Source organism: Emydura macquarii, unplaced genomic scaffold (assembly GCF_026122565.2).
Source record: "Emydura macquarii macquarii isolate MOO-44397 ecotype Brisbane River unplaced genomic scaffold, CSIRO-AGI_Emac_v2 contig_1451, whole genome shotgun sequence".
Taxonomy (NCBI): Eukaryota; Metazoa; Chordata; order Testudines; family Chelidae; genus Emydura; species Emydura macquarii.
This window is the reverse complement of record NW_027131588.1, coordinates 17,711,208-17,855,386: the sequence shown is the minus strand read 5'-3', so window position 1 is coordinate 17,855,386 and position 144,179 is coordinate 17,711,208. Positions and strand designations below refer to the sequence as shown.

The 144,179-nt window shown below is 39.6% G+C and overlaps 2 long non-coding RNA genes across 3 annotated transcripts in view; both read left to right on the top strand.

Moving 5' to 3' along the window:
• LOC137156563 (uncharacterized) overlaps positions 1 to 2,063 on the top strand; it is a 10,347-nt gene extending 8,284 nt beyond the window's left edge. The window contains exon 4 of the long non-coding RNA XR_010920820.1: positions 1,792 to 2,063. This is a non-coding gene — a long non-coding RNA (uncharacterized lncRNA). The remainder of the gene's footprint in view (positions 1 to 1,791) is intronic.
• A 29,393-nt stretch (positions 2,064 to 31,456) lies between these two features.
• LOC137156562 (uncharacterized) lies at positions 31,457 to 141,098 on the top strand. 2 transcript variants are annotated; one of them, XR_010920818.1, is made up of 3 exons: positions 31,457 to 31,534; positions 115,818 to 115,912; positions 140,976 to 141,098. It is a non-coding gene; the product is annotated as an uncharacterized lncRNA (long non-coding RNA). The 2 variants fall into 2 exon arrangements; XR_010920819.1 differs by lacking the exon at positions 31,457 to 31,534 and adding an exon at positions 112,072 to 112,171.
• The last annotated feature ends 3,081 nt before the right edge of the window (positions 141,099 to 144,179 follow it).

The window sequence follows — 144,179 nt, the reverse complement described above, 5'->3', positions numbered from 1 at the left end:
CACTGAGAACGTAAGCAAACTCACTGATGTGAGTAAATGTCATCTTAGTCAGACACATAACTAAAAGTGAATGCAGTTCACCTTAATTAGATGTGCAATAGCCACAAGAACATAGAAACTTTGGAAATGTTTGTATTTCCTCAATAGCCAGGTGGGCATCTCGCTGACTATTTTCAAATACCTATTTCCATGCACAGCATCTCAAACATCAAGCACAAAGGTGGTGCACAACTGCACATGCTTTTTTCCCCCCGTTTATCTGAGTGTTTGAAAATTGGGTCCTTCACATTCAGGAGCAGGCTGCTCAGGATTTCCTGATCAACTTGGCTTGGATTTTCCACTCCTCAATCTCTCTACAGCTATTCCTGGTGTGATTCTTTGCCTCTTGAACCTTCCCAAATGCTCCAACAGCCTGTCAGGCTAAGTGGCTCTATGTTCCACTGTCTCCAGTAGGCAACAGCAATAGTGAAATACCAGGAATATTGAAGTTACCAGTATTTAAATAATCGGTCTCGGTCTTTTGGGAAAGACGTGGCTCTCTGCCAGAAACCCGGACTCAGAGATTCTGATCTCTCCAGCAGAATGGCCAGAAGCAACATAATAGCTCAGTTTCACCCACCTGTAGGAAAACACTTATCATTGAAAGTAGTGTTGCCTAAAACACGTGTGTCCTATAAGAGGGAAATTGCAGGAGTTTCCGAGGGCATGTCTGGCCTTTTTTTTTTTTTTTTTTTTTTTTTTGGGGGGGGGAGGGGCCTTTATTTAATTGGGCATCAGAATTTCAGCCCCTTCTCTAAATGTAGTTTAATGTGCTTTTTATGTCTAGCACAGTGTACCTATTTAAAACTCATCAGCTTTAGTTTATGCAAAAATGTCCACTTTTTTATTCACATACCCAGAGTCTGATCTGAATTGTGTTCAAAAGGACTCCAAAATGTAGACTGGTAGTTGACTGAAACCATAACTATTGCATGACCGGTATGAAAAATATTAGTGTCTCTTGGCTGGTATGTACAACTATCAATCATCCCCTGATGGAGCTGAGCATCAGTCCACGGTCATTTGTACCTTTCTGGTTAGAACTAAAAAGTAGGCTTAGATTATCACTGTTTGTATTAGAGTAATGCCTTGAAGACCTTACGAAAAATGGGGCCTGACGGCGTTAGGCTTTGTGTGAACACATAGTGGGAAACACCCTGTTGCAAAGAGCATTTAGAAAGAATAAAGGACTTGCACTATAAAACCCAAAGAGCAGAATAGGAAAAAAAAAAAATGAAGGGACTTGTCCATTGTCATACAGCAGATTAGTGGCAGATCTGAGCGTGCAACCAAGGCCTTCTGACTCCCAGGCCTCCAGCTGAATGCATCTAAGGGAACTTCTGTTCTAGTCTTTGGCAGTTGGTTTTAGATTCACAGATGAACTTTGTGTCAGGTAGGCACATAAGTCCCTCTGTGAATCCTGCCCTTGTTTCTATACTCTATTGGCTAATCCGGGGTCCAAATAATCCTGACCTTTGGAGGAATTCAGTAATGGATGAGGTTCTGCTTGTGAACCAATAGGTTGGACCCATTTCTGCATACGAGCATAACCTCATTCAGACTAAATCCTGCTCTCAACTAGGCAAACAGTACCACTATATCTTTGAAACTAAGGCTGCAGAAAGCAAGCAGCTCTTAGCTCTCAGTGACTGCATACTGAAGTACATAGAAGATACTTTTTTTTTTTTTTTCTAATGCAAATGTCATCTGGTGGGACTGAAATTGAAGCTATCTTTTTCTATCACGCTTTAGATCGAGACTTTCCAAGCTGCCTGGAGGATCTGGATGCCCAACTCCAATTAATTTTAATAAGACTTGGGAATCCAAGTTTCTTAAACCCCTTTGGAAAATATCTTTTTATAATCAGCTGGTTTAGATTTTAATACCGACTATCCTCGTTTCAAATGACATGATATGAGTTGATGATATGAGCCAGATATTGGCTATCCAATTCAAACAATCTAGTATTAAAGTGTATATCTAAGCTTGTCATTAGTTTCCTCTTTCCTATGAAACTGCATATTGGGGCTATAATAAAATGAATCTTTTACTATTTCTTCTGTCCTCTTGTTCTATATTTGTATTGAGTGTTAAAAATATCTTTTATACAAAAGAGATCTACAGTTAATTACTTCCTTTGACGGTTTAATTACTACCTTTTTTGACACCAGTTTTCCTGACATTATTTTGGCAAGAGATCTTAGATCTTTCTTTGACATCTTTGTTCAGTACAAATTCTGCATCATGCTTTCAACCATCACAGCTCACCCCCAAAGCAGGTTCATGATCTTACTTGGAATATATAAACCAAATCTCAGACTTGACGAACTATTGCAAGCACATTTCTGAGTTTACTTATATCTGAGAGAGGAAATACATGGTAACACTCACAACTCTCTAAATCTCTGTCAGACAGTAGAGAGATGCAGGCTGCTCAGGATGGAGGGTTATTCTGGTTTATAAGATGATTAAATGGCAAGAAATGATAGTAGCTGTAATTTTTCAGGTCTCCTTGACTACATGAACACAATGTGGTATGATAATACTTTCTCAGAAAATAAAATAAAGGTTCTGAGGCCTTCTCTGCCACTTGGACATGGTAAATAAGCCTCAAAGCACGTGTAAATCAGTTACACTGCCAGAGTGGTGGAGAAGGGAGAGTTGGCTGAAAAACAGAATATCCTTACTGCAAAAACTCCTAATTTGGCAGGGGTTGGGAGAGGAGAGCAGGGGGAATGTCCTGAATCAGGATTAAGAAGTTATTAATTCAAAATTTTATGCAGGAGGGAAATTCTCAATTTAGTTTGAGAGAACTGAAATGGAATTTGTCAGCTTGCTGAATGGTTCTCACATGGGCTGGCCATCCTGCCTGCCTGGCTTCTGCTGGAAGTTTCTACAGAATGGACACATTCCATGGAACATGTTGATTCAAACTGAAAACTGTTCCATCAGAAAATCTTGCCCTAGTTGCCCTTGAGAAGCCATGGTCTAAATGAGAATCAAGCCCAAAGCCTCTTTTTCATCCTAGTATTCCCTTTTACAAGCTGCAGTATCAGCACTATTGATTTATATTCTATAGTATTTCATGGCCTGATACCATCCAGGACTATTTGTTAATAATTAATGTCTTACAGCAACATTGAAGGTGTCTGAAGTTGTGTTTATTTTGAGCTATTGGAGAAGTGTCACTTGCCGCTTTGAGACTCAATTCAAATTAACTTCAACTGCCTACACACACATTTGAACAAACAAAACTCAAGTCAAGCTGTATGCTCATGAGACTTTCACATTTGTTCAGTCTTTGTTCTGCCTTTGAGGCTTGTTTCTTGAAATCCTATGCCAACAAGGAAAGGATGTCTAGTTTCCTATCAGACTCATACAAGTAAGGGGGGGGGGGAAGGAATCTTGTCAGATATATCACCATTCAAATCCCCTGATAGCACCTTGTTTTCCTTGTTCACTTAATAAGCTTTTCTCAGCATCACTGCAATAACACTGATCATACATAAACACAAATCCTTAATTCATGAATGGCTTTCACCTAGGGTGGGTTGGGAATTTTCCAATCAAACAACGTTATTATCACAAAATGCCAATTCGTGAAAACAAATTTTGTGGGAACATACCAGTTAAAACTTTTGTCAAAAGCTATTTCCCAGGTCCAAGATGGAACGACTGGTCAGAGACCCACAGAGCAAACAATAGTCTGGTGGTTGGGAAACTGACCGTGGATGTGAGAGAATGGCGGAGCTAGGATTTGAACCTGGGTCTCTTATCTCTGCCATTTTTCCACATCCTAGGTGATTGCCCCAGCCACCAGATGATTGGATACTCTAGAGTGGCTTTCTCAGTCTCTCCTGCTCAGTGTTATTTCACTTTGTAGCAATTAAGAGGCATTGGAGCAGGAACTTGAACCTGGATCTTCTATATCTCAGGTTAGTGCCCTAAACACTGGTCTAGAGAGGCAGTCTCTTGCTTGCTGGATAGGATAGGGAGGGGGATCTCTCTTGAAACTAACTCTGGGAGTCTAGTTCTCTCACCCTCTCTCTGCATGCCTCCTCCTTCCTGTTTAGTTTTGTTTCCTCAGGCTCAGTATTTGATATCTCAACATTTCTCAGGACAGGAAAACCATTTTCTGCTCAGCTCTACTTTCACCTGCAGATCCCAGCACGCTTCACAAAGATGGTAAAAGGTAACTATCCTAACTGTAAAGAGGTCCAAGAGGATACAGACTTCAATAGGGCTATGCTTTCTTGCACTGTTTCATGAGCTGGCCTAAGTTTATTTGCCCATAGCCACATGGCAAGCTGATTAGCAATATTAAAATAGAATTGAATCTTTCTGCTACAGGAATGACACTGATTACTGACACCCTCCTGGCCTCTGTAACAGGCCATGCCCTCCACTCATGTTTTGCATACACACACACACATCTCTTGGAGACTCTCTCTTCCCCCCATCACCTTGACAGCATTGTCCAGCAGCTTATTTATGACAGTATATCATCCTCATTTCCCTAGGCCTAGGATAGGGAGGGGATTTCTCTTGGAACTGAGTCTCTAGCTCTCACCCTCTCTCTGCATGCCTCCTCCATCCAGTTTTTTTCTGCTTTCTAGGCTCCTGGGTGACTAGCCTTGTAACTCTCTCCAACCCGTCTCCAATCTATCAATTAAGCGCAGCTATGATCTTCAGGATTACTCCTAGTACCAATTAGTTGCCTCTATCACTGCTACTGAACGCCTCCCTCAAGCTGCAGAGTTTTGATTCTCAAAAGGGAAAAAATTTCAGAGACTCCCCAAAATCCACTAGGGACTGCACCATTGATCTTTTTGCATGGAAGCCACTCAGATACTTTGGTGATGGGCAGCAGCATAAAACACGTAGATAAATTTCCAGTCATGTGTTGTAACCATTAGGCAAGGCTGTCTCCCTGATAAAGTATGTCACGGGTGCAATAATCTACGTAGCAGGTCTGTGTCCAGATAAAGATTTCTAAAATAGGGCTAGAGTGTGGCAAAAATGGCTGCACCACCCCAAAAACTTCTCAGGGAAAGGACTTGGAGGCACAACACCCTCTCCCTTTATTCCCCCTCACGCTGATAGATTGCTGTTGGCCTACGCCAGCAGTAAATTAAGATGTGCTGGTCCATATAGCTGAGCAAAATCTTTTAGGGAAACTTTTTAGCTCCCCCCTTCCCCCCCCCCCCCCACAAAAAAAAAAAAAAAAAAAAAAGCAGGTTTGGTAACAAACACTTTGTGAATTTGTCAGTTTCCCTGAACTGTTACTTTGGAGAAGGTAGGGACCAAATGGTTAACACTTTTCAAATGAAATGTTTTGTGTTTTGGGGATTTTGTTTGCAATGAAAGTCATTTTAAAACTTCCTTCAATTTATTAAAATTCAAAAACATTAACACATTTAAGCAGAAACAAACCACTTTGATTTTGTTAGAATAAAACACAAAAGTATATTTTTTAACTTTTCAAAACTGCCAGCAAAGCACAAAAATCAGTTTATTTGCTAATTATACGGGTCAGTGCCTTGGAGGCTGGTGGAGACAAGGCTGTGTCCTGTCCTTGCCCACCTGCTCCAGGTAGCCAAGGTCTAGCTAGGCCCTGCAGGGGGGCCAAGTGAGGCGGGGAGGGGTTCTTACTGTCCTGGGAGTATCTTGCCTATGGAAACTGCAAAAATGAACAATGTAACAAATTAATTACTGCAGTGTGTAGCATGGTGATGTCCTATCAATGGCTGAGGCTCCTGCATGCTATGGTAATATGTTCATTATTTGTAACACTAAACATATATGGGAGCAAAGCACACCCATCCCTACCCTAAACTATAAACTCTAGCAAAAATGTTGCACTAAACACCTTTCCTTTTTATCTTCAATTTATAAAGCCATGGAGTGTTTTTAAAATGAAGTTTCAAACCATAGCCTTTTTTTTCTGAAGCTCTTTACATTCTTGTGTTGTACTTTTAGAACAAAGAATAGTGGTTTTCTGATAATGTAGCAAGGCAAAGTGATGCATGACAAAGACACGCAACCTCTTCATCCTAGAACTTGTATTAAGAGAGACAAATCCTACTTCTTTAGGAATACTGTTCAGGCAGATGGAGGATGATGGTGTTGGGGGGTGAGGGGGAAATACTACACAATGATCTAATTGAAAGATAACACTATCCACTGTCTGAGTAAGAATTTCAGCATAACACATTAAGCTGGGGAATATTCTTTGACATACTGAGTACAAAATGAAAGACGAGAGAGCTTGCTGAGCTGATGGAGGAAAACAACATTGACAAATGCTTCTGCGGATGAAAGCATGCAGCACAATGGAAATTAGGGCTCTGTAATATCTGTTGGTGTCTGACTTTAAAAGTGAAGATTATCCTGTTAATTCTAAAAGATACTTCTAACTAATCTGAATTAAGGTGTAAGTCCAAAGATGCAGTTCTTACCTATAGTATATAGGCACTCAGAATATCAGGGCAGCTACAGATGAGCCTCTGCACGGTTGGAAGGGCTGTATTTAAATCTAGAACTGGGCAGGGAACTGGCTTCCCATCCCATAAACATTTTCATAACCAAAACTTTCTTTGTCCTGGTTCAATCTAGACTATTTTTACAAACAGGGAGAAAGAAGGGGGAAAGAGGAAGTCAGTTCAGGTCAAAGGAACTTTTTTTTTTTTTTTTTGACCACATTTTAACCTTAAAGTTCAAAATGTGATGTTTCAAAACAAGCAAATTGAATTTTTCAGTTAGGAAGGGTCAACATTTTTTTTTTTTTTGGACTGTCTTGACATTTTATTTGGAAAAAACTTTCAGGACAAATTTGTTGAAACCCACCCATTTCCGGAAAATATTTTTCAATGAATCAGTGTTTTCTGATTCCCCCAAATTTTTTCATCAACGTTCCTGACCAGCTTGAGTGATGATGAATTTTAAATGGATTTAGTTAAACCAATATAATCTCTGGAAATGTACATAAAATAGATTTAAATCTAACATGAGTGCCTGCACAAGGGTCTACTCTAGTTTAACTAAAGTGACTAAAACTAGATGCTTAAACCGGTTCAATTTGTAATCTACACTAAACCTTCAAGCTTTCTACCCATTATATATATTGCATTAGTCCCTACAGACTCCACCAGAGACTGGAGTCACGTTGCACAAGGCACTGTACAAATACTCAATAAAAGATGGTCCTTGCCCAGAGAAGTTAGTCGTTATCCAAGGACACAGAAGTGGTCAAACGGCAGAGCCAGGAATGGGACCACAGCTCTCCAGCGTCTAGTCCAGTGTTCTGTCTGCTGGCCCGTGTTTGCAGCATGCTATGAATTGGGGCAGCAGAACTGAAGATCTAGTGCCCCTGCAATGGGAATATTTGGGCTGGTTAATGTATACTTCTTTAATGCCACCATGATATCTTGCGGAGTGAGAGTGGGACCCGGCTGTTTCTGCCCCTGTGTACATGAGAAAGTGATCCAGAGAAGGGCAGAATGGCCACTGTGGTGCACAAGATCGGGCCAGCAATTGGGGAGCAGGTAGGAATAGCTTTCCTTTCCCCATCCTCCAGCCACTCCAGATCCCAGCAGAGACACCCTGCCCAGAAGAGGGACAGGAGCCCAGGTGCCGCTGTCGGGGTGAGGGGTGGAGAAAGGGCATCAGCATCTGGGTGGGGAGCCGGGGAGCATCAGCACTCGGGAGCCAAGCTGCTGATGGGGCAGGGAGGGAAACACAGGAACTGCCATAGGAATGGCAGTTGGAATGGCTAGGACACCCCTTCCCAGCCTGGAACAGTAATACTCCCACCCCATTTGAGTCTCTGTAGCTCCCCCAGCTTTCCAGCCTATACCTCTGCCCCCCACAGTGAGTTTAGCCCCAGTTTAACACAATATTCTATAACTTGGTTCTCTCTTGCTGTTGAATCTGATCCTTGTGTGTTCAAAGTAATCTGATAGAAACTATTTGCTCTAATAATTGAAATGATTATTCCTCATATTCCATAGCTGATGCCTTGTTTTTTTGAAGAAAGGTCTGTTGTCTGCAAAGCTCATGAAAGCATGAATATCTTTTACAGGAGATGAGGCTCATGTTAAACAAACAAAAAATGGCAAGTGATTAAAAACAAACGAACAAAGACACCAGGGGTGCAGCCCAGACTAAACTCTAGGAATTGATACCCCCATATATTGGGAAAGTTCCTCTTGCAACTTAGGAAACATCATTACAGATGATAGAAGATCAGCTACTGAAGTCGGCAACAGACAGACATTTTGGAAGAATAAACATCTAAGGAGAGAGGAAATAAATTGGAAGACTAAATTCTGATTCTTTAATACAGACCACATGGTAATATTTAAATTACAGGTGTGAAACATGCTCATTCAAACAACTGACGATAAAGAAACTACAGTCCTCTGAATTATGGTGTTATAAAAGAATTCTGAAAATATCACGAGTAACCAACAAAAAAGTCCTGGATGTGATTGGAACTCAGTAAATGCTCGTCCAATATGAAAAGAGATGTAATTTGCAAGGCACATTTTAAGCTGTTCAGTGGGAGATGCATGTTTATGAGCACTGGGATGGAAAGCTTATGGTAGAAGAATGTGAGGCAGAAAAAAGATTTTTGGATGGACAATGTGATATCCTGGGTGGATCAAAGGAACTAGCAGAGGATCGTACAGAATGGGCTGCCATGGTTGCAAGCCTCCAGTAATGGAGATGCCACATAAGAAGGAAAAAACCCCACAAAATGACTGTGGAAAATGGAAAGATTTTATCTGATGTTATGTAGGAGGGTTGTGGTCCAGCAGGATACTGCAGAAGGGGAAGGGTTCCACATCGTGTTCTCGCAGAAAATAATCCTGATGCAAGGTGAAACTCCATGGTTTAGATGTGTCTGTTAGCTGTGTGTGTGTGATTGAATAAGATTCATAACATGTTTTTAACTTCTCAATAAAAGAAACCAGCATACATCATCATTGATCTGTCCCAGGGCCAGATTCTGAGCTCCTTACGCTTAAGCACTCAGACAAGTAGGGCTGCTGATTTTCATAGTGAATAAAGGATTCACAGTCTGACCCTACAGTGGCTGTAGGATAACCCTCAGGGTATTGGAGTGCCATTCCTCTGCAGCATCTGGAAAAACAAGTTGTTATAATTAGTCAGATAAAAGGTCTTTAGAGGAATGAAAGCTATTTGTTCTGTTCTATAACTGTGCTGAGAATAAGACCAGGTGCGCTGAATTCCCTCTGCAGCTCTTATAGTAACCATTTGGATTATGAAGCCCTCTGGTTAGATATGATTCGGGTTTCATTTCTGCGGCTCTGAAAGAATAAATACATGTTGGTCTCAGAGCAATTTGCTCTTATTAGTTTTTGCCTTGTAAGGAAATTCCTTACAAATGTCGATCCAAATGTCGATAGACTGAACATGCATGACATCAGGAGGCCCAGCAACTGTCGGAAGCAGGTAAGACACTCCCTCTCCCAAAGTAAGAAGAGTGTAAGAGATGGCAGCAAAAAGGGTGCCAAGCATAGACAATCTGTGCCTGAGTAGGGGGAAGTGGGGAGAAGTACCACCAGCTTGGGATGGGAGTAGGCAACTAATGGCATTTCTCCATATTTCTTGGAATTACACTGGATGGAGGCGATGTATAACCATGGCCAACTCTCCAAGCCTCCTCCACATGTGTATGCCACTGCTTGGAGGGGAGAGAAACCTTTCCTGGAGCTGAAGGTTCCAGAGCCCGTTATCTATTTGCTCTGCTCAAAGCACATGGACTTGGAATTCTAATTTTCCCTCTTGATTTAGAGGATATGTATGTATTGGGTGGGGGTTGGGGGGTGTTAAATGCCATATAAAAAGATGGGAGCGTCAGTATTGTCAAAAATAGGTATTTTGAGGTGCCCAACTTGTGACAAACTGGGGCATCTGATTTTTTTTTCCAGAGGATTGATGCTTGGAAATGCCTGAAATAAGGCCTTCTCCAAGTTGGGCATCCTTGAACTGAGGCACCCGAAATCACTACACTTTCATGGAGATTTTGGCAGTATTGCTTTACCCAACAATTTTAGGATGTTTGGGTTATGCAGAATACACCCTTAGCAAATCTTCAGTTGCATCATATGTCCTAATGATTGAACAATTACTGCTCCAAAGTAAGAAGTCAAACATGCTCTTTGACCTAAGTAAACACTGGAAATACACTGAGGCCTGCTGAATCCAACTAATCACTGCTATTTTTTCTTAAATGCAAAAAAGAGTTATTACTATTAGTCCTAGATATGATAGTCTTATTAGAGGTCACGAGGTCATAGTTAATCTGTTGCCCACCTGTTTATCACAAATCCCTATTTTTCATAGGCTAGGTGTGTATGATTTAGAAACTAAGATTTACTCTGCTCCTGAAATATGATATTGAGTTTCTTTACCATGGAAGGAAAAATAAATAAGATTTTTTTTTTTTTTAGAGAATGAGTTAGTTCTGGGGGTTGGAGACGGGGGGGGGGGGGGGGGGGGGGGGGGGGGGGATGACAAACAAACAGCTGTTTTGGGTCAAAATCTGGCATGTCCTCCCATGTGAGAACACTTTGGGCCAAATTCTTCTCTCATATAGGCCCAAACCTAGCAAAACACATAAGCATATGCATAACTTGAAACAGGTTAGTCAGTGAAGCTACTCTGCTGTGTAAGTTTAAGCATGTGCATTTCAATGCCTGACTGACGTAGTTACAAGTGCTTAAATACTGTGCTTTGGAGCAGGGTCTTAAACCACTTTAATTCTACTAACTTCAGGGATGTTACTCCAGACTTAAACAGATATAAGTGAAAAGGAAAAAAAGACAATTGATCTGTCAGCGTAGTGGCTTACCTGATGTACACTGAGACAGCTTGTGGATTTGTGTTTATGTATATTTTTTGCATCTGAACTTAACTTTGGGGGTGGTTTAAATCATACAACTTTAAAATATGAATAAAATGGTATGTAAACCTAGTTGTCTCAGATTTTGGATATATGCGGTTAAATTTACAAGTAATTAATTTTTGAGGGAGGCCGTGTATGTGTGTGTGTGTGTATGTGAGACACACACTACACATTGCTGTAGAATCCAATATTTTTATTAAATTCTTATTTAATATTTAAATATAAAAATAAATAAAAAAACCCTTTTTTATTAAATTCTATGCGATGACTTTAAAAAAAAATCTGGAAAGAAAATCATTCTCTATTAAATTCTACAGTTGTTGAGCAGTTGCTATAGAACCCTATTGACTTTTTTCATATTATAGTACATAGGAAACTATAAACAGACACCCACATTCCTATCTGCAAAGACTTGCACAGTAAGAATCAACACCAGTACATAGAGCCACCATTGTGATGCCAGTGAGATTCTGGCCATTTCCCATTCCCACCCCACAGGTATCTGACAGATATACTGTTAGATCATAAAAGCATATAGGAGATACGTAACTTATGTCGGGTGTAGGGGCATTTGCTGTAAGTTTCACTATTTTAACTGTGTGCCTTTCAGATTACCACAGACCCATCACACCACATTTCTGACAACTTCCAGGGCTTTGATTTTTCCTCGCCCCATGATCTTCTGGTATATTACTTACCTCCCCTCCTCCTCCACTAAAGTCAATGGGTGTGACTTGCATCTTATAGAGACAGAACAGAAGGGAAATCCTTGGGGCAAATTTATCTCTTCCATTACCCCCTTTGCCTGCTTCTAGTGGTGTTTTCTCTGACAGCCACCTCCTCTCCCATACACCCTTCTTCCTGTTTAGTGAATTTCACTGGCACAGATAAATTTGCATCATGCTAGAATGAAACTTAAAGGACGCATGTCTAATTATTTGTATTATGCTAGCATCTAGGAACCACAGTCATAAACCAGGACCCTTTTGATTCTAGGTGCTCTACAAACACAGAACAAAAAGGCAGTTCCTAACCCAGAGAGATTATACTTTGAAAACGGCATTAACAATTTTCTTGATTTTTCTGCTCTAAAATGTGCATATTCTTATTCTACAACAGTCATATGACATCAATGAGAAGACACTACTTTTAAAAAATAGCTTACAACAGTGTTGAAAGCTAGAATGTTTTGGACCATTTCTGTAGAATATCGTAATAAATAAAAGTTGGGTAGTACTAGCCATCTTAACATGACTTTCGAAGTTGCTGTTGTGTTGCAAAATATAACACACAAAATATTGCCTGTAGGGAGGTGCTTTAAACAATGCCCTTCTACAGGCAAAGATTTTTTAAAAAAAATAACCCTTCTACTAAAAGCAATAGTAAAAGACATGGAAGGAAGTGGAAACTGCCATAGGTCCCAGAAAGGGGTAAGAATGACAATAATAGATGCTTTGTAGACTTTTTGGCTGAACAGAAAGGGTCGACAAAACAAGAGTATGTCTGCTGAAAGACAAGACCATGAGAAGACAAATAGTTCAGGTCATAAAATGCAGGAGCTGAAGCAGTCTGTGTGAAATAGGAGCCTATAAAATAACTTGCCCAGTGGAGAATCCTGAAGGTATAAACTAAATTCTGTGTGTTTTGCCTGAAGAGAAATATATTTAAAGTGGTGAGGGGGTTAGGTTTACTGACATACAACGGTAGAACTGGGAGTCACACTGCAAGGTTATGGGAATATAGTAAGTGACTCCAAGATGGTGAGGGATAGAGTGCATTGGATTTATGTTGAGCACTTGTGGGCCTAGAATATTTTTAGTGTAGAGACATAACTTACCAAAAACGGTGTACTTTTCCATGACGGAAACAGTCTCTAAATCTTAACAAATGTTATGTATACTTTTAAATTTGTCTAATTTATTATGAGTAGGTGGCATGGACTAAACAGAACAAATGTGTGTTCAAAGAATGTGGCTCACACAACTGGCCTGTGGTGTTTTCACTATTACCTGGGAAAAGTAAACGGCTCCCGTATGACTGAGAGATCTAAGTCACAATGTTTAGATCCAGACATAAACTATCGGTAAGCCCAAATTTGAGGAGTAGCATTTCAGATTTTTTCATTGCCTCCCTCCTCCACCAACACCAATTCAAGGCAATTTGGATTCTGGATATTGATTCATGCCAATCTATACACTTAGTATAGTAGGATCAGTAGGAAAATGCAGTCTTAGATCAGTAGGAAAATGCAGCTCAAGCATGAAACACCTAGCCAGTTAATATGTCTCATAAAGCTAAAACATGAAGACTTTGGAATCTGAATGCCCTTAGTGCTATGTAAAGGAAGGAACTTTAATGTTGAGTAAAGGGAGGAATCCATAACTGAATTTGTGTATGTTATAGGATGTATATTAACTATGTGGTGCTCCTGTCCTAATCGATGATTAAAAAATTAGAGGTTGATGTCAATGTAGCCCTAGGCCATCTTAGGAGTTTATACTGCCACTCATCACCATAGTATCTGAGTGGGATGACTTGAGGCAGCTAGAACTATGTAGAAAATAAGAACATGACCTCAATTTCTAACAGCAGATGTACAGCCTAATGAACTAAAATAGGTGACTTGCAATTGCTGCAGTGTGAAGAGTGAGGATATTCTTGGCAAGTCTGCCCCACCCACTCGTGTAACAGTATATATGTTTGCTTGCCTCTTCTGCTTCAGGGTCGTGTGTGACTGCGTGTAAGGGCTATGTTGACAGTCAGCTTGGAAGTGGGAAGAACTGAAAGAGAAGTTTGTCTGTATGCCTGGTGTGTAATGGAGCCTGAGTCCTGCTTTGTCACCAATTTCTGTTGCTAATGTGTCCCGGCTCTTTGCCCATGCATAGTGTGGAAGCAGCACCACCTGGCTTGCTTCCTGATCTTACAAAGGTGGGCTCATTCAGAAATGTGGTCAGTAAATCCAACTTGCAATGTGATCTAACCGGCTTCATAACCTCAATAGTTTGTTTTCTTGTAAATGTATTTGGAGATCTTTGGCTTTTTTGCTCACACAAATGCCCTTCCTGGATTGATCCAAAAGACCACTAAACTCTTTACCTACAAATTGCTTCTGAAAACCCACTTGTGGCATGACATCACAAACACTAAAAAGTAGCTGCTGCTGATGCCCAGGTTTACAGTTACTTGTGAATCCATATCAAATAAAACTGTGGGCCATATTCTTAGCTAATGTAAATCAATGCTTCTCCCTTGACTTCAGGTGCACTATGCTAACTTACCCCAGATGGGAATATGGCCTTTATTACTATAGGAAATGGTCCTTTCTAATTTAGCTACACTGTATCTTTTAACCCACTAAGCTCTTCTGGGCCAGGACCATACCTTCCTTTCTGTTTGGCTAAACACATTGCCCATTTTGTTGCCAGTAATATACACTATAATGATTTACTATGTGAATAAAGTGGCATTGTGAAAGTAAGCAGTCAAGCTATAAGTGCTCACTCTATATGTCTATATTGGCTTTGAGTGTTTGGCTTTCCCAATCTTCTAGTCACTTTGCCTCTCAATACCAATATCCCTCCAATATCTTTAAAACAGTAATCACTTGGCAGAAGTGAGGAAGGATGGCAAGTGGGGACAGGAGGGTTGATGCTCAAATGGCAGCAAGATCTCTACCTTGGAGACTCTTTGCACCTATTACAGACCCAGAGGCTTGAAGAAGCTATACATTGAGATGGGAAAACTCAGTACTAGAGGGCAACTGACATATGGGACCAGGTCTACAAATGCAGAGGGCCACACATGTGATCCTATGGCCCCAGGAGCACATACTGGTGTAAAGTTGAAGGGCAGTTGACAAGAAGAAGGAAGTCCTGTTACTGTTGACCAGAAGAAATAGAAGGTCAGCAATCTACAGTGTCTGCTAGGCAAGAAGGGAGTGCCCAGCCACACCAGATACATGGGATGCATGTGACCGGAGAACGGATTGACTTTCTAGCTACTTGACATTTTAATCTAGCTTTCCCTCTCCTCATGCAGAAAGGAATCATCTGACATTCAAAGCTGGGATTCATTGTCATAGCCAGATAGCATTCTTTATTGAAAAAGATAGGACAATTAATGACTTTAAATCATTTAAAATGTCCTAGGCTGTTTAAACTCAGTCTCTCCTTGAGAGTTTCAATGCTTGTTGAAAAACTTGGCATAGACTGAAGTCAATGCTAATTATGGGGCTCTGCGTCAGTGTAGATTAGATTATAGAATAAAGGTCTACTTTTCAGGACCTATTGAGTTTGGACAGTTCCAATAAAGTTAGGATTTCATACTACTTTGAACCAAACGTCTGGACATCTTTTGATCTTTATATTAAGCACATTGTGATGAACGCTTACAGGGAAGTAACAAATGCCAACAAAACCTAATTATGACAGCTCAATGTATCAAATATCTTCAGGACCTTCAAGGCAGGATTGTTGTTGACACTTTTTCCATGATTGTGCTTTCACTGTATTCAAGGTTTAGATCATCTGCCAGATGATGCATAATTGAATGGCAAAACAATATCTTGCTATTGCAGAATTGTCTATGGACGTTCTTTTTTAATGTCAAATACAATAAGGTGATGTATATCCATTGAAGTGGCCTTAGAATTTACTTAATTGGGGTTTTTTTCAGGTCATCTGGTAGATATATGGCTGTGATGGGGTATACAAATGCCATGCTGGGCAACTAGGGGTTAAAGAACTACTTTGGCCTCAGCCAGCCACACCCTGCCACACCTGTAGGAAATGCTTCAACTGGAGGAGGAGTTAAAAGGAGAGGGAGCAGCTCATTTGGGGGCAGATCAGGAAAGAAAGGAGACCTGTAGGGAGGGCTAGGTAGAATATCTCCCCTTGACAACTGTCCAAAGGTCCCTCCCTGAGGGAAGGGAGGAGGACTTGCTACTGAGACAGCCTGAGACAGATGCATTTCCCTCTACTGTTCATATGGACTCTGAGTTTTGTTAATTCCCCTTTACTTTGTTTCGACTACCCCAGCAGGGGAGAGCCCTAAAACTAATCTGGCCCAGGAGGGTGGGCCATACCGCAAAAGGAGGCAGTTGCTGCCAGACAGAGGAAGAGAGATGCTACACACTGCTGGTGGAAGATGCCTTGTGGTGACTTCATGCCTCCTAGACCAAGCTGGTGACTTTGGGACAATCTCAGGGAGGTGATAGGAAGTGGCCCAGGGAGGGCAGCTTTAAGCAGCCCTTGGCTGTCCGATCACAGATAGCCCTGAAAAGACTGTGGGTCAGACCCTGGTGGAGTGGGAAGGCCCAGTCTCCCCTACCAACAACCGCAAGTCACGGGCTTAAGCTCTGACCACTAGGTGATACTACTCTATCAACTAACCCCCAAGTGAGGACCGTCACAATGGCAAATAAAATATTTAATCAAACCCAATAAAATATTCTGTGGGAACATTGTGGATTTTTGTTTTAAAAGCATAGCAAAATTTTTAAATGTAATACAGTGCACCTAATTTAACAAGAGTATAAAATATAACTGCACACTTAACACTTTGAAGATATTTATTATTCTCATGAAGCTTTGAAGAAATATAACACACTCTGCTAAAGCTTCAGTTTAGAGCCTTTTACACAGTAACTACAGGAAAACTTGTCAACCTATTCTTCCACATGAAGGAAAAGGTGGACAGTTTAATAGCAGAGTAATTTCAACAAAAAAATAGTTAGCTAGTGTCTTATTATGGTTTGAGGTGAAGGGGAAGAGAAATCTTTCAATAAACCCAGACAAATCATGTTCAGAATCACCAAAAATAAATTTCATATGAAATACTTTTGCTATGGATGTCCTAAAGTTTTCATATTGATAACCTGCATCTATTGGTATCCTATTGCACTGGGACATCTGCCATTCAGTGTTCTGGTTTAAATTGCTGTGGCAGGGACAGGGGGTAGTACATCGGTGAGAGAGCCATCTACAAACAAACTAGTAGGAGAGCTGGTCAGATTTTCTATCAATTTTTTTTCAAAAGAAAATTGGATTTTCAAGAGAAGTGAGTGGTAGTTTATTTTAACACACACATGCACTTTTCCCCCTCTCCATATAGAAAGCAAACTCACTTCTAACTAATACAACATTTTGATTTGGAAATAGTGCCTTATTTCCCCATTTTTCTCTATGGGCTGAACTCCATGACTGGACTATATCTCCCATAATGACTCCAGAAATTCCCATGATGCACCATGGTTTCCCCTTTTAGAGTGTAGGATGTGGCTCATAATGGAAGATGAAGTCTAACCAGACAGCCCTGTCTATACAGGAGAATGGGAGCATGAGGCACCTAAACTAGAACTCCCATGAGGCAAAATAGCAGCATTTCCAACTCAAAATAGGTGTGTGTGGAGGTTTTATTCTCCCCATACCAAAATTGAAATTTTTAGGTTGGGGGTGGGGACACACCCATTTTCCACCAGCTCTAACCAGCTGTCTCTTTATAGGTAGGAGTTCTTCTTTCTGTCTTGCTGATATTTTTGATGCACTATCACCACACATTGGGTTTCCAACACCACATAACCAAGAGACAGCAGGCTCCCCTGGACCGGTCTTGGGGCTTAAAACTCCCATGCTGTAATGCTAGCTCAGCTGCTGACTTGCTTCCTGGCCTGGGGTGAGTCAATTCAACTTTTTTACCATAATTTTCCTGTCTGTAAAATGGGCTAATCCTTATTGACCTCACATAAATAACAGGGGCACTATGAAGATTAATTTTATGTATGTGTGCGTGCGCATACTGAGTTGAAAATGTGAAGTGGCTAAGTAGTAGTACATATCATGTAATTCTGAGCCTTACTTAAAACTTACCTCTTTGGTCTGAAAAAACCTGTGCTGAAAATCTCATCATAAATGGCTCTCACAAGATTTCTTATACTTCCTAGTTCTGGAAAAGTTGGAAACTCCACAAAAGCTGCTCAGAAACTCTTTCCTAAGATATCTATTTTAATGCTAGTGATGACCAAGAATTAGAACTGCAAAAACAGACCAACATAAATACGCAGACGATACTCAGGTAAAGGACAGACCCCAAACTTGTTGAAGTCCAATGAGAATCTTAATAGAGCTTTATTTGTCAATTAAATTCAACATTTACATTCAACTTAAATCGTGTACATTCTTTCTGGTTGTTAAGGTGTCTGCTGCTGGAAACGAATAAGCATGGCCATTTTGTGCGTGAATTCAGTATGTGTTCCCTAGAACCACGAGGAACTCTGAAACTTCAGCTAGTAGGCTTTCGTGCCAAACTTTATTTTTTCAATTTTGGCTTTTAGGGTTTCATGCCCCTTGAATTTCACTGTTTCAAATACAAATGCCTAGAGCAAAGTGCTACACTAATTGAAACCAAAGGAACAAAACTCTTGCTGACTTCAGTGGGACCAGAATGTGCCCCTTAAGACTTGAACTAAAGTCAATGGTTTATATTAACGTGACCGCAGTGGCAGCAAGATTAAGCCGTCATTATAGATCAGATTGGGGAGGGAACCACACTAAAATGTTTGCTTATTTCCTATCAAAAAGGCTATTTTAACCAAGGTGTACCTGAAACTCCACCCAGTTTCAAGAATAGCTCTGCGACCCTCAAGCACATTTTAGTGAATCTGTACTGAGTTTTGGGTTGGTAACAAACCTAAAAACACTTTGGGTTTGTGGAGGCCTTAGCACTAATGTGTTTTGGGCCAGGTATTTCTTGTCTTCATAAGCCTGACTGGCAGAAGTTCTTAAGCACCTTTGGGCAATCAAGTGGCTATATTATTATAGTCTCCATCTCTCCCATGCTTCTGCAGTGTTCTCAGGTGGTGGGGCCTGATCACTGTGACCCAGATTTCCAAAGGTATTTAGGCACCTAAAGATGCAGATTGGCACCAGCTGTGATTTTCAAAAGCATTTTAGCAAGTTAGGTGCCTAACCCCAATGAAATATCTAATTACAGAGTCAGCCGTCACCTTTTACTTTCCCATTTTTACACATTGGTACAACATTCTTGCTTTTGACACTAGCTGGCACTGATTATTTTATGTGGCTTCTGCTGTAGGTCTGCTATAGGCTTGTGTTGCACAGTTGTGGTGGCCAGCTGTGTGTGTATGTGTATTTGAACTTGTCTCACTGAGCTTTCCATGGCCGCTATAAGTGGGGCCATTTCACATCTTCTCTTCTCTATTTGCCTGTGGCAATATATGGCCAAGGTGCATGCTGTTTTGTATATGCGCAGTTTTCTAAGGGAAAATCACTGTGCGCAGTTTTTTTTTATGCCTATTTTGGTGAGATTTCAGCCCCCTCCCCGATTTCCTTTATGCACTTACAAGTCTCTGCCTTTTTTTTGCTTTTTCCCGTCTACAATCCATACATTTTTCCCTTTTCCCCCACCATAAGTAATAAGCTGCCTTGTCTACTCCATTATCTTCTTGGTTTTCTATATCCAGTCTCGCTTCGCTTTCCTCCTCTTTCCACCCTAAGTTTTTAGCCTTCACCTTTCTCCAAGTATCTTCATTCTCTTTCTTTCCCTCATCCATGCAAAACTCCTTTTAGTAACAGCTCTTTTTTGCTTTCTTTTAGGCTCACCACATTCTCTTTTGCTGGCTGTAGCTCAGTTCCAGAATTCCTTTCTTTCTTTCTTACTTTCTTTCTTTCTTTCTTTCTTTCTTTCTTTTTTTTTTTTTTTCCTGCGCACCTCCACACCACTTCTGTTCTTTTGGCTACATTTGGATCACTGCAACTGTCACTCGATTGCACTAACACCAATGCTACTGATGGTTACCATTGCATGGCCTTCATTCTCATCTTCAACTATAGTCAATTCATTGGCCAGGGATCAGCTATTACTTGTGCTGTCTGTCAGCCAAGCCAGAAAGAATAGTTTTTAAGAGAATTCAAACATCATGAAAGCTATCAGTCCCACAGGAAAATGTCATGGTCTGAGTCAGCTCAAAGTTTCTCAGTGGTTTCTCTGCTAACTGGATAAAGGATGCTCTTTCTCGCTCTGCAAAACTACTCAGAAATCCAATCAAATGTTGAATACTGGCTGTATAGGAAGAAATTGTGTTTCTGTATACTTCTGTTTCCTAGACCCATCAGAAATGCATGCTATACTGGGAATGACCTCATCAACAGAACAGAGAGCACTCTTTTTGTGTTAGGAAAGTTCATTCTGGGTGCAACAGAGCATGAAAAACTGGTACAAAAGAATATGAACAAAATGAAATGAAGTATTAGAGGATACAGGAAAAAAAACTCTGAGGGCAGGATCCTGTGAGGTGCTGAGTCCTTGCAGATTCCCCTGAAGTCAAATGGGAGCTGCTGCAGGTAGCGGAAGCTGTTTCACGTGTCTCAGCACTCCTCAGGATTTGGCCATGTGCGTGCTTGTAAGTGATGCTGGAGAAACAAATGTATAATATAAATGATCTAATGTGATGGTTTCCCTCTTGAGTGACATACCAGGGAGTGAATAGGGGAGCTCTAGAGCTAAAACTGGGAGCTGCTATAGTGTGAACTAAAGTTCTTAAGAAGGAGGCTCAATCAAATTCATGTGCTTTACCCATCGGTCAGAGAGGGGGACCTGTAATGCACACGCACCAGTAATAAAAAAATTAGCAACCTGTGATGGTTTGTTTTCGTTTTTTAAATCAGACCTGTGGCAGGCTGGGAATGGTAAAGTCCCCCAACAGTGACTGTCTGGGATAGGGACCCCAGAATTGCTTTCTAGATCCATGGTAGTCAAAGTTGGAGCTTCTTTCAACCGATCTGCTTTTCTCTATAACCATTTTTGGAGGGGAGGAGGGGGGTATCTTTGACCCAAATAGCATTACCACATTCCCTGGTGATCTATTGTCAGTCAGGGAAAGACTTGAGGCCCCTTTAGAAATTTCCTCAGCCAGAAGGGGAGGAATCTGTGCTTTCTAAGACATTGGGGGGACTTGCTGACTATGCTACATGCTTCTCTACATATTCTTGCCACGGTCCTGAAAGCCACATATAGCCATTGGGATGCTGCCTTTAGGAATGATTCAATGTTAAATAGGCATAACTTCCTGTAATATAGAAGGGGAAATAGCTCCTAAACAGGATGTGTCTTCATGGTTCTGGCATCTGGGAGATTTGTAGGGGTTAGGGAGGTTTGTAGGGGTTAAGGGCTCTTAAATCACCTCTAGGCAGAGACAAGTCAGAACATTTAGAGATGAAGAAGCCCTGCCACCTCTTCCATCTACATACAACTTTGCTTGAAACTCTTTGCAAATAATGATGAAGATGGATTTTAGGTGTGAGAAGAGGGGCTTTCACCTCTGGGAGCAAAAACAGAAGCTGTAGGCCAGATTTTTTCCTTTTTGTGTGTACTTGAGAATAAGGAGAAAACAATGTTTCAGGAAAATCTACTCCATGTAATGAGAGGATGTAGATTGTACCCTCTCCAGCTGACCGTTTCTGATATGAGCAGCAACAAGTGGGTGAGTTTTCAGGGACCTGAGACATTCCATTAAAGGAGGTGACTGTTTGTTTGTTTAGGTAAATACAGCAAAAACATTTATTTGTTTTAGTGCTTTGAGATTCAACAAATAACAAGGACCCCACTGGGCTACGTTGGCAGTCTGTGATGCATGCCAGCATCTTCCTTGGGAATTGCTTGATCCTTCCTTTCTCTTGTTAGTACAGGCCTGCCTCCTTTTTCCTAACATGCCTTTCTGGGGCTGGATCTTTATGGCTTCAGTTGTAAGTTTCTGCAAAATTAAAAAATGCCATTCTGTACCTGGCAGCTGCATCTCTCTCACTTCCATCTAGAGAGTGAGATTCTCCCCAGCCACCCCCTACCACATCTTTACCCCTCTTTTATGCCTGAGGTGATGGCATAGTTTCACACCTATAAGCTCTGGTGTGAAAAATTGCTAATTACTCTAGATTTATCCCTGCTTAAATATAAAGATAGTTGAGAGCTTTGTGGGTTACTCTCTAATAGAAGACGTGTCCTGTTCAAAGACTGACTTATTGGTTATCGTGGAAAAATAATGAATGGAAAAAGAAATATGTTGATTATATAGGGAAAGGGGCCTAGAGTTACACAGACCTTTTTCAAACATTGCTTTCAATATCCTGCACTCCTTTGCTGGTGCACACCTGTCAACTCTTGAATAGTTTGCTTTCTTCTTTCATCTGCATGAGAACTTGAACGGCATAGAATAATTTGTGGGGTGTGGGAGAGCCCAATTAGTCTCAGGAACTTTAAGTCTCTGACACAGGATGGCTTAAAAGGAAGTACAATAGGAGTAGAGGTAAGTAAGCATAACAGGTTGGCAGTAGGACATGGTACCACTAGTTACCATGGTTACCATGCAATCTTATATCAGCATGCTTTTTTAGCTCATCTGTGTGTAACTCTAGCTTTTCAGTTACAGTAGATGAATAAATTTAAATCTTTATGGGGTGCATAGGAACAACTGTGTGTTTCTGCTTGTCATCCAAGTTTACCCAGGACAGAATATTCACATCTCAATGGGTTCTTCACTGAACAAATATTTGAATGAAAAATTAAATGAAGTGGCTGACTTGCAAATAAGTTGTGCTAGTGAACTGCCTGGGTATGCATCTGTATTTGCATGACAGACTCAGCTGTCTAGCTGAAATAATTTAAAATGTTATGCCATAATGTGTACATTTATTTGATGTGATCTAGTAAATACCATGCTACTGGGGACATCCTGATGGAGACAGGCAGCCAAACTTCTCAACAGCTGGCATTGTTGCTGCATGCCTGGGGTTTCAGTGTAGGTCTGTTCCTAATAAAAGTGCTACTGTGTAGTACAGTAAAGGCTAGTTTTACAAAGGAAACTAAGTGTTGTGATGCTCAGCACCAGAAATGTCTAACCTTTAGGCACTCAAAAAAATCACTGGGATTCATAAAGCCTGAGTTAGGCGCTCAGTCTTCCTATACAATGAATGGAGGAAGACAGGCACCTAAGAAAGGGATTCACAAATGCCAGCATGCAAGGCAGCTCCCAGCCTCAACTAGCCAATAGGGGAAGCTGAGGAGATGGGATGTACCCAGCCCCCCCGATTCCCACTTTCGGGGAGTTCAATGGCTAAGTCCAGGCTGGAGAGAAATGCCTCTCTGCTATGGATTCTCAGCTGTGAACGCTCTCCTGATGTTAGGCTTCTCAGATATTTCTTGCAAGAAGCCTGGAAGGGGCAGGAGGCTCTCCCTCATGACTTTTGGTCTGCTGGTTAGAGTACTCACCTGGGATGTGGAAGACCCCCAGTTCAATTCCCCTCCCCCCCAGCCTAAGGGGAAAAAGATATTTGAATAGGGATCTGCCACCTCTTAGGTTATGGGACTGAGCTATGGGGCATTGCAATCTGGGTCTCCCTCAATCTCTCCTGTTGAAGCTGTTCCACTTTGGTTATATAGTTGCTGGAATTGGGGCACTGGGTCTCCCACATCCTGGGTAAATGCTCCAACCACCAGCCTCTAGTCATTCTTATGTGCACACGTGCTCTCCATCTCTCTCTCTCTCTTTGGCCCAATGAAGCTTTAATCATTTATCCATATTGGAACAGCCTCAATAGGAGAGGCTGAAGGAGATCTACATCAGAATATCCCAGAGCCCAGAGGTTAGCGCATTCACCTGAGAGGTGGGAGACTCCTATTCAAATCTTTTCTATCCCTGAGGTGGTGGTGGGAGATTGAACCAGGTGCCCCCCACGTCCCAGGTGAGAACCCTAACCAATGGGTTACAATAACAAACAAGTCCTTCCTTTATCCTCCCCCCAGTTGTTTTGTGTTTGAACTCTGCAGTCAAGTTAGACAGAGGAATGCCTCTCTTCCCCCAGTTTGTGCATCACTCTGGGGCTTAGGCATCCAGATACCTGGAGTGAAGCTGCAGTTTGCATGCTGTGAGCAGAAACATAGGCACCTAAGAAACTTTTACTGAAAAATCTTAGGTGCCTACAAGGTTAAGAAGCAGCTGACTGGGAGTTTTGTGAATTCTGGTGGGGCCCGAGTCTGGGATTTAGGGGCCTAATTACCACTTTTGGTGCCTTTGTGAATCTAACTCTAATTTTCCAATGAACTATAGCTTCAACTAGTGTTTCCAGCACCAGTTTGAATCACTGGTCTAGAACCCTACAATTTTTTGCTCTGTTTCAGAAGGGCAAATTGTTAACTCCAAAAAGATGAAGGAAAATCTCCAGCCACCACAGCCATACTTTTCCCAGGCACAGTCTTTTGGAAAAAAAAATTCATTCATTGCCTGTCCTTTTCTGTAGATCTGTTCCCGCTGCTTCTTTTGCTTTATACACCTTCCTTAACCACACCAGGGAGCTGATGCTGGCTTATTTAATACTGATTTTCCTACAAATGATATGGGCATCTAGTCCTGCATGTTTTTCTAGTAACATAGATAACTGAGCATACATGGTGATGTGTATTATTTGTAACCAGTAAACTAAATCTAATGATGATGATTTACCAGTTTCCTTAAGCCCAGTGTGGCCATTTTGCACATTGCCAGTAGCAAACTCTTTCTCTTCCCTAATTTAGGTAATGGTTTTCATAAATAATTACCTTCCCCTGAAATAAGGCCAGAAGGAGATGGCCAGATAGCAGTAGCTTTCATTGACTTTAATAGATAAGAGGTTGATAAAGATGTCAGAGCCAGAAGAACACCTCTGCACAGTTCAGTGAAATGTGTGTGGTTTCCATAACCCCACTTTCTTGGTGAATGAAATCAGTCAACTCAAGTGCTTTCCAGAAGTTACTACTTACTCCTCTTATCACGCTACCTGATCCTTATATTGAAGTCTAATATATAATTTAAATTCATTTTAAAATGTTCTGGATAGTGGAGGGCACAGATTGATGTCTGTAGAGACTCCCATCTCTGCTGCCAATTCAGATCTAGCCCTGACTGGTAGCAGCAAGTTGTAAATATCCTATGATTATCTATGGCTTTTCTGAAATAATTTGGTGTGTTCCCTTTGGCTCCTCTTGGGCAAATATCACACGCAACAATTAGCTGGCATCTGTTTTTGTAATCCCAGAGTCCAAGAATTGAATGGAGAACAAACTACACTCTAACTACACAAATTTATATTAATCTTATAGTTCACAGATGTCCAATTAGAACCAAGAAGTTCATACCCAGCTTTGATGAAAGGTCAGGGACACACACCACTGATTGATAACTACATGCCGCACCATGTGGATTAGAGACCTGAGTTGAAATTTCCACATACCCTTTTTCTGGAGGGACGTCAACAAAAATTGAAGGGGTAGTCCTGTCTCTGTATCCAGGCCAGTTCTTGGCCTCTCTGCTGCTTGGATTGCTAAGAAGGTTGGTGAAAAAGACTATGTAAATTGTGTCCTACAACTGTGACAAGTTATGCATACATCATGCAAAACATGACAGTTTAAGGAATTCTAACTCAAGGATCCAGTTCACCATTGCTCTGTCCCTTGTGTGGTCTTTTATGAGAGTCAGAATGTACGGTTAAAGAAAAAAAAATCTAACACTCTGATTTGGTAGCATTTTGATACCCAGTGTGTTATCTTCCTGCACTAATATACATGAATTATAAAAAAGTGCAGAACAATCATCCACCAGGTCCTCCATGTCCATCTTGCTGAGCTCTGTTTTCAAGTTTAAAATACCGAATCTTTCCTCCTCCCCTCCCTCCCCCCCTCAAAGCTGGGGAGTGAATAATAGGTTCTGAGTCTTTTGGAGTCAAGATGGGAACGGGGTAGCTGGACAAACAATATGCATATTTAATTAAAATACATCACTTGTTTGATGGGGAACTTAAGAATACCATGCTGTGTTTTCACCACCTCCTCTAACCACTAGGAGCTGACTTGTTCCTTTCAGCAGGAGTAGTTCACTCCTTTATTTCTTAATTTCATCATACTATTGATGATAAAACTCCACTTCTGACAAAAAGGCACTAAGGTCTTAAAAGTGTAATAGGGCTGGGATAGATTTTGTGCCTGCTAAATCTCTCTCCCAAGGATAAATGTCACTGACACTTTTAGTTCCCATTTCGGTCTTGTTAAAGAGGAAGAAACATCATCATTTTAATGTCTTGCCTGTTCTGTGAATTTTAGTAGCATCAGGCCGACCTTTTTCCCTATATTGTGTCTGAATGGTAGTTTGAAATTCCTTTCCTTTGTTTTGGTGGTTTCTATTAATTGGTGAGTAAAAGATGGGGATCCTTGTTGGCCGACCAAAATATATAAGGTTAGAAAAGTAGAATATTTATTTTGTAAAGATCATTGAATTGAAATAACCAGGGCCAAAAATCTGTCCTTAGTTACTATCCTGCAACTTTATTGCCACTAACAAAGTTGCACAGAAGTACCTGAGTGAAAGAATTTTCACAGAACACTAATCTCAGGCTAACATATGTACGATTCATTTCCAATTGCTCAACTGAAAACAAACTATTGCTTCATCAGACAGTAGTAGTGGATCTTCTGTGGAAGCTGTATCCAGAATGTAGTGGTCTGGCTTTTAAACTAACCAACAAAAATGCCTAGAAGTGTTCAGACACAAGTTCAATATCATAAATAAAAAATAACATGATTGTGCCCCCTGTGATGCTTGCACAGAAGATGTCATTCACATGAATTTCCATGTGCATGGGGTGAGGGATAGGTTGCTTCTCTGTACTGTCTCACTTTCCTCAGACCCACTGAAGGGATAGCTATACTGTGTAAAGACTCCCATGGGGTAGAGAGTCACAGAGGTATCACTTTAGCAATGCAGTGCAGATGATTAGCTCCAGATGGGTTGGTGCTTGAAGGGTCCACAAACCACAATGCCATAAAGAACCCAGGAGTCCTGAGTCTCTACATTCTTCTGCTGTCAGCAAATATCTGTGAAACTGGCAAAGTATGTGTCTATTTCCCCCCACACAGAGGATACTAGTTACTTCATTAGTTCAAGTGGCAGCGGTCTGGGTTGCAGATCTGAAGGTCTGCATAAACAGTTTGTCAAAAACTGTGGTTTTGGTTGACTCAAAAATATTCAAGAATTTGACACAAATTGGCACCATTCAGAAAATGGCCAAAGGAAGAGGCGGTGGCAGTGATGATCACCTGATAACTTTTAGCTTATTGGTTAGAGCACTCATGGAATGTGGGAGACCAGGGCCCAGCTGGCACTGGCAGGGCACTGGTTGTAGGGAGCTCCCCAGCCTGGGGTCCTATGACTGGCACTGGCAGAGGGTGCTGTTTTGTGGGGAGTTGTGACCAGGGTATGGTTGTCTGGCTTTAAACTAGCCAGAAAAAATACAGAGCACTCAGTCATGGGCTCTTTACATCAAATAGTCTGTATATGGTATGGCTTGTTTAGTTTGACCAAATGAAGGCTGAGGGAAGATACGATTTCAGAGGGAACTCTGTGAGTTGATCCTTGTAGGTTTCCTCCTCCAGGCTATCTCCCCACAGACACTTCCATAAGAAGGCATGCTCTATACTGGTATTATATTAACTTCCTGGAATGAAAGAGAGTCCTAACTAAAATCAAGAGGGCTGAAAGGCAGATCAGCTAATTATGGGAATCACCAATGTAAAACACGAAACTGTACTGAACCTAGAAATATCAGATTTAGCATATAGAGGAGATTTACTGGTTTTAATTGGACTTTTATGCAAATTTGACTTTTTCTAAAGAGAGTTATCTAACTATTCTACATAACAAGACATTCCTCATTAAAAGGTCACTGGAGTCTTTCTGGAAACATCATTATCTCTATTCATCTAAGGTGTAACAGATAACCTAAACTGGGAATTATGCAAGATCTCATGGCTATAGTTAGCCTGATATGTAGGAGGTACATGTGGTGTTGGCTTGAAAATGATAGGTGAATGTTCAATCAAGCTTTAAGCAAGCAAAATGCTCTGTGTAACATGTTTAACCCTCAATGCGTGACCTGCGTTAGAGGTGTTTTATGGGAGTTAAACTAAGGGGTTTGTTTCAGGGATCCTGTGATTGTGGTTGATTTTTGGCAAGTAACATATAGCTGCTGAGGGATATCTATTAGAATAGATCACATGATATTTTATAGTGTGAATTTTAACTTAGGCTGAAATGGTGCTAAGGCATTGGATAGGCATTACTATTGTAAATTGAAAGTCAGGTTTCATATAGCCATATCTATTATATAGTAGATTGCCTCTACCAGAAGGGTTTAAAAGTTATAGCCAAATGTTCATCTGGGGTAAAACTAGTGGCTGGACTCCTATGCCAGCTCCCATGATCAGGCCCTTAAAATGCTGAAATAAGTGCAGAAATAAGATCCACCCTTGGAAAATCTTAGCAGAGACAAGAAAGGAGAAACATACATGGGATTTGGTGCACACATAGCTGACTATAAAAGCTCCGTTTACTGTCACTACTTACTGTTTGACAGGCAACACAGATGTGTTAATTATTTTATGGGAGTGTATGCTCCATGTCTAGCCATCTAGTTGCATCTAGCAATTTTTGGTGGTGTTTTATCTTATGCTGTTTGATTCCCTTCCCCTCTTATGTGGGTGGGAGGGCTACATCCCTGTTGGATCTGCAGTTGCGCTAAGCGCTATATCATAGATATGATGTATGATCACATGTATGGGATTACATAGGAATCACACCCCTAGCCACAGTATAAACATAGCCTCAAGATATAGGTTTCCAAAGTAAGCTGTCTGACCTATAGCCTTGTTCCAGCATAGGAAGGTCCCTATAAAAACCTTGTTATCTAGAAGAATAAGAACATTTGTCTCTCCTCAGAGTAGGAAAGAAGCAAATGGAGATGAAGAAATTTACTACACGTGAATTATTTTTATTTTGCTGATGAATGTTGAGCAACTGATCTTGTTTTGCTAGGGTTTCTCTGTTCATTTGTTTTTTACAGGGTTTTTATAGTGAAATTTCTATAAATTGGTGACACACATCTTTTTAAGACTTCCTAAAAATGTTTTTTTACATATCTGCATGTTTTTGGGGAGTTGCCGAACAGTCTGTGATATGGAAAACACTGAGTGCTTTTTAAATTGCTGGCCTAAGTGGGGATTTTCCAAGTTCAAACTTGATTACACTGAGTTGCATAGCTCCAAGGTAAGCTTCTGTGGAGAATGTTAGGTAACGTGTTTGGTGAATGTTATTTTATGTGTGGAGTTGTGGGGCTGGACATGAGACAGTGACATCACCAGTGAGGACTCTGCAAAGGCCCTTTTGGTTGCTAGGGGAACCTTGGAATGTTGGTTTGAATTCTGGCAGTTGGAAAAGGGCGGTTGGAAGGGAGGGCTGAGGTGCAGGAGGTGGGGGCGCTAAACTGGTTTATTCCTGGGTTTACATGTAACTAATGAAGTAAGAGTCCATTTCCCAAGTCTGGAGAGGAGCTGTGGTGACTGGGTTTTCCGGCTGTGGCCTTCAAAGAGCACCTGTTGTATTTACCTGTGGGTCGTCGCCCTTCCCCCACCCACTGACGGGGCACCCCGGCCGTATTTACCAGCGAGTCCCCTGCTCGAGGGGGCAGGGCCACTGGAACAAGGGAACAGAGGGAGGATGAAGCTCACTGGTGGCAGCCGCTACCCCACCCAGAGGTGAAGGAAACCTGGGATCGTAACCCAATTCAGGGTGTTACAGCCCTGGTGTACAGTTAGGGAGCATCCTTGAGTAACTAACTGCTAGTGACAGGGACAGACCAAGAACTGCTTTGCATTTGGTTTCTGAATTCCTTTATTGATTATCTAAAAGCTGCATTTTATTATTGACTTCTGTAGGTGAAGGATGAGGCATCCTGTTTGATTGGCAAAGTCACTGGGCTTTTAAATAACAAGGGCTTGCAGGTTTTTTTGTCCAAGGTACTTCCTTCTTTGAAACAGGCAGGGTGTACAGCGCCTACTGCAATGGGGCCCTGGTCCATGACTGGGGCTCCTGGTGCTACCCAGGATAGATAAATAAAAGCAAGAACAAGTTCTGGGTTTCAATAGTGTTTCATATTTTTTTTCTTTCAGCCTTTGTCTCCAAGTGCATTTTAAAATGCTTCAGGGTTCAACAAAAGCCACAAGGTACTTCCGGAGAGAATCCAACTGTCTTTTTCCTCACCGGTGAGATTTAATTACCTAGCAAGACTGCTAGAGTCCACTCCAAGAAGGACTGAATTGTAAGTGTTGATTTTCTTGAATCACCTCTCCACTTAGTACCAACACACAACCCTTTTACATAGCTGAATTTTGTGCCAGCATTTTTACCTGCTCTCTCCTTCCTGAAAAGGCTATAGCTAATGATTTTAACACTGCAGTCACGCAAACTATCCCACCAGGTTTTAGTAATGCCAGATCTATCAAATTGCTTCTCATCCATGAAAGAGGCCAATTGTTTTTGCTTGTTTCCCCGATTCCTGGCACTGGTATAAGAAAAACTGGGGGGTTTTTTCTTTGTCTTCCAGTCCTCCTGGCTGGCACTGGCAGGTTGACCCTGTTTTAGGGAGAGCTGCCTAGGACCCAGAGCTGCACTGTGAGAGCAGTGCTGTTCTGGGGGTATCTCCCCTGGGAACCAAATATAGCACTGGCAGGATGATGCTGTTTGGGGGAGCTTCCCATTGCCCTGTCCCATTGACTGGAACTGGTAAGGTGATGCAGTTTGGGGGATGCTCCTTTGGCATTGATACTGTTTTGGTGGCAGCTCTCCTTTTCATGGGTTACTAAGCATGCCTATCTCCATGAGAGAGGCAGGGCTTTAGCGCACACACCCCTGATGTTGGCATCTATCACTGGCTTGTTTAGGTGGCTCTCACTTAGTGTGCTGGCTTCTGTGGATCACAGTCCAAGGTACCTATTTCTCCCCATTCATTGTATACCTAACACACTACACACCTAACTTGCTTTTTAGATGACAGTGTGTTCCTGTGATTTTCATGGTGCTAAAAGTTAGGCTCCACGATGTTCAGTATTGCAATGCCCAAGTCCCTTTGTGGACCTGGGCCATAGTGAATCAGGGATGGATGTGGCTGGCAGGATGGATATGTGCATTTAGTACAAGACCCCTGGAACAGCACATGTGCTGGCAATAAAGCTGACATTGTTTGAAAGCACACACAATTTGTCTGACTTTAGTTTTCATTACAAACTTTGCTAGGCAGGTGGTGTGGTATGATCACTGTTTATGATTACGCTTCTTTGTGTCTCACTATGACCTAGTGTTCCCCCCATCCTCTGTCTATTGTATCCACCTTGACAGAGTAAACTTCTACTGGGGAAAAAAGGCAGGGAAAACCCAAGAATTTGGACCTAACAAGAAGCAGCTGTAGGGAGTTTGACTACGCCAGGGATTAGAACTAGGGTTCAGTCCAGCTGCTTCCAACTGACTACTAATAAAGCCTCCTGGGTGTGGGGAATGAACCTATATAACACAGGTTCAGTGGTACCCTCAAAAGAGTATGTATGCTGCTGAAGGTAGGCTGGAGTAAATTACTCCTGAGAGGGGGAACTCTTTAAAGATAGTATCTGAGAAAAAGTAATGTCTTGGAAAAGAAGGTATGATATTTGGGCACAGGCTGGGGCTTGCCTCCTTATAAAGACTTTAGGCATGCAAAGATGTTAGGGGTAAGTGGGTTTTAAAGTAAATGGGTGTAGGTGGTGATGCACCTCTTTTAAGCACTATGTCTTCTGTGGCTCCCTGTCCTCCCCTCCACCCCCCAAGGTTTGGGGTGACTGGATCATCTTGATAACCAGGGAGTAGTAACAACCTATCTGTCTTTTTGTTTGCTTAGTGTATGCTTAGATTGCAAGCTTGTTAGGGTAGTGATCATCTTTTTGTGTATATGAGTGGAGTCTCTAGGTACAATACAAATTATTAAAAATAAACTTGAATCTTGCCCAAGACTTACTAAATTATTCACTGAGGGTCATGATCTCTTCAAGCTAGCCTAGAACATTTTATGGCTTTGCTGGTGAAACCTTGACGTATTCTAATGGCTTTGACTGACTCCCAGGGTTCATTTCATTTTGTCTGACTTTAGTATACTACATTTTTCCTTCAATAAAGCATCAGTGCATTTGCCTTGTTGAGCTATTTCTGTTTTCTGGCTGTAGATCTTTGAACATGACCCATCAGCAATAGTAATATTTGTCATGCACTCGGTGGTTTTCTGAGGTGAAACTGCAATGAAAATGTCATAGCAGCTCAATAATCCAGTGCGATGCTTATCTGCCAAGCAAACTTTGTGTTGGGCCTTATCTCAACTTTAAAGGGTCTCTTTTGTTCGTGAAAACACACACACACAAAAAGGGGGTGAGGAAATGGGAAATGATATATGCATGTAATTAATATATTTGAAATTGTTATAGTTTGTGTAAAATACCAATTATCTATTTATTTTAATATAATGTAACTATTTGCTTGACTCCATGTTTAAAAAATCCTTAAATATGTCATAAAGCACAAACTCTCAAATTTGTGCCAGATAAGTAATACTGAGTTGGCATCATTCCCAGAAAATGTGTGCTTTGCCTTTCCTGCATTTGTCTGACTTCAGATCATACTGCATCAGACCAATGGTCCATTTGGTCACTTAGTCTCTGGTGGTTGCCACTACCAGGTGCTTTAAAAGATAGAAAACAATATAACAATAGGCTATCTTTCTTGCCCCCACATTGTTAGCAGTACATGTCTTGAAACAGGAGATTGCTATTTACATTAGCTAGTACAGTTGATAAAGGCTATCGTTTCTTGCAAGAATGTAATACAAGTTAGGAATTCTCTGACTATTCAAGTTTGCTTACTATTTGTAGTCCACAGTTCTGTAATGCACTGAATCCTGTGCTAAACTTGAAGCATTTGAATAGTTAGTTTGAATAGCATTTGAATGTTAAATGGTTAAGTACCATACCTCACTGCTTTACTGAATCAAAGCCTTACTGTTTTTTTTTTGTTACTCAATAGATCTGTTGAGCTATCTGAAATAAAGGGTTAATTACATCTATCACTCAATATGGGAAACTAATTAGAATTGTAATGCTAATGCACCTGGGTGCTACAGTAATACTAACAGATAATGACTCTGTATTGCTCTGAATTGATATTTACACCTATGTCACTCTATTGTCCAGTAGTAAGCTTCTTTCTGACAGGCTACCTAATAGATGCACCTTTATGTCTGTGTCTTCCATCAGGTAAAGAAAACACTATGCCACAAAAATAGAATCAACTTTCTTTCCTTGACCAAATAAAGTGACTTTTTTCACTGTGACAGTTGCTTGTAACAGAGAGGTACATTTGCTGTAGGTTAGTTAAATGTGTGTAAGTTTTTATCTTCAGCAGTAAACTTCCTTAAAAACCTGTCATAAATGCAAGTGAATTTGAATGATCTATGCTGCACTCACTTCCTGCTCTCAAACAGTGGAAGAGGGAAGAGTGGGTAACAGCAGCCTATAAAATGGTTCATTTGAATTTAAAACTGAATTTTGATTTGAATATTTGTTGCACTTTCACACCCCTTTCCTTCTGCTTCCCTCCCTTTTCCCCTAACCCTTTGGGACATCTGCTTTGGAAGGATGGTCCAGTGGCTAGGATACTGGCCTGGGAATCAGAAGGTCTGGGTACTATTGCTGGCTCTCGCTGGTCTGTTGTGTGATGATGGGCAAGTTGCTTCATTTCTCTGTGCCTCTTTCCTCTTGTCTTTGGTCTCATTGGTTTAGATTGTGAGCTCTTTGGGAGCAGGGGGCTGCCTCTTGCTGTATTTATCTAATGCCTAACATTATGCGATCCCACTCATAAGTGGGGGGGTCTCTGTAATGAAACTAGTGCTGTCTAAGACCCAATAAGATGACACCCTTTGAATTAGCAAGCTTTGGCTTTAGGTCAGGTTCCCCCCATCTCTCGAACACCTGTCACTCATTTGTCTCCTTCTAGTCTCTGGAGCCCCACTGCCATAGGCCCTTGCATTCCTTTAAACAAGAGTCAATAGCCCTTGGAGAGTCCACTGCAGGAGCAGAGCCTAATTTTGTACTCAAATGAACTAGTTTTATTGGAGAAACAGAAATTAACCAGGACATTGAACCTATCCATAATCTTTTCAAAAGGTTCCCTGGGACCTTTAATTTTCACCAGAGATGGGCAGAAAATACCTTCTGTTTAATTTAATGACAAAACTTTGCAGAGAACCTGTGTTCAGCTTATGTGCACAAAATGGTTACCTTTATACATGTCTGAAATACTGCTGAGCTGGTGGCAATTCTGAAACTCGACCATTGACTGACAGTTTCTTAGCATCTGTGTTTCAGTGAAAAAGGGGCAGGCTACATGTCTCTGTATTCAAAGGTGATTTGTTTTGGTTATTTCTCCCTGAGTCTGTGCTCGGGATCCACTGCTATTTGTCAGTAGCAGAATAAATATTCTTTGTAAATTATTTATTCTTAATATAGCTAAAATATATGCAGCAAGTCAAGTTTTATTTTTACCATAGCTCTCCCATTTTACATGGCAGCACTAGGGAATTTGCCCTTCACAGCATGCAGAGAAACATGACAGCTGTCACTGCAAGCCAATGTTGTGCATATATTTAATTTTCTCTGCTCTTTGAAAGAGAATTTTGTATGGGTCACATTGACCTGCATTGTCTTCCAGTTTGATTCAGCCACCAGGGTAAGCTGCCTTTGGCTCAGCTACAAGTGATATATATATTTTTACATAGACAAATATATATGAACCACATTTGTCCACTACCTTTGCACATCTGTCCACTAATAATTTAAGTTGCAAGTATAGCCAACATGTGGAACAAAACACAAATTCATCTATCCATTATTTGATGCTATGTCTTGGGGTCCTCTAGACACAAAAGCCAAACAAAGTACTTATGTTTAACATATTAAATCATAGTTGGCCATGGTTATTTTAATGTGCTTCTTCATGAGGCTGCATCATTTCTGCATTTGTACAGTAATAGCATAAAACTGAATAAATGGGTTTGAAAATATTTAATGTGAGTGACTCAAATGAGAATATACAAATCTTAACCCCTTTAACTGAGTGTAGAGTTATAGCTGTTACCACTTTCTGAATGCCTTTAAGAAACCATCCGCTTTTATTATCATTAGATCAACTGTGTCCTTATTCCTTATGTGTTAAGTGCGGAGCTAAGGTTTTCTGGAGGCAGAAGCTAAGCGACGGATTCCTTGTTCTTTCTGTATGCTAATGATGCCCAGTTCTGTGTCTCACTCTTGTCTGACTTAGGTGTGGTAATTGAGTACCTTACTCAGTGTTTGAGGCTGGGGCTAGATAACTTATGCTCAGACTGGACATGGCAATGTTGGTAGGCTAGGGGATGCAACTGAAAGAAAAGACAAACTTTATACCTGACCCCTTGAGTGACCCATTTTGTTACTGAGGTTGACAAGCAGGGAGTTGTTGGATACTAAATTGCTTTTCACTCTAGCCAAGACCACTTCTTTCCATCTGTATTTAATAAGTATGATGAGATGCTCTTTTGGCTGTGAACCTTCTATGATCATCCATGCTTTTGTCACTTTGAGATTACTAAAGCAGTGTAATCTAATGGGTTAGAACACTGGCCTGGAAACCTAGAGACCTGAATCTTTGTGCTACCACTAACTTGCCATGTGATCTTGGGCAAGTCACTTCATCTGTTTTCCCTTGTCTTTTTATATAGTAAGATCTTGACAGGAGGGGTTCTCTTATGTTTTGGATAGTGTTGCTACAATCTCACTTGGGGCCTCTTAGTAATTTTACTAGAACAATAACGTGCTCAACAGTGGGCTTGGGGGACGCAGTGTGTACTATTTCCAGATCTGCCACTGACCTGCTGGGTGATCTTGGACAAGTTGCTTTTCCTCCCTGTGTCTTAGTTCCCCCTGCTGTGACATTGGTAGAATATACTGACTTCCTATGTAAAGTTCTTGGAGATCTACTGGTGAAAAGCACTGTATAAGAGGTAGGTTTTATTATATGAAGAATTGATGATGATGTGTGCCCATCACTAGTGATGTATATGTGCTTCCTTTGCAAAGCATAAGGGTTTTGAGCAAAAGTTGCAGTAGTCTCTGCAATGGACTCTTGCCTCAAGCATGCTTGAGGCAAAATCCTTTCTCAATATTTATATTTATGCTGATCACCTGAACTGCATTAACAATGGAATCAATTTCTCCCTCTATTTTCTTCTGATGGTCTCTGAACAAAATCCATGGCTTTTAAAAGGGGGGGGGGGGGGGAAACCTAAAGAAAATAAAAGAAGGAAATTTTTTTGCCACTTTGTACCAAATAATCTCTATTCAGTACGGAGTATGAAGAATGTTCTTCTGATAGGATCTCTGCAATTTCTAAAAGAAACCAGCAAACTGTTGTTGCATCTGGCAATGTGAGAACTAGAGTCTGGTTTTCTGCTGTTAGATTGTGCACAAAAAAGCAAAAATCAAGGAAAGACATCTTGCAATGCTGCTAGAGGCAATATCCGTTTACTGGTAACTGATACACAAATTATGCCATTGCCTGTTTGCAGTTCAATCTGCCGAGCCTCCTGATTGGAGTGAGACTCACTTTAGGGATCAGGGCTTTTGCTTTTTAAAGCACCTCCATATTTTTTGATGTAGCATTCTGCAAAGTGTTTCAATGAGACCTTTAAAATATCACTCATCCCCCCCCCCCCCCCCCCCAGGAAATGTTGCTGCAGCAATTTAAATTGTCAATCTGTGATGACCTGAAAAATGTTTCATACCACTTTATGGCATCTGCATCTTACTTCATACTAGTGAGGGAATAAGGCTAAAAATTCCAGCCTCTGCACAAATGTGCCGAAAGGAGATGTCTAACAAACTGAATAAATGTTTGTACTGAGTTAAAGCATAGAAGTATTAAATAGTGTAATTATTATCACACTAGTGACCAGAGGCACAAACCAAACCCAAGTAACTTACGCAAGCTCATTGAAGAAATCTGGTAGAGTCTGAAATTGAACCTGATGTCTTGAGTCCTTGTGTGACCTTGAACAAAACAGTCTCTGTGCCTCCCTTCCCCACCTGTAAAATGGAGATAATAGTACTTCCTTTCTCCCACCCATTGTCTGTCTTGTCTATTTGAATTTTGGTAAAGATACTCACTCTGTTTGTATAGCACTTAGCACAATAAGGCCCTGATCTCAGTTCAGACTTCTCAAAGCGATTTATAATACAAATAAGAACTTTAGCTGGCAAAGGTTCCCTACCTGTTTGCGTCAGGTATAGCTCTAATCAGTCCATCTTTTGAGATGTCCATTTTATAAACTGACTGCCATTAATTATTGTTGAAAAAATAACTACTATGGAACAGTGGAAATAAGTTAAAAAGCCAGCTAGTCTGCATGTCATAAAAATTATATTTTGAGGAAGACCCTAAAAGGGTTTTGAAGGGGGATAAGAGAAGACTAGGTGTAAGAAGTCTGGGGTACAAGAACTAGTAAAACTGATACTTATGCTGTTAAATGAACAGCCTCCTTAAGCCAGTAGGAAAGCTAGTGAGAGAAACATGAAAGCATGTAAAATGCTACAATATCTTAAGGAGTTTTAGGACACTTATCAGAGGCCTGATGCTTTTATCAAATGGAGTTTCCCTGTGCCAGAAATGCAGGATATGGCTCTATAAAACAAAGAGAAACAGAATCTCTTGTCAGAGTGACAAAGTAAATTCAAAACACTGGAGCAAAAGAGCAGAGATGCTGGGGCCAGATTTGGCTTTGTCCTTTACCTTTTGTAGTCACTTACACCAGTGAAAAAAGGGTGTGAAATGTTACTAAGGCATGTAGTGGTGTTACGCCTATTTTTTACTGGTATAATGATTGCAGAATGTATGGGGTACTAAATACTGTGCCCTTTCAAAGCTCTTGTTAGAAAGGAGCAGAGTGGCCATACTATATCTGATATCTTTAAGAAAAGAGGTGCATTTCTAATTTTGAAGAACACAAGAATGTGTTCATCTTTCTGGTGATGGTATAGTAAAGCACTCCGGATAGGTAGCTCCCAATACCTAGCATCAGTTGTACAGCAATGGGGCTTAAACTAGAAAGGAAGGATGGTCAGCTAGTCTGGGATTTGAGAAACTGGAGTTCAACTGCCTGCTCCACCACAGATTTCCTGTGTGACCTTGGGCATGTCACTTACGGTATGTCTACACTGCAATCAAACCCATGGTGCGGAGTCTCAACACCTGGGTCACTGACTCGAGCTCTGTCTGCAAGGCTAAAAATAGCACTGTAGATGTTCAGGCTCCGGTTGGAGCCTCCCGTCTCTGTCTGAGCCTGGGATCCAGCCTGAGTCCAAATGTCAACAGCTCTGAGCCTGAGTCTTTTATACTTTGTGTATCTGCCTCAGTTTCCCATCCTCTATAAAGTGGCTATTTTGCAATGGCCATCATTAGTTTAGTTCTTCGTTTTTGAGATCTCTCACTTTTTGTTTTTATAACAAAAATTTTTATTTCTTTACTAAATTATTTTATTTTTTGTTGTTTTGTACTCTTCCCCATTTTTTACTTTCCCCACCATTTTTCTGGGACCCAGGAATGGGAGGAAATTAGAGGGAGTGGGGGAGCCTGAGTGGGGAATTTTCCAAATATTTGAAAATGAAAACTTCAAGTAGCTTTCATTTAAAACTTATCTGTAAAGCTGAAACTTCAAGACATTTTTCCTCAATTTCATTTTCAACCCAAAAAAAATCAAAATCTCTTTCAACAATCTCTTAATGACTCTATTTAAATAAAGTTATGGTTAACAAAGATGAGTGATAATCTGTTGGGACTCTGACTCTGAGGTCAGAAGGGACAGATATGATCATGTAGTCTGACCTCCTGCACAGTGCAGGCCAGCAAAATGATCTGATTACGGTTTTGGAAAAAAAGCAATACAGAAAAGCCTTTAAATGGGAAACACTTGGCAAGCACCCATTTCAGCAACTATCTAGAAACAGCTCAGTTTGATAGTGTGCCTTAAACTTTTTAAAAACCTGAGTCCTTTTTTGACAACAAGGATTTCTGCGTTAGAAATTGATGGCTAGTTATGGCCTACAAATAGTTTTCAAAAACTAATAGGAACAATTTCACAAAAAATATATATAAAAATGATAGTTACTTTTAAAAGTCCTTGTCCAGTAGAGGACAAAAGGTGAGATAGAATAACTTAATTTTTTTTAATCTTTCAAGAACGAGGATGGCAGCTCTAATAGGAGTGAACTCCATTTTTCATGTGGTTTTCAAATGTATTTTATTGAGAAGTAAAGATCTCGTGTGTTGCTTGTCAGCTCATGACATTCCAGGGTTTGGAATCCTATGCTCCATTGCAAGGACAATATAAGGTTAAACTTGTTGTCAGTTTGAATGTCATCTTAAGCAAATGACATGTCATCACATTTCCAGTGCACAGTTCATTTAAAATTATAATTGAAGTGGAAATCTATATCACACCAATTAATATTTTATACTGGCAGTATTTTGAGGAGATGATGCAGGTTGTGGAAAAAACCTACTCTCCCCTCTCCTTTAGGAGATGCATAGTAACTTAGGTGGGATTTCTTCTGTAGGCAGCTAACTTTAATTTAATTTAGAAATGTCCAGTTACATTGAAAAATAACCTTGCAATTTAAGCCTCTGGACAATTGTTCCATTTAGAGATTATTTTTTAAAGAAAACAGGGGCTTGTGGCATTATAAAGAAACTCATTAATTTAATTACCAGTGTCTAATTTACTTCAGCATAATTTCATTATTGACTAGATTAGTGTGAATGAGATTGAATCATTCTGCTTTTCCTATAGCTCTAAACATCTGTTTTTAAAAAAAAAAAAGTAAAAATACAAGTGCATTGTAATATTCGTATTTGGTTTTTATATCAAGTTGTCCATTTGTTGAAGCTGGACTGTTTTTTGTAGTGTTGCTGCAAATGTCAGCCAAACAAACTCCCAGCATGTCAAACTCGGGATAATATTCCACACTCTTCCTCTCTGGTTCATTCACACTGTAAATGTCTTTGGGTAGGAACTGTTTCATAATGGGTATGTACAGAACCTAGCACAATGGAACTATGGGGTAAGATGGGGGTGTCTAAGTGTTATCATAATACAAACACATAATGAATGAGTTCCCCAAAGGTTTATCACTTGTATAAAATGTGACCCCAAATTTGCATTTAGGGTATGATACTTGGCAACTGAGAAGCAAGACTCCCTAGGCATATATCACCTATGCAGTAGACGCTCAACCTCTGCATGCATGACCCTCTCCAGTAGATGGCTGACAATGTATTGGTTATGGGGACTAAACATCCAGCCAGTTAAGCAGGGAAGCAAACCCTGGTTCTCTTAGCACCCATTTTTGTGCTGGTGGGTTAAACCCAGACTAAGCTAAGCTTTAACAATGCTTCTCCATCACCTACCTATCTCTTGAGTACAAAACACACATTGTTAATCTCAATATTTAACCAAAATTTTGGGTCTAATAATGAAACTCAGTTTTTCTGTGGGAAGGAAAGACGGTACTTGATTCACATTTCTAGATCATATAGTTAATGTTAGTGAGCCTCAGGGCAATATTAGCATCTTAGTCATTTGGTTTTGGTCTTGCCTTAAAATAGATCATAGGTGCTTTGGGGCAAGTATTGTCTTTCAGCTATCATACAGCACATAACACAATCAGGTCCTGGTCCTGACTGGTCCGTTTGGGTGTTACATTATCTCATTATTTCCATTACAGTATGGGGTTAAAAAGAAATGTACTTTATATGCATTCACACCCAAAATTTAGAACCAAGTATCTAAATGGAAAGACAGCTCTGCCACTATAGAGCTCTCTCAACACAAGAGAACTGATGGTATTTGTGGAGAACTTCCTCAACTGTTCTAATGGCACTGTAGCTGCAATTAGTAAATGTCCGACAGTCATTGATCAGAGTTAAATATTCTGGGAATAGCTACCTACCAATGTATTATACAGAACATTTACATTGTACTTAGATGTACATCCAGCTAACTTGGCCAGAGAGGACCATTTGTGATCTACAGACATAGATTAAATCCAATCTCCCTGCCAGGGTGGGGTTGATTCCCATAGTACACTTTCTACTGTAAGTTTTACAACAGAACTCAAGAGCCAGAGATTCTGCCCCTTGTGGTTTATGACACAGACAAGCTGCCTTGGCACTATGAGGGTCTTACAACCTAAGACTCGGCTGCAGTAATTACAGAGATGCAGGGAGTTCAGACACCAGATGGGATTCTGTCTATTGACTATACCTACTCTGGCATGCCACCATGAGTTGGGAAGCATAACATGTTCCACAATAAATAATGGAAATGCCTATTTAGAAATTATTACAGTTAGCACAACCTTCTTTGAAGAGAAAATAGTTGCATTTTCTTCATCTCTGGCTGCTGGATTTTCATAGAAAATATTCAATCTACAGCAGCCAAAATCTTGGAGAAAAGAGGAAAATCTCTATATAAAGAACAAGCTGAGACCTACATAATCCATGGAACAGGAAAGCATTGGATGAGATTACAAAAGTATGCTATATGAGGAGAATGGTAACAATAAGTATTTAAGCACAGTATTTGGAAAGCAGTTATAGGTAAATCCTGTACTTATGTACCTTTAGCTATAGTAAGCTTTGCCTATAGTATTCCAATGGAGTCTTACTGTCTAGGGGATGGATTTGGGTATCCTCTGAATGGGAAGGGATGACACACCTGCATGATATGGAGGGCTAGAACCATCAGGGTCCCTATACATCACTGCTCAGTAATTATTGGGGTCCAGACTGGATGAGGATGCAGGTGTAGCTAATGAATCTGATGCTACCTGATGGTCCACCAGCTATTAACTTTCTAGGAGTAGGGATGCAGCAGCAGGAGATACTGTGGTATTAGCAGTGGGAGAGGAGTTGTCCATTAAAAAGCATCAATCTAAGCATATCCAAATGAGCTATAGTTTGTTTAAATAGAGGATTGTAAAAGGACAACCAAAAGAATCTCTCACCCTGAAAAGTCATGCATTTTAAGTCAGATGCTGTTAGGAATCAAAGTGCAAGAGTTCTTGGAGAGAGTGCATAGACCTAAAATGAGTGGAGGACAGTGGACTGTTACATCTTTAATCTCTGTGACCCCTGGATTCTATCCGGAAGCATTTCTGAAATGTAGAGGGCATCTTAAAATAAAACGCCTTTTCTGTGCCCAGAATTTATTGCTTAAGTTTACTTTTCCCTTCCAGTAAGCTGTAAAGGAGAAATACCAGCAAGCCTTTTGGGCTTTCAGTAGATGAGAATGTGTTCTTGTCCTTTTCTCATGCATTTACTGGTATGGCATGTTTTAATAATTTAATACTACTTCCACCATAGGCTAAGCCATATGGATATTTAATCATGTGGCTATGAAGGAGAATGTGTGATATGTAAGGCAATAAAACCTGCCAACAACAAAAGTTGTTAGACTGAAAATCTCATTCTCAGACTAAACTTTTTAATACTTAGTTGAGTAAATGATGGAATGCAGAACTTCAGAAGTAGGGGGGAAAAGTGTAGAATTTAGAAATCCTACTATTACTTACGATTCAGGGTACTACAGTTCCATATCTCTACAGATCATGGGGACCTCAGATGTGCAGAACACAAAATGGCTGCCCGGATTTTTGCATGTGCACGCACAATGTGCTCTATCATGGAAACCTTCTGTTTTCTTCTCTTCAGCCACACACTAAGAATCTGTCACCTTCATGATCCAAGCTCAAGGAATTGAAGTGTGACATAACCCTGATTCATCCTTTGTGGAAAAACAGTTAACAAGTACATATAATATTTTGCATAAAGGATGATGTACACAATGGATCATGCTGTGTAGTGAAGGACGCCATTGTCTGTCAGACTCTCTACGTCACTTGTTGCAGAAGTTTGAAGGTGATGCTGAGCGCGTCACTTAAACCAAACTTTTCACAGGCAGCAACTAATTGTGCATGGCTCATTTTATGAGTGCCCAATTTGAGACACCTGGGGCCAGATTTGCTGTAGTGCTGAGCACTTGCAACTAGAACTATGTTGATTAGATCTGTGCTTTGAGACAATGTTATAAAAATGGCAATTACTGTGGAAAAATCAGGCCATAGGGTAGTCACTTTGGGCATGCAAAAATAGTGGACCTTATTGATAATATTGGCGTAAATCTCTTTGCCTCTATTCCTTAGCTGTAAAATGGGGTTAATACCATGCCCCCCTCATTTTTCATTCTATGAAGATAAATGTATTAATGGTTGTGAAACTCTGATATTAGTCATAAGTATCCTAGAAAAGTCCATTAGGAAATTGAATGCTACACTGGATATAGAATTTTCAGATAGCTTGCAGTAAACAAGGCTTAGGGCCACACATTTTTCAATATTTCTTATTCTCATTGTTCATCTACCCACTGAGTGAGCACAATCCATGTGCATTCCATACACAGGAGGCAATGGGGGGGGGGGAGGAGAAAAAGGAACTGTAGTGGCAAAGGAGAGTTTAACTGATAACAATGCAGCTAAGGTGTTTAATGCTTGTTTTGTTTCAGCCTTCATTAAAAAAGGTTAATGTTGACCTGATATTTAACACTATTAACAAAGGAGAAGGAATGCAAGCCAAGATAGGGAAAGAAAATATTTAAAGAATACTTAAGTTAGATGTATTCAAGTCACCAAGGCACAATGAAATTTGTTTCCTCTAGCTCTGCAAGTACCTTAGGATAATCTCTCAACCACTAGCAACTATCTTTGAGAACCCATGGAGGATGGGTGAGGTTCCGGAGGAATGGAGAAGGGCAAACATAGTATTTAATCTTTGGAACAGGGAACAAAGAGGACCTGGGGAATTATAGACCAGTTAGCATGACATTGATATCTGGAAAGACGCTAGAACAATTTATTAACCAATCAATTTTGAAGTAGCTAGAATATAATAGGCTGATGCTGGGTATTTCTTATCACCCTTATTGCCGCCTTTGACAGATTTACTGGCCTAATGGATAGGATGAAGCAACAAATGTAGTGATATTTTGATTTTAGTAAGGCTGTTGACATAGTCCCACATGACCCCATTTCTTTAATTTGCTAGTGAAACTGTCTAAATGAAATTACTATAAAGTGGGTGCACAACTAGCTAAAAGACCATACTCTGAGTATTTACGAATGGTTTGCTGTTAGATTGGGATGACCTGTCTAGTAGATATGGTCTCTCGTTTTAACAAGAAACCTTGGTATCTAACTAAATGAGATTCAGTAACAAGTACAAAATACTAAAAGTAGGAAGAGAGACAAATCAAATGCATAATTACAAAATGGGGAATAACTGTCTAGGCAGAAGTGCTGCTGAGAAGGATGTGGGGGGTTATACAAATTGAATAAGTCAACAATGTTATGCAGTTCTAGAAAAGTCTAATGTTGTTGTTCTGGGATGTATTAAAAAGGGTGTCTGTAACACATGCAACATAATTGTGCTATTCTACTCAGCATTGGTGAGGCCTCAGCTGGAGTATTATGTCCAAATATGGGTACCACACTTTAAGAAAGATGTGGAAAAATTAGAGGATCTCCAGGGGAAGAGCAACAAAGATGATAAAAGGTTTAGAAAATCTGACCTATGAGAAAAGGTTTTTTTTTTGTTTGTTTGTTTGTTTGTTTGTTTTTTTTTAAATAAAAACTAGGCATGTTTATTCTTGAGAAAAGAAGACTGAGTGAGAGACCTGATAAGTCTTCAAATCCAAGACTTAATTTGAAAAGGTTGTTCTCAATGTCCACTGAAGGTAGGACAAGAAGTAATGATCAGCAAGGTAAAACTTGGTTAGACAAAGGAAAAACTTTGTAATTAGAGAAGGGTAGCTAAACTTTGGAATAGGTTTTCATAGGATATCGTGGAATCCCCATCATTGGCGGATTTTAGAAACAGGTTGAACAAACAACTTTCAGGAATGGTATGATGGGGTGTGATGGCCCTAAGAGGGTTGACTTGAGGAAGGCTTAATCAACCAATTAAGCAGTGAGCAGGGGAGACATTTAGCTGTAAGAGGCCACTATAACCCCATGACAGATCGTCTAAGCTTACTTGGTCCCACCTGAGCATGAAGGACTGGACTTGTAGAACTCTTGGGGTACCTGCATTCCCTATGGTCTTTTATGAATTTATAAATGGCAACTTGCTGCTGTTGAGAAATGAGAGCATGTAAAAGAGGGTGGATGGGAGGTGGTCAGATAGACAAGCAAGGAAGATTATTTTAGCAGTCACACTTTGGATGGCTTGGAAGTGAGTGAAGGATTCCCAAAAGGAGCAGAACAGAGCTCAGCCCTAGATATAATGGAAAGGAGTAAATATTTAATTGGCACAGTGTACATGTAAACTTCAAAAAAACCATAATCATGGCAGGTTGGAAGTCTTATGGTGCAAAGAGAACCACATAAATCCCTGGAGATGTAGTCCCCATCATTGGTCTGTCCTCTGTGGTGACCTATTAAACAGATCAATGGAAGACTACTGAAATATTTTACATTTTGTTATAGTGCCTAGAGTCCCTAGGTCTGGACCAAGACTCCATTGTGGTAGGCACTGAAATAATTGACTTTCCCTCATTCAGTATTGATTGTTAATCAGAGCTGTAGCTATACATGCACATAGTTTTGTTGCACTTTCTGATATGCAATGTAGCTAGTTCAGAAATAAATGTTAGCAGAATCATGTATAAAGAAACAGTTGTACTGTAACTTGAACCATCCAAGAGTTTGCCAGAAAATGTAAATGTGGAGGTGAAACCACTTCATCAAAACCGTTCAGAATTTGTTTGCCAAGCGAAAAATTTCCATATTTTTAGTCTTGTTTTATTTTGTAGTTATTTTTATGTAAGCAGTGGAGGAGTTCCCCTCTTCTGATAACTCAAAAACATTAACATAACAGCTCACCTCTCAGCTTGGCTAGATAAAGCGATATGCATTACATTCAAAAGACTGCTCCATAATGAGAGAGCTTTGAGTTACTGTAAGTGGAGAAAGATCAGGGAAAATGCTAATGCACTTTTTTGAAATGCCAACATCTGACCCTCTAGCAGTGGAAAAACCCTCATTAGTACTCTTTTCATGGGTGAGTGACTTTTTAGTTAGCAGGAGTAATACAACAAGACACAACTCAGGCCCAGAAGCACCTCTATGGACTTTAACTAACAGATGTCAAGGATCTAGTCAGCAAAAAGTATTGCAAACCTCCAGAGTCAGTCCCTTGAGAGCTGCCCAACAGATCGGGTTCACATAGATTTATGCAAACTTTGCAAATGGCTGAATTCCTATGAACTTCAAAGAAAATAGCATTTTGGCTCTTAATGTTTCTTCAGTTCTTTGAAAATGTTGCCTAAATTTGAGACCATCATTCATTTAGATTCTTGGAGGCTCAACAAACTGAACCTTCTCAGGTTCACTTATCACAAGGACAAGTAATTACACATTTCAGGCAAAAAGATTCCTGACATTTTGTTAGAAGTTAAGAAAGTATAATCCACTCTGTGCAAGACTGTAATTGTAGTGGTAAAGACAACCTCAACAAAAACTGATACACGAGGCTTATATAAAATCTTGCATTTCAGAACTATGTGAGGAAGTGGTCCTCCAGCCTATTTCATAAATCAGAGAGCCTCTTGGGTCAAAGTAGGAATTTTAAATTTTTTTATTAATCCTAGATATGCCTCCGTTTCCCTCCATAAGTTGCACTGCTACATAGGGTGCGAAAGGGTCAGCACTGCTCTTGGAACTGTGTGTATGTGTGAGACTGACCTTGATCTCTGTGGGGAATAAATACAGTCATTAAAGAAGTGTTGATTGGGTCAGTTTCAGCCAGAGGGTACAGCAAGAAAAAGATATGCTCTAAGGACTGAACAATCAACACCTAACAGAAGGAAACCCCAACAGATGGGACTTGGGAACTGAGCTGGAGAACATGACAGGAAGAAGGGTGTGTTTTTGTTTTGTTTTGTTTTTCCAGTGTGTTGGGTTTTTTGAGGTACTCAGGAGCTTAGACTGGGGGAGTTCAGGGGATGGGGGAGAGCGAGGCAGAGATGCAATCCATTACAACTTGGCTGGCTCATGGCACGTGTGTGTGTGTGTGTGTGTGTGTGTGTGTGTGTGTGTGTGTGTTTTTAATTTAAAAAAAAAAAAAAAAAAATACAGCACTTCTTAACCTATTGAATAACCTGAAAAAGAACCAGACTGGGGCGGTACCCAAATGGACAGTACCAATTGCCCTTGTACATGCTCTAAGGACTGCTCCTGGCTGATGGGTCTATGAGGTTTTTGCCCCATGACTTCCAGTATTTCCTGGCAACAGAGGTAATGTAGTACAAAAGGGGTCAGTGATGTAGTCTTTAAGAGCATCAGATTCCAGGGCTCTCACCCATGCACTTACATCAACTTGGTGTGAAATATAGTGCCTCTTTATTATTAGAATCTCTCTCTGTTTCAGGAAAGCCTATTAAGTGTAAGGTGAAAGGGAAGAGTTCATGTCTGAACCACTTGTTGCCAGAAATGTTTCAAGCTCAATTGGCCTACGCTTAACACTAATTTCTTTCCATTTCTTTTTGTCCTTTTTTTTAACACTCCTGAAGGGCAATGAAAGAAATGCTATATTAAAGTAACATTATAGTTGAAAAGATATACATGATCAAGAAATTTAAAAAGTTGATCTCCAAAGCCACTAACTCAGCCACATAATTTTTGAGTTAATGGTGTATGTTTGTAATCACCGCATAATCATGGAAATATTGTTTTGGCAAAGAGTTCATATCTCAGTTGCTATAGGGACCTTCATTTTGAATTGCTTGACTTGTGCATATAAATACTTTGTATTTACTTTGCTGTCACTGACTTCCTCCAGTTTACAAATGGGAAGGGGGTTGTAGAAGTAGGTATGGATTAGTTGGGGGCATTGGATGGGTTGTGTATTAAGCTTGAGTAAGGGTTTTTTGTGGGCTGTGGCATGACAGAGGCTATGGAATAGAGCTGGCAAGTGAAGTGGAAGAGGCATGGGGCAAAGTGGGTTAAGGCAGGATCCATGGGTTTGGGTTCAAAGCTAAAAGAGGGCTGTTGAGTCTCCCTCATCAATTCAAACTTTTTGTACAAGACCAAAGATGGCTAAGGTTTGCCAGGGAAGCCAGGAAACATGAAGGAATTGAAACACTAGGGCTCTTGGCGAGCCCTGGCTTGTCCAGAGTAGTCACATCCGCCTTCTGATTATCAGCAGCACTCTCTGTATATGAGAACAGATAACAGCGTATTAAACATGTAATGCCCCTTTATAAGCTGCATATCAGTGCTGCTGGTTAAATGCTAAATGTTTCAAGGTCTGCCCTGGGCACAGGTGTTCCTGCTGTTCACATCATCCCATGACACAATAAGCATGTGTTACAGATGCTGTTTCATTCCATAACAAGGAACGTAGCCATTTACAGAATTGGTTCATAATCAGTCACAGCTCCCCAGAACACAAAATATATGATAACTTTCAGAGAGCAACTAACTTCTATTTAGCTGTTACAACCCAGTCTGAGAGTAAAAGTGTGGTGCTTAAGACAACATTGTGCTGTTGTTGACATCTTTTAATTATTATATAAGATGGTTAAATGTGGTCTCCTGAGCCTGGTTCATTCAAATGCCAGAAAGAATGGCATGTGATAACAAGCAATGTCTCAAGCCAAGGATTTCTCCCTAGCTCTACTAATCCCTGCCATAGAAATTCAGCTGTTATCAGGTTATTAGTCTTACTTGAACAGCTACTATTTACACGGGTATATCAATGTTTGCAATGTTCAGAAAGAAAGCAATCTACTTCATTCAGGTTTTATGTTTAAACCACAATATCGCTTTGCTTTACATCATGCACCTTGTTCCATGAGTACAAATTAGAATGGATTCCTTCACTTCCTTCTGAACACAGGGGATGTCTTTAAAAGCTTTTGTTTTTGTTTCCCAGAGTAATAAGTACTGGAAGTAAATTTACACAAAATGGCTTTTAAAATTGTCTACTTATATTGGACATGGAAAATAAATAACTTGTTTGCCATGATTTGGGAAGGAAAGGAAAAAAAAAAAAAAAACTTGTACCACCTCCTGTGATTTAATAAATTGCCAGGGGGTAGAGGGGGTGAAATCCTAGTTTCTGTGACAATCATTCTACACTATCTCTAGCAAAGTGTCTAGAGAAGATGAGATCACAATATCATACGACTCAGATTGAAATATCTGTAAAATGACCTTCACCTTCAGTATCATATGCCATCTTGTGATCACAGTGAAAATAACCTGTGATTACTAGGGACAGGAAAAATAGTTAGAGAATCACTAAAACGGACTTAAAGGACAAAGGTAGCCCAATCGCATGAACATCTGTTTTTGCTCTACATTATGATTTCTGGGTAGCGTGGAAATTAGAAAAAATATTTCTTGATCTATAGTGTTTTCAAGATGTGATCAAGCACCAGAGCTTTTAGTTACTCATAGGGAGATAGTAGCCCTTATACAGGCCAATGAAGGAGGGTGATCTATCACTGAAATCTCTTTTCAGGGTATAAGGTTCACAAGGCTGAATTTTACCCTATTGGTAGGGGACTACAGCCAGGCTCTCAACACCAGTAAAAGTTGTGAGCAGGGTGTCTATGCTGGGCACCCTCTAGCCCAACAGCTTCTAACACAACACAAGTTGCATGTAGAGAATACAGCTACTATTCCAGACTGGAGGAGCTTCATTCCAATCCTACCTATTCTGTAGTGTATTCACTTCTTCACCCCCAACCTCTTTGTTTGCTGCACTTCACCAGTTCTGAAACTAGACTCTACCATTTTTGAAAATTGTATCCAAGATTTTCAGTGTTGACTGGCCACTAAACATCCAGCAGCCCTAAAACAAAGCTCCTGCCACTGTATGGAAATATTACTTCAAAACTATTGTTGACCCTGAATGAAGCAACATAACAGAATGTGCATCAAAGCCTGAGCGGATGATGTGTAGAATTGCTAAGTAACCTCTTGAAAAGGAAAGTATAGATACCACACTCCTTTAGCTAATGTTGAAGAATAAAACCCAGAAAGCTTGCTTGTTTAATGTGCCATTCATTTTTATCCATGAGGGGCAGGTTTTCAGCATGCACAAAATGTGCAGTTATAACTAGTAAGCAAACTGGGTACCTGTACATCATTTGAACATGCAGTCCCATTATTTACACACCATAGCAGCAATTTCACTTGCAAACTAGGCAAGGCATGTGATCATGTGTGCACAGTTTAGAAAATCTGGCCTCAGTGACTCAGTTCAGTTATTTTAAAAAAAACCACATTGGTGGAAAGGCTCCAACCAATCAAAGGACACTTCAGCGGCCAAAAGTTTTACTTTTTTTATGGAGAGACACACAACTGTTTTCAGTCTTAGGGGAAACTAGAAAATCTTTATCCTTTTCATTCCCAAGTCACTCACATGTTAAACATCCATGAGACATTTTGCTGACCCTAATGTTTTGGTGTGTTAAATCCTCACAGCCTGTAAAGAGGAAACTCTGGAGAGCTCAGTATGTCTGGATAGTAGCTACACGTTCCTTTTCAATAGACCTACTACTGCCATGTGTATGTCACAGGTTCCTTGCATACAAACTGAATGTTCTTGGCCTGATTTTCAAAGCAGGGACTTTAATGGGAGGTAGGGAATGGACAGCTGTTACACACAAGCCCAATGCTCAGAGTTTGTGGAAAATCCAGAATATAGCTTACTTTTAGGTGTTTGGGGTTTGTTTTGCTTGTTTTTAGGTCACTGGGGAAGGCTGAGCACTTTTTGCAACAGAAAAATTAAAACTTGTGATACTTAAACACTCATCAATGCAACATAGTGCAAATCTTCTGGAAGGAGGAAGGGTTATACCAACATCTTTCCTTAGATAGGATAAATAATTGCTGATCATTTCAGAACAGCAAATATATCCCTTGCACTAAGGAAAGCTATGCTGATAGATTATTCCATTTTAGTTAAATAGTTTCATATGTATCATCCAGTCCAACAAGCAAGAGAGCTGTGATTTACTGGGCTGCATTGATCAATGATGGAAGTAAACAAAACCTGTTACACCAGGATCAAATTTAGCCCAATAGCTTTCTTCTAAAAAATGCTGAATTCTGGGGAAAGAACTGTACATGGACTATTAATACCTCAGCCTTAACAAATAAATACAATATATACAGATAGGATATAACTGTACCAGTACTCTAATGGTGTGTCTGCTTTGTACTGAATACCAGGACATGAAGCAATAATGATTTTTCAGCTTGTCATGGAATTGCAGTGAGATGGAGTCCAGAGTTGCTCAGGTCTTGTTGTATATTAGTTAAATATGTAAATGCACAGTACATATATAACTCCTTTACACTGCATTCTGCTTCATTCCAAGGGATCATAGTTCGGAGTAAGAACATAAGAACTGCAATACTGAGTCAGACCAAGGGTCCATCTAGCCCAGTATCCTGTCTCTGACCATAGACAGTGCCAGAACTTCAGGAGGATTGTATGGAACAGGGCAGTTTTGGAGAGGTTCATCACTGTCTTCTCATCCCCACTTTTGCTAGTCAGAAGGTTAGGGTCATTCCAAGCAGAGGGTTCCATCCCTGATCATCTTAGCTTTATTGATGGCTATTAGTTATCCTCCATGAACTTTTTTTGTACCTAATTGTACTTTTTGGCTATCGCAACATCCTGTAGGAATAAGTTCCATGGTTAATTGTGTGTTTGTGTGGAAAAAATATTCCCCTTGTTTATATTAAGCCTGCTGCCTATTAATTTAATCTGGTGACCCCTGGCTTTTATATTGTGGAAAAAGGTAAATAACACTTCCTGTTCACTTTTTCCAAACAATTCATAATTTTATAGACTTCTATTAATCCTCACTTAGGGCTAGTCATCTTAGAAAAGAGGTGACGAGCCCTATCTTTTCAGTCTATCCTTTTATGGAAGCTGTTCCATACTCTTGATCATCTTTGTTGCCCTTCTCTGCCCCTTTTTCAATTCCACGAGATTTTTTTTAAGGTGGGGCAAACAGAACTGGACTCAGTATTCAAGGAGTGGGTGTACCATGGATTTACATAGGAAAGGGATAGAAAATATAATGCTACTGAGTTCCAAATATTGTTACCCTTTTTGATTGCTGCTCCCCAGTTAGCTGAAGTTTTCAGAGCAATAACTGCAGAGGTTCCAAGATTTTTCTTGGATGGTAACAGCACAACAGTAGAATGCCAAAGCTTTGAAGTTTTAATATAGAGCCACTCTAGAATCTGGGTAGCAGTCTGAATGCATTTCACACCCACATTAGATATGTTTAGCAACAGGCAAGCTATTGAGTTTCCATTAATTGAACTTGCAACTTAAGAACAAATAATGATTCATTGAAAATGCTAATTATATTTGTGTGAAACCACTTAGACGCCAATGAAAAGACTGTTTTATTGAATTTATCCTAGTTTCATGTAACTTAAACTCCCTCTGGAGTCATTCACTCCCTTTAGAAACAAACAGGAGCAAATTAATTTTTTTTTATAATTTATAGAATTTGCCATAACTGCCAGTTGTACCTAGTTGCCACTAAAATGATACATTTCCATTCAGGTAGGGATAAGTCTGAGCCAGATTCACTCATTCTTAAATTCCATGGCTATTTGGATCGGGGGGGGGAGGTACGTAGAGTGATGTCCTTTTACACAAGTAGAGACCAGTTTGGAAAGTCCACAGTCTGCTTTGAACTCCCCAAACTGTGTCGGAGTTGGGATTCAGGCTTTGGTTTGGACCCTGCTATTCCAGAGTCATGGAGCCTATGAAGACATATATTTTAAAGGAAATTCACTTTTATCGTGAGTTGATGTAAATTCCATTAGGTCTGACATCATGGCTTTTTCTCAAGCAAACATTACTCAAGGCCTTATGTGAAAAAGGAGAAAGGAAATCCCAGTGAAAGGGGTCAGGATGTGCACAGCAGAATTAATGCAACCTGCAGTCAAATATTTTCTGACTGGGCTTGGTGTGGGAGTGGAAATGTGATATGCGTTACTTCCTGACTTCTCCCCCAACCCAGGTATGGGTTTCTGACTCCCACAGAAGAAACTCCATGGAAGCAGCTTGCTCTTCCCTCTAGGAAAGATTGGTGAGTCAATGTGGTGAAAACCACCCATGCAGATGAGACTGACTCAGTGTATTTGTTCTGCCATCTGCTGCTCGAAACTGAGTTGAATGAAATGTCACACCAAGTTTATTTCATAATCAGGTTTATTTCCTAAGGATTATTCCATCACCACAAGGGCATCTGCAACTATTTGCTTAATAAGACTAGATATGCTGGACCTGTTGATCATCATTGCCTCTTCCATCCCTCTAAATCTAAGGACATTAAACTCTCCAAGAGAAGACAAGTGAGACATGAGAAAATTACGCCAGGCTTTGTTTATGGAAAACAATTTGAGTTTCTTTTCCTTTTAATAAAATCAGATAAACTCGGTGCAGCATGGAGGTAAATTAAAATTTTTAACAGTGCAGGAAGAATAAAAATGAGTTCTGTCCATTTTTTTTTTTTTTTTTTTTTTTGAAGTATTCTAATTGCCTGGCAAGCAGCTGCTAGCACATTTTGATGATTTTGCTTCCTCTCTGTTCATTCAAAGTGATTTGGAGCATAATAAATTATATGCTATGCATGTACAGGTGACAAATAATGACAATATCTAGCTTGATTTGATGTTTGAGTTGTCAAGGCAATAGATTGGCAGCAAAAAAAATGGCACTTGCTGCTTCCCTTTGCATTGTTTTTAGTGTCTGCTAGACTGAACCCCATAACCTGTTCACCAAAGAATATGAAGATGCACTGCCACATATTTGGATCTGTGAGAGCTAAGTGTCCTCTACTGGTGATTCTTTGAATAGAACTTAGCTTTATTCCCCCATACCCAAAAGAAACATCTAGGGTGAAATCCTGGACCCCCTGAAATCAATGGCAAAACTTCCACTGGCTTCAGTGAGATCAGTAGCTCACACCTCAGAGTTAGAGATTAGATTGTGCCTGGCATGCGGAGGTATAGGGGAGAAAAGGTAAAAGGAGTCTTCTACCACTTTCACCCCATACAAGGAACAGACATAACCCCAGTCCATGCTCTCTCCCAGAAGTAGCAACTGGTCTCTCTCTCCCAGCACCTTCAGTGATAAATTGAAGATGCAAAATCTATGTAGCTGAACAAAGCGATGGTTAAGGTGCGAGTTGATTAGCCTATAAGTACCCATATGGGGAACATGTATTTCATAATGGGCACTTAATAATTTTGACAGTGGGTATAACTAATCATTGGAACAACTTACCAAGGTTTGTGGTGGATTCCCCATCACTGACACTTTTTTTTTTTAAATCAAGACTGCATGTTTTTCTTAAAAGATCTACTCGACAGAAAATATTTTGGGGAATTTCTGTGACCTGTGAGGTCAGACTAAGTGATCACACTGTTCCCTTCTAGCCTTAGTATCTATGAAAGAGGCAGGTAGGGATATAGGTTTGGGGTTTATCTGTCACTCTTTGGCTAGTATATGATCCTATCCCATTAGTTATCCATTATCATTCCTCCTCGCAGGTCACTTTCATCATTGCCATTGTCCAAATATTTGCTTCCCATTCACTGTGTGTGCTTCATTGTTTAGGAGGTAAAACTTAATGTTTAAAAAGTCATAATTTAAAAATCTTTCCGTTTTCCAAGAAAACATTCTTTTGATTTTTTTATTTTTTTTTTAAATCCGAAGTTGCTGCTTTATACACTGAGTATGATGATAAATCTGTCTGCTGCTAAACTTTTGAGACTGTGTTAATTTCTGTCATATATACTAATGCCAGACATATGTTTCCCATTTAGCAGTTTAGTACCATTTTCCTTTCAATACAATTAATCTTTTTTGCTAAACTTCCTTGAAATGGTAAAATCCAAGCATTGTCATTAATAAGGAAATGAAGTTTACTGCTTTACAAAATGATTTGCCTACATTCAATAATGGCTGGAGCAAAACCTATTATCAGGTGTCTCAGCATTTCAGTAACTGCCAATGTGTGCACCAAGAGTTTATTTTTTGCATTGTGATTGTGTCTGGATGCCGAAGTTGGGGATTGTGCTTCCATTGTGCCTAGTTATGATACACAATTTCAAGTAATGACTAAATCCAAGGAAATCATGCTCTGTCTGCCGGCATTTTACAGACAAAGAAAAAGGGGGCTAAATTAATCAGAACATATTGATGTGACTCATACACTTAACTCTAGTAGTGCCAGAACTTAATATAGCCCTTCATAAAACTTCCCTTCTATGAAGCGACATCAGATCAGCATGCCCAGAGGTGAGATAATTGTTGGTTGAATCAGTCTTATTGTTTGCTAAGGTGATGGCCATGTCTGTGAAATGAATTGGTGGGTTCCTACCACTGACAGATATGATCTCATGCCTATGATTTATGATGTTTGGTATGGTTTGCACTATTTCTAATGCAGTGATATTAAACGGGGGTGGATTTTTGGTGGCATAAAAGGAAGTTAGAGGCCAGCCAAACTCCCTTTTGAAAGTTACTGAGATTTGGGCACCTAATTCTCATTTATGCCTTTGAAAATCTCTCCTAGTGAAGTTACTTAGTTTCATTTGCACTATGTAAAATACTGAATCTGAGTTCTTCCTGCTCTCATATTGCTTAGGGCATGAAGAAGGCTCTAAGTCCCATAGACTTTTTTCCCCCTCTGAGCAGTGTTCCACAGACTGATTCTGTTTGGCCCCTTGTGCATGTTCCTTCAGCAGTGTAATAGTATGCTTGCCATGGCAGACAGTTTGACTTCTTAACTGAAGTCTTCTATTTGGAAAATAAGATGGAAATATTTCATTTGAGAGATAAAGGGGTATTCAACTCTACTGAATATTGGCATTTGTTATACATTCTTTCCACTAATACCTGGTATTTTTCTATGGCACTTGCTTTCCACGATGCATAGATGTCTGTACTTTTTGGTTAATTTTCCAGCTTTCACATCCATATGCTAAAATGGAAATAATACTTCAGTTGAAGATTCATAGTTTGGTCTTTAAGCTGTAGATTTTTGATGACCTAACCTTGTTTAAGCTGGTGTGAATGCAGTTGCCACCTTGCCAATATGTGGTATTCCTTCTGAGCATTCCCATTGGCTCGCACATTACTGTCAAGGTGTATGACTTGAGTCAACTCTTGTATTCTGTTGCCTTCTAATATAATGCTTGACTTGGGAGTTGCTGGGGATCTCACTGGATTTTTTTCATAACTGATGATTAACCCCATCTCTCTCGTGATGCTGGACAATCTTTTGGTCTTTGCCTGCATACTGGTTGAGCTGTCATTTAGAAGAGCTATGTTAGCAAAATCTAAATCGTCTAGTGCACTGTTGAGCCATGTGATGCCTTTATCTATTGTAACTTGTTCTCAAATGAAATCAATGGCAATGCCAAACAGGAGAGGTGACAGAATGTATCCCTTTTTTGACAGTAAGGTCCAAACTGAATTATTCGCTCACCTGTTGACTTGCTGTGTCTGAAATGTTTGTTTCCAGTGTCTGTTTCTGGAAACATTGCAGGGGGCTGAGGGGCAGACATTTCTACTTGGATTCCCAGAGAAAATGTTCCTCGACTGGCATGCTGTGGATTTAAGCTTCTGTTCCTGTAAACCTCTGTTGCAGTCTAATCTTCAAAGCTTCCTGATGTTATCGCTGTTAACTGAAGCGTCAAAGTTTTCTATTATTGCTTGCACATTGTGGGAACTATAAGTTATCTCCCAAACAAATTATTATTTGTAAATTCCCTACCTTATTTCCCAGCCAACAGGGAAAAAATTAGCTTAGCTAGAATGCTGATAAGCCGCTACGGTGTTCTTGGTCAGAATTCACAATGGTTCTTTCAGCAAATTCCTAATAATTTGATTTGCCTTCCATCTACTCTTAATTATTTGTTATAATAGTGCCTACTAACTTCATCTGCCAGTCCCTGCATTTTGTTATGCCTTTACCTGGTAGATTAAAAAAAATTCTAGTATCAGAAATCTTCTCCCTGTGTACAGGTATTCATAGACTGTAATCAAATCACCACTTCTCTACAATGAGCCAAATAGAATAATCTCCTTAAATCTCTTGTTGTAAGGCATGTAATCTTGACTTCAACTCATTGCTACAAATCTTTCTGAGTTCTTTCCAGTTTTTCCACATTGTTTGGCACACGGTTAATTTTGTCAGACCTGAACCAAAACCCCAGGTATGAACTCTTCTAAACTCTGCATCAAAAATCCACTTCCATCATATGCTCTATGATAGTGAGGAAGTTCATTTAGGTTTCTTATTCAGGAAAATACTTTCCATTCCTAGTCAGAGTTAGTTGCTCTTTTCTTTGCCCTCTCACTCCACTTCCTGTCTGTTTTTCTATGGCTGTTAAATAAAGGAAAGTGCACCCTCACATTCTGTGTCTCTTTCCCATTCTGTTGAAAACATTTGAGTGTTTCTTGAGTTATAAGGCCAGGGTAGAGCTTAAAAGGACTAAAGCGCCACAGATCTACTGTCATTTCACATGGCATATGCAAATTAGAGAATGAAGAGATTATAGCCATGCTGAGATCACGTTACCTAGAAATTTAGCACTTCACTAAGGCTGAGGGACTGTTGTTCTGCTCCTAGTTACATGGCTGCTGTGAATTTGTATAAAGTCTACCTTAATTTACCTTATGTTGCCTTGAAAGTGTGAGTAGCAAGGAGCACCTGAGTGCAGAATCTGTCCCTGACTTCAGTGGGAGGAGAATTAGATCAACCCAGACACTCTTGAAAATCCCACCCATATAGAATAAAATACAGGGAAGAGACAGTCCAAAGACAGTCACTGGTATTTCTTTTATCCTAGTTTAGGATAACTTCAAACCAGAACTATTCAGAAAGGGTTCATTTTACCAATCTATTTTTTCCCTTTTTGCAGTATGATCAACTTCTAAGTTGTATCAAATTGACACTTAAAGGTGCTCACACCTAGTAATTGGATCTGAACTTCACAGGTGGATATGTGGACTAATTTTGTTTCATTTAGTTATTCATCTTACCAAAGCTTGTCTACCTTGGTTTCTACTTTGGAATTCAAAAAGATCGAGCTTGTATTCATTATTTCATAGAAAGTCATGCCTAATTTGACACAATTTCTTTAGCGGTTTATAAACACATTATATGTTTAAATGCATATACCAACTAAATAATGGCTGGACTGGGTTTTAAAATAGGGATATTTAAATGCATAAGCAAATCTAGCATCGATGCCATTGGCACATGCAATTTTGCTGGAAATCAGCAACCTATTTACAAGTTTTTTCATGTGTATACAGAGCAAGAAACATAGCTAAGCACATATATATTAGATTGCTTCAGAATGCCCACTCCAGGTCCATTACCTACTTAGAAGGCCCATTAAAGTATTTACTTTGTTTCATCAGCAACAAAATAGGGCGAGGGTGAAACAAGCCTCCATTTGTCAGTACTCATCCCTTGAAATGAAAAACAGCTACACTGAGGAGATGTTTAAATTTACTTGGCCACTTATTGAGAGAGGGCTTTTGACCGTAATACCTGTGGCACGTCAGATCCTATTCCAGAGATGATCACCAGCACAAATTCTGGAAGAAAAATATGTCTGATAGAAACAATCACACAAAAGGACAAATTATTGCTTATTGCTGGCATTCTCAAGGTTTAAAGATGGAAGAGGTTTGGTGCAAAATGCAAACTCCTTTGTGTAAACTTAAGATCTGTTTTGCGTGTGAGTGTGCGCATCATTAGTCATCTTGGAAGCCACATACAATGACCACACAGTTTGACCATGTTTAAAAATAGCCTTAATTATGTATAGGTCCAGTCCTGCAAACATGAGTCACTTTACTCATTTGGTTTGACCTGTTTGACTCAGTAGGACACCTCACAGGAGCAAAGTTGGCCACTGGTGTAAGTGTTGGTAGGATCAGGTCTGAGGATGGTGGAGTCCATATGTTACTCTGTGCCATAGTTAAAAAAAGTTATGGACTTGATGCAGAAATTACTGGAAGAGGTTCTCTGGCCTCTGTTATAAAGATAAGACTTGATAATCCATAATGGTCCCTTCAGCTTTTAAAGTCTTCAAATGATGTATTTTAGCATCAAAAGGCTTCAGAAAAGGTAGATTATGCCTGAACAATCTGATTTCCTTTTCTGAGAAGATAAGATTTTTTTTTTTTTAGACAAAGGGAACACAGTGGATCTAATTTACCTAGATTTCAATAAGGCATTTGCTATGGTTCCACATGGGAAATTAGTAGTTACATTTGAAAAGATGGGGATTAATATGAAAATTGAAAGGTGGATAAGGAACTGGTTAAAAGAGAGACTGCAATGGGTCACACTGGAAGGTGAACTGTCAGACTGGAGGGAAGTTACTAGGGGAGTTCCTCATGGATTGGTCTTGGGACCAATCTTATTTAACTTTTTTATTCCTAACCTTAGCACAAAAAGTGGGAATGTGCTAATAAAGTTTGCAGATGACACACAGAATTGGGATATCCTACAGGAAGATCTGGATGACCTTGTAAACTGGAGGAATAGAAATAGGATGAAATGTAATAGTGGAAAGTGCAAGGTCATGCATTTAGGGACTAATAAGAATTTTTACTATAAGATGGGGATGCATCAGTTAAAAGTGACAGACAAGGAGGAGAACTTGGGCATATTGGTTGATCACAGGATGATTATGAGCTGCCAATGTGATGTGGCCGTGAAAAATCTAATGCGGTCCTTGTATGCGTCAGACAAGGTATTTCCAGTAGAGATAGGGAGGTGTTAGTACCGTTCTAGAAGGTACTGGGGAGACCTCATCTGGAATACTATATGTGTACAGTTCTGGTCCCCCATTTTTTAAAAAGATTAATTCAAACTGGAACAGGTGCAGAGAAGGACTACTATGATCATCCGAGGAATGGAAAACCAGCCTTATGATAGGAGACTCAAAGAGCTTGGCTTGTTTAGCCTAACCAAAAGAAGGTTGAGGGGAGATATGATTGCTCTCTCTCAATACATAAGAGGGATAAATACCAGGGAGGGAGAGGAATTATTTAAGGGCCAATGTGGACACAAGAACTAATGGATATAAACTGGCCATGAGGAAGTTTAGACTTGAAATTAGATGCAAGTTTCTAACCATCAGAGGAGTGAAGTTCTGGAACAGCCTTCTAGGGGAAGGAGAGGGGAGGCAAAAAACCAAATGGCTTCAAAACTCTATGGAGGGGATGATATGATGGAACAGCCTAGTTTGGCAATTGACTGATCTTTGACTACTGGTGTTAGATATTCCAATGGTCTGTGAAGGGATATTAGATCGGGTGGGTTCTGAATAATTTCAGAGAATTCTTTCTTGGGTTTCCAACTGGTGAGTCTTGCCCACATGTTTCACTGATCACCATATTTGGGCTGGGGAAGGAATTTTTCCCCAGGGCAGATTTGCAAAGGCTCTGGGATTTTTTTTTTTTTTTTTTGCCTTCCTCTGTAGCATGGGGCATGACTCACTTGCTGGTGGAGTCTCTTTACCTTAAAGTCTTTAAACCATGATTTGAGGACTTTAAAACTCTAACCTGTGACTGAGTTATTACAGGAGTGGGTGGGTGAGGTTCTGTGGCCTGCATTGTGTAGGAGATCAGACTAGATGATCATATTGGTCCCTTCTGACCTGAGTCTGAGATCCTAACTTTCCATATATTTCAAGGGGAACGGAGTTAAGCCAACTCTTTTTTTGAAAACCCCACCCATAACTTTCAAGTGAGTGGCTTACCAGTGATGATTCCTTATCAACAGGGTAAGGATTCAGTTTTTATAATGTAATTATCTTTCTCATAGCAGTCTCCTGTGAGATACATAAAACATTTATCTCCAGCTTCCTAGAATAATATCCTTTAGTTCAGGTCAGGCTTTGAATACTTCTGAACAATCTACAATAAAATTTATTCTGAAAGGTTTTGTAATAGCATAGATGCATGTATCTTGAGCTGTATGTGTTATGGCACCACAGGGATGAAATTCACTTGTCTTTCTCTTTCGGCACAATTTAAGCCACTCATTGGGGTTGAATGAGCTGTAGGGAGGCATACAAAAGCACAGCTATACTGAGTCAGACCATCTAGCCCAGTATCCTGTCTTCTGACAGTGGCCAATGACAGATGCTTCAGAGGAAATGAATAGAAAAGGTAATCAAGTGATCCATCCCATCAGCCATTCACAGCCTCTGGCAAATAGCAATAATTGCCTATCCTGGCTAATACCCATTGATGAACCTATCCTCCATGAACTTATCTAGTTCTTTTTTTTAACCCAGTTATAGTCTTGGCCTTCACAACAGTCTCTAGCAAGGAGCTTCACAGGTTGACTGTGTTGTGTGAAGAAATACTTCCTTTAGTTTGTTTTAAGCCTGCTGCCTACTAATTTCATTTGGTGACCCCTAGTTTTTGTGTTATGAGAAGGAGTATATAACACTTTCTTATTTATTTTTTTTTTCTCCACACCAGTCATGTTTTTATAGACTTTTATCATATTCTCCCCTTAGTCTTTTTTTTTTCCCCCCCAAGCTGAAAAGTCTTTGTCTCTCGTCATATGGAAGCTGTTCCATACCCCAAATCATTTTAGTTGTCCTTTTCTGTACCTTTTCCAATTCCGATATATCTTTTTTGAGAGAGCCATACAGGGGTTGCCTCTGCAGTCCAAGAACATAGCAGAAGGGATTTCTGCAGCAGCCGCAGATATGCTGGCATAACTAAGGTAGGCCACAGAATGGACCATGCAAGCCATGTTTATATGGATTCATTGGACTCAACAGTGAAGGGGGAATAGAGGCTGTGGATACTGTTCAACTCATAAGCTGGAGCAATGAGGGGCTCTCCTAGAGCTCCAAGCTTTGCCTCTTGGTTCAGATTGACCTTCCCTAGCCACAAAGCCCAGTTACTCTGGTTTTCTGTGGTTGATGGACACTTCACCTACTCAGTTTTTTTTAATCAATTATTTTCTCCTTGTTTAATATTCCATTTTCCCACTGTGTCCATCTTGTTTATAAGCAAGGTTTTTTAATACTTCAAGCAAAAGCTGTAGGAATAATTTTTCTTTGGATATACATACACTGTCAGATATTCATTTATTTCCCTTAAGATCTTATTACAAATAAAGAGAAATTTCTGCTATGCTTGTCCCTGGAGAGTTGCTGTCAAATTTACCCTTTCTTTCAGATTCCTATGCAGTTCTATGGTGGTGTTAGCTAAAGATTCTTAATACAATGAGAACTTCTGAAAATAAGTTGTGTATATAGTCAGTCAATAGAAAGAATTAGGGGTGTTGGTACATTCTAGCAGGGAGACAAAACCAGAAGATATCAGAGGCAGGTTCTAAAATGTGATATAGGAAAGGCAGTGTGGACTAGTGGATAGAGCTCGGGACTGGCACTCAGGAGACCAGGGTCTATTTGTGGCTCTGCCACTGGCCTGTTGGGTGGGCAAGTCAAGTCACTGTCTTGTGCCTAGCTTCCCCATCTGTAAAATGAAGATGACATTGACCTCATTTGTAAAGCACTTTGAGGTTAATTGAGGAGATGCTATATCAGAACTGGGTATTCACATTCTTATTCTGACAAAATACGAGATCCATATATACTTGTATAGACTGTGACCAGCCTGCCAGAGTTGTAATGACTTCCATCTGGCAGATTACAGAGCACTCGAATGGGGCCCTCATTCCTGATAGGGGCTCCTATGCATTGCTGAAATCTCAACTATTGGTTGAGCAAATACAGTAAATATATTTAATGGGAAGAAAACATTTTCTTTTTCAAAACCTTCACATTTTTTGAAGTCTTCCAGTTTTGTTTTGGTGGGGGGGAATGAATGTTTTTTAGCTTTTTCTCCACTGAGACTGAAAGCACTCCCATTTGTACCCTACACATAATTGTAGTAGTTTTTGTGCAAAATGTGCCTTCAGGTATTTAAAAATTAACACACTGATCAATGTTGTGTAATATATGTACAAAATTCATATTCAGTTATGACCATAAATTGAAATTATGACTACAGTGTTTACCAGACAAGGCTGGGGTGGGGATAAACTGGTTTCTCAAAGCCAAAGGACAAGCTGATGCCCTAACCAGGTGTCAAGTTAACTGACAATCACCTAGCAAGTGGCCATTCTTTGGCACCCCAGGGAAGCAGGAACTGATCAAGCTGAATTTCAGCCAACATGTGGAACCTTTCTCTATTAGACTCCATATCTCCTTCCTCACAGCTGGAATGAACTTTATCTATGAGTAACCCTTAGGCAAATACATCTCAAAGGGTGACTGGACTGTAAAAGTGAGGAGCACAAACACCCCAGGTTATCATTATCTTTCTTGTCTAAGACGACAAAGGATTCAGCTCTTTAAATTCTAAGGTCAGTCTCTCTCCCCAAAGTCAGTCAGTCATTTTGCTGGGGCCCACGGTAAGAATTTTACCTTGAACCAAGTCTAGCTTGTTAATATTTAGCTTACTAGAAAGTATTTTATCTTGATGTCTCTTGTAACCATTTCTGATTTTAATACCTGATGCTTGAATCCACTTAATCCTATCTTGTTTTGTTTTTATTTTTAATCTAAATTAATCAGTGCTGTGTTTAAAGTGAACTGTTTGCCATATTTAACTGAAGTTACCAAACTGTTGAATATTGACCCTTTACAGAGTTAAGAGACCTTAGATATCTGAACGGTCAAGGAAAGGGCTGGACAGTGCAAAACACACATTTTGGGGAAAATTCAGGACTGGAGATGTGTTGGGGTCACCCTGCAAATAGTAACCAAGGCTGCTCGAAGCCAGAGTGTGACTGGAGTGTTGCTGACCAGCTGCTAGGGTCAGAGCTGCTGGGTCAGGGTTGTAGCTATACACAATGCTCAGAGTGTGGCCTGCCCACTGTAGGCTGTTTGTGAGTGATCCAGGTTTGGAGCTACAACAACAAAGCATTATGAGGCACCCAAGGTTGGAGGGCAGATGTTGACACAACCTCTCACAGATCAGGAGTGCACCCTGGAAAGTGAAACCCAGAGGCAAAACAGAAATAGGGAAAAGAATGACAAACAGAGAGAGCAGTAGGAATGAATTTCTGATGTTGGCTTTGAAAACCATGGTTAACATTTTCAGGTTTTTTGGTTTTTTTTTTTGGTTTTTTTTTTTGAACTTGGAATCCTTTTAATTTTCACTGAAAGTTTTCATTTGGGGGGGGGGGGGGGGAAGCGGTTGTGGTGGTGGTTTTGATGGAAAATTGTCAACTAGTTCTACAAAGCAATAAGCATTGGGACTCATATCAGTCTGTATTTCTTACTCTTTCCCTATTGCATAGATGCAGAGACATCATGAACAAATAAAGTAATAGAAGGGGAGGGGGGGGGGGGGGGAATTAGGAAGTTATCCTGGAAAATTCCAAAGGCCTGTGGCTTCCTTGAAAACTGAGCACCACCTGGATCAATACCTGTCAAGATGCTTCAGGTGGTCTGATTGCCAGTTATTGGTGTAAACTGAATATTCAGTCTCATCAGGCCAACAAAGCTTTTGGTGTCCATGTTATCACTGGCAGCGGAGCAGCATTCCTTGGTGTACATGCTTTGGAATTCAATTGTCTTCCATTCTTATAATATGTCCATACCAAGAAAGCGGCTGCAACTGAAATAGTGCTGATGGAGGCAGTTGCTGAGTTCAGTTTCAAATATCCTCATTTCTGATATTGATCTGCCACTTTATATGTGGCAGTTGATAGAAACAAGAATTGAACGTGTTCGTCAGGTATTCAGCCTTCCTCGGAGTCCATGTTTCACTTCCACACAACAGACTTTATATGTGGTTCTAAAACTCCACAGCACCATAGCAAGCCTGATGTCGTGATATCCCCCACAGAGGTCAGTGAAGGGCCCACACCTTGATGGTTCCTGCTGCTATACGATTGTCCACATCTTTCGAGCATCTCCAGCATTGTCTATGAAGCGTCCCAAGTATTTGACAGCTGCAACCTACACAATGTCCCATCCAGAGGTATTAATACTGAGCTGGTTGTAATCTGGATCTGGGGGCTGTTTGATGGCCAAAATTGAGTTGACAGTGGGAATGAGCATGTTTAAAGCCATGCTGAATATCCCAGCCTTTGCCATAAAGTGCTTTGTTGATTTGAGACATTAACGCTGAAGCAAGGACTTTCCCTGGGGATGACAAGAGCATACTATCTCCCTTTTTAAACAGAGGCAGAATAACCCCCTTCTTCCAGTCATCAGAATGGTATGCCAGATGGTCTGGAAGATCCTATGCACCATAATACAGCAATACTATCACTTGTCTTCAGCAATTTGGAGGTGATGTTACAAACCCCTGATGCCTTCCCAGACTTCAGCTTATGGACTGAATAAACGATGCCTTCCTGTTTGAAGAAAGTGATGCTACCAAACTTTTTGGCCCTTCTTCATAGGGAAGAGGAAATGCAGGCGATGGACTGTTGAGGATTATCTTGATCTTCCCATCAATGAGTCTGATGCTGCCATCCTCATTCTTCAGTGGAGAACCTAGCCCTGCATTCCCCCACAAACACCTCCCGGGTTCAATTGAGGGTATGGAGACAGTGCCTGGTGGCAGCCTATTCAAAACGGGCTGCCTGAATTGAGTCTGGATTAAGCTTGTCCCATTTGGAAGTTCATTCTATAGTTGGATCTGGGGTTTCGTGTCCTCACCCTATTTTCAGTCTTTCTGCAATGACTTTTCTTTCTGGCCCCTTTGTCACAGTGTCTCCTAAGCAGGTATGTGAACCAAACAGAATTCAAATTCAGTCCAAAAGCAGACTGAAAAGAGTTGCAACAAAAATAACAGTTGAAATTCAGTGTTAAGTGCAAAGTATTGCACATTGAAAAACATCCGAATTATACATACAAAATGATGGGTCTAAGTTAATTGTTACCACTCCAGAAAGAGATCTTGGAGTCATTGTAGATAGTTTTGTGAAAACCTCTGATTAATGTGCAGTGGCAGCCTCCCTCTCCCACCTCCCCCCCCCCCCCCCCTCCCCCCCGCCCAAAAAAAAAAAAAAAACCTCAGTGCTAGGAACTATTAAGGAAGTTATGGATAATAAGACAGAAAATATCATACTGCCACTATATAAAGCCATCATATGCCCACGCCTTGAATACTGTGTGCAGGTCTGGTTGCCCATCTTAAAAAAGATGTATTAAAATGGGAATAGATGCAGAGAAGGGCAACGAAAAGGAGTATAGGTATGGAACAGCTTCTATGAGGAGAGATTAAAAAGACTGGGATTCATCATCTTGGAAAAGAGATGATTAAAGAATATGATAGAGGCCTATAAAATGGCATGGAGACAGTGAATAGGGAAGTGGTGTTTATCCTTCATATAACACAAGAACCAATGGTCAATGAAATTAATAGGCAGCAGTTTTAAAACAAACATAAGGAAGATCTACTTCATACAAGATACAGTCAACTTGTATCAACTTGTACAGTGGAACTTGTTGCCAGTAGATGTTGTTGTTTGTTGTTGTAGTAAAGCTAAAACTTTAGCTGGGTTCAAAAAAGAATTAGGTAAGTTCATGGAGGATAGATCCATCAGTGGCTATTAGCCAAGGTAGTCAGGGATGCAACCCCATGCTCTGGCTGTCTGAACTGCCAGGAACAAGCAGTGGATGATGGGTTGGTTTACTTGATAAATTGCCCTGTTCTGCCTCTGAGATGTCTGGCACTGGTCAGTGTCAGAAGACAGGTTACTGAGCTAGATGGATCATTGATCTGACAACGTATGGCCATTCTTATGGTTTTTAAGTCTGAATCTCACTCTTCAACTTACAATATTCAGAAGAATGCAAAACAAATTTGCCTATCCATAACAATGAACACATTGTATGTGTCATCAAATCAGCCACGTCTTGTCTGTGGCTGAATTTCAGGTAGTTATCGATGCATTATAAACTGGCTGCTGTATGTAATATGTAGATGTATAAAATGTCTTCCAGTGGGAATCCATAAATAGTTACTCTTGGGACCATTCGCACAGACAAAATTATTTGATGTATAAGCAATTCAGTGGACGGTCTCTGAAGCACGGATGGCTTTGTGCAGAGGCTTCCTGATATATAACCATTTTACAATCACTCCATTGAAGGATATCTATTTAAACCATCTCCTATCAGTGACACAAACATTTAATGAAAGATATTTATTGTCTTGCTCTAAGTGTTGGCACATAACCCTCACATCAGACAGATATTTATTTTTACCGTTACAAGCAGCGACATGCACAAAGTTAATCATGGATAAGCATTGCATTGCTCTAGCCCCTGACATATATTCATGCACCCTTGTTAAATGTTGTCTGCACAAGCATGACACAATGGGTAAAAGACTGTTTAACCAGCCCGGTAAAGAAGGGTTTGTCATTTTCTTTTCTCTCCTACCCCACCCCCCATTTTTCTTTCTCAAAACCCCAGGACTCCATTCTCTGCAAATATTATGGCAACTGTCACCAGATGTCATCGTTGCACCGTCTTCCAGGTTCTTTTTCTTTAGAGTTAGTGAATGTTCAGTCCTGGAGGGAGATGCTGTGATGGTGTTTAGTTATGCAGGGATCTGAGACAGAGCTTCTGGAGAAATGGATCTATGAAAAGAGCATGAGAGTTTACTTCATTTGGTCTTTCATTAGAGTAAATTACTGAGTCAGCGTTGTTTCCTGGGAACTGGGCAGTGGTGTTGAGCTAAGATTCTTGTATGAAAAGATCACCCTGCCTGCTGTTTGACCATCTCTGTTGCAGGACTCCTTTATATGTGTAAATGAAACAAGTTACACTTGAAATATACCCAGTCTCAATATCAATGATTTCTCCTCAGTTGGGAAGCCAATATGTAAAGCCCCAGACATCTGCTACCACTCGGCACAGAGTGATGCTGATGTCAGAATGATTAACTGGTGCTGGAAGAAGAAGCAATGTTACTGTAATACAAATAATACTCAAAAACCCCTGGTGAGATCCAGGGCCATCTGTGATGGGATTCCTACTGAGACACAGTCCCTGCCCCTAAAGTCTTAGTTTCTGAATAAAACAACATAAGTGAGGGTAACAACATATGTGGGTTCATTCCATCCTATCTGTAAGTTTTATGTCTTCAGTTTGAGCAGCCCCCAAAACTCAAGCTAAAAATCCCAAAGCTGAGCTTCACCTTATTTCAGTATGAAATTGTTGATCTGTCTAGCTATATTCATGGCTCTTTAGACAAACATGCAATTAATTTTTAGTTTGTAATCAACCTGAAATAAATGACCTATACTTTGCTGTTCCAGCATAAAAACCCCACACTCTATTTACATATTTATCTTTCTTCCCCCATGAGAGGAGAACTTGGATAACTTTTATATTTGGTTTATCTAGTTTCTTTCTTCCCTTTAGAAAGTTTTTCTTCTCTTTAGAAGGTGATTATGAGAAAATTCCACCTAATTTATCTCTGCATTTAAAATAAATTTTCAGATGTAAAAGGTTCTTTGAACTATTTAAGTCTAGGTGATTCATTTATAATTAACTTGTTTGAGAGAGTGTAGATGTGAAATATGAATCACTAGCCTGTTTTTAAGAGGGTAACTGTCATCCTCTGAGTAAAAGGAGAAAAATCTACAGAAATGTTAATCTAATTTTTTAACACTACATAAAAGCTACTTTTCAGACTTATTCAGTAAAACATGTTTATAACCAGTGAGCAATGGCTGGGAATGTGAGAAACAAGATCGCAGGTAACTTGTTACTATTGAACACAGTGATTGAGGTGAGCAGAGCTATGGTTACATCTACTTCCTGCCCATGATTGGATTAGTTGCCCTTTACTTCCATTCCCTAGTCTGGCTCCTAATGAATATGCCTGTCAGTCTTTGAGGTCCCCATGTTTGGAGGATCTGGACCTAAAACTCCACAAGGTATTTAGGCAGCTAAATCCAATGGGAGTTCTTCACTTAAATTCTTCTGAGGATCTGGGCTCTGTGAACAAATAGAACTAGAGCATAAAGAAGGCATTGGCAACATTCAGCAATAAGAATGCCACAAAAGTATCATTATGCACATTAACTTTGGGCTCCCTACAGATGTGGGATGTTGATAGAGAAGATCTTGTTTCCCATTCTCCAAAGCAATCAGCAATTCCACTTCTGTTCTCTCAGCTGAACACAGGGCATTGAAAGTATCTCTACACCATGTTCTTCAATAACAATTTTACAATACTGCTATTGTTAAAAGGACCAGTTCATGCACTTGCACTACAAGCTGACCTGGTCAAAAGTTTTCTATGACAACTGTTTTTAGTTTTGTTTTCTGTGTGGTTTTTTTTTTTTTTTTTTTAATACAGAAAATTTAGGGTTTTTTGACTAAATTGTCAAAATAGTTCCTTTCTTCTTCTTCTCTGTGGGTCAGGACTGTCTGGCCCTGTTCCTTTTCCATAGTACACCATCCCCAGGGACTCTTATGAAGAACCCCTACACCCCTCACTATGGGAGATGTTGTCAAGCCAGAGAGCCCAGGAGGCAGAGGAAAGTGGAAGCATAAGGCACCCAAACTACAACTTCCAAGAAACACCATTTTTGAACCAAAACGTTTTTCAGCGGAAATATTTCAGGGGTTGCTATTTTGCTGAAAAGTCAACCTCTATTTTCTGACCAGCTTGAACTATAAGAGAAAAGACCTGTATTAAGAACTCTGACTTTGCATAAACATTGGGGACATTCAGAAAAACTGATCCAGATCTGAACTTCATGACTGTTCTTGGAAAAAGATAACCCAAGTATAAAAGTGTGACTTCAAATTAAAAAAATTGACAAGGGGACATGTGCTTTTTGATGACCTCCCAAAATGTATTTAATATTTGGGCAATGTAAGACTGATGCCCTTAACTATTAATTTCCTTCCTTTTTAAGTGGTGGGTTCTGTAACCGATATAATGGGCAAATCCACTATTGTCCATTTGAACCTTAACTGTTTTTTACAGTGACACTTTGATGGTTTGGAATACTATAGGTTAGGGATTGGACCATTATACCCTGAGCCTTTGGTAAGTTTGAGTCTGAATCTGGCTTATATAGTTAGCATTACTGCTCAGATTTCTCTCTTATATCTTCAGAGAAAACATGTTCTATGGTGAGTTCAACTGCTGGTTCTCTGCCCTTTCCTGAGAGACTCCGGTCTGGCCTCTCATTCCCTAGGCCAGAAGTGCTGTAGGCACCATAGTTAACTTTGTGAGGGGTGAAACACTCCAGATGGTTTTCAGTGACCCCATTGACCAAGGGACTTTGATCTTACAAACCCTTAGTCACGTGAATAGTGCCATAAGAATAAAGGTTTGCAGCCTTGGGCTTCCGTGTAAGAAAGCAGCATTGATGGGCTGGAAAAGGTGTCCCATGACACCTCTTAAGTTAGAAAATAAAGGATATATGTGCTGATTGTGATGTAAATCAGAAAGAAAAATGGGGTTTCTTCTATATTTTGGAAACATGCGAAGGGTTCCCTTTAAAAAGGAGAAAGATTTGAGACAGAACCAATAAAGGGAATATGCACAAAAACCAGACCCTAAAACCAAATCAAGATAAACCACTTTAACAACCAGCAGAGAAACCAAGCATTAGCATTTTTAACAAGCAAGAGACTACAGCATGAGGTGAGCGTCCATTACAAAACTAGCTTTCTGGTATTAGTGCACCCAGTTGTGTGTCAGTCTTTATGTCCAGTGTGGAATTTTGCAATTAGACCCCTCATGCCCCAGATCCTGTGCTACAGTACCCTGTGTATCCAGTATGCTTACCTACAGGTATGACCTGAAATTCTTCCCTTTGGGAGTCTGTGTGACCAGCGCTATACAGTGACAAGCCTGCCTGCTTAAGCCAAAAATAGTGCTTGTCTTGCAGCCAGGACACAGCTTTTAGAGAAGAAAGGCTTTTATAACAGTCAACACATGTCCTTACCTAAGCCCCTACCATTCTCTGATTATGTAGGCAGGCCTAGCTTCTTCAGACACCCCAGCAGGGCCTTGTGTCTCCATCTGACTTCCCCAAAACAACTATTACTTCTCTTTTTGGAGACAGTCCCATTTAATCCTGCCAGAGCTCTTTTGGCCTTCTGTGTTTTTCTTGTTTGTTTTTCTGTTTTAGTCCAAACCAGTGGTATAGGTTGACTGGACAGGATACAAAATTATCAAAGCAAATAGTCCTGCCATTGTCCCTTAAGACCCATTAAATGTTTATGCAGAGGTGGCTATCTTGAGCAATTCATCTCCTGCCTCCCTGTGTTTCCAGACAGTATCCTACTGAGTTACAATCATACCAAAAACAATTATAACACAATGGCTAGGCCAACATACAGCATTCATAAATTAGAGAAGCTCCAAATTTGCCACACAGAGTGCTACATACCACTACATGTTTAATTCAACTGTTCTGTTCTGGTTTCTGAATGTTAATCTCACCAGTTTGGAAGGCTTTCTAGAGAAAATGATCCATGAATCACTACAAATTGATATCACTGATGCTCTAGTTGTAGCAGAAATACACAACACGGTACAAAGCAGAGGCATGAACTGAATATCTACTTGTAGTATTTGTCTTCCTAGCAAGGAACTGTAAACACTGTAAATATTAGGGAGAGCAATAAATGATTGTCATGTATGATGACAGCATAGTACTTGGCACATATAGCACCTTACATGTTCAAAGCATGAACTAATTTATATTTGGCCTCTGGCAAGTGGGTCGTCATTAACCCCATTCTGCAGATGGAGACACTGATTATCTGCATGACCTTGGCCATGTCACTTCATCTTTTTGTCTCAGTGTCAGAGCTAAGATTAAAATTCAGGACCTCCTGAGTCTAGCCTGTGCTCAGTAATACCACGCTTACTTTCATTGTACTCTAATGGCAATACAGTACCTTATTTTTATATCAATGGATGTATTACCTAGTCCATGAAGTATACCTAATGGGGAATTTCCCCTCTTATTGCAGAGAGCCAGCGCAAGGTCTTTGTAACATTTGCATCCCACTTACACCTCTCAAAAGAGGTCTTAAATTGTACCTCATCTTCGTGCTTGTCTCTGTGTGGACAGGTATTTCACACATTTCCAAGCAAATGTAAAATAGTTGGTTTTTGGCCAGGCTGATGATAAATACCACCAGGAGCAGACCCTTCTAAGGTTCACACATGGAGAGAATCTAGTATGTGACACCAGAATAAGGCACCTTAAATTGGTAACATTTGTTCTAAATCTAGTTCTAGATGGGGCTGGCTATTGGTTGAATGCTGATTAGTGTTTCTGTAAATGAAGATGTTCAAAGCTCTTCCACCACCAGATGTGTTAAAGCACAAATTTTGATAAATATTTTTACTACGTACAATGATTCACTCACTGAAAGGTGTTCTCAAGACTCATGGGAGCCTTATTAAAGTACCACTACCAAACTGTTGCAGAGATTTATCTTCCTCTGAGGGACTCATTGCTGCATGGTCCCTACCAGACTCATAAAAATTGGTGTGCATCAGATGGCTCTAAGTGTCAGGTATTTAAATAGTTCTGGACATGTGGATATTCCCAGACTACCCCACCGCCCCCACATTCTGTGCTATGCCATCAATAGGTTCAGTATAGTTATTTGCAAACATTACTCAGCACAGTACAGACTAAGATAAGTTTGGTAGCCCGATGATGTTCCCTCTCTCCTTGATCATTAAGATAGTGTTGATACATTTGGGTTTATCACAGGCTGAAAATGTACCATGTCATTTTTTGAATTTCTTTCTTTCAAAAGTGGTTTGATCAAATGCATTCTTGCCAGTAAAATGTTTTCAAGTATTTTTTTTAAAAACACTTTTTTTCAGCCTTCTTGGTAAGTATGGACTGTAATACTTCATTATTGTTTGACACCTTAAATATTGAAGTCCAAATGCTGACAAATTCTTCTGAAAATGTCAGAGGATTTAGTGATGAGCTACTGACATTTTAACCACAAATACTTGAGAGAGTACATTCTGCAAAATGTGGTCTGATAGCCATCATTGTCGATGCAGCTATAAAAATTGATTGTCTAAAATCACTATAATTGTTTTGTTTTTCTTTTTTCTACAAAGAGAGGATAGTGGTGGCAGCAGGCTATCTTGAATTGTCTGGCTTTTCAATAGTACTTGTGTATCATGATAATGGAACTGGAGTCAGAGACCCCATGCTCCCTAGAGGGGACTGTTCCTGAGAGAGACAAGGAAATGTGGGGAGTTCAGTTGGAAGCAACACAGATGCACAGTCAAAGCAGTGCACAGAGTTTAATAAAGTTTAGTTTGTTCAAGTTAACCTGCATTGAGCTTCATTCTTTGCAGATGAAACATGGTGGTAGCGTCTGAGTTGAGTTATCTGCAGTGCAGCAGCTGACGGCATGAACCATAAAACTTCTTCTGAAGAAGACCCCGGAACCCTGGATTTTTGCAGATGTAAACCTAGCCCTAGTAACAGACCTGGTAGAAGGAGGATTTTGAGCTGTACACAGACCTGGCCATTCAGAGAGAGACAACAGCAGAGAAGTAAAAAGTATTTCACCCTATTGAGGAACAAGGCAGAGAGGTCTGTGCCACTCTGTCAGCTCACCACTCTGCCTCAAGTTTCACAGCAGAAGGGAGGATGTTGAGTGGGATGGACTGGGCTGCTGGAACAAATAACAGATGTCCCAGTCTTGAGATCCTCTGATGCACCAATGTGATGCATCAGAGAAAGGCTTGGCTATGCTAGCAGAGCCCTTTAGGAGACGGAACAGGGGTATGCCCAAATAGAAAAAAAAAAAAAAAAAAAGCTTCTGGCTGTGACATTTGGAGTGGGGTGATTCCATCAGTACACCCATGGCCACCCAAGAACAATGCAATCAGACCACAAACCCTGAAAGACAATCATGGCAAAGTCCCTTAGTGTTCCAAAGAGTTTTGCAGCATATTTTGAGGCCCATCTAGTGCTTCAACACAGAGATCAGATATTGTCCAGGGTGATTACTGATGTTAGCTGACACCTGAACAGGCCCCACATACCCAGCATCAGCGAGTTGGGGAAGGGAATCAGGACATAGTGCAGTATGTTAATTAATTGAATTTCTCAGTTGCAGCAGTGAAGCTTCTGGAAATCAGAGGCTACAAAAAAAACTTCCAACTACAGGCAGACAAGTGATATTAGCAGAAAACAAATAACGGTAGGAGCAGAACTATATTTGCAAATTTAAGATAAATGTGCAGAGTGGAATTGTATTTCAAGGACGGAAAGCTGTTGTCCCTACCTCTTAATGAGAGGATGTCATGCAAAGGATACGTACAAGTGTGTTCAGTGGCTGGGAAGGAATACCCAACTTCCCTCTTTGATAGAGTGTGACACCTGCTAGATGTGATAGTCGCCAGAAAGACTCATGAGCTGCCCACCTGACCATGGGGGAGGGGCGGGGGAAGTGAGAGTGGACTTAATTACCTTCAAGGGAAAGCAGTATTTGATTTGTGGACTACTATTCAACTTTTTGGGAATTTGATGCCTTGCCTGATACAAGAAGCAAGTTTGTGATTTACAAAATGAGGGTCCACTTTGTGAGAGATGGTATTCCACACACTGCATTCACAGACAACGGAGGGATCCCAATTTGCCTTGAATTCAAGGAGTTTTCACACAAATGGGAGTTTGACGATCACACATCCTCCACAGAAAAATGGCAAAATGGAATCAGTTGTGAAAACAGCTAGGACTGTTACACAAGGTTGTTTCTTCTGGCTCAGGCTTTTTTTAATCCTCTTTTTGGCTCACAGCAGCATCAAAATAGTCCAGCACACGCACTGACAGGAGAGAGGACCGAAACCCTGCTTACAAATGAGGAGAGACCTGTTCTGGAGTGAAGGGCTGAATGAGTCGTGAGGGGTGAAGTGACATCCAAGGTATACAAGGTAACTACACAAGAGGGACAAGTGATCCAAAGAAACAGGAAGCATTTAAGAAGCAGCAGACACAACATTCAAAGACAGCCTGTAAAGATACAGAGATCATCACAGAACCGAGACCGAGAACCATTCTGCAGCCAACCCCACAAGGAGGGAGGAGAGTCCATAGACAGAGCTTGCTATACTTGGAATCAGATCACTCCTGGTGTGTCGTTACCTGTTGAGGAGACCAAACTATATAAAAGATAACCAGCTGAGTATGTGGTAAATATAAGGTCATGAGTCCTCTCTGAAGCAGAGCCTGACTGAGCCACATGCACTGGTGAGTCACTCCTGTGCTAGGCTCCAGCCACCCCACAACCCAGGAACTCCTCTGGTGTCTCTCAGAGCAGATATATAAGCCTCACAGGAGAAACAGTAGCTCAGTCTGCTCAATGTTGTTCTCGGGCTTGGAACACTCCCATGCCTGATAGTGGCAACAGACTCCCCAAACCTTAGCCTTCTCCAGCTTTGCACTTGCTCCAGCCCTGTTCCTAATCCTACTCTGGACTCCTGATTCTGGCTGTGACCCATGTCTCTGACCACCAGGCCTGACCATCCCCATCACTGTTTCTGGAAGTAAAGATGAAACCAACTCAGCTATGGGCTAGCAACCTCTGTCCAAAGGGACATGGGGTGGGGATCTAGGCATCAATTGGGTTTTTAGTGTTAAAATATTTATAAATATAGAAGATGTATCATGATCAGTGGAAGTGGAGTCAGAGAGTCTACACACTGGAAGAACAGTTACTGAGGGGACACCAGGAAAACAGAGTACATGAAGAGTTAGGCTGGAAGCAACACAGCCACATGGACAGATCAGTGAACAAGGTTTAATAAAGTTCTACTCGTTCAACTTTATTTGTTGAGAGTGAAGCTGAATGTAAGTTAAGTTTTATGAAGTAGTCTAAATTGCATTTACAGGTGTCTAAGGAGAATGCTAAGCCTTTAAGGTGGGGGATTCTAGCTGATCCAAGTGTATAAAGAAAAGGGCTGATCTTCAGCAGGAAAAGGACTGCTTGTTTTGTTGCACTGAGGTAGCAATGAGGTGGTGAAATACTGAATCCAGCAGTGATCCTTATACAGAAAATGTAAAGGTCCGTAGATGTTTGAAAATCATATAAGCTCTTAAGAGGATAATATATTGTTTTCTCATTTTCTTACTTTTAAAGATTGCTGTTTTTACACCATATTTATTAGTGAGTCTGAATTACTGCCTCATCACACAATATATTTTAATCTAAGATTCTTGTAAATCTGAGTCCCCAGGCAAAATTAATTTAAATACAGGCACATTGTGCCTAAAGCACAATTAATACGTCTTACCTCACTCCAAATATAGCTGAACAGCTATCTATGTATGTTTCATTGCAGGAAATGAAATTCATTGGGTGTGCTGTTTTCGTATGTGCACACCATTAATTTGATCATGTGCTATACCTTTTTGGAAACTGCTGCCATCTATAGTTGATACAAAGTATCCCTTAGCAATAAAACTGTTTGTGAATGATTTCGTCTAGCTAATGCTTATTGACTGAGAATTGTGAGAAACCTAGCAACATGTGGAATAGTCTTATTCTGTGCTGATGTTTTGCTCCTTTTTGATGAACTGAAAGCAAAAGGCTAAGAAGGGCAAGTCTTGCTAATAGCTAATCCTGGAAAGGCTTTATCCAGTTCAGTAACAAAGACTCATGTCATTTATACCCTGGGCCAGCATAACAAAGGCTTTAGTTGCCTCTTGCCAGCGCTATCCTACCATTGTACCCATAATAGAATGGCTGACTGCAGCTTGAAAGAGCAGATGGGAAGGTTCAGTGTGGAATCTGAGGTGCTACCAGATAATGTAACTGTTTGTTTAATTATTCAAATATCCCACTGGTGGAGAATGTGAAGAGTAATTTAGATATGCATATGTCTGTTAAGCCTATTGTTTGTATTTCTCTTCTGGGGCGTTTATGGGCTGTCTTTTTCTAAATGATGCACCAGACTTGCACAGGTAAAATGTTCAATTGACTATTTTTCAATGGGTTTCGGAGCACAACATAAGACCAAAACCATTTGGCAGAAGGGCTAAGAGCCGCTGCCATCTATTGAAGCATGCAGTAAGAGCTTCTGAGTTTAGGGGCATAATGGCTCCTTCAGTTCTAACTATCTATAATGTACTATAGTCTAGCAGGAGCTTGCAACACCTGCTTGAAATCTGCACTCAGTTTTTGTTTAGACCTCAAAAGTGATCTTCATGGGTTTCTCAAGTACCTGCTATAGATCAGCTTGACCTTGAGACAGCTGCTAGAGAACAATAACTTACTCACCTGGATGTATCTCTAAAAGTGAATGGTGCGTAAATCCAATGTATTGAGCATTGGATATGTCTTCTTTTAGGGACAGATTTTGAAAGGTATGTAGGCACCCACAGGTGCAGATAGGCACTTAAGCAGTTTTGAAAATACCGTTAAGTAGATTAGGTGCCTAACGCCCATTGATTTCAGTAACACTTTCACTTTTAAAAGTAGCATGCAGGAACGTGAATGCTCTCCTTTGTCCTCTCACACACACACAGAGAAATGCAAAGTAACTCCAACTTTTTTGCAGTTGGAAAACTGTCAAAAATTGAGAAAGTGGGAAAAGGCAGGGACACTTTTCATACTTTGTTCCTGTTTTCCAACTGGCAAAAATTGGAAAACAGTAAGAAAATATGGGGGAAACTACTTCTTTATCCTTTCTGACTGTTTTCCCACTGTTGCCAGAAACTGTGAGAATGTGGAGGGAAACTTGAGCACTTAGCGGCTCCCATTGATGTCATTGTGTGTTTTGCCCAACATCTTTTGAAAAATCAAGTCATAATGTTTTGGGTGACCTCTACTGGTAACTCTAATTATAGTACTTAATTCAGCAAATATTGTTTATTGCATTACACTACCTATAAAACCTAACTGAACAATAGGGATGTATGTGTGTTGAGGAAAGAAACAAAAGCCTGGTACATTTTTAGCAACCAGTCTCATTGCTCTAGTGAGAATTCCCACATCAATATATAGTTCAAACAGAAATGCTGGTGGGATCCAGTACCAAAGTTAAAACCTGGCTTGTGTGGTAGAATCTGGATCCAGGTTTCAAATGCTTCAAAATTCAGTAGCGTTCATGTCCAAAGACTTGATCTGGAGTCATCCCTCTTTATAACTGGTCAAAACTGCAAGTGGCTTGAAAAATACATGGTGGCAGTTATGTATGCAGTCACAAATTTGTAGTGTTCAAATTTGGGGACTTTACTGAGTTTTGGAAGTCCAATTGACACCTTTGCTGGCAGTCTCAGTGGAGAAGTTAAGAACTGAATGGGAATGAACAGTGAGTAACTTTAAGCTTGCTCTTTCCAGACCAAGGGCTATCCAATATATGGAAGGATAGCACTGCTGTGCCTATGCTCAATCAGATTTATATCTAAGCAGAAGACTTCAGTCTCAAGGGTAGTCTGTCCATCATTAATTATGCACACATACTGAAACTGGGTTATACAGAAAATAGTAGTGTAACCTCTGTCCAAGGATGATATGGAAATAAAGTGTCTCTTATTTCGGTGGTGTAAGTAGCCCAACTCCATTTATGAGTAATAAAGTAATGGGAAATATTTTAAAACCTCCAAACAACCCCTTTCCCCCATATTTGTAAACTTTTATTTTGGAAAAAATGCATCAATTCAGACTTGTTACATACAAAATGGGGGGGAACCAAAGTTGAAATAATATACAATGACAGTTTCCATAGATGTCTTGCCAGCAAGACAAGGACAAACTCATTATTTAGATCTCTGAAGTTGATTCAGACCAAACCAGCAGGTCAGAGTACTTGAAACCTTGTTGTTAGACAGGAGATTAAGCTGAATCATGAAACCAAATTCATTGAAATTGAAATGTTTTTGATTTCAATGAAGTTTATGGTTTTTTTTCCTCTAAATAGCCTGAGAGAGCGCGCAAATGACTCGCTCTATAGCCTGGTGTTTAGGGCAGTGTTTCCCAACCGGTGTGCTGCGGCCCACTGGTGAGCCGTCAGGCCTGAGCAGGTGTCCCACAGAATTTTTTGAAAAACTATTTGAAGAGTTCTGAATTGGCTCATGAATATTCATGAGTTCATTTGAAGGCTATATGGTGGTGATACCTTTAATTATTTTGAGGCACAAGGTGTGCCACGACCGAGAAAAGTTTGGGAACCACTGGTTTAGGGTACTGGCCTGGGGGAGAGAGGTACAAGTTCCTCCTCTACCTGAATTAGAGTGATCTGGCATGAAAATCTGTGCACTGAATCAGGCAGAAGAGCAAAGACTTGAACCTGGGTCTCCTACATCAGCAGCCAGTATCCTAATCCCTGTCTGACATTTCAACACTTTTTCCTGAAGTGAAAACATGCGTTTTAATGTAATTATGTTTTGCTAAAATGTTCAAAAGATTTTGGGTTTGTTCCAATGCAGAATGACAAAACTTTCAAAATCTTGGAAGTTGCCATGAAACAGCATTGTCGTCTTCATATCAGCTTTACTTCTTAGTTGTGCCAATGAGGTGTAGTTGAATTGAGATGACTCCTGTTTACTCCAGCAGGCACCAGAACCTTGAAAACCCTCACTGATGTGTTTCTTGGAGCGGAGTCTAGGGGGTGTGCAAAACAAGAGTGAGCTAGCTGGAGGGTTTTAAATCCTAAGAAAAATGTAATGGTATTTTTTTGTTTTTTTAAAAAAGCCATGAATGATTCATTTTTAATGCCTGAATTGGTTGGAATATTTTCTCTCCTCTATCAATTCATTTTTATTCTCTTTTGTTTAAGATTGGATTAGTATTTGAGGCAGAGGTGCAGAACAAAGTATGGCAGGCTGGCAAAGAAGCATATGGCAATGTGAGTTAGGGAATTTATGGATCTAATCTTCCCTAAAAGGTTGGTTTGTTCATAGGCAGAAGCATTTATTTTTTAATTTTTTTAACCTACAGTGCAATTTGACACGTGTGTGGAATAAGAAATACATTCATAACCAAAAAAGCAGATGGAATTTCACTTAATGGTTGTAGGAGGTAATTCTGAGGAACGACTATTGCTGATTCATCAGTGCTTTGCCAACTTGAAAATGACTCAGGGCTTGCTTCCTAAACTCAGCTGGATGACTGAATCATGGTGATGTTATATTAATTCAAAATTTTAATCATCTTGACAGTCTCTGACATTATGAAGAAATAATTATGATCTTCTATTTTTTATAGAAAGACTGGAGCAAAACTCCTGGATCCAAACACCACTGAACTACAGGATGCTACCTGTAGTTCAGTGGTGTTAAATCTCAAAAAACATCGAACTGAATGTCACCTGTGGGGCCATGTGATCATCTGGTGTAAATTAGCATAACACTTCTATGGAGCTCCGCTAGTTGGATCAAGCCTTAAGGCTCAACAGATGCCACATCTGAGACACCTTTATATTGAGGTTTTTTTAGTCTTCCTTACTAATATTATCAGAGCAGCAGCTAGAGATTAGAGCCCCATAGGGTTAGGAGCCATATAAAAACAAGGTCTGTGTACACTGCAGCTGGAGGGGTAATTCTGAGTTTGAGTAGACAAGCACATGCTAACTTTGATTTGAGTTAGCTTGCTTAAAAAGAGCAGGGTAGCATTGGCATGCACAGCAGTTTGGGCTATCAGATCAGAATGCAATCTCATCTGAAACCCTAAGCTACTCTGAGCTGGAAGTTATACCTCCAGCTATTCTGCAGCTGTAAAAGTGGAAAGTGACTTTCCCAAAGTGGCAAAGTCTGTCAGTGGAAAAGTGGTGAACAGACTCCAGGTCTGTTAAATCCTCGTCAATGCTCTAGCCATTGGACCACACACTACCTCTTTTCTCTAGTTAGCTTACTAGCAATTGGAGTGTACTTTCTAAACTGAGACTGAACTTTTATTCCTTCAAGTAATCTACCAGGAGCTTTTAACATACAACTCTGCTAGGGTGGACCCAGGTGCTCAAATGGATCTCCTCTTAAAATTGGTGGGGATCTTTCTAGGTGTAGTGGTCTGCCAGTATGGAACATCTTGCAGTCTCAGGGCTTAAGATGAAGATATAGTTCTTTTGAAAGTGAATATTATTGTCTGTACAAAATGCATTGAGTGATGCTGAACATAGGCAGGAAAGCATATTTTCCTAATAGTGCTCTACGGGCAAAGTATGTGAAATTACATTACCCATCACCCACGTGGGATACACAGCACACACAAATATATGAGACATTCTTTGTTTAAGCAGATATGAGATCAAACGTGCACATTAGTTTGTCATTTTTGAACCCTGACAACTATCTGTGATAATGTAATGAAATATAATTGAAATGTAAATATAAAAGACCTCTATGAAAATACATTAACATTTAAACCTGATCTTAAACATGGGCAAGCAAAATAGCCCAACAGATACATGCATTGCTGTCACTGAAAAAGCTTTCACTTTGGAAGGGTCATCCTCTTGTTGGTTACTGTTGGTGGCTACCTGCCACTTATTGAGCATGTCCAAAAGAGCAGCTCCCATATCCTTGAAGTGGAAAAATTTCACAGGGCAACTTCAAAAGTTTTTGGGCGAACTCCTAGTTGTTGCAGTATGGGCCAAATCCTGAAGTCCTTGCTCAGGACCTGGTCCTGATCTCATACCAGTGTCAGGAAAGTATTTCTGTTCTTGATTGATTCTTTCATTGAAGTTGATGGGATTGAGCACATGCATAAAGTTAAACATTAGCATAAGTGCTATTTTGACTAAGGATGGTCTTAAGTGTTTTCCCGATTTAGAGCCTAAATTTGGAGGACTTCTATTGTAGTCAGTGAAGTTACACTGGTTTGAAGGTGGGATGAGATAAAAATTAGGTAACAAACAAGTAGACTGATTTTCTTTTTTAACCAGAATGATCATTTACTGCTGAATTTTTTTCCATACAGGACATTTTAGGGAACTATATGAACAAATAATCCATAAAAAGGGATTTAGGTCTTGTTTCAAATGGAAGACTTTTTACAGTGTAACCTAGGATGTGAAACTAAACCAAAATAATTACGCTAGTAAGAGACCCTTTGTTCTGATGAGTGCTTTTTTGCAGGGTAGTATACGTTGCTTGTGAAGGCGATTAAGCTACCCCCCCTCCAAAAAAAAAAAAAAAAGTGCCAAACAAGCCTTACAGTTGTCCTGGAAAAGGGTGTCCATATGGCAGTGATATGGATATAACTTCTAAAACTTCACTTTGAAGGCAGGCCTTTAGTAATGAGTCAGTGTGTTGGATCCACTGGTCAAAGCATCAATCCATCAAAAGTAGTGAGAATGGAATGACATTATTTTTAACAACCATCATCTCACTCAGGGCACTGGGAATTCCTTTTGCTTCTGTGATTTTTTTTTCCACTATAGCTGTCTTGAGCTGCATAATTGTTTTAGGCAAAGGAAGGCAACTGGAGCTAATTTAAAAAAATAAAAGGCCAGATCTTCAGTTGGTATTACTCCACTTACTTCAGTAGAGCTCTTCCAGTTAGCATGCTAAAGATCAAGTCTGTGTTGTGTTGTAAATGAACCTTTCTCTTAGTGATAAAATTCACTGGGAAGTTATCGCTTGTTTAGATTGTCCTTCGTCTGAAGTCTTTGTAGTCTTTCCTTAGCTTTCGGTCATTCTTTTCAGAACTAAGAATGTTTGGTGGTATGTAATAAGTACATTAAATAATAATGCCCACTTGTTTGACACTGGATTGCAGGCATGTTGCTTCTTGTGAACTCATTGCTGGGTTACCCAGTAGGCCTTCATAGGGTTGATTTTTGTCAACTTTCTATGGCAAATATGGAGTATCCTGATATACTTGCCCATGAGATATTGCACACTTAGGCCCCAATCCTGCAAGCTTCTCCATTCAGGTGGAGCCTGGATTCATGCAAAGCCCCACTGGTGTCCATGAGAGACCATGGAAGCAAACCAGCTTGCAGAATTGGCCTTACTTCTCCAACTAAGGTTGAGAGCGATTGGATTTCTATACTTTGCTCAGATGCTTCTCATTCACTGAGCCTTAATGCTGAGGCTTTCAATCACCTAGGGATTTGGATACTCCATCCCCAAAACAACTTTTACAATCCCAGCTTGAAAGTCCTAAAACTGACAAGTAAAATTTAAGGACCCTCATTTTTTTTTAAAAAAAAAAAAAAAAAAAAAAAAGTCCGCACAGTGAAGGTAGGTTATCTTTGAAAGAGTATTCTGAATATGAATGCATATGTGATCATTTTATGATACCCTGATAAAACCATAGCCACTATCAGCCACTCTGTGTACAGATCAATTAATGAACTGCGGATTTGCCAATCTCTTAGGCTATAAATAGTGGAAAGCCCAGCAGATGTTAATATAATACATTGCCCTCTATTTGAGTTGCAGTCCATGGCACTCTTTCATCCATATAACTATTCTTTTCCCCCCTAAAGATAATCTGAAGAGTCAATCTTCTGGCTCTTACATAGTCAAATTGAATATTTGACAGCAAAAAAAGGTTTTCATTTGTCAGATCATCCCAGAGTACTCAAAACACTATTAAGCAAATGTAGTTAACGAGTGCTTAAAAGCCACCACAACTCGGCATACTCCCTGCCACTTTCCTTATTTAAATTTTAGTTCTAAGAGGGTTTTTATATATTAACACACAATCTACTACCCTATACTGAAAAAATACTTGATGACACTAGATCTTGCTCTGGTAAACACTTGGGAGGAACTGGGTTCACTGGGACTACTGAAAAATTACTCACCTATTTGCACGATTTCACCCATGTTGTGGCAAGGCACTAAAGCCTCTCCACAGCGAAGGCGGCAATCAGTTTCTATTAATAAACCCTATTTTACTCTCCACATTACTTTTTTTTCAGCTAGATATTTGACAAGTATATAAAATACACTCATGCTCTTTTCTACTCTTTTTTTAATAGGTGTTGGAGGCATTATTTTGTCTGTTTAGAGAATTTCTAAGACTTTGGCCCATAGTAATAAACATAAATTGTTGTTCGTTTATTTAAGTTGCGGCCATGTATGCATCTATGCCAACAAATATTAGTTAGAAATCCTGAGTATTTAAAAGTATGTAGTTTAACTCTGCAGTGTGTTAGTTAAAGACAAAGAGCAACACTCTCTTTTTTTTTTTTTTTTTTTTTTTTTTTTTTAATTTTTTTTTTTTCTTTTTTCTTTATAGGCTCTGCTGGAGGGGTGAGTCCTTGTACCTAATGAAGCATTAGGGATAGGTGGGCAGAAGCCTGCCCCCTCTAAAGGCCCATCCTCTCAGCCCAAGGGGATGAGCCATCAGACCCAGGTGGCCAATAAGTTTGGGAGACAAAAAAATCAGAAAAACAGGAATGGGAATGAGGATCACAAATATAAAATCAGGGATTCAGAAGAGCACATGGAGTAGACAGCCCTGGACAGTGCCCACTTCTCTTTGAGTGATCTAATATGCATGGCCCAGTGGAACTCTACCCAGAGACATGACTTGAGGGAGGGTCAGAAGTGGGCTTTACAGTTGCAGTACGCCCCCCTCCATTAGGCTTCTTCCTCCTAGTAACACTCATTTGTGCAGGAAGCAGAGTTTTCTTGGGGGCTGTTCTGAGACTGTAGAACCAACTCCCCCAGGAAGTAAGGACCATCTCATAAACCTCCCCATCTTCTATTCCAAATGCAAGGAGTAATTCTACAACCTGCCTTCTCTAACATAAGCACAGAATTACATGTACACCAAAACAAGCCCAAACCCTACCCAAACAAAACCCTTTGCTCCACCCACAACTCTCCCTTGGGGAGAGGTCGAGAGAGACAAACACATGTGACAAATGCTAGTCATGTAGCTTAATGCAGGGTTAGTAGGCGCTCAGATGTCACAGTGATGAGGACAATATAAAAACCTGTATAGACTAGAGTAGGATAGAATTATGGCTGATACAATGTTTACTGAACTCAATGGAATCTTCAGTTTGTTAGTACACTGCCTAGTACTGTGGGGCACTGATCACTGATATGGAGTGCTACCATAATACAAACGATAAATTGAATATAGATAGATAGTCATCAAAGGATCACTTCTTGTGCAGAAGGCTGAAAGATGCTTTCTTCTGTTCAGCTGCACCAAAGTCTTCAATACAAATTCAACAGTCTCAGATATGGGCTTGGAGCTAGATCCTGTATTTTCATCAATTATAGTTTCTTAGGTTATAAAGCCAGAAGGGACCATTGTTATCTAGTCTGACCTTATGCATCATACTGGCCAGAAGACTTCCCTGAATTACTCCTGTTTGAACTAAAACAGATCTTTTAGAAGAACATCTAATCTTGATTTAAAAATTACACGTGATGGAGTCCACCACGAACTGTGGTAGATTGTTCCAGTGTTTAATTTGTTTTTTTTTTAAAAAAGCGTGCTCTATTTCTAGTCTGACTTAGTCTAATTTCAACTTCTAGCCACTGAATCTTATACTTTTATCTTCTAGATGGAAGATCCCTCTATCAAATTTCTGTTCCACATGTACATACTTATTGACTGTGATCAAGTGACCCCTTACCTTTTTTTTTTTTTGGTACACTAGAAAGATTGAGTTCCTTGAGTCTTTCACTATAAGTAATGATTTCCAATCCTTTAATTCTCCTGGCTCCTCTCTGAATTCTCTCCAGTTTTTTTCCAAATCCTCCGTGATTTCTGGACACCAGAACTGGATACAATATTCCAGTAGCAGTCTTGCCAGTGCCATACACCGAGGTAGTATCTTCCTAATCTGTAGTCCCTTTTGTACATTCAAGGGTTGCTTTAGTCTGCTTGGCTACACCATTGCATTGGGAGTTCCTGTTCAGCTAATTATCCACCATGACCAAGTCTTTTTATAATAATAATAATAAAAAAAGTCACTGCTTCCCTGGATAGTCTCCTATCCTGTAAATAAGTCCTGTATTCTTTCCTAGGTTTATGACTTAACATTTTGTCACATTTAAACACACACTGTGTATTTGTATCCATTTTACCAGGTTAATCCAGATCATTCTGTATCAGTGACCTGTCCCCTTCATTATTTACTACTCCCCAGTCTGTGTCATTGCAAATGTTAGTAATTTTTTTAATTCTAGGTCATTGATATAAATGTTAAATAGTGTAGGGCCAAAAACCAGTCCCTGTGAGATCCCAGTAGTAACACACTTGCTCAGAAATCTTTTCCTCCTATTGCCAATCATAAAAGTTTTGTTAAGGAACATAAATGTGAAGGTGCAGATTTGCATTCTCACAACACATACCAACCACAATAAAGCAGATAAATGCTGGGCACAGCAGAGTTCAGCCTGAACAAAAGTAGTTTGGAAACATTAAAGAAGGAATGCAAATGCATTTTAATATAAGCAATCAGAACAAAAGACATTACTTCAGTACAGAATTTCCCTTCTGCTACTTCAAAATCTATAGCTCTGCCTTGATGGAGAAGGGGGAAATGTGCAACTTCATTATCTTTACTTTTTTTGCTTCAGTGAAGAATGCGAAAAAATATCAAGGGCATCTATGTGACTTTCACACTCATTCCTGCATACTGATTTCTCTAATATGAAAGGTTAGGACAATGGTTAACAGATCATGATCACCTGCTTTAATGGTCAGTTGTTACAATCAACTGTGGCTTCTGGGCCTTGGGTGACATTTGACAATTACAATATAACTACAAACATGTCTTTGTAGACAGAGTGAATGAGGCACTTGCAAACATTTTTTAATGCATCTGACAGTACCATGTTCAAAGAATTATGAACTGCTTGCCACACTTACATTAATTATATAAAAGGCACTATTGGATTATAATGAGATTTCAGTGGTAAAATGTTAATACCTAATTGCACCCTTGATAAGGACAACATTGGCATAGGCAAATTTATGCTTGATTTATTTCTTGCCTTACTGTATTTTCCTTTTTTCTATTTAATTTCTTGCTTCATGTAAATTGGTAACTTTTAGAAAAATAAATCTGACAAAATGGGGTGTTTGACTTCTAGGTTAAGCAGGCATTGGGATAAGAATTGTCTATTTTTAAGAAGTGATAGTTGGATGGCAGCTCTAACTGAGCAATTGAACTCTTATCTGGATTCAAGGAGAAAATATCTGACTTCAATTTTGGACGCAGTTCAGATTTTTCTACAGTACTTTCTTCATCTTTAATGTCCTGCAACTTTAAGTAAATTATTTTGGGGTATATGAACTGTCAGGTGTGTTTGTTTTTGTTTTTTTTAAAGCCATCTTATGTTCAGCTCCATTTACATTCCAAGTTTGAAACGGCTCAATTAATTGAAATACCTGATCTGAATGCACAATACAAAATTAATATTGTCTACCTCATATGCATGTCATGTATATTAACATGTACATCATAAATCCAGCAATTACAGGTTTATCCCAAAAGATGTCAAGGGGTCAGTGCTTGAATGCAAGAGTGTATTACGTGTTGCACAACTGGCAGAATATAGGTCAGTCCATGACACCGATGGTTGGGTCTGGAACTTGGTGTACCTACCGTTGCTTTTTAAGAACACCTAAAGATTGAGTTAAAGAATGTCACTGAAGGAGCAGAGGTAAAAATTTAGTCCCTGAACTAGCAGGAATTTATGTATATACTTAATTTTAAGCTCTTGAGTAGTCCAATAGAATCAATATGGACAGTCATCCGCTTAAAGTTAAACACAGGTGTAAGTACTTGCAGGGTCGGGATTCTAAAACAAATGTAAGTGCTAGTCCTGCAAGCTGATCCATTGGCTTCAATGAAACTCCATTGACCAGATGGACAGGAAATTATTATTTTTTGAGGGGGGAAGATATCAAAAAACTTTCACAGCCCAAACCAGAATGAAAACTCAGTCCCAACTTTTTGCAAAGTGAAATTCGGAGGGTGGGGGAGGGGGGAAATTCTGTCAGATCCATCAAAATGCTTAGTTTCAATAGTTTTTAAACGTTTAATTTCAATGTCTACCTTTTAAATATATAATTTCAAAATAACTTCATTTCAAAATTTAAACAGGAAAATTGCAATCTGCTTTGAAAATGTTGACATTTAATGTTTCAACAATTTTTAAATATTTTTCCTCAATTTTTTTTAATTTGAAAAATATTTGGAATTGACCTGTTCCTATGAAAAGTTTTGGTTTTGACAAATGGGAATTTTCTGATGGAAAAAACATTTTGTTGAAAAATTCCTGATCAGTGGTCTTCCATATCAGCATGAGTCCTCCTCTATGTATCAACTTGTCAAATCAAGGTCTGTCTTATCCTTTGCTACTCAGAACTAACTTCACAGTTCAACGTTAAGATACGAGGGTTTTTTGGGTTTTTTTTTAGTTTCTTCAAAAGCACTGATAGTTTGAATCCAAGTACCTGCTGGTTTGTGGTGGCACCACCAAATTGTGTGTGTACCTGCAAGAAAACTAGCATCATATCATATCTTTGAGAGAGAGCAATTTTACAATTATTATTGTACCAATTGACATGGATTATGGGCCAAGAGGTTGATAACATTACTGTTGGTACAAGGATCTAGAACAGGCAAAACCAAAGCATTAGTGGATAGAAACTGAGTTTAAACACAAGGCCAAGGAGAGAGTGTGACCCATCCATGCCTAGGCTAGCGACCTGAAAATGCCACAGTCAGGGCAGGCTGCAAAAGGAGAGCAGATTCTCCCAGAACTGGTGGGTGACACTGAAGTCAGACTTCCCAACCAGCCCTAAACAGTGCTTCTGATTACCCACACTGGTTATCAAGAAGCTAAAACAAAATATACACAGCCCCTTTCTTGCATTTCAGTCTCTGGCTCCCAATCAGCCACTAGGTCCAGTAAAGAGAGAGGTTATTTAAAACTCTAGCCTCTTTTCCAAAAAGGCTCTCCTGACCTGAGAGGGTCAGCCACAGTACCAGATCAGTATAAGTTTGGATCTTACCCAAAATACCATACTGCCAGCCAATCCTTTACTAACTAAAATTAAAGGCTTACTATAAAAAGAAAGAAACAAACTATAAGAGAAATGTTAAATGTTTTAAAGCAATCACATACATACAACTGATTTGAAAGTCCATATATCAACTTTTGTACCATATTCTATCAAATACCTTGGCAAAATCCACAAAAAATAATGGACCACCTTCCCATCATTCTCTAGCACTTTCTTGCACAGCACATGAAAAGTGAATATTTACTCCACTCTTCCTCTATAGGATTGATCCCCGGCTTGTTCTTCAGCCAGAAAGTTCCCTATCTTGGGCACAGTTCTCTTCAGGGTGATGTACAGCTGAATTTTGCTAGGGTGTGTCAGTGAAGCAACTGTATAGTAATTTCCACAAAGTCTTTCAGACACCCAAATCACAATGACAAGCATATGGTATGCCTGGATGAGTCCTTCTCCACTACTTTTAATTAGTTCTGCTTGTATTTTATCTATTTGAGGGTCTTTAATACTCTTCAGTATCTGCACTGCATCCTCAACTACTTCAATTTTATAGCAAAAGGTTCATTGGGATAAGTGGAGTTTCTCACATAGCTCCCTTCTGCAGCTTTCACTTGCAACTTAGAATTACTCATACTATACAGTTCCCAGCAATACCTACTCTAATTGTTGAGTGACATGGTGTTTTTCCTGCCAGAGAAACTTTTCAAAAGACTTTTGATCATTTTAGTAGGCCTTCCTAGTGACATTTGCCATAAATAAATTCTGTATCTTAGTGTAGGGTTGTTCAAGCCAGTCGTCTTTTCCATTTAAATCAGTAAATCTATGGATCACTGACATTTTGGTAAATGTAGCTTTGAGCTAAGGTCAAAGTTCATACAACTCTCTTGGGCATAAAACCCCATGTTTTGACCATCCCTCTTGTGTAAGCATCTTTTGACTGTAAGAAGACATGTAGACTAAGCAGCAGTTTGCAATCTTGTAAATGTTGTTGCTGTGTAAGGAAGATTACAATTTACAAAAGGCAAGCAAGATAAGGATCCTCTAACAGTACATTAGTCACCTTCGCTGGGCTGCATAATATAATATTAATTGTACGATCAGCCTCGTATCTGTTTACTATTTCCCAGAAAGAACAAATCTTTCTGGAACCCAGAAAATCACCTTAAAAATACAGAGCCTTTTTAACTGTCCGTTTTATTCAATATATTTCCTACTTCAGTATAAGATGTATTTGTTTCAATATTTTTCCAGAACATATCAAAAGAAATTTATTTTTTTACTCATCAGTAGACTAATTTTATAAGAGCCAGCAGGCTTATCTGGTGAGGAAGAATTGCACCACAAGACTTTTTGGGAAGGACAGGGACGCAACAGAGAATCTTCTCCATGATGCTGAATGACCAGGAAGAAGTGGTATTGAAAGGGCATCAGGTGTGTGGACAGAGTGAAAGGGCTGTGTGTGAGGGTGATGTACAGGGTATTTTGTTAGCTGTAAGTAATGCAGCAAGCAGGCAGACTTGTAGGAAATAGATCTTTATTGAATGTGAATAGATGACAGTGTGGCACTCTGAGAAACCCGTGTTTGTCTGGGCCCATTTCACTCTGGGGAATTGCATTGCAAAGACCCTGCTGTCTATATGTTATATAATGTTACAAGGTAGGTCCCTAGCAGCATTGCTGCTTACTGATGTTGGTGTTATGCCCTTTTGCTCTCCTGCCCCCAGAGTCTGAGCCTTATGTGCTTACGCTCTGGTAGTGTCATGACATCCATACATGGGACAGAGTAGCTTAGGCTTGGGGTCACAGTATGTATGTGGGGAAGAGTAGGTGTCATGTTGTAAGCCCTCCCCTTCACCCCCAGCGAGGAAGTTCAAGGGGGCAATGAGGGGAATGCCCCCCCGGCAAGTGTGGTCGACAAGACTCTGTCTCCTCTGCCCTGCACCCTGCAGATCCAAGGCATATCAGCTGGCTCCCGTGACGGGTAACATGGCCTAGTGGTCAGAGCTAATAACCGCTCTCGGATCAGGACAATACGGCCTAGCGGCCAGAGTCAATAGTCACGCTCGGGTTGGGGTGGCCTGCTTTGGCAGTCCATTGGGATAGTGGGACACTCCCTTTGGGGGGGTGGCACCTGAGGTAGAGGGGCTCAGGCCCTCCCAGATCCTCTGAGCCCCAGCCCAGGGCCCTAATGGTGTCGGGTGTCACCCAACACCAGGTCAGTAGGGATCCTCCCGAAACACGCTGACTGGTGCCTCTCTCCACCCTCGGTTACACCATGCCAGTCCCCTGGGCTACTTCCTATCCGGTCATTGATAGGGTCATCTCTCGGGCCTCCGGTTTTCCCTTCCTGCTCAGCTGCCACCCACATCTCCCCTGGGCCATGGAACACCCGACAAAGGTGTTTCCTTGGGTATCTAGCTCCGGGTGGCTGACGAAGGGTGTCCAGTTTCTGGCGAGGTCTCCTGGGTTCTTGGCTCAGAGCCTCCTGCACGCCTCCTCCCACCTCATTGGTCAGCCTAGAATGAGCTGAGCTGCTCCTTTTTATGCTTGGGCAGCAGTTGGAGCATGCCCAGCAGAGTCTAGGGGACGGGACTTCTGCTGCCCATAGAATCGGCTTAACTCTTTCAGCGCTGGGTAAGTCCACCACGTCCCAGTAGGCTACAGAAAGAAGATAAGTTAGGCTGGGAGCTGGGAAATAGCATGTGCCTGGCAGAATCATTATTGCTGAAGCACTTTCAGGGCTTGCCTCAGTGTTCAGTACACTTGGCATACTATCAATGGTGTGAAGGCAAGTGCCTGTGTGCTGTACACTCCAACTACACTGAGCCACAGAAGAGTCTGTAGGTGACCATGGGAAGCTGTCGTAAACTGCAGCAGCTATCAGGGCTGTACTAACTTATGCTGGGGCTGGGCAGGCCCCCCCACTAGACCAGAATCTGAGCAATGCAAAGATGACAAGTCTTCCCCTTTCTCCAGGTAGTGGTTTTCCCCCACTTTGCACTGGTGTCAATGAAAGGCAATGGAGAGCCAGGCTTTCTGTGTGGTGCTATTAGATAGATAGGTTGTATTTAGTTAACACTACTGTCTAGGAAGCGGTAAGCTGAGACCTCTGGTTAATGCTTGAGAATTTACTTGCTTTACTACTACCTCATCCTGCTCCCTCCACCAGTTTTTTGTCTTGTCCATAAATTTGTTGATTCTAAGATGTTACCCTCTGGTAGAAAGAAGAGATGGAACTGGCAAATGAGTGTGGTCTAGGCAGTATAATAAAATGACATACTGAAATAATATAAATAGAATGTGATGGGCTATGTACAGTATCACTTTCAATATTCTCTGAATTGTGCTGTTAAATTTATAATGTAATAATAGTTACAATTGATTAAACCTGACCACTGCTTAATGTTCAGTAACACTAATCTGATTTAAATGGGTTACCTCAGAGTTACAACAACTTAACTGAGAGCAGAATCTGTCTCACAGTTAATAGTCATCCATATACCATAGTTTATTTTAGGAATGGACAGAGAGAAATAACTCAATCTCTGACACTTTAAATTATAATGTACTAAAACTACAACATAAATAGTTCCAAGTTTCCAGTGGTGGTGCTAGCCCATTCGGAGCCTAAGCAGGAATATTTTTGCACCCTCCCCACATAATACTAAAACAGGCAAATTCTTTTGAAAATAATAGTAAAAAGCAAATATGGGGCTCTCTTGAGCTACTTGGAGCCCTAAGTAATTGCTTAGTCTGTTTATGCCTAGCCTTGGCTCTGCACGTTTCCTTTTAGAAGCCCCAAGGTAGCTGTGTTTCAATTGTCCTGCACGTGTATGGTTTGTGAAGTGTGTGTTTAGCCAAAATTTTCAAAAGTCACTAGTGATTTTGGGTGCCTTATTTTTTTGGTTGCCCAATATGAGATGATATAGTGGGCCCTCATTTTCAGTGTGTGTTGAGCATTCATCCTCTGAAAATCAGACATCTTTAGGGTGTCTCAAGTTGGAGACCCCAAAGTTAAGGCATAAAAGAACACTAGTCACTTCTGAAAACCTCATTCTGGGTTCAGAGAAAAGCTCTGCTTTCCAAATTAGTTTGCTGTAGCAACCTGCATGGAACTTCCAGGGAGGAGGTTACTAGAGGGAAGAATTTGGAGAAGAGGCACCAGGAAGTGAGTCCTGTGTGCGTATGGCTGGAATGTTAACTGCAGTTGTACCACCTCTGTAAATAGTTCCCCCAATAATGAGCTACTTCAGTTTTATAGCCAGGGAGTCCTTTCATGTTATTTTCTAGAATGCAGTAAATGAAACATGTCAGTTTTGGTTTTGGAAATATCAAGGTGAACATGCTAATATTTTAGTGTTAAATCATAGCTCCTGATCGCAAAAAGAGAACTTTTGGGACTGAAAGTGTATTTACAGAATACCAACTGTTAGGTCTGATCTTGGATTTATAACTCAGGAAGAGCACTCATTGAACCCAGAGAAAGTTTCCCTCAATAAGTAGTGCAAGATCAGGCACATTACAAGGAAATGTCAAAACATAGCGGAATAAGTTTCAAGAAATCAATGTTATGAATTATTGAAAGATCAAGAAATCTATGTGAACTACAGTTTAGTTGACATAATTATATTAAATGATCCGTCTTCCTGTATCTGTGTTGCATATGAATTATTAGCAATGAGTTTTATATTACAGGTCCATCTCTCATAATAAAGAAATATTTAAATATATTTGTGTAGTTCTGTGCTGTGGTAGTTTAGGTTTCCACCTTCCCTTTTGTTTTTGCTTTCCTTGTTTTGTTTAAGAATCCTAAACTTAGTTCCATATCTTCTCAAGCAGGTGATTTGGTAGACCACAAATAGAGAGGATATCAAGGAGGAGGAATGTGTTTGGGTTTTTTGTTTTGTTTTGGTTTTTTAGGTGTTTTTTTGCAATGAAACTTAGATGCAGGAAATCTGCTCCAAAATCAGATCTCACAATCTTTAGCAATCTTAGAATGGGGGAATGTTCATGTTTAATGTTGGTGTATGTATCTTCCCCTATTGCCTGTCGGGGATCGAGGCTGGCTTTCTCATGTTCCTCATTGTGCTGGTGTTGAAGATGATGACTGTGACTTCAGTTTCCAGGCAGATGATATTTCTTGTGGATTGTCACGAGAGCCATGAATTTGAGTCTATCTTGGGAGCTCTCTCCAAGTGGCACCTTTGTGTTACTTGTTCTGCAAAGTTTTGTTTTTAGGTGCGTTTAGACAGATGGCCAAATGAGAAAATTTACAGGGATTATTTGCTAGCATAGAAGAATTACACAGAAGGCCAGATCTGACTATGATTTTGGGACCTATAAGTTTAATTGATTAATCTCATTACTGTGTGCTTCACGTTTTGTAAGAGAGTACCATGAACCTGTGATAAGAATTTCCAAATGTTGCTGTTTGCATTGGCAAGAACAGCTATTAATTTAGGAGATCTTCATGTAGAATTTCCCAGTGCCCTAACCTTAAACTTTGTGACCTGATTACTAGTTACAAGAAACTCATTCCTTTGAGGATTTGTGTGTTGGAATGTGGTGAACTTCTTTGTAAACCTCAGTGTACTGGTAGCTTTAGTATGTGATGGTAAATGTAGAGTAGAAATCTTTGAGAACTCTTACTTTAAACTTCATTTCACAGATATTCCTGACAAGGGTGAAAATTTGTAAGATGACAGTTGCAAAAAACAGGTTTAAAATCACTGAGATTTAAGGTCCCAAACTGTAGAGGTGCACATTTTAAATATTTATAGTTAATCTTAAACAATCAATAAAGTTATAGCATTACTAGAGTGAAAAAATATCCTTTCTGTGGGATTCATGTTCTATTTCTTTGTCATCTAGTTATTTATGTGTCAAACATTGAAGTAAATTTATATTCACTGTGGCTCATTTGGGGGCAAATATGTTTATTTTGCATTTTCCTCTATTTAATCTTTGTGCAATAAATCATTATGATAGCTGAAGACTGAAATCCAGGAGAACAGCACTGTATTTCTGGCAGTATCTTACTAACTCTACTTATTCTGATCTCGATGAAGAGACTAGAAGGGCTGTTTCCCTTCCCTTCTCTTTTTTCCCCCATCATTTTCATTTGAGTCAACAACAACAATGCTTTTAACATTTGTATTGATAAGAAGGGAACACATCAGTTGGAGGCCATAGGCCCTTGCCACCTGGATTTCTTCAAAATGTTCAGTGGTCCCTGTCAGGTTAAAAATCAAGGACAGATTTAAAAAACAAAACAAAACAAAAAACTTCAGCATCCAGCATTTCCTCTTTAGACACCTAAATGAGGGGCTAGCCTTTCTAAAGTGCTCCTCTTCTACTTACGCAGCTGAGTGAAGGAGCCAGATTTTCAAAAGTGATCAGCACCCGGGAGCTCCAACCTGAGTACTTGGGAAAATCTGCCCATTCTGTTTAAGTGCCTAAGTGCAAGCTAAGCTCCTCTGGAAGTCTGGTCCCAACAAGCTGTTAAAACACATGCATAAAAATGTTTATATTTAACATTAGCATAAATGTAAAGTAAAGTAATTTTAAACATCTTGGCCTAAGCTTTCAAAAACAACTTGAATTAGGGAGCCTCGTTTTTTTAAATGCCCAACTTGACATCTTAAGGGGGGTTCAGATGTTGGTGCTTACCACTCTCAAAAAACTCAGCTCCCTTTTTGTATCCAATGTTGCGTAAAAACATCAATAGTCATTTTGAAAATATAGGCCCTAATTTGTTTGTTTGTTTGTTTGTTTGTTTTTTTATCCCTGCCTGGACAATGAAAATAAACATATTGGATTTACTTGATTTCTTGTTTTGATTGAAAGGAAATGTAGGGAATTTTTTTTTTCTTTTTTCTTTTTTCTTCAAAAGCTATACTGGAATTTTAAACAGATCACAGTAACATTTCACTACGTGCTGTGAACATTCAGCATTACAAATCAGCACATTGGGATAAGTTTGACGTAGCAATGTCTCTTTCAGGTCAGTTTCAACATCTGGTTTTCAGTGCAGCCTCACTTTTCTATAAATTAGGTAATGCATGTACTCATTTAGTAAAATGAATCTTCCATAACTGCAGAGCACTCACTGTTTTCAAACAGGTGCTCTGCAGATCTTCATCTCAGTTCTGGGATGATTTTATCTCTATTCAAGGTGGTTAAAGGCAGTTAAATCTTTCAGGACAAAGAATTAATGTGAACCGTTAAATTCTAAAATAAGAGCTGTATCATTTAGGTTAAATCATCTTAAGAATGGTGACCCAATGCATTCTTTGTATAGCCAAATACTATTTATGACTTTGTCTACATTGATTAATAAGGAAAAATCAGAGATTTATTCAGGTATATTACAACTTGTAGATGTTATTAAAGACCACAGAAAATATGTGAGAGACTACACTACCAGCTAAAAGGGATAGGAAATTTTCATCCCTCCTGGATATCTCACTGAAGCACTTATCCCACCCTTTCCCACCTCCACAGAAAACAATTATATGAGATGGGTGGGAGGTATCTCCTGGGTGAGAAAAACTGAAGGTTTGTGTGTGGAGAAGTGATTACTGCTGCTTGACAGTTTTTTTCCATCAAAACTTTTTTTTTGATGGAAAATTGGGTTTTTAATAAATGAAAACCTGTTACTCTATGATCCTCCAGGGTGGACACCCAGGTGTATCCACCTCCCTTCCCTGGCCAATAAGGAAAGGAGGCCAAAACTCCATGAATAGACATTGGCCTGGGCAGTAACTTTGCTCTGGGGTAAAGAAGTGGCCACATAGTGAGCTGAAGGCAGAACAGGGAAGATGGCTGAGGGACCAGAAGGCAAAGCGAGAAGCCGAGTAGGCTGCAGCAGGAGGTGTAGAACCCTGCAAATATGCTTTATATCCACAGATATCCAGATACAAATTTTGTGTCTGCGCAGGGCTCTACCCATGTGTGGAGTGGACTGTGATTGGCAGGCATTGCAAACCAGACTCAGATCTGTGCAGAATTTGTGGGGAAGACTCAAACTGAACGGGGCCTTGCAATGCAATCAGAGGGCTGAGCAGAGAAGAGCATGAAGGGAGTTTTTGGGGGGACATAGATCCTGAGACAGTCATTGGATCTAAAAGGAATGGGATCCCAAAGAAGGTTATTGTAGACAAAGTGCCCTGGACATTGACCACTTCCCAGGCTAGTCCTCAATGTGCTCATTCTGGGAGTTGGACTCCAAAAGAAGGCACTATTGTTCTATACAGCCAGATTCTGAGAGGGGTTTCTTTGGGGGGGAGATGAAGGGGAGGCATCTTAGCCTCCCTACCACTGTGTTTAGAGTAGCCTGCTACTAGGAGCTGCACAGATAGTGCTGACAGCAGCAGCAGGGAAGCAGAGAGATAATGCAGTGGTGCCTCCAGTGTGAGACAGACCCTGAACTGATCCTACACAGGACACCTCCCGGTGACCTACTTGTATTTTAATAGAGGACTGGCCTAGAGAGGGCAGCCTAGGCACTGGGCCTGAGGCTCCTGATCATTCTACTGGACTGCCCCCAGAGGCCAAGCAAAGCACCACCATATTTTTGTCTTGAAGTTTTCCTGGTTCAGACACTGTCCCAAGGGCATCGGCAAGCTTTCTCCTTCCTGCCATTCCTAGTAAAATATCCATTCACTTTAGCTGGGTCTGAGTGCTTACTGAGGCCCACTGGGATGAGCACCTATTGGACCTAACAGCTGCAGCACCTTCAGCACTTGTATCCTGGTTGTACTTCTGCTTACGGCAGCACGGAACAGACATGTTAAGTACAGCTGAAATTTTCCACGGAGAATTTCCACAAAAAACTATTTTTCATTTTAGTTAAATTTTTCCAGAAGGGGGAGTGAATCTGACAATTTCTGACCAGCTCACAAGTCTGCCCCAATCCTATATACAGGTTGTTAGATACTGCAGCCTTTGCACAGAAACTCAAAACCAGGCCACCTTCCATACTTTGCTGTTTCAACCAGACAGTGTCACATGTAAAAGCTTTTCATTCTATTTGAGCCTTAAATGACTGAACCTCATCTTTCAGATCCACAAAACCCAGAGCCTTTTGCTTTCCTTCTTTCCTAGGCTTTTTAAGGCATGTTACAAGAAAAGCTAAATACATATTTGAGAAAACAAAACCCTCACTATGTGAATGTTGCTTTTTTTTCCCAGCAGCTCCACCTTTATAAAAGTTTAACCAGATGAGGGTTTTGTTTTGGTTTTTTAAAGTGTCTTCCTATTACGAGCCCAATGGGAGCTCTCAGATTTGTGAGCTCCCAAGACAAACAGCAGGTAGCTTATGACTTAAAAATTCACAGACCTAGTGGGACTATTTTTCTCAAGAATTGGCAATTGTGCCAAAGATGACAGTACAGCTGAATTATAATTGTTTTCTCATCAAGATTTCCCCAATGTGTTGTACATTCTGTGAGGTGCATTGAAGATTCAAGAATGAATGAAGGAAAGCTGCATAGCCATTGGATTGAGCTGATTTTTGTCTGTATCATCAGTGGGTTAAAGAGTCCATAAGCTTCAGATGAACTGTTGCTTTCATTCTCACTTTCTTTAGCAGACCTGTCACACAGTGCTCAGTTATATTAGAATGGATTACCTAAACAACATTCTTTATGCTGTTATGTACGATGGTCTTCATTAATTAATCTAAAGCTGTAAAATACAAACTAGATATTTTTGAGCTATACAGCATGTAAAATTACAACCCCCCAAAGAACATATGACATGAGACATTAACAAATAAGAGGATGAGAATGCAATTTGGAATTTAGCCTGAACTGTAACATGCATATATGTGTACGCTATCACACTACATTCTCTTTGTATATATTTTAACTGCCTACCTAATTATAAGACCGTGACATACTACTATTGAAAAAAGAAAGCAAGACAGATTCTTAAATGTGTTTCTTAGCACTTGAGTATCTTTCACATGCTCTGGAGTTGCAGAAATTAGGATTTCCTCATGCAAAGTTTGACTTTGCAGGTGTATAAAGATAGTTGCATGTTCCCAAATTGGGTATGCATAATTCTTTATTAGAAAAACTGACTGTATATCTGCATAAAAGAACTAATGGGAGGGAGTGGGACAAAAATACATAAAAAAATTCAAATATATATGTAATATATTCTATTATATCTTTTCAATGTCTGCGCGCACACATTTCTGTACTGCTCTGTGTACATGGGTGAGAGAGAGAGAGAGACTAAACATGGGTATTATCTATTTAAGGTGAATCCTCATGAATTCAAATGTAAAACTCTGATCCTATGAAAAATTACATGTACACTTAACTTTACTCATGCACATAATCCCATTAATGTTACACAAGTGAGTTTAAGTACCTGTATAAATCTTTGCAGGAAAGGAGGCCAGGAGAGAGAGATGCTTATGTACTTGCTTAATTCTAGGCATATCTGTAGTCCTATTGAAATCAAAATGACCTTCTCACGTGTACAGAGTTAAGCATGTGTTTAAATGTTTGCACTCTGGCCCCAATCCTATAGGTGTGCAAAATATTTTTAAAAAAGAGAGAGCAATATGCATCCCCAGACAATCATTTCACCTGCCTGAGATGCCCCTTACTGATTAGTGTGTATCTACAACATAATCTACTACCAGTGTATTCAAGATTAAAATGTTAATTTACATTAATTTAACATGTTCTTATTTATCTACATCACTGCTTTGGGAATTATGCCTAATGTTATTGGTTATAGTTTGTAGACTGTCTTATTATTTTAAGTAAATTCCATCCAAACATGCAGATATGCCTATCACATACCATTCTCAGTTAGATAAAATTGGGTTGTCATTACTGAAAGATGCTTACGAATGTAAAAAAATCCAATCATATTTTTTTAATTTGCGTAACTTTCTTAACATTATTACCAATCATAGCAAATTATATAAAGTGTCTGGGTGGGATTTTTAAGAGTGTTAAGTGTTGTCTTTTGCTCCCATTGCAGTTAATGGTGGATGGGAGTTGGGGTCTCTTATTTCAGAGAGAGGAGAGGTTAGGCCAAAGCTTGAGACTTTTGAAAATTCCATACACTGTTCATACAAATGAACTTATGAACATTTGTTCATACAAATGAGCTTGAATACAAATATTCAGGTGACTAAAATTTGTTGTATTTTCCCCCTGGAGAAATATCAAATACAAAATATTGATAGAGTAGGATTAGAGGATTGTGCAATTGTGCTGAACAACTTATTAAATTGCATAGATTCAATTTCTGCATTTATCAGATTTTAAAAAATCAATTATTTTTAACTGCAAATTTTGAAAAACATTTTTTTTTATTTGAAGTTTCCTGTGATGACTTTTTTTGATTTTTAAGGAAAAAAAATCAAAACAAAATAAAAACCTGAAAAGTATTCAAATTATACAACCATTTTGGTGTTTTTTGTTTTAAAGTCCATTTTCAGTAGCATTTTTTTAGTTTTTGAAAAATATTTTTACTGAAATTTTTCTGTTATTGGTTTCTGAATCTCAGCCAAAATGAAAACTTTGGGCTAAAATTTAGTTTTGGTTTATAAAAATAAAAGCCCTTTTTGGTACAAATTTCAACCCGCTCTCGCATTTATCCAAGCTGTCTGACACCTTTTGCAAAAACACTTGTTTTTAATTTTATGACTTTTCATTTTGAAATTTAAATTAATTTCAACATTTGTTCAAATTGGGAAGTTATTTGAAACCAATCCGTTTCAACAAATATTTTCAGTTTTCACAAATGGACATTTTTTGGATGAAAAAGTTCCAACCAGTTTTAGTACTGAATCAGAACCTTTAATGTAGGGCTTTGGGGTTCTGATAGGGAAAGAAGCACCTGACCAAATTAAATGCCAAAATATATATATATATATATGTATTATGATAGCCATTCACATTCTTCAGAACCATAAGAACCGGCTATTCCAAAAGCATAGAAAGATGCTAGACTCAGAGGCTTCCACTTACGCAGTTAGCACCACCATACTGTGACTTATCAGATATTAGGAACAGCAAATGTTCCTTGCAAAAAAATCCTAATTTGACATAAATTGTATGGCTAAGAGAAATTCTTATTTTTTCCTGCACCTAACGCCACAAACCCAAACCACCAAATGTGAATTCAGCGAGCAGAAAGAATAGAGAGAGCAGTATTTATTCCCCCCACAGTTCTGTGTTGTTTATTTTGAGAAAACTACATCTTTGAAAGAATGAAGTCAGCTGGCAAACTGTTATCCAAGGTTAGGAAAGAGTCATTTTTCCTCTTACACAGGAAAAGATGACAATTTGACAGTTGAATGTAAGTTCTAAATTCTGAAAGTTCTGCTGATAAATGTAGCATATGATACATTTCTGTAGGCATTTTACACTAATTTCTAGGAAATTGAATGGGATTAAAGGTATTGAACTGCACATCTTGGAGCGAGATGGCATGGTGATTGCAATTAGTTCGTATTTTATACTGGAGGCAATGGTAAATAGGAGCAGGCAAAATTTTTCAAATAGTTTTTTGCCAAAAAATGCAGTTTTGGTCAACCTGAAACTATTTGCAAATTTGACCTGATAGTTTCAGCCACTAAACTCAGTGTGTGTTCCCTCTAGCCCAGTAGTTAGGGCACTTGCTGCTAAAGTGGGAAAGCCAGTTTTGAATCCCCACTCGGGGTCAGATTTTTTTTGCTTTTGTCACCCACTCCTAGGTGAGCATTCTACTCCCTAGACTTTGGCTAGTATTCAGGAGACAATTTTTCTCAGTGTCTCCTGTTGAACCTGTTCTACTTTGTAAAATTCTAAAACATCCCTTTGGGTCAAAGTGCAAGAGTGTGGATGACTCTATTGCCTGGTGGTTGAGGCACACACCTCCCTGCCAGGCTGTAGTCATATTCTCTCTTTGAACCAGTATTAGTATTTATACAAAGTAGAACAGCTTCAACAGGAGAGATTGAGAGCAACCCATTCCAGAATAGCCTACGCTACAGTCTGGTAGCTGGATGCCCACAGGGTAAGGGGAGAAGATCTGAGTTCAAGTCCCTGCTCCAGAGTGGCGATTCATATCCCAGCAAGAGTTCTGAGGCAAAATCCCTGCCGAAGTGTCCTCTGAGATGGGGCAGTTCGGTAGAGCCCTTTAGCCAGGATGGTAGCTAAATTCCAAATATACCACTTTAGAATATACACCATTCTTCTCAACTTCATCTTGCTTTACATACACTACCACATTACTTAATTGATCCTGTCAGCACCCCTTTCTGTTTGGCAGGAAAGGACGTATTTGTATTGTAAACTGTTTGGGACTGTGACCATCTTGTTCTGTGTTCATTCAGCACCTAGCACAAAGTGGTTCTGATCCATGACTGGGACTCCTAGAAGGCACTGCAGGATTTTATTAATAATGAATAATTGTCTGTGTAACATTTTCAAAGTACCTAAGGGACAGATTTTGAAGGATTTATAGGTGCCTAAAGATGCAAATGGATGCCCTCCCCTGGGCTGAAATACCTTAGAGAATCTAGCCTATCAGAGCCTATGTTTCATTGAAAGTTAATGCAACATAGACTCATGAATTACTTAGGTGCTTTTGAAAATTTGACCCTTCATGCTAAATTTGGGGAAACAGAAATGCAAGAAACAGTTTAATTAATTTGTCCAAGATCACAGATGAAGTCATAGTCAAGGCAAATACTTGAGTGTCCTGCCTCTGTCTTCTATTCATACCACTGGAAAAGATTTCAAAGGATACTTTACAGGTAACTGTATTAATATAATTGTAGATACTGTTTTTTGTAAACATATCAGATTTGGTTACAAGGGTTGTGGTAGATTCTCCATCACTGGACATTTTAAAATCAAATTTGGATCTTTTTTTCCTAAAAGATCTGCTATAGATCAAACACAGCTATTGGATTTGAAGCAGGAATTAATATAGGAATGTTCTATGGTCTGGGTTACACAGAACATCAGATTAGATAATCACAATGGTTCCTTCTTGCCTTAAAAAAAATCAGTGAGTCTTCTGTGGAGGGTGTGCAGATACTGCCTTATTGGATACTATAGATATGAGTGTGATAAGAGTACTGCAGCAATGGCTAGAACAAATAAGATAGTGGCACATTAGTATGCAAGAGTAATATAGTAAATAGTAGAATGTATTATAGTTACTTATTATTTGTATTGCAGTAGTGCCAATGAAATCTAACCATGGACCAGAATCCAATTTTGCTAGCCACTGTACAAACACAGAACAAATTGATTAAAAGAGGGAAAAAAAAAAAAAGCAGCATGAATTCTTAACAAATTAGTCATTTCACACTTAATTGTTAACCTTCTTTGACACTGACTGCATTGCAGGTTTCGCAGAAAATTTAAATGTATTTGATTTATCTATATTTTAATGAGGTTTCCACATGAAAAATGTGTAGGGAAATTGATATTGTCTGTAATTCTTAATATACAACATTAAATCTTTTGGACTGTTTTGTAGTGAATCATGAAGTTATTTCCTCTTATGCAACATGTTAGTGCAGAGGTGTAGATGTCTTTGATTGTCCTAAAAAAAAAAAAAAAAAAAATCATATATTTGCATGTTGTTTACTTGTGATCCAGATGCCTTTTAGTTTGGTTAATGGTAAGTCAATTTTTGAGCTGCTGTACTCTAGTTCACAAACCTGATTTTACTTGCTCCAGTTGCATTTTAAAATATCTGTCTTTGGGGTTTGTACCATCATCCATCACTATAGTATGTGAACACTTTCCACATAAAATAGAAATAGCAAGATCCTGATGGAGTTCTGGCTTGTTTCCTTTGGGGGATGCAGGTATGTATAAAAATTCATATTATGTTCTTCGTTAGTCTTTTGGTTGGTTATTTTGGGGTTGTTTTTCTGGAGACTTGAAGATGTCAGTGTGCCTTTCATTTTCATTATGGTGGGAAGTACAAATAGTTGGAGGTTGGAATGGACGTGATATACCTTGACTTTAGCAAAGCTTTTGATACAGTCTCCCACAGTATTCTTATCAGTAAGTTAAAGAAGTATGGGTTGGATTAATGGACTATAAGATGGATAGAAAGCTGGCAAGATCATCGGGATCAATGGGTAGTGATCAAAGGCTCAATGTCTAGTTGGCAGCCGGTAACAAGTGGAGTGCCCGAGGATTGGTGCTGGGCCCTGTTTTGTTCAACATCTTCATTAATGATCCGGAGGATGGGGTGGATTGCACCCTCAGCAAGCTTGCAGATGACACTAAACTGGGGGGAGTGGTGGATACACTGGAGGACGGGGATACGATACAGAGTTACCTAGACAAATTGGAGGATTGGGCCAAAAGAAATCTGAGGAGGTTCAACAAGGACAAGTGCAGAGTCCTGCACTTAGGATGGAAGAATCCCATGCACAGTTATAGACTGGGGACCGACTGGCTAGGCAACAGTTCTGCAGGAAAGGACCTAGGGGTTACAGTGGACAAGAAGCTGGATATAAGTCAAGTGTGTGCCCTTATTGCCAAGAAAGCTAATGGCATATTGGGCTGAATTAGTAGGACCATTGCCAGCAGATCGAGGGAAGTGATGATTCACCTCTATTTGGCACTGGTGAAGCCTCATTTGGAGTATTGTGTCCAGTTTCGGGCCCCCCACTACAAAAAGGATGTGGTCAAGTTGGAGAAAGCCCAGCGGAAGGAAACAAAAATGATTAGGGAGCTGGAGCACAAGACTTATGAGGAGAGGCTGAGGGAACTAGGCTTGTTTAGTCTGCAAAAGAGAAGAATGAGGGGGGATTTGATAGCAGTCTTTAACTACCTGAAGGCAGGCTCCAGGGAGGATGGAGCTAGGCTGTCCTCAGTGGTGGCCGATGACAGAACAAGGAACAATGGTCTCAAGTTGTAGTGGGGGATAGGTTGGATATTAGGAAAAACTTTTTCATTAGGAGGGTGGTGAAGCACTGGAATAGGTTACCTAGGGTGATGGTGGAATCTCCATCCTTAGATGTTTTTAAGAATTGTGAATGTTCAAAACAATGGATCTCTGGTTTCTACATATGAGGCAAACCCATAGCTGGACCAGGGCTATTTATTCAGCTACAATGATTTGTGCCTCCAGCACAGCCTTTAGAGACTCCTCTCCATCAGCCTATCCTGAGGCAAGGCCCAGGGCAGATGACCCCCAGACACAGGAATTTAACTCGCCACTAGAGCCAGGCGTTAGTCTTTGTAACAGCATCCACTTGCTGCTTCGCACTTATACAGACTCCCTAGTCTTCCAGCATGTCCTTAATCCTGCCCCAACCTTGCCAGAACCTTGTTCATCCCTATTTTGACCTTGCTCCAGCCATATTCTTGACCTGATCCAGCCTTGCACCTGTCTCTTGACCCCCAGATCCTTGGACTGACTCCATCCTGGCTTCAGCCTGCACCCAGATTCTGACTATGATCCTGATTTGGCTTGTTTATGGGCTCTGACCCTGACTCTGACTCATGGCCTGTGCCTGGACCACTGGTCCCAACTCTACATCCAGCTTTGATCCTTATTATCTGAACTTTGGTTCTTGACCACCACAGCAGCCACCATGCCTGACTGCCTCGAAACTAGAGCCTGATGCCACACGTTGAATGCTTCTGAAATTCCCTCCCTAAAAGTACTTGGTTGTACTTTCTTGCCCTAAAATGTTAGTGACGTTAAATTCAGGAAAAATGGATGCCAGAGTGAAGTCTCCAGAGATCAAAGTAGGGATGTGATAGTGCTAAATTAATGTGAGCACAGAAGCTGTTGTTTTAAACATGACTTTTTTCCCTGAATTTGTTCATTGTAGGGATGCCATTTGTCTCTATTCTTTTGAAACAGGCTGGTGGTGTAGATGCAAATCTGTGCTGGTCCTTCGTATCTGCATACTACGTATTCTAAGTTGCCAAAACCAAAAGTCTCAACTGTTAACTTCCAACCAAAGGGAAACTTATCATATGGAAAACAATGTCATTAACTCTGCTTGAATCTGGTACCACAAAGGAGGGTGGTAACTGGTAGTATGAAATCAGATTTCAAAAGGAATCCTTCCTCCTCCTTATGTTGGGAGGCTAGGATGAAAGAGATGGTGTAGTTTTAGTCAGTGCTGAGGGGACTGGAGCTTTTTTCCCCCACCAACTCATGTTAATCTCTGGTTTTAATAACTGCTGTGGGCTAGCTCTAGATAGAATGTGAATGGTTGTCACTCCCATGTGTTACGGGAACAATTTAAAGACAGGGGAAACTGATTGTGAAACTCCTTGCAAGAGTTCAGGATTGAAAGGCAAAGCTTTAAATGAATCTGTGCTTCAAACAACTAGAGTAATAACAAAGAAACAGGACTGGATTCTTCACTGTGTAGGAGTGAGGGGGCCTCCACTTAAGAACTCCACTGAACAAATTATCCCTATATCAAGTATAGTGGTAAGTGGAGGTAAGTCCCATTTCACCCAATGCACATTTTCAAAGCAATAAAATGGCTACAACTTTATTCCCTTATTGCTTTATTACCACCACCAGCTTTCATATAAGGAATAACTGAGCTGTAGATATCACAACAAATGTACAGCGGTGACTTGGTTTGCAAAGCTAATGGTTTGCGGTGTTGCTTGGAGTAGCAATTGACATAAGATCAACACTACAATGTTCTTGGCATCCCAAGAATTCACAGACTAGTCTGTCATGATCAATGCTAAGACAAGCTTAGCAGTAGCGTTCCAAAGCCATTTTCATAACCTTTTCAACCATTCATTTATTTTTACTGGCTGTTAGATTTAAGTTGAAAGTTATTTCAATCTTTACTGATCTCTCTTCTTTCCTCCATTGGGTGACAGTGTCTGTTCCAATGCTCTTGCCAGTGTAGCTTACTGTTCAATTATTTTACAAATTGTATTTGCCTGTATTAGGGTTTGAGCCTGAGATGTTGAGCAACTGCAGCTTTCATTGGCAATTGTAAGTGCTTGGCATCTCTGAAAGGGCCAGAGTTGCTTTTAGATACACTGTGGAATAAAGGGTGATATATGAGCCATGCTGCTCCTGGGGTAGTCCCTCAAAGGAACCCCTCTGAGGCACAATTTCCCCTTTTGTCCTCAAAGCAAATTGGGTTTTCCTATGAGCATGTAGTACAGCTCACAAAGTAATCCAAGTTTAGTCCATTTGATGTTAGTGGGTGGGATTTTCAAAAGCACTCTCTTCCCAATGAAGTCAAGAGAACTACGAACAGTGAATAAAGTATGGTCCTAAATCTTTGCAGGATTGGGACATTAGATTGTAAGCACTTTGGGGCAGGGAGTTAGACACCACAGTGCTCAATATTACATTGATGAGGGCAGTATAAGAATCTATATATGAATAGAATAGAAATTGTCTTTTGGGACACGTGTACTGAGCCCCCCACAGTGGGTTCCCAGTTTGATTGGATCCTGTCGTTCTACCACAATCCAAATATTAAAAGATGGGAATAGTTTTGTGAACCTAAAAACATGGTTTTAATCATTCAAAAAGTTCATCCATCCCTAAAATCTTATTATGATTATCTTATGGTGTTTTTTGTTTGAGAGTCTTTAAAAATGATTCTCTTAATTAAAAAGACTAAAAAATACTTTAATTTAAACATTTAGCTTTTTTTTTTTTGTTAATTCCGTTTCTTTCAGTTGTATTTAAAGGCACCAATAAACCGGTTTCTCTTGAATCATTGGAGCTTCTTGTTTTAATGAGATTTTCAAGCCTCTGCTTATAAATCTTAATCTAGCATTAATATTTAGCAGAGCACAGCAATATCTCTTTTGTGACCTCCTTCATGTCAGTTCATTAAAGTTTTACAAATGGGACTCTGGATACATAAAACATGCCAGTGCTAGTCAGTATGGCATTTGTAGTGCTGCTTTGATGCATTGTTTCTACTGTCTGTTTTAACTCTGTTCTCTCTCCTACTGGGACTAGATTACCCATCTGGCAGGTATTATTGTATTGCTTTGACATTGTAATGTGTGTTAAATGTAGGAAAAACTGGTAAGGCCTACCTAAAACCTAAGAGAAGTCCTTGTTTTTCATTAGCCATCTTTAGATACAACTAAAAATGATGAGTTTAAAGACGTTTTTTAAAAAAGAAATAATGCTTCTCATTCTTTGCGCTGAAATAGCGATTACATTTCCCTTTGTGCTAGCACTGCACAACTGCATAGGAGTCCCAGATCCTGTCCTGAATGGCTTTCATCCAAGTAGAAAAAAGGTGGGAGAAAGAAAGAAAGGATTGTTAGCCCCCACTTTACCTATGGGGATCTGTGCACAGAAATTAAGGACTTGCTGCTGCCAGTGACAGAATGGGTAATACCTCCAGGAGAATGGGATCCAGAGCAGAGTGGAGCCTAGTGTAGTGACCCTGTTAGTGCAGATCCTTAGCTGTGCTTGATGTAGAGAGGAGTGCATACATGGATGCCATAAAGAGGAGGAGGTGTGCATGCACCTGGTTCTGTAGGAATGCATAGAGGGTACAAGGAGTGTGGTGATGGACCGAGCTGGGGCTTTGCATTCAGGTAAGGGATGGTGCTGTCCAGGAGGCAGCAGGGATGTGCAGGTGTGTCCCCCAACCACCATGAAATTCCCTACTGGCTGCAATCACAGAGGCCATCTGCAAGGACAAGGACCCAACAGCTGTACCAAGAGTGCCACACCAGCCCTGGTGGTGAAGGGTATGGGTGAATGTTGTATTAATAGGATTAATCTTAAAAGGAAAACATAGGAAAATAGGATCCCTATCATTTAAAATTTAAAAATCAAGATCAATAGTCAGATGGATATAGCACAAACAAAATGTTAATTTACAGGAGGAATTAAAACAATATAAGTATTTATTGCCATTGTATAAAGCAGTGTACCTCTCATGCATGGAATAATGTGCTCAGTTCTGTCCCTATATCACAAAGTATATAGCAAGAATGGAAGGCATTCCAAGATGGGTGACAACAATGATTATAGGCACTGAATCTCTGTGTCTCTGTCTCTATAAATAAATATATAAAATCAGTGAAAAGACTACTGAATACTGCAAGGTTAGAAGATCTAGAGGTTGGAGCGATCTCCTCCCTTTCTTGAGAAGGGAAAAAGTCTGTTCTAGCCAGTTTAATTTTACATGAATTATGATGTTTACCCATAATTACATCTGAGTTTGGTTGTTTTGAGTGGAATTTTTCTTTTTTTATGTGTAAATGTGTTAATAGATTATCATTACTGTACTCATGAAGGGGTATCAGAATTGTGTAGGATATGACCTGCATTGGAGTCAATCTGACTTTACAAGGAATGGACCTTGCTTGGATAATGAAAGGAAAAAGGAGGAAATGGCTCTGTTCTGGAAGTAGGAAGCTATAACCCAGAGAGCAGGAAACTTGTTCCATGGTTTTCTCTTCCTTTGGGTTCCCCATCTGAGGATTATGTGCCCTGCATAGAAGAATCTGTGCTGGAAGACCAGTACCATTGGTAGGAAAGAAGCAAAGTTGACTCCACAATTATGCTGGACCGGCAGTTGTAAGGCAGCTCATCAGGCTATTGGAAGAAGAGTTGAAATTGGAGCGGTTCTATCTGGAGCATTGGAGAAGAGCCATTCATAGATACCCCTTGGCTACCACTGAGTCTAACTTGATCTGAGAGTGAGATTTTAGATGGGTGGGGTTTGTGGTGGCACGATAAATTCTAGCCCTCCATAAACTAGACCATTATTCTTTGGAACTTGGGGGAGGCATTGACCAAACTCTGAAGTATTGACTGAGATGGCTGGCTTTCTTCTATGCAAATTCTTTTGATTGCTTTCTCTTTTTCTCAGATACGTTCCCAAGAACTCTGATTGCTTGTGAGTGGGGAAAACTGAATCTCCCAGGGCCAGAAATAGGAGCATGGATCTGGGTGGGGTCTTGAGCCAGAATTCTATTTGACAAAAGTAACAGATTGAACTAGACCCTTGTTGCTATCATTGGCAAAAGGGGTGAAATTAGCTGATGTTCATGAGGGCCTGGATTTCATTCTAGGACTATGTAGTTTAGAGATGAGAGAGAGCAGAGTGGGTTACAGAGGTATTCAAATTAGTGGATGTCATAGACAAAGTAAATAGAGCGCTCCTCCTCAGAATCTAAGAACAAGGGACAGTTGATGAAACTAAAAGGAAATACCCTTATACATGATACAATTGGCCTGCACGACAGTCTGTTTATATGCACATGAAGAGGTGGCATTATAGTTATAGCAGTTCAGGAAGCAGGGGCTAGCTATAGAGTGGCTGTTCATGAAGGGGGTGGGGTGAAGATACTCAACAACTAATAGTAGGACAAAAAATTGAGGGGGTGAAAAAATCCCAGCATCCAAGTGTTAGAACTAAATGAATGGGATATCAGAAGGTAGCAAAAGCTTCTCCTGCTGTTGACCATGTGAATTTAGGGGGCACCTTGTATCTAATAGGATCGTGATGGGACTGGTTGTTCCTTACTTTACCCCCTGCTTTGGAGAAGGAGCCCTGGATATTTCCAGCATCCAAGTCTTGCAAGCTTCTCCTAACAGTTTCACATGAAAAAGGGAATTTCCAGATGCTTATCTTAACCAAATCTGTGAACCACTGGCATACCTTGTACTTATAGAACAAAGAGCTTTATAAAAAGAGAGTACCATATCTATTTACGTACAGAAACCATTTTACCCTTCCTTGATTCTCTCAAGCATTTTTGACCTGGTGTTGTCTCTGGTGGGTAATACATCTACTAACAACATTTCAAAGTACAATTAGCAAGGTCTGAGTTATCCTTAGCTCCTGATCACATCAGAGAAGAGGCATCTCAACAGTCAAGCATCTCTATCCAAAAGGAATAATTGAAACTCAAATGATCCTTTTACTGTTGCAATTGGAGATTCTTTGTGCATGTAACCTTTTCTTTACTGTCAAATTTTAAATAATTTTTTGTTACTTAAAAAATAGTTGCCTTCAAATTGATAAATGCAAAGTAATACTCTTTCTCACTGTCAGTGCAGAAAATCTCTATTCTTTCACAAAAGAAAAGGACTGCAGTATTTCTCTGTCAGTTCTGCCTTAGAAATGAGATAGAAGAGATCAATTACAGATTCAACAATTTAATCTTCCAGGATATCTCGTTTCCATTAGCCAACATCAATTTTTTTTGTCTTTCCAATACACTTTTAAAACTCATTTTAGAATAATTTGAGTAAGCATTATGTATTCTTTTTTTTTCTCCCTCTTAAAAGCACTTGCAGATTGCCAAAAAATCACCTGCTCATTGCTTGATATTTGTGTAAAACTGAGAGTTTTGCTACTGACTTAAATAATGGTGGGAGTAGGGCCTGATTCTGCTCTCACTGAAGTTAATGCCAAAACATCCATTAACTTCTGTGGTGCAGAATCAAGTTTTCAGGACATAAATCTCACCAATGTCAGAGATGGTAAACAAGACTAATTTGTTGTTATTTGCTACTGGATTTCTATTGAAATGAATATATCTAGCTTCAATACATACAATGGGATATCCAGAAGAGGCCACCAGTCAAAACTAGCGTGTCAGTTGGGAGACGGTAGGTGAGTTGGTTTAGTGTGTGTGATAATTTGCAGGATCACGATAAAGACAATTATCTTGTGACTCTGCAAGTTATCACATGAATACTCCCTACCCCCATATGTAGCTGTAACAGGGTGGCTTGCCCTTAAGGGCTGGGGGCCTAGGCTTAACCCACCCTTATTATGGAGGGAACAGACCTGGATTGGATCAGGTGGTAAGAACAGCAGGAAGTTGCGATGAGGAAGAAGCTGCAGAGAGGTTGTAGTGCAAGGGGGATTGTGAGTGTTGTTGAGACTGCCAGAGGCAGAAGACCTGGCAATAAGCTGCAGTGGAAAAAACCTTTTGAGGACAGAAATCAAGACCAGAAGGGTAATTGGTCTGTTGCTGTTTTTCAGTTTTGGTTTGCTGTTTTGGGACAATGAAAAAGGAATAAAGGGCCTGGAGATTTCAGCCTGATGAGAAGAACCTGTGGAACTACTTATTTGTTGTGAGGGTAAGAGGAGAGCCTTTAAGAGTAGAGGACATTTGTTAGCAGGGCACCGCTGAAGAATTCCTGGGCATGAGGGGGGTCTCAGTAAATGACAACCCTGTCTAGATACATAGAAATGTTTATACCTATGTATGGATGTGAGAGATTATAGTTATATCTATTGATAATGTATAGGTCGATCCTTTGATCAGAAATGGGCAGACACTTCATGTATTCTGGTGCAATGTGATTGTTAATGTAGCATTCACAGCATTGTGTAACTTGAGGTTTAAAATAGCTTGATTATATTTAGAGGCACATGAAGTCTGCCTTTTATGGAATCATTTGAACTATGAAAACTTAGACCTTTTGACATTTAGATTGTATGCAAATATCAGGCATTAAAATGAGATGCCATTAAAAGCATTGTAAGGGATTTCAGCCAATCTTCTATCTTCAGAATAATTAATAATGACCTTTTGGAAGTGTTTGTTTTTGTTTTTACAAAAGTCCCCCATACACTTTTTTTAATGGCATGGTTATGAAAATGTCATCTGGGGCCTCTATATCCTAAAAAGCAATTAAGGTCATGCACAGAAAAATAAATTGCTCTAAGCTACTGAAGGGCAACCACCCACCACAGAGGTTTGTATTTGTGTGGTTCTGGATTTGCATGTCTTATTCTAACACATTCTGGCTGAGTGACAGCCAGCTTCACTGGCACCTGGAGTCTGATCTGAAGCCCTGAATTCAAAGAGATACTTACCATTGACTTCAGTGGGCTTTAGATCAGGTCCATGATACTGAATGCTGTTTGAAATGTTGGACAGCTTCTTGTGCTGACAGGTTTTCAATAAAACTCTTCAAATATTTCTTGATGTCCTCTCCTGTACATTATCCATTGTAGATAAGTAACTAGGACTGTTTCCAACATCAATATGTAGATCATTTTCTGGCACGAGGCTGGTAGAAAGGGGAATGGCAAGAGAGTTCACATAGAAACAGACTAGCAGTTGGCATGAGGAGGAGGGATGGGACACCTGCTTACCCTGTGCAAGGCATGTACCATGCAAAAACTCTGGGTAGAGTTTGATTTTGATTCTTAGTTTGTATGTGTGCCATGATAGCCCCGTCTTGCAATGACATGCATGTGTGTGGACCCACTTGCAAGATCAAAGCCACAAGATCAGCACAGAGAAGGAGCATGGGCTAGTGGATAGGGCACTGGACTGGCCTGGACTAGGCATTGACAGACCTGTGTCCTAATCCTGGGTCTGCAATTGACCTGCTGTGGAACTTTTGGCAAGCCACTTCCCTCCTTCTATCTTGTGTATCTGATGTCTTTTTTGGATAATATCGAAGAGTTTGAAATTGTCTTTACAGTGCACAATGGAACTCTATTCTCAGCTGGGTCTTATGATTATTGCAATAGTTTCTATAAGTATTTTGACTAAAATACAAATCTAATCCGCTTTGTGCCTACATAGCTAAACTCTCTCCCAGTTAGGACTCAGAATCTTAATGCAGGCAGGCCAGCCTACTGTCTGCAGATTCCAGAGAAGAGGCAAAAAACTGGCAATCTTAAACCTCTGAACCTCAGAACATTGTTAGACAAAAATTGAACAAAATGAGCTAAAAACACAACATTACACAAGAGCATCTTTGCATTGGGAGTTCTGTGAATGAGGTCAGACATGTGATGTCTATTCCCAGAGTGAATTCATTGTTGTCATTATCAAACTCTTCACAACACACTAATAAAACTGTGTGTAATTGCTCTGTTTTCATAGATTATAAAGCCTGAGGGGACACTGTGATCATGTAGTCCAATCTCCTGAATAACAAACTTCATAGTGGTGAAGCAGCCAAACACAAAGGCAAAATAAAATGGGAAAAAACTAGAATTCTACTTATCAGAGACTTAAGTTCCTTTGTGCAGGGCAAGAAATTGAAATTCATATGGACAAAATATTTTTTTAGTGCAATGTGCCTGGATTAATCCTCTATCCTGCCAAATTGAAGCCAAGCTGTAGTGGGGAGACGTGTTTTGTGGTAAAACAATTGGGCAAAGAAATAAAAACTGAACTGGAAGGCTCAGAGAATAGAAAAAAACTCAGAACCTTTGAAGATTCCTTTAAAATAATTCCTTCCCCCTCCCCGACCATCAGAGCAGAACCTGTTTCTGGTGTTCACTGTTTTATCATTTCATTAAACGGACACTCAATTCACATCTACCTCAAAATACAATTTGCTAATTTAAGACCAAGACACATTTCCTCGATTTTTGTTTTGTTTAAAAAATTCACATCTTTTTATGTCCATGCTTCTGCTGTATCTGCAATCCAAACACTGCAGTGATGAGAACCATAAAGTGAAAGTGGTTTTGTTTCTGTTGCTTAAACAGACTAAAATAAAAAGCAGGAAGCAAACAGCATAAATAATGACAAGTAAATTCAATTTAAAAAAAAAAGATGTAAATTAACCTAAGTAAGGATATTTGTTTTTAAATACACTTTTAAAATACACTTTTAAATACATTTTTAAAAATGTCAATCTCTTTTTAAAGAACTATGTTTGAACTTAACCCCTAGGAAGCAGTGATAATATAAGCATGCCACACCAATTCAATCCCACACAAAGGGAAAAAGTTCAATTGTTCCTGAAGCCCTGATTCAGCAAAGCACTTGGGCTTCTGGCTAACTTTAAACACTTTCTTAAGATCCATTAATATTAATCAATGTGAATGTGTACTTAAGAACTTTGCTGAACTGGGGCTCCTGAATGGGGGTTTCTGTACCCCATGGCGGAGACCTGAATGGGCCAGTATGTAAGGGAGCTTAGGGATGGGCTAGATGGGGCTATATGATTAAATGACTATTGCACAAAAACCTGCAGAGCAGGTGCAGCATGCCAACAGCTTTAGAGTGGAACAGCTGCACTACAGATTGGAGAAATGAGATGCTCTCCCCTTCCCCAACCCCAGGGAAAATCCCTGCACAAAAACCTAGTCATTCAGGTTCTGAGGAGAGAGAGGGAAAATGCATGTGTGTGAAAATAATCTCTGGAAAAAGGTGGCCATGCTCACTTGACTTAAAAGTGACTCTGCAATGGCCATCACTATTGTTAGCTTGTTCTCATCTAAGCTTTGATACACATAAGGAAGGGAGGTTTAAGTATACATATGATGCTAAGGGAGCAAAATGCCTATATCCCATTGAAATTAAATGGGTGTTGAGCCTCCAGAACCCTTAATGTCATTTGAAAGTTGCAGCCTTAACTGTTTACAATGTACACTTAATACTGCAAATTATTTAATGACAAGACCACAACATATGCAAAAATACTTTATTTTTGAATCAGAATTTGGCAGAAATTAATTTTAAAATAGAGATGAGTGAAAATTGTTAAGGATTCCAACCAAATCCAGGTCAAATAAATCACCTAAGAGCCAAGAATATGTAAGTTCTGGCATGTCTGAATAATGCTTACAGATATAAAAAAGAAAGCCCTTTCATTGAATTCTTATCCAATACCAGGCATTTTGATCTATTACACACCGTTATGCATATCCCTCTAGACTAAACAAAGTGTCATCTCCTGTTAGTACTGCTGCTCCTTTGTTGCCTAAAGGTACATGAGTCACTTTGCACCTTGCTCTCCCCTTTAACAGAAAGTGACTCATTCCCTGGTGCATGGGCTGAATCATTCTCCTGAAGGAAAGAAGACCGTGAAATGTTCTGAGATTTTATAGTCACCTTGCCAGAGGTAACTGTTACACTCAAGTGTTCTTCCCTGCCTTCTTTCTGGGTGCCTGAACCAGTTCCCACCTCTCCATTGATATGTATTTTAATAGGCATTGGATTGGGCCCCGGGTGAGCAAGGAAACTAATTCCAAATCCTGAATGTGCTGACTGAGAACACTAGACCAAATTCTTCCCTACTAGATATGTTTGACTCCCATTGATTTCACTGACCACCATCCATAGGAATTGTCATAGCAGAACAGATTGGAGTTCCATCTAGTCTAGTGTCAATTGTCCACTGTTGGGAATAAACGATGCTTCACAGGAAAATGTGAGATCCCCCCATAATGGACAACTATGGGGCACTGTGACCTTTCCTGTTGCTCTAAATTGGCTGAGTATATTTTTCAGATGCTGTCTCTCCACTCTTCTGTGGTGGTCTTGCAACAGATGATACCATGTCATTATCTTTTAAGATTTTGGAATTCACTGGTGGTATCAAACTTGTGATGATGGATTCCTAATTGATTTTCAGTCTCCTTGATCACAGCAGCATATGTTCAGTATAATGGTTCTCTAGAGAGAAGTCTGTCCTTGTAGCCATCCGCAACTGTAGGGAAATTTAAATATGTCATGGCATTGCACTAGCAACACTATAGAACAGGTTGGAAATGAGGAGTGTGTACAAATTAAGAAAAACTATCAGCCACAACTAAATCTGATTGAATAAATCACACTGGCAATTTGTTCTGAAAAATAATCCTTTTTCCCCCTAATTGAAAATTCTCTGCAAAAAGATTGCAATTTTAATGCAGTTATGCATTAGGGGGCAAAACAACAAAATAAGTAGTATATTTAAAAGGTATAGAATGAGGTTAAAGAAGATGCAACAAATCAGGGAATGGTGAAAAAAGACACTTGTACAAGTGTGGTTCATATTCAAACAGTTTCAACCTATAGATTATTCTCAGCACAATTTTTGAGCATTCTTGTTGATGATCAATATTCAAGCTGTGGGATTGTTCACTTAAGTTACATGGCATTGCTTCTGTTGCTTGGATAACCTAAACATTATAAGTTTCTTCTACTCTCATTTAAACCAAACTTTTATTTAATCACAACATTCTTTTCAACATGAGATGAAGTTAATGTTGATTCCAGATCTGAAACATTCAACCAAACAAAATATTCCTGGTATAAAGGATGGCAAAAACCCAAACAAAAAAACAAATAAAAGCTACCCAAAGGACAGAATCAGCTGAGAGGAAGTACAGTCTTGTAGTCAGGTCACAGGGCTGTGACTCGAGAGATCTGGGTTTAGTTGCTGGTAAAGCTAACCAGAAAATAGATTTTCCATAATGTGAAAAACTTCGGGTTTTTTTTTTTTTTTTTTTGGGGGGGGGGGGGGGGTAGTTAATTGTCCTGAATAAGGATGAGAAGCCAAAATTTCATGAAATGAAATTCAAAATATATCATTTTGGGACAAAGGGAACGTTTTGTTTTGATAAATTCTAAATGTTTTGTTTTGAATTTGACCATTTTTTACATAAAGTAGATTTTTACATCCAAAATTACTTCAGAAATTTAAACTTTCCATTCTAAAAACATCAAAATAGGATACTGACATTTTCCAAATGGTCTTTCAATATTTTTCCTAAGCAAAACCTTGTATTATTTTGTGAAAAATTTTGGTTTCGTTGAATCGGCATTTCCTGACAGAAAAATGTTTGAACCAGCTGTTCTGCTAGTCTGCTCTATAAAAGAATGATGGCAAAGAACTTCCCATCTGATCCTGGACAAGGCATTTGAGTAAATCTCCCGTATGTTAAAATGAGGATGATAATACTTCTGTTCTTCTACTCTTGTCTACTATGTCTATTTAGATTGTAAGCTCTTTGTGGACAAGGATTGTCCTATTTTGTGTTTTGTACAACTACTAACATCATGGGTCCTAGATTTCAATTGGAGACTCTAGATAATGCTGTAATGTCATTAATAAATAATTGTTTGTGATTCAATTTAGAGATGGGACATAGTCAAAAATTAGGACTCAAGTAGCTCCAACAGTGGAAAGAGTTCCATTCTTCATCCAAAGACAAATTTTCAGATTTGGACTCCTCTCTAATTACTTTCAGATGGTTAAGGATTTGGATGTGAAGAGAATAATGTTTCCTCTCTCCTTTCTTCTTTCACTATTTGACTACTTTAGAGGAGTTCTATAGAATGGCTAATGTTAGCTGGAATTGTCTGAGAGGATGATTTTGGACAAGGTTCTTGTGACATACATCACTGTCCTTCATTTATAGTTATTAAGACTTTAAGGGAAACTCTTTCCTGGTTTCCTTTATTCCTATTGTCTGATTAGCTCCAACATGTTTTTGTTTCTCTGAGTCTTTGAGAAATTAATTGGCTTATTAATCATGCTCTGAAGGATTCATGGCTGGCTTAAAATCTTTCTTTAAAACTAGTAAGATTGCTTTGTACGTGCCATTTATTTGATCCATGATTTTCTAATGTTGAGTCCCCTCAATGGTAAAGCAATGAAAATCCACAAACAGCAGGATAGCAGGAAGAGAATTACAGACCACTTAATTTGACTTGTATTTTCTAGTTCTCATGGTTGTGGAGAAAAACTTGAAAATGTTAATCTAGTGAATCCAGAAGGTACAGATGGCAAATAAAAAGAGCCTTTTTTATTTAATCTCATGCTTTTTGAAAAGTTGGGGTTGGTGCTGGGAATGCAGCATGATATTTATCTAAATTGGATTCCTCTTATGGGTGAAATTCACCACTGTACAGAGAAAACACAAGGTCAATAGCACCACTAAGCAATTAAATAGGATGTCAGTAGTACATAGAATTTGCACTGGCCATCTGCACAAAGGTGAATTTCATCCTCATGTGAACAATAAAAATTACTTTGTCCATAGGGAGGCAGTGTGACTTAGTGGAAAGTACATTGGACTGGGAGTCGCACCTGATCTCTCTTCCTGGCTCTGCCACTGACCTATTGGGTGACTTTGGGAACATCCCTTCACCTCTTAGTTTCCCTGTCTTTACAATGAGGATAATGATACTGAATTCCTTTTGTAAATCACTTTGAGTTCTATGTAGGAAAAGTGCTATGCAAGAGCTAGATGTTGATATTTATGTTCAACAGGATAAAATTACATGGCAGTCAAACTTCCCACTTTAGGGAAGAAGCTGATCACTTAGGGTAAGGAAAAAGACTTTACCTTTTGAGATGTTATTACACAATGATGTGTGCATTGGAGGCACTTCTTCCTCTGAATCATCTGTCATTCACTACCATGAGCAATATACTTCAAACCTAGTTGATGAACGATACTTTCTATGTATACCCAGTGAAGGGCCAAATCCTGCTGGCTATGCTCATGCCTAGGGTTCAGATTCCATCACGGGTATTTTTAGTAAAAGTCAAGGACGGGGCACAGGCAATAAACAAAAATTCACAGAAGCTGCAACCTGTCCCTAACTTACTAAAAATACCCTGCGGGAGGAGAGAAAACAGAGTTGCCAAGGCTTACAGCTTTTCCAGACTGCTGCTCCAGCAGGCTGGCCAGCTGCCTAGCTGTTTGGGGGGCAGGGGAGCCCCAGGGCTGGCTAACCGGCCACCACAGCTGTTTGAAGAATGGGCTGACAGCTGCTCAAGCCCTGCCCCAGAAGTCATGGAGGTTCCAGAAAATCACAGAATCCATGACCTCCATGACCAAATTTTATCCTTACACATGCCAAACTCCCATGGTCTTCACTCAGTTTACTTCTATTATGTTTTTCCCTAGACAAAGAGAAAACTTGTTCTCAATCAGGTGATTATTTCAAATAAGAAACTGCAAAGAAAGTAAGAATGAATGTAATGTCTGCATGAGGAAGCGCAGTGTCAGAGACTTGGGGTCAGTCTTGCATCACATTCAGTGGTAGATGTTTGTTTGTGTCATCTCTTGAAAATAAAGAGGGTTATTTTGGCAGTAAGCATTATGCTCCATTATAACTGTTGGTGGGAATATGACAATCCTGTAACAGGTGCTTTCCTGAATTAACTCAGAGAATGAGCATTGACAAAAGAGAAGTTCTATGGAGTAGGTCTTTTGTACTGTTTGTACACTGCCTACCACAATGGGGTCCTGGTCCATGACCGTGGCTCCTAAGCACTATGACAATACAAATAATAAGGCCCCCATATTCTTAAAGATGCAATACATACAAAACAGCTTTACAGTAAGGAACTGTGGCTTAATGGAATGCACATGGAATACAGAAAAAGGACACCTGGGTGGTAGGATATATCCACACTAAAAGTGTGGTATTAGTAAAACACTCCTTCTTTTAGAAATGTGGGGCTTGAATGGACCTCGAGAGGTAAAGTCCAGTCCTCTGTGCTGAGACAGGACAAAGTAATCCTAGAGAACCCCTGACAGGTGTTTTTCCATCCTGTTGTTAAAAACCTCTGCAACTTCCCTTGGAATCATGTTCCAGAGTTTAACTACCCTTAAAATTAGCTTAAATATTAGGAAAAACTTCCTAACTCACCCTTGCTACAGATTAAGCCCTTTGCATCTTGTCCTACATTCAGTGGTCATGGAGAACAATTGATCACAGTACTCTTTATAACAGCACTTAACATATTTGAAGACTCTTAAAGGTTCCCTCAGAGACTTCTTTCTGTGTGGACAGAGCTTATACTGGCACAGTTGCACTTTGTCCTGGGATAGTAAAACTACAACCCACATGCAAAACAACTATACTTTCTTATTTACTGTCTTCATACCATTCATGATGTTATAGACCTCTATCATATCTCCCCTTAGCCGACTCACTTATAAGATGAACAATCCCAGTGTTTTTAGTCTCTCTTCATATGGAAGCTGTTCCCCAAAAAAACTTTGTTGACCTTCTCTGTACCTTTTCCAATTTTAATACATCTTTTTTTGAGATGCATGCAGTATTCAAGGTGTGCGAGTACCATGGATTTATATAGTGGCATTATGATATTTCCTGTTTTGTTCCTTTCCTACTGGTTCCTAACATTTTGTTTAGCTTTTTTGACTGCTGCTGCACATTGAGCAGATGTTTTCAGAGACGTATATGGGATGACTCCAAGATCTTATTGTGGAGTGGTAACAGTTAATTTAGACCCCCAAATTGTATATGTATAGTTGGGAATGTTTCCCATGTGGATTACTTTGCACTCCTCAACAGTAAATTTCATCTGCCATTTTCTTGCCTAATCACCCAATCTTTATGAAATCCGTTTGTATTTCCTTGCAGTCACCTTTGGACTGAATTATCTTTATTTTGTGTTGCCTGCAAATTTTGCCACCTCACTGTTCATCCACTTTTCCAGATAATTTATGAATATGTTGAACAGGACAGGTCCCAGAACAGATCTTTGGGGGACCCCACTATTTACTTCTCTCCATGGTCTGAGTATATTAAAAAGGTAGGACAAGTTACTAGCCATTTGTCCATTCCAATACTACAATTTCTATGTCCCTAACTATAATGTTTCAAAGCTGAGAACAATGTAACTTTATTTCATTCAGATGTTTATATTGTGCTCATCACTAGGTATATGAGCACTGAACTCCTACTGTGCAGAAATATGAATTTATGCTCTCATATGATCATTCAAAAATGAACATGTAAAACATGGAAAGATTGTCTTGTTTTCAGAAGCCTTTTCTATACAGCTGGCCCCCCAAAAATTCATCAAAACTGTTTATTAATGGAGAATTGTAGTTTTTTGCTTTCTTTTTGACTAAGCAACTTTTTTTTGGGAAAAGAGAGAGGTGTCTGCTTTCCATTTAAAATTTGATTTCCCTCCTCCCCCCCCCCCCAAAAAAAAAAAAAAAAAAAAAAAAAGAACATCCAAAAAACACTTTTTAGTTTTTAGCCAAAAACTTAAATGTTTCTGGCCAAAATATTTGTGTCATGGAAAAATCTGACTATAGAGCCCAGTTTATAGAGGAGTGTGGTGGTGTGAGGTATCTCAGCTACTACTTCCATGACAAACTGCAGTGGCATTTTAAAATCTACATATTTCCAATTTGGGAGAGAGGGGGAGAAATATTTTGCTCTTTGACTTTTTTTTTTCCTGCCAAATACTGGAAACTTTCCCAGGGAAACAAACCCATTTTCTGACAAGTTCTAGTCTTGTAACTGAAATGGAAAACCCTATCGTGTTTTTAATAAATGCAGTAGCTAAATCTTTGAATTTCTAAAAGGCAGTGAATTTGATTATTTATGGATAATTATTCTAACTAAATGCAAAGACCTTGGATTATCAGGTGGCGGTGTGATGTGTGCTTTTACTTACTATAGAACAACTTTATAAAAATCAGTTGTGCTATTTTTTTCCTGCAGTGAAATCTTCCATGTTTATATATCATGTTTTTTTTAGCAGAAAATATGTTGGTAGTTTTTTGCTAAGTACAAAACAAAATATTCTTCAGTCTATACTGTATGGCAGATACCATATCTAAAAGGAACCTCCTCATTTGGAACAAACTCTTTCCAAAATAAATTACTATATTTATAAAGAGATGTTCTCCAAAATGAACATGTGAAATGACCACAGTCAATCACTGTATGTGAGACATGACAGCTGTAAGAATGCAATTACATGACCATTCATCAATCCATGAAACAGCCAGTTGTTCCCTTGTCCAGTGTCCATTGGAATTGATGATGATGATGATTGATGCATATCGAAAAAATTTACATTTGAACAGTTGTACACTTTTGTAAACTCATATCTACAAGGGGGGTACATTGAGGCTGCTGCAATATGATGTTTCCTTATGTTTGTAACATCTGCATTTGAGAGAGGCAAAAGCCTTCAGGAAATGTGTATACTAGGAACAATAAGACATGCTCCGCTGTACTTTAAATACTGTATGAATGAAAGGGATTAATCCATCAGAAATGATCTCCAGCCTTCCTGACTGTAAAATTCTCAAAAGGTCAGAGGTGCCTATTATGAGGGGGTTTACATCCACAGAGAAAAGTTTAACTAGAACAAGAGAAGAATTAGTGCACCTGACTGCACCTGGGGAACAGCAGGGTGGTTGAATTAAAGTATGAGTTCCAGCTAAGGGGTGTTGGGTGACTGATCGAGCAAGGACTTCAAGTCAGTAAAGGGAGGCCCAATAGAAAATGCCTTTCATGACAAGGGAGCTGTGCCAAAGGGCCAGGAGAGAGACTGGGAAGCCACAGGGATGAAATAAGGTACTAGGGCAAGACCTGACAAAGGGAATGGCAACTTAAGAGGTCAGGTTTCTGGAGAAACACAGACACAGAGAGCCAAAGGAAGAGGATGAGACTGAGCCTGGCCTTCAGAGAGAAAGCACTGGAAGGTGTTTTCCAGTACAACAGGAAAGATTAAAGAGCCCAAGGAGAGGTGAAGAGTTTATGGAGACGTAAGCCCAGGAAGGGGTTGGAGAAAAGGGCTTATAGACAAGGTAGGAAGTAGTCCAGGGATACAACAGTGAGTCTGAGGAAGCAGACCTTAATCACATGCTATAATGTCCCTGAAAGGGGGTTCCAGGGAGGATGGAGCTAGGCTGTTCTCAGTGGTAGTAGATGACAGATCAAGGAGCAATGGTCTCAAGTTGCAGTGGGCTGTGGTCTAGGTTGGATAGTAGGGAAAAAAATTTCACTAGGAGGCTGGTGAAGCACTGGAATGGGTTACCTACGAGGAGTTGGGATCTCCATCCTTAGAGGTTTTCAGGTCCTGGCTTGATAAAGCCCTGGATGGGATGATTTAATTGGGGTTGGTCCTGCTTTGAGCAGGGGGTTGGACTAGATAACGACCTAAGGTCCCTTCCATCTTTTAAGATCTTCTTTTATATTATGGGGTAGAAGAAGAGTTAATTGATCCTGTAGCAATAACTAGAGCTGTGTGGGAAGCAAATTTGCCTTTTCATAGGATATTCTGCAGTTTCAATTTTTTTCCCATTCTAAACTGGAAAGAAAACAAACAAAAAATAGAAATTTCCTGTGAAACAAAATTTTAAAATGTTTTGAGGAGTTGATCAAAATATTTTGATTTTGACTTTATGGTATATTGAATTGTATAACAAACTTTTAAAAAAGCAATTATTTTGACATTGAAAATCAAAGCATTTGGTTCTGAAAAGGTGGAAATGGAATGATTTGACATTATTGAAAACTTTCATTCTGATTTTTCCTAAATGAAATTTCATCAAATGACACGTTTTTGTGAACAGGGCCTTGCCCACCCCACTCAGGATTGCAGAAATCTGCCTACTCAGGTCCTTGAGAAATGAACAGCTAGGTATAGCCACACAAAGAGCCTAACTGATATTCCAGCGCAGCCAACTGCAGGCTGTAGATAGCGTGCTCAGGGTTGGAGACCATGCAAATGTGAGCTGAGTGCACAGAGATGGTGTTGACTTTAGAGAGTTGTCATCTAACAGCAGGAAATGCAGGCTATTTGCTCTTGAAAGGAAGAGAAGGTTAAAAGATGCTCAAAGAACGGTGGGACCACTGGTCCCAAGGAATATCTCCGAACTACAGAGGTGGGAGGAACCAATAGACTCCATCTTGTAGACCTGGGATGGTACAGTAGAGGGCTCCATATAAACATACATACCTTGTAGCAAGAATGGATTTTTAATTCCTTTTAAAATTATGGTTGCAGTTTTTAAAGCTAGACAAAAAGACAGGTGGAAAGAAATATCTAATGTAAACTAGTAATGGTTCCCCATCTTTTTAGGTGGCTGCAAATGGGGACTCTCCGTAATGTTGGTCAAAAAGACTACAATAAGGATGAAAAGACAAACTGAATCCAAAACAGTGTCCTAGATTTAAGCCAGGCTTCTGTTCTTCTTGGAACATATCAAAGCCAATAATGGCTGCTAGAGAGGAAGCTGCTGCTGACTTTTATTACCAAGAACTTTCTAGGAACTCGTCCTTTGTGGGTGAAAATTGACAAAGCAGGCATGAAATTCCTGCAGTGCATTAAAACTTTATATACAGAATTAAAAAAAAACTTACTGAAAGAATTGTAGAGATTAAGGAGAGTCTCATCTGTGGAGGATTTTAAGGCATCTGCCAGCAGAGATTTTGAGATACTTTTTTTTTTTTTTTTTTTAAATGAATCTTTATAGTACTAAAATTGGAGACCTGGAACACAGATCATGGCATGCAAAGCTAAGAATAATAGGTGTTGCAGAGGGAACTGATGGCAGATACGTGACTGAATTTGTAGCTGATCCTCTAACTAAAGTCATGGAGGAAAATAACTTAATACAAACATTGGAAATGGAGAGCGTGCTGTGCTTTAAATAAGCTTTGCAGAATTCAATGTTTATATTTTACAATTTTGATGGCTGTTTTCTTTTATGCATTTTTCAATTTTTATATTCTCATATTTTATAACTTATTTTCACAGCTCTGGGAAATTTTGGTGAATGAGACAATTGTTTAATGACAGATGCTGAGAGTGAAAAAGTTAAAGTTTTATAACAGTTAAAACACAAATTGTCAACATTACATGTCAAAGTACATCCTTAAATCAAACTGAATCTCAAGTAGCATTTTTCTTAGCCTATCTGTAAACTTTGATTATTATTGATTTTTCATAAGTTTCTCTTTGTAAAGTGAAATTGATGTTGACTGACAATTACTGATAAAAATCTCATCCTGCCCAACTCCAGCTATAAAGGGATGAGCTTCAGCAGGAAGTTTAAGGTTGCCACACATTATGTTGACTTTCCCATATGGAAACGTGATCCAGTTGCAGAAATAGAGGCAGGAATTACAGTCAGGCTAGATGATAGCCGCATAAGTATTGCATTTCTTCTCTAAATTGTTCTCGTACATGCTGCAACACCTATGGGGGACCCTCTATCAGTCTGGTTACTTTAGATCAGTGATACTCACACCTCAGTGGTTAAGGAGCCAAATTACTGATCAGCGTTACCCAGAAGAGCCACAGTAGTGTGAATTCATTGTTTCATTTACTATAGTACTCTATGTTCCTATTTAAACAGTATAAATATGACAGGGAAAATATTTTTAGTGTGTGCATGTGCATGTGATAGTCCCCAGGATACAATCTGAACCATTGAACAACTGTGTCCCCCTATTCTCCAACCAAGGGATTCTCTTACACTTCTTTACTGTGAGATCAGTCACTTCTGATCTGTTTCTTAGAGGTGGTCAAAGATACTAAAAATGATGCTTTAACAAGTTGGATCTCATTTCCTCTATTTTTAAATATTTTTTTTCATAGTAACGCAAGTAGTAACTGCCATTGGCAACATTTTTCTGTCATGCCCCAGTCCTTTTTCTTTTCCCACCTGATAAGCAATCTTATATTACAACTTATAATAATAATCTTATATTACAACTAGAATCTGCAGTGAGCTGTTTGTTTGGGAATCAGAGACACCTTCTAGACTTGCCTAGGGCAGCATCCTGGAAAAATTAGTCTCTGCTGCTCCTGGCTCCTAGAAGCTTCCTGAGCTCTGCAGCAACAGCAGAAGCTATTCCTGGTTCTAAAGAGGAAGTATCTCTTCTATCAGGTATAGAATGCTGGATAATTTCACTGCTTGCTTCTTGGAAGCAGAGTCTGACTCTGCTTAGCGTACTGGTGACCATCTGGTTTAATGGGAATGACTGAGGGACATACTGAAGATGGATAGGAAAACTGGTTTGGATAAAATAAACACATCTCCTTCCCACCCTCAAAACTTTTGCCTAAACTTAAACTAATTCCAAACTGCATCATTTGTGTGGAATGAGAAATGATAGATAACCTCTCCTCCCACATAGTTATTTTTCATTTTAGTATACTTCCAGCTGAGACTGGAGATGGAAGCCCAAGGCTGTTCCTGTAGTATTTCTGTTCCATCTAGAAACAGTGGATTCCATTTACTGTCCAAATTCTTCCTTGCCTTTGCTAAAGTGCGTCATAGTGTCCTTTCCCCATAGCAAAGGGAGCACTTCTTAAAGTTGCTTTCTGAGACTTTGAATGCTAGCTTTCTTTTCTAATGATGTTTAGCAATTTTCACAAATATTTAACTACCACATATACCTTTTTAGAAAGGTCATCCAAGTGCCAATTATATGGTAAATGTACTCCCCACACTATTTCATGCTGTTTCTCAGCTGTTAAAATAGCTGTGCAAATGATGAATGTTTCAGTGTACTGACAATTCTGAAAAAATGTAAAAAAAAATTATCACTCTTGGAATTTTTTTCATCTGAAACAATTTGATAAAATGACATGCTGAATGTTTCAGTTGAAAAAAAATCTCACCTAGTTCTGGTCATTATAATACACAATTTAATGTGTTTGTAGAAAAAGGTAGTAACTTAGTATTAAACTGACAAATGCTATTGCCCAAATAGAGATACCCCATGGTTGAATTTAGTCCATTATATAAACTGGCAAAATATTTTTTTTCCCCATCTTCAATTACTGAACAAAGAACAATTGTCTAAAGTGAAGGATGAAGGATTTTCTGTGATGATGGCAAACTTCCACAGGGAGCATTGAAATGAACCAAAAGTAATGTTTTGCACTTAATGAATCAAACTTATCAATAAACATGAAAATAACTGTGTACACACAGTAGCAAATCCTGAATCTCCTCAACATAGGTACTGAACTTACAAACAGTTAACATGTGTGCTTAACTTCACACACTGAACAAAGTACTGGCCCCATTGAAATCCATGACAATTTTGCCATTAATTTCAGTGAAGATAGGATTTTTCCCACTGAGAATAGTCCCACAGAAATGCGACTTCCTTACAGTGGATAAATTAAAGACACCCATGAAAGACCGGGGCCTTGGAGTGTAAATAAAACTAGAGAGGGGAACAAGGAGCGCTCAGGAAGAGCAATAGTGAAGTGTGGAAGGTAAGAAATAAGCAAGGGCCCATGTGTCATGGGTAGGATAACAGGTGAAGTCAGATTCAGGAAAACAGAAAGCCCTGGTGCAAGCCGGCTTTGTGTTGACTTTAGTGGAATTTTGCCTAACAGACGAGTGGAAAAATTAGGCCCAAGGGATAGATTCCTTAGTACAGAAAATAGGGTCCAGTATTGTTTATATTATAGTGGTGTGACCCACTGGTCATGTGTTGTTTGACTCCCTCCAAACCCAGTCCGCACAGTGTATGAATCTGTTACATCCCTCTAGCTACATAGGCTGGTTCTTTAGCTCAGGCTGTAGGGACTCCTGTGTTTAACTTTGATGACTGGACAAGATGGTGACTGTCACAGAGAGTGTGTCTACACTGCAATCAGAAGTGTGAATGCAACGTGTGCAGCCATATTCGAGCTAGCTTGAATAAGGACCATAGTGAAGCCGCAGCAGCACAGGCTAGCCGTTCCACCACTCAAGTATACCCAGGACCCTGGGTGGGCTTGTACAGCCCATGCTGCTATGGCTTTGCTGCTATTGTTATTTGAGCAAGCAAGGTGAAAGCTAGCTTGGGTATCTCTATAGCTGCAGCAGTGTTAACATACCCATAGACACGAGATTTGGGATTGAACTGTTGTGGGCCTTGGATTTGTGATGAGCATCCTCTCTTCACTGGACTTACATAACTCACTGAATGGTGTGTATTGCATGTCCTATAATATGCTCAGTCTAGAGAAGATGTTAATCTGTTAGTTTCCAGAGCCACAGCCTGCTCCTTTAGCAACTCATGCTGCTAGGTCTAGAGGTGCCTGGTTCAATCCACTGTCAGATAAGAGAGCTGTTGGTTCAGAATCACCTAGAGGCTCCAGCTGAGATTGGGGCCTCATTGTGCTGGCTGCTGTAGGTACACATGGTGGGAGAAAGCCCCTGCCCCAGTCCATTAGATGCTGCTGCCTCCCCTGAATTCATCCTTTCTTGGAGATCTAACTAAAAGAACTAGGAGTCTGATCCAGCTTCCACTGAAATCAGTTGATCCCTATAACACATCTAACTTCTTTTTAAATTTTTCATTTCTGTGTGTGACGAGAACTATTTTAAAAACAAAACTGTTTTCTTAGTTTTAGTTTTTTAGCTTAAAAAAAAAGTAAATGTTTTTGATTTTTAAAAAGCATCTCTGCCTCAGCAAAAAGAATGTCCAGATTAGTTGTTTGTGATCTGAATCTTTTCAAGGATAGAACTGGACAACTGATGTGTGGAAAAGTGTATACTAAGGTTATTATAAAGGCTAGTTGGACATGTTTAGTTTTTCATTGTGAAAAATAATTCTTAGCACACTTTGAGTACCATATACTGGCACATAGTTCATGTGGAGCCTCAGGTAGGTATATGACAGATACAGTGTACAAAGGCTTTAGATTAATGAGTTTTATGTGGTAAGTCAGACAGGAGGAGCTGTGAACTCACTCTGATTTAAAATGCATTGCTAACCGCAGCCTCAAACAAAGTGCGAGTATTGGTATATAGTGTAAATGTTCCAAAAAGCTTCAAAGATAGTTTACAAGCAAACGTGTTTCCCATTCCAGTGCCCTATTCACTAGGTATCAGGACCTAAACTTGTCTTGATAACTGATCTGCTATGGAATCTTGAACAAGTGCTTTATTCCTGTTTTCCCACAGTCTGTATTGTCTATTTAGATGGGAAGATCTTTCAAGGCAGGCTCTGTTTCTGTTTGATTATTTGTGCTTCAAATAGTACTATGGAACCCAGTCTCATTTGGGGATTTCAGATGTTGCTATAATACAAATAATGTAATAACAAACCACTGCTGATTTGTGGACAATGGTGTGACTCAGCCCAAGCTGCTTTTTTGTTTTTGTTTTTGTTTGTTTTTTGTTTTTGTGCACAATCACACGCTAAAAAATCTTTGTCAGCACTGAAATAAATGTATTGGCCTGATGGTAGAAAATACTGTGACTATGACATATGACTATGACATATGACTATGACTATGCCTCAGATCCACTAAAAATAACTTCTGGTAATCATCATGTTGTAAAAGTTTCTCCTTTGCTAAAATTCATAGAACTCTTCCTAAAGACTTCATATTTGGTACTTGTTGGCTAACTGTTTTTCCTTTTTGGCCTGTAACTCCCCTTCTTCCGTAGCCTAATCAAATATGAGGATTGATCATGTAATGTGTTTGGTGTGTGGTAAATAGGGAACCCATGCAATATTGAACTAGTAGTAGTAGTAGTAACAACCTACTTCCCTTTTCACTTTTCCACTACTCTGTTCATACAGGGTTTTTTTAAGCCCAGCAGCATTATGAAATGACAGCAATATGTGTTAGAAAGTCTATTATCAGCTTGCCTAATGTTTCCACACTGCAATCACTCATCTGTCATCTCACCAGCCAAATGTTAATATAACATCTGTTGTACCTAATTCCAGTAACTATCGAGAACCTTTCTGCATGCAAACAATTTATCATGCTTATGAAACCAGTTTTGCATGGAATATGCTATTTCTGTAAACATTAAAGTTTTTTATTATGGGTAAAAATGTTTAAGACCTAAGGAAGGGGGATAGAAATAAACCCTAAAGGCCTTCAGCAAACAATGGCAACATCTAAGACCTTTTGTCCAGACATTTGTCTCTTATTCCTCATAATCATCTCTAACCTGGCCAATTTAGTCTCTAAGAATGAGTTCTGGTGATATCATAAATCCACGTTAAACAGATGGAACTATTATTTCATGTTATTAATAGAGTAGGTTAGAATTTCATATTACAGTAGAGAAAATATCAGTGGTCATCTGGGAACCATCAGTTTCACCATGCAGGGCTTTCCTTATTATAGCAAAGAAAGGAAAAGGATGAATGCAATGTTTCACTGCTTTTTTGGCCATTGAGAAGGACCTGAATTATATTTAAATATACCTTCTATGTCTATGCACCCACTTCAATCTTAAACATAATCCAATGTTGCAATTTAAGCAATGTATGGAATTTCCTATGGATTACATATCTCTAACTGTATTTTAAAGTATTGTCAGAAAATAAATTTTTGACAATACTTTCAAAAGTTCACATTTAAGCAAACTTCCAGTACCATGTCCTGTTTGCACATTTCTACTTCACCAAGAGCAATTGGTAAAGGAGTTGTGTTCATGTGTTTTTACGGTATTTAGTGAATTTATTTTGCATAAGTGAAATATTTTACTATAGATAAAATGTGTTCAGAGCATATAATTGAGTGGTCCACCAAAATCAACATACACTGTGATCCTTTCATCGGAGCTCACATAACTTTTCTGATTAAGGTATCTAGCAACAATTTCTATGGTTAGTTTATTTCATTGCATTTACTTTAATCCTACAGATTCCATGGGTTTGTTTTCACCATTCAGCCTTAGGCCAAACATTTGCTCAAAGTTGTAAATAGATTACTATGGGTTTTATAGCATAATACCGGTTGCACCACTTTATGACCTCTTCTTATTTCTATAGGAAATGTCTTTCTTTTCTGCTTGCATGTTCTGTGACAAGGATGGGAGATTAGATTAAATAGAAGGGAAAATGTTGTTGGGTTTTTTTTGTTTTGTTTTCAACTTTCTGACTGGAAGAGTTGTTTTGTTGTATTTCCTTCCCACCATTATATACACACTGGAGGAACTTAAAAATAAACTAACACAAAAGCATATGATGATAAACTACTCCACTAACTTAGAAAATATGAGCTTCTCTGCTCAATAATAAGCAAGTCCATTTGAAACAAATAATCAATCGGTGTTCTACTTCTGAAACAGAGGCTTACTAAATTCCATTCTCTGTGTTCCTTTGCAGATCTCCTCTATTAAGATGTGTGATTAATAACCTTATTTAACCATACTTTGCCCTGACTTTTTTTACTGTGTTGATGACTGCATTATCTGCAGAACCCCCAGACTGAAAGTGCCAGCCCCTATATCATTAAAAATAATGTTGAATACCACTATTAACATACTGCTGGATATTCTGTTTTGAGTTACCCATGTACATTCATTAATTCACTGAATTTGCATAGGTGTAAATGAGGGCAGTATCTGGTGTATTTGTAAGGAAGCAAATACTCATAATGAATGAATTTGAATAGTCACTGAATATTTGAAACCTACTGGATGTGAGTTTGCCATGTCAGGCAAATGAGGATACAAACAAGTTATTGTGGCTATCCATGGATGTCATGCAATGTTTTACATTTCTAGGTAGCTATCTGTCCAAAAGAATCCCAAGTTGCTTGTTTGACAAATGACAGTGCCAGATTCTCAACCCCACTCTGATGCTTTTGTATGACTCAGGCAGTGCAAAAGGGAGCAGAAACCTCTTGCAAGTTCCTTGCTTGAAGTTATCCCATTTAGAGTGACCACGCATCCCATTTTGGCTGGGATAGTCTCCTTTCTAAGCCCTGTCCTGAATGTCCTGACTACTTTTTTGTTTTGCAAACCTGGGCATTTGGCAAGAGCAAACAGGATAAATGCCCAGTTTTGCCAAAAAAAAGTGGGGTGCTCCCTATTGGTGGGGTGCAGAGGAATGTTCAGTGTGGGGGTGAGCGGCAACACCAGTCCTACATGGTGGGGCTCCGGTGAGCAGTGATGCCAGGTGGTTTGGGCCAGCCCCACATGCGGGGGTAGGGAGACTTGGGCAAGTGACTCAGGCCAGCTCCACACATGGTGGGAGGGGAAATTGGGCAGTGGGGGGCTCCAGCAAGCTCTGCCTGAGGGGGCGGGTCTTGAGAGAGCTTGGGCCACTCACTTGGCTGAGCCCTATGTAGTGTCCCATTTTCACTTTTAGGTAGATGGGACAAAAAAGAGGGCATGACCAGAGGATATGTCCAGAGCACAATACACTTCAGATGTCCCCAGGTGACATGGAGTCGCTAAGGGTATTTCTACATCATTATAAAGAATCCATGGCACTGAGGCTCACACCCAGGTACCTGACAGGCTCATGGGGACTATAAAATGGCTGTGTGGATGCTCGGACTTGGGCTGGAGCCTGGACTCTTAGACCCCCAGAAGGGGGATGGTCACAAAGACCGGGAGCCAGCCCGAACCCAAATGTCTATGCTGCAGTTCTATAGCCCCTGAGCCTGAGTCAGCTGACCCAGACCAGCTGCAACCATGCCACGGGTCCTTTATTGCATTGTAGACGTACTTTAGGAGACCGTAGCCAGATGGCACAGTTTAGGACAGTCTCCAGGATGTTTTAACCTGAGGCCAGGGAAAAGCAACAGGGAGCTTTAAGTAGCTCTCTGATAGTCCCAACTCTGCTGTCTAGCAAAAGCTAGCTTCAGCAAAGACACTGGCTCTAGACCACAGTTGGGAATTGCTTCATCCACCACAGAAATAATACTTAGTGCTTCTCATCCATAGATCTCATAGTGCTTTAGAAAGCTAGGTAAGCATGCCTATCCCTTCTATAGGTGGGGTATTAAGGTACAGAATGGTTAAGTGGCATGCCCACAGTCCTACAACAAAGATAGGGCGCTAAGTAATAGCAGAATTTGGTCTCAGAATTTCAGTAGAACTTTTCCCAGGAATAAAGCAGCTGCATTTGATCCTAAATATAAGACTAATTTTCCCCACTAGTGAATTTGCCTGTCCCTTTGGATGGAACACAGAAGCTATTTAATGGTGCACAGTAGCACTACACAACAGTTTAGATCAGAAACTAGCAACAGTAATAGCACTGAAACTGAAGAGAGAATCTATCTAGGTTGGTTTACTGTAGCTAGGCATTTATAAAATATCCAGTCAACATAGAATGAAGGCATAGAATAAAAAAAAAAAAAAAAAAAGATTTCCAAGCAGTTATCAGGATGGTTTTAGAGGATGTATTTAGTCTTATCATAATTACCCAACCTGGGAAGACAATATATTTTCCTTATGGGCATTATAATACAAATAATAAATGATGATATATTTTCAACCCACACTGTTTCTCAGATTAAAAAAAAAATCCTCATAAGACTTTAGCAATGTACTTTAAGTCTCACTGGTGATATCTCAAATATTTCAGGCCAGATCCTTAGCTGGTGTGAATTGGCAGAGCTCCACATAAATCATTGAAGCTCCGCCAAAATACAATAGCTAATAGATCTTTCCCCACAGGAGATGTTGTAGGCATGATTTTAAAATACGCTGATCTTTACATTTTATTATTTTTGTTCTTCTTCTTGCCAAAGCTTGAAAGAAACATCTGTGATTGAACATACTTGAAAAACACAGAATACTCATAAAGTTTAAGGACTCAATTGTGCCACCCCAAGTAATTTACAGCACCAGTAGTCCCATTTGGAATCCAAGGGTCTGTCAGTGTAGTAAAGTACTGTTCAATAGGAATAAAGGCGGCCACCGGAGCCCTAAAACATCAGTTTATTACTATAATTAAACATATAGCCATTGCCTTGTTAAATGAGAAGGTTATTATTTTCTAATATAACATTAACTCCATCTACACTCCTTTATTTACATACCTAGAGGTTTTTTAAGATAACCCTAGTGGTATGTATGTATATTTTAAAGAGATGTATAAATTGTTGGGAAGATGGTGCTTATATAGTTTATGGAAGGAGAGTGTAACTTTATAAATAATTGTAATGTGTAGATTGCCTGGAGTTTGGGAGAGGTAAAGGGAGTTTGTGTCAATAAAATGAGATCAGGTGGTGTGCAAAAACATTAGGACATGCCATTTTGAAGGATTTGTTATTAAAGAAGATATGTGTTGTAAGTAGTATTGATAGAAATATTACTCTCAGAATGTGACTCTTATTTCTTATATCTTAGAAGCTAATCTACCATCGTTGCAGTTGTTTGCTGTACAATTTGAAAACAAACCCTCATGACTAACACTATATTTTTTTTATTCATTGAAAAAGAGATGGTCATACATGCTTAATGGTTAGTGACATTTCTTTAACACAGGTTGTTTTGGCTGCAGGCTGTGCATTCACTCAAGAATCTGTCATTCTGAGTACATTTTTAATGTTAGCACATGTATTTGTGTTAAAACGGTCTCTGTGCAAACAAGGATTGAGACCAGAATACAAACGGTTTCACAAATTGATTTCCTTGATTAGACTGTTTGCATTTCATAGCCCCAAAATAATTACCAGTTCAAATGATACCAGCTTAGCATATTTCCAAAGCCTGGTCCAAATGATTGGCAATCAGAGTAAAATTTCCAAAAGTGCCTCAGTGACTGTGACGGAATGTATAACACTGGGCAAGAGTTCCAGAACACTGGGCGGTTTCTCAAAATTCTTTCTGGTGACTTTCCTACAGGCACTGAGCTGTACAACAGCACACTGGATGCTCCTGGAAGGAACTGGTCACTTGGTTTCCTTTCTGGAAGCCCTTTAATTAACCTGGTAGGAGAAAACTCATGTGGGAGAGCACTGTAGAGCTAAGCATCCAACACCTAGTCCTGTAGTGCTGACTGCCTGGATGCTGATGACTGGCAACTGGGTGACTTTGGGGCCCTGTTAAACCCTGGAGGGGTCCTGTGAGGAGCTAAATCCATGACAATGAATTAAAAACATAAACCCCATTTTCAAATGTGACTCAGCCACTTAGGAATATATTGACTTTAAAAGTGTTTTAGGCTTCTAAGTAGATTAGACCTAATTGTATCTGTGACCACTGAGATTCTTACTCTTTATCATGTTGCATGTTACACTATTCTTTGTCATGTCAACCCACATTATGTGACTTGAGCCAGGAAGTGAATTGCAATTTCTTACAAGCAGTGTTGAGTGTCAATATTATTCTGGTGTCTAGTAGCTCAAGAATTACCACGGTAGTCTGGGTGAATTTGTACTCTGGTGGCTAGTCTGAGCCAGTATGTGTGCCACCCTGGCTACACTGTTACTTTTAGTGTGCTAGCTCAAGCAGAGTTAGCATGTGTCTGTCTACCTGAGCTGGGAAACATGCTGCCGGATGCAATGTACACATACCCTTAATGTCCCTGTGCTTCCTTTCCCTCATCTGCAAAAGGGATATGATCATAATCCCTTTTTCCCATCCTTTTTCTGAGTCATCCATTTTGATTATAAGCTCTTTGGGGCAGAGACTCAATAATAAGTATGTACAGCACCTAGTACAATGGAGCCTTAATCTCAGGTGAGAGGCATCTTCTGTAATACAAATACTTGGATGAGAGGTGCTACTGTAATATTAATAATAATGGTTAGGTTATTTATGTGCTTAAAAATAAGGGTTACTAGATCAACAAGATAAATATATATGGTTTATATACAGGTATAGTGATCCAGGTTATTCTGTCCCTTCCCTCTCATCCTGTCTCTTTTCATATTCAAAACAGAAGAGGGAAAAACTTGACACTAATATCAGATGTGGCTGATTCTGAGCTTTATTGTATGTTGCTAAATTTATTTGGCATTCATCTGCATATGCTCATGCAGGCTAAGTATCAGCCTTTGTGATACTGAGAATCAATATTAAAAGAGCCAGGCCATAATTTAAATTAAAAAAAAAAAGGGGGGGGGGGCGGCAGTCAAAAATCCGCCTGGCTATGTGCAATGACCACAACAGGGTTCTAAAGCAATAGAAGATATTTCTATCTCAATACCTTGGTTAGAGATAATCGGAATAGAGAATACTGGAAGGGAGAACGACCGAATACTGCTATGATTTACAGACTGTATTATGCACTAAAGTTCTGATTTCTCATTCAGATCAGCACAACTGTAATGAAAATATGGAAGAGAGATAATATAATAATTAGTTTCATGGCTATGATTATAAAGAGGGAATGAATGGCAGAAATTTGACCTGGTCATACTGCAGTTTTAGGGATAAAGTCTCCTCATCCTTCAAAGAGACAACATGATCCCTTTATTTTCAGTATACTGTTTAAAAATAATGTCCATCCTCCTCTTTCTCCCGGCCCCTAAATTTAGCCAGGAACCAAACTTTTTATTTTATCTTTATTTTATTTTTGAAAGACTGGATGGCATCTCTGAGTTTTTGTAAAAGCACTGTTAGGTATTTTTCCTTATTATCTTATTCTTTTCCTCACAATTGTTTAAAATAATTGAATAGATTGAGAATGCAGTCTTGTTTCCTTGTTTTCCATTGAATGCACCCAGCATCTTGTTTTTCTAGGGTCATTCATGACTGAAGACAGTAAGGGCTGGTGTTTGACCAAGACTTTTGTGCACAAAGGTACAAAGAGGAGAGTGCATGATGGAACACTTCCATCAATTCTGGTGTATCCACAATCAACTGCTATTCTGTAAACCCTCTATAGATGTTCCATGGATGGATATGGGGAATTGTTGATTCCTACCAATGACACAGGCATGGTCCACACGTTGTTAGCACATGCTCCTCCTGAGGCTGCTGTAGCATCACAGGCATGCGTCATGCTTACTGCAGGTATGATGTTCCTGTGTGGGTAATCATGGGGTTGTGACTGTCCTGGAAACAAATGCACAATTAATATTGCTTTTGCAGCATTCATGTACTGTATGCCCATTCAGTGCGGGGGGGGGGGGGGAATGGAAGACTGAAAGAGTTTAGTCCTAAACAGATCCATGGACTTTGCATGGGAAAATGAAGTGCACAAATGTGAACTTTGCAAATGAGAGAAGAAAGTGTGGAAAGTCCAGGTATGGGCCTGCTCCAGTGATGTGAATTGCACTACTATTCAGGTAAAGGGAACCAGAGCACAGGCCATCATTTTAGTGAGGGGGAAGTAGGGTTGGTAACATGGGATTAGAGGGAAGCTGAGAGGATACATGTTAGGGGGAAGCCTTGGGGAGGGGAGGATGATGTATATTTTAAAGAGAGGTAGGGTATTTGGGGGAGGTGGCGTTAGTGGGTGAGAGTGAGAGGGAAGAGAAAGGAGGCGGCAGGGAGGGAATGTTTGGGGAGAGGGAGGTGCTCACAGTCTTACTAGTTGGGGGTGAGGGTATAGGAAGGGATTTATACTACTGGGGGCATTGGAGAGAGTACGAGGGTTTTAGCATTAGAAGGGCATACGTCCCCTCATCACCTCGCCCCATTCTGCTGGCAGTTGCTTGGCTTACAAGAGCATATTACATGCTACTTATACTCTCAAGAGTATTTGTGCAAGTCCTGTTTAGAAGTTTTAGAAACATTTAGGTGTACAGTGCTGTAGTTCTCTTCCAAATGAATTCTTTAATCATTTGCTGATGAGAATGTCTAGCATCCTCTCCTACTGATCCTCTCCTACTGTTCTGATCCTCTCCTACTGTTCTGCTCTGCCATGGAGTAATTTTTATAAACTGGCTTTGTATGTCTGAGATGTGAATCCTAGCTTGTAGCAAGGATGAGTCCCCAGATCACAGGGGAGGAAGTTCTGCTAATACATTCTCTGGGGATTTGAAGTCTGAAAATATGTCCTGCATTCAACTGCCTGATAATAGGTATTACAATTTCAGCTTTAATGGACTACCAGTAATGAATATACTAGCCAATATATTGCTACTTTTTGGAAACTTGTTTCATACCAGGGCAGGCATATGCTCCATGAGATGATTCAAGAACAACCTGTGTGTGTGTGTGTGTGTGAGAGAGTGTGAGTGAGAGAGAGATTACTGCTTGGAAACAGAACTAACTTTAGAGAAAGCTGTATTTATTGCTAGACAAATTGAATCTGCTGTGGCAGAGGCTAAAACAATCACTCAAGGATCCACAGACTATGAACAAGCAGTTAATTCATTAACTGTGCAATCTGCAGACTGGCATAGGACCGGCAGACAAGAATGATGGTAAACTGAGCACAGCTTATACATCTTGCAAGCACCATGCATCTCAACATCCTCTATTATATCAAGCAAAGCTGTGCTTCCAAACTACATGCCATGGATTTACAGTGCACTTAGCTGTCTCTTGGAGAGAGTACAGTGATAAGGTGTGAGAGAGGAAAGAAGTCATTGAGGCCTAATTCAAGTGCATATAGTCAACATATTGGAGCAGTCTCACCACAGGCTGACTGGTTTCCCTTCAGCCAGGCTCTCCCCTTTGGTCAGCACTTCAGTTGCTTGGTGTTTTTATAGTTAGAGGTGGAGGAGAGAGAGCATGGTAAATGTCTCCCCTTTTTAAAATGTTCCTTCTCCCATCTGGGACTTTGCCCAGCCCTCTGCTCAAGGTCAGGTGACAAACAATGTCCTTACGTGAACTCATCCATGTCCTGAGTTCCATGAGCATCACCTTGTGGTTCCTTTGTTGGTGCCTAGGCCAGTCCTTTGTTCCTGGAATACTGAGCTGTGTTTGTTCTATGCATGTCTTAATGAGGTGTGAACTGCCTCCCTGCTCCTGGAGTTTTGCCTGCATATGTTTTAAACTGTGAGGACACATCTTTGGGAATATTACATAGCGGAGCCTCATAACCATACACATGACATTGCAACAGACATGTTACTATAACAATAATGCTCAGTATATCATGAGCATTCCAAAAACATCTTACATGGTATATGTTGCATTAAATAGTATACAATTACACTATGTGTGATCGTGGAGGTGCATCATGAGAGATGTAGAATGGCTGCCGAGTTGTGCCTTTGGAGGAGAATCAGTACATGAGGAAATCAAATTACAACTCCCATAGAATACCAGGGTGGGTATCCAAACCAAAATCTTTCAGTTTTTGGCTGAAAGCTTTTTGGTTTTCAGGTGTTTGGGGTAGGGTGTTTTTGTTTGTTTGTTTGTTTTTGATGGAGAAACAAAATTTTATGCAGCAAGCAGACTCTTCACAACATTTTCATTAATTGAAAATTGTGTTTACATGAAAAGTTGGGTTTTGACAGAATTTTTGACTAGCCTTAACTATTGGGTCAGCAGAGATAGATTGCATGACAGTTAGGAATCTGACCAGTTCCTCTGCAAAATAACCAGACATAAACTGAAGGGAATAAAAGGAAAACATGGTAGCTCAATTTTTTTACATAAATATGCTTTTTTCTTTAAATACAGAATGGGATTATCACTGTTTCTCCTTCATTCACTTAGATATATGAATGAAGTGAGAATATCTAATCACTTGATATCTTTTCTCTATTAAGCAATTATCATTTCTAGATAAAATTCAAAAGTGATTTTCAGTAAGATCCACTTCTGCATTGAAATAAAGGGCCACATCTCCTAGAATCTCGAAACTGGATATGTTTTATACTTTCATAAGGAAATGTGAAATAGAAAATTAATTTTTTTTAATGACTCTGATAATGGTTGCTATTCAAAGCCAGTTTCAGTAAATGGCCATGCATCAGTTCTTATGAACTGGGATTATTTCCATCTCATTGAATCTACTTTTCCCCTACTAAAACCAAATGTTTAATCAATGTTTCTCTGGTAAACTATCTTTCTGCAATGAATGAAAATAAGCCGGCCTTAGCTGTACCTTAGAGCTAGTCAAAAACTGGGAGGTTAGTTCACTGAACATTTCAATTTATTGGCAGAAATTCCAAAAATACCAAAAAAGCCCAAAATAATATAGCTGAAAACTGAAATATTTTGTTTTTCAGGTGTTTGGGGTTTCTTGACAAAAATCTAAAGTTTCTACAGAAAGCAGAAAAACTTGTTTATCCAAAACCCCAGCTCTCTCACTTAATGCTGATGGAAAAGTTTTAACTGCCCTATTAAATCTTCCAACTCAGCTCTTTAGAGGCAGCATGATCTACTGGAGACAGATCTTATCGGCGAATCAGGAGACCTGGCTTTTAGTGCTGCCACTGACTTGCTCTGTGACCTTGGACAAGCCTCTTAACCTCAGTTTTCTGCACTTGACAGTGTTGGAGCAGGAACTGTCATTCACTATGTGGTCGTACTACACCTAGCACCATAGGACACCCATTTCACTCTGGGCTTCCAGAAGCTACTGTCCTACAAAAAACAATGATAAATCCTTTTTTACTTCCCACTAAGTGAAGGAAAATAGGTGTTGAACAGAACTCCTTTATAAAATCTGTTTCCTATGAGAGCTAAATGATGGTAGTATGAAGTTGTAGCCATGGTTAGAAGTTGCCTATGATTCCATACCTTATCCCCTGTAAATGGAATTGGGGACTGGGGAGGGGGGGGGAGGAGAGAGCCCCACATTACCTCAGCTGTACCTTTTTTCTGATTAATCCCCAGAGAAAATGAATCTACTGGACTGGATCAACTCTGCTGTTCTTGCGTTGAAAGTGAATGGGGTCAGTGACATTACAGTAATGCCTCTTGCGGCTCTCCAGTATAAAATGTAATTAAAGACAGGTCATCTAGGTTATAGTTCATTCTCTCACCAAAAGAAATCATGATAGTTCTAGTTCAAAGCTGAAGGGTCTGATTTGCATTTACACTAAAGCCTCTTTACACTACCCTGGAGGTGCAAAGAAGCTTCCATGTCGGTGAAAATACACATCCACATTACTCTGACACCTTCCTGAATGTCCTTTGACACAGCCAGAACAATGCAAAGGGGCCTTAATCTATAAATTAAACCACAATATTTAGTGATTTTATAGCATTACAAACCTGATCCAAATTAATTCATTGAAATTAATGGGAGTCCCATTGACTTTACTGAACTTTGGATTTGCCCCTCGATAGCCCTGATTAAACGAAGCTGTTATGCAGGTGCATAAACCTCACCTGAAGTCCATTGGACTGAAATCACGTACTTAAGGGTTTTGCTGGCTTAAGATGGATTTGAGCATGTTCTTAAAGTTAAGCATATGTTCAAGTGCTTTGCTGAATCAAGGCATAAATAAGTAAATATGCTACTGCAAAGTGTATTAGTATAATTTCTAACTTTTTTCTCTTTGGAAATAATGCTAAAGATTAAACTGTTAGTGTGTACTAATATTTTATAGTAAGAGCTTAAATGCCAAAAAAGGTTAGATACCCATAAAAGTATTCTTCTATTCAAGCTGCATCTTGAAAAATCCTATTAAATTCAATAGAGGATGATATCCTTTAAACCAAGAGATAAAATGCCACGGAGGAATATTACTTACTTATGAGCCCTCTGTTTATTACTCTAATTTAGGCACCCAAGTTTGAAAATTTTGGCCTTTATAGATCAGATTTTTCTGTTCCTCAGTAAATTTATCCCAAAGTACTTTATCAAATGAACAAAAATAAAACAAATTGCTTCCTAATTTCTATGCAATTTGGGCTAGATTCAGGAAAATGCAGAAGTACATCCTTCAAGGCATCATTTAAGCCCCTGAGTTCAGTAAGTCTGCTCCCTTTTTAAAGTTAGGTACGTGGTTAAACCCGATTCAGCAAATTACTTAAATGCTGTCCAGAACTTTTTTTTTCTGAACAGTGGCTTTAGTGAGAACACACACACACTCTGGACATTCCATCTGTAATACACCAGATAAAATATCAGTAAGTAGCATGGTATCATAATGCTAAGAGCAAACAATGAGTAAGGAGAGCAAAAGGGCCCACGGTGACCAAGGAAGCAAAGGAGAACTTGGTATGGATGGGATTTGGGACAGCAGTGTTCTCATTGGGGAGGTGGTTTTTTGCTCTTTCCTGTGTCCTTTTTCAATCTCTTGGTTCCTAGCTGAATTATCATCAGGGGATCATCAATGGAATCATCAGGGGAGCTTTTTCAGATATTAATGGTGAGGAGAGAACCTGGTACAGTCTCTTAGTATTTCTCTGCTAACCACCTTAGTGGGCGGTGGCCTTGAAGAGACTGAAATGGAGGAAAAGGATAAAACCTAAAATCTCTGGGCAGACTGTCAGTTGGTTGCAATGAGACTGTACAGGCACAATAATTCACTTGCTTCCTGTCAGTTGCAAGATCAGGGTGTTATCCTGATATTTTATACTCCAGCTTGAGCCTGTCCATTCCATATCTATGTGAAAGAGAGAACAAAATGAAATAGGCATTCTCTGAACAGCTGTACAGGAAAAAAATGTAATTTATTTAATGATTAAACAGCTCTTCACTGGAAATGGTGCAAAGCACTATCACACAAATAAAGTTTTAATTGGCACAATATTTCTACCTTGAGACACCAAATCATGTTTGTCCTGGCAAGCAGGCATAGGAAAGTACATGTTGTAGGAATTTCCCTATCTCAGAATTAAATTATTCGTTTAAATAACTGTATGTTCTGAAAAATCATTTCAGCTCAAAATTGCAGAGAGAGCCGCAGATAAGCCATACAGCATTTTGTACTTCGGAGGATTTTTCTTTACTGCCTATTGGTAAAAATGTAAAGGAAATGGAACAATTTTTAAGCAGACATACGGCCAGTTCAGCTGATTTATACCAGATACGGTTCTAGCCCTCTGTCTGCAAAATATCACAATTAACAAAAAGTAACTGTAGAAGGATCAGTTCACACACTGAGTTTTGCATATGTTTGATGACAGGAAATGAAAATCTCTTACATTAATGATATTAAACAAGAGGTAATATAAAAAAGGTTCACCTGAATTATTAGTACAGTACTAATAAATCAGAAGTCCTTAAGTTTCCTTTACAAAGAGTTTTTTTTAGCTAGAGTTGAGTATTTTAATGTAGCTTTCATATGAATATTCTTTATATAAGTATTTTTACTGAAAGAATATTAACAGAAATTAGTGCTATAAATCATTGTCTTTTAGTTTAGTTCATTTGTGTATACATAAAGAAAATTATTAAAATTAATTTCTCTAATAAATATACAGTGCAGATCACAATCCAATATGTTATTTTAAAAGATATGGTGCCTATTGCAGCAATGCAATTTTGATTTTTCCTATAAAATAAATCCATGCACATGTCAAACATTTATTCCCTTTTTTTTTAAATTAAAATGTATGTGTACACCTGTCAGCATAAAAGGAAGAAACAACAGCATAGGCCCAGGTCTGCATGACTGGGTTGCCTCTAGTTTTGCCAGTCCCAAAGATTCCTGCTTCCTCTCCTCCTGTTCTGGTTTCTGTGGGGCCAAACTTCCATACACCTCTTTCTAATAAGCAACAGTATGTAAGGTACTCAGTTCTGCTCCAGAGCAGGGATAGACAAAGACGCAGTCGCAAATATGTTTCTGGTAGACTGGAGTAAAGTGTTTCTTTATACCTTTCCCTGCATCCCACTAGTGCTCCAAACAGCTACGAGACAGAACGAGATCATACTATTTCCTCCAGTACTGACCAGACAATGACGACATATGGATTTCTTGGCTCTCTCACAGAAATCCCTGTTTCAAGAACCTTTATCATCAGACTTGCTAACTCAGAAAGAGAGTATGATCTCACATCCCAATCCAGTCATTCCACTTCAGGGTTTGTATCACAGGACATTAACTATTTGTACCTGATATTCTCCATGAAAATAGAAGAGATTCT